At 41.0% G+C, this 143772-nt stretch overlaps 8 protein-coding genes across 14 annotated transcripts; 1 reads left to right on the forward strand and 7 right to left on the reverse strand.

Moving 5' to 3' along the window:
• Positions 1-19744: 19744 nt before the first annotated feature.
• On the reverse strand, positions 19745-25703 carry LOC134102149 (histamine H3 receptor). The gene is made up of 3 exons (XM_062556156.1): positions 25320-25703; positions 23760-23926; positions 19745-21360 (listed from the first exon to the last, which is right to left on the reverse strand). The coding sequence occupies exons 1-3, from the start codon at positions 25570-25572 to the stop codon at positions 20464-20466; spliced, it is 1317 nt and encodes a 438-aa protein (XP_062412140.1). The 5' UTR covers positions 25573-25703; the 3' UTR covers positions 19745-20463.
• A 4140-nt stretch (positions 25704-29843) lies between these two features.
• On the reverse strand, positions 29844-62062 carry impact (impact RWD domain protein). 2 transcript variants are annotated; one of them, XM_062556346.1, is made up of 11 exons: positions 61758-62062; positions 61398-61526; positions 61265-61317; positions 59183-59245; positions 58813-58898; positions 48693-48821; positions 47153-47247; positions 43201-43274; positions 42158-42248; positions 36574-36708; positions 29844-30691 (listed from the first exon to the last, which is right to left on the reverse strand). In XM_062556346.1, the coding sequence occupies exons 1-11, from the start codon at positions 61791-61793 to the stop codon at positions 30632-30634; spliced, it is 951 nt and encodes a 316-aa protein (XP_062412330.1). In that variant the 5' UTR covers positions 61794-62062; the 3' UTR covers positions 29844-30631. The 2 variants fall into 2 exon arrangements, with proteins under 2 accessions (XP_062412330.1, XP_062412331.1); XM_062556347.1 differs by lacking the exons at positions 29844-30691; positions 36574-36708 and adding an exon at positions 38758-39180.
• Positions 62063-62225: 163 nt separating this feature from the next.
• osbpl1a (oxysterol binding protein-like 1A) lies at positions 62226-92640 on the forward strand. 4 transcript variants are annotated; one of them, XM_062555725.1, is made up of 30 exons: positions 62226-62567; positions 62725-62919; positions 65653-65780; positions 66357-66442; positions 66547-66621; positions 66770-66881; positions 67606-67691; positions 68488-68632; positions 69465-69532; positions 69776-69820; positions 70141-70214; positions 70628-70691; positions 71211-71312; positions 72295-72420; positions 73331-73412; positions 80658-80764; positions 81743-81905; positions 82461-82668; positions 84589-84664; positions 84906-85040; positions 85401-85498; positions 86023-86205; positions 86747-86854; positions 87153-87242; positions 87442-87568; positions 87932-88045; positions 88744-88867; positions 89132-89222; positions 89872-89892; positions 91010-92640. In XM_062555725.1, the coding sequence occupies exons 3-30, from the start codon at positions 65657-65659 to the stop codon at positions 91110-91112; spliced, it is 2937 nt and encodes a 978-aa protein (XP_062411709.1). In that variant the 5' UTR covers positions 62226-62567; positions 62725-62919; positions 65653-65656; the 3' UTR covers positions 91113-92640. The 4 variants fall into 4 exon arrangements, with proteins under 4 accessions (XP_062411709.1, XP_062411708.1, XP_062411705.1 ...); XM_062555724.1 differs by having other exon boundaries at positions 62226-62919; XM_062555721.1 differs by lacking the exons at positions 62226-62567; positions 62725-62919 and adding an exon at positions 63032-63124.
• Positions 92641-92910: 270 nt separating this feature from the next.
• LOC134101631 (mucin-3B-like) lies at positions 92911-99585 on the reverse strand. Its single transcript, XM_062555337.1, has 12 exons — positions 99462-99585; positions 99050-99324; positions 98728-98923; positions 97532-98500; positions 96715-97389; positions 95972-96586; positions 95152-95757; positions 94948-95034; positions 94490-94753; positions 94237-94359; positions 93700-94107; positions 92911-93460 (listed from the first exon to the last, which is right to left on the reverse strand). Exons 1-12 carry the CDS (start codon positions 99583-99585, stop codon positions 92982-92984), a joined length of 4821 nt encoding a protein of 1606 aa, XP_062411321.1. The 3' UTR covers positions 92911-92981.
• An 18095-nt stretch (positions 99586-117680) lies between these two features.
• On the reverse strand, positions 117681-120112 carry LOC134102606 (uncharacterized). Of its 3 annotated transcripts, none has more exons than XM_062556762.1 (5): positions 120053-120112; positions 119513-119674; positions 119354-119407; positions 118566-119240; positions 117681-118434 (listed from the first exon to the last, which is right to left on the reverse strand). In XM_062556762.1, the coding sequence occupies exons 2-5, from the start codon at positions 119658-119660 to the stop codon at positions 117764-117766; spliced, it is 1548 nt and encodes a 515-aa protein (XP_062412746.1). In that variant the 5' UTR covers positions 119661-119674; positions 120053-120112; the 3' UTR covers positions 117681-117763. The 3 variants fall into 3 exon arrangements, with proteins under 3 accessions (XP_062412746.1, XP_062412747.1, XP_062412745.1); XM_062556763.1 differs by lacking the exon at positions 120053-120112 and adding an exon at positions 119955-120046 and having other exon boundaries at positions 118626-119240; XM_062556761.1 differs by lacking the exon at positions 120053-120112 and adding an exon at positions 119955-120046.
• Positions 120113-120963: 851 nt separating this feature from the next.
• On the reverse strand, positions 120964-125305 carry LOC134102551 (calcium-binding tyrosine phosphorylation-regulated protein-like). Its single transcript, XM_062556683.1, has 7 exons — positions 125219-125305; positions 124935-125103; positions 124754-124807; positions 123781-124419; positions 122928-123665; positions 121822-122154; positions 120964-121037 (listed from the first exon to the last, which is right to left on the reverse strand). Exons 2-6 carry the CDS (start codon positions 125095-125097, stop codon positions 121853-121855), a joined length of 1896 nt encoding a protein of 631 aa, XP_062412667.1. The 5' UTR covers positions 125098-125103; positions 125219-125305; the 3' UTR covers positions 120964-121037; positions 121822-121852.
• A 247-nt stretch (positions 125306-125552) lies between these two features.
• ttc39c (tetratricopeptide repeat domain 39C) lies at positions 125553-137826 on the reverse strand. The gene is made up of 15 exons (XM_062556972.1): positions 137333-137826; positions 137081-137239; positions 136639-136687; positions 134913-135038; positions 133464-133578; positions 132011-132377; positions 130519-130687; positions 130346-130439; positions 129998-130105; positions 129636-129745; positions 129393-129516; positions 129160-129257; positions 128703-128807; positions 128044-128082; positions 125553-127616 (listed from the first exon to the last, which is right to left on the reverse strand). Exons 1-15 carry the CDS (start codon positions 137335-137337, stop codon positions 127527-127529), a joined length of 1758 nt encoding a protein of 585 aa, XP_062412956.1. The 5' UTR covers positions 137338-137826; the 3' UTR covers positions 125553-127526.
• A 784-nt stretch (positions 137827-138610) lies between these two features.
• Positions 138611-142192, reverse strand: cts12 (cathepsin 12). Its single transcript, XM_062556686.1, has 8 exons — positions 142137-142192; positions 141747-141892; positions 141442-141564; positions 141056-141220; positions 140696-140917; positions 140274-140442; positions 139617-139722; positions 138611-139311 (listed from the first exon to the last, which is right to left on the reverse strand). Exons 1-8 carry the CDS (start codon positions 142138-142140, stop codon positions 139212-139214), a joined length of 1035 nt encoding a protein of 344 aa, XP_062412670.1. The 5' UTR covers positions 142141-142192; the 3' UTR covers positions 138611-139211.
• Between the last annotated feature and the right edge of the window lie 1580 nt (positions 142193-143772).

Consider the following 143772-nt stretch of genomic DNA (forward strand, 5'->3'; position numbering starts at 1 on the left):
GCGGAAAGGTAGTGAAAGGTACAGTAAATGAAATTAGCAGGCCAGTAAAAAGTAATAAACGTCATCTGACGAAGTAGTAAATTCTCGAACCCCCATCGAACTTAGCAATGAGTTTTTCAATTTGTTTAACTTACATGCAGGCCAAGGCCTATCTCCTTAAAGTGATAACAACGAATGTGTCAATTGTTGGACACATTATCATGAGTGGTTTTGTCATGTGGCTAATTCACATGTGAATTATCTGCAGAGAATGATCATGTATTATTGTTTATTATACATATTTTGTGTTTTAATGATAGTGATGAGATTACAGCCTTATTTGTATTTTCATGATCACAGGCACAGGGACATTTTCACATTTACAATCAATAAACCTAGTGGCTGTACAACAAAATTCAACATTATAATAACATGTAATGAAAAATCATATCATTTGTATTAAATCAAATCATATTTTTATGAAATGTATAATCATCTAAGGCACATGTCAGAAATTCATGCATTTGGTCAAGGCTAGTATCATGGTGGATCAATGCATCAAATTATTTACAGTATATTGCAATTCTTATCAATTACAAGTTACTCTTTAATTCTCACTTAACTTCACATTATGAACTTGCATGTTATGCTGAGCCTATAGCAATATCAATATATACAAAAAAGAGTGTAAAGTGTCTTCCAGAACAATATTGTTTTTTTTCCTTTTCTGTATTTATGTGTGAATACAGGGTTTGGATTTCAACCAATCAAGGCAGCATCAGTCTGATAACATTTTTTCAAGCTGTTAGAATTTGGGCACGAGCATGCACTCAAAATACGCTGTCAAACTTGCACCCTTTGCTTGAGGAACCCAAATGAGATGCTATCTGTGTGACTAAACATCATCTGTGTACTGAATATCGTATGCAAGAGGTCCATCAATAGCAAAGCCAACATAGAATGTTACTTTTTCCGTACTGTATGCACTCATTCCTCCAAGGTAGGTAGGCCGCACTGGGATCTGCAGTGTGCCATATTGTGTGTAAACCATGCCTTGCTGTATTATTCCATCAACTCTGAGAAGCCGGTCTTGGATTTCTTTTGTTCTAAAAATATCAGCCCTTTGCCAAAGAGCATTGCGCGCTCTCACGCCATCAAAACATTGGTCGAGAGCAGCTTTGGGCACTAGTCTCTCGAGGCCTTTTGATTTCCCTAAAAAAAAGTGAGGAATAGTGTTCCTTCTTTTGAACAAAAAGGACAACTGCTTGCGAGAAGAGTTCCTGAGACAGTTTGCATAAGTACCAAAGTTGGTGTTGGTCTGCTTTTTGGAGTCTGGCCAAAGCAATAGAAGTGCAAGGTAGTAAGGCTCTGGGTGTGGATATTGTGTACCCACATCCTGCAAAATTTCATTCATACGTATGGTCAATTCTTGCTGGGGTTTTGCATATTTTGAATCGGGCAGGGTCAGTGTGAGAATGAGAGTGGCCAGAAGGTGATTAATTTTGTCTCTGACATTGTCTGAATTCTCACAGAGAAAGGAATATTTTTCAATTACTTGCTCACCCATTTTATTCTCCAGGTATTGCAGCAGTCCAGGAAAACTTTCTGCTTTTTTGGCTTCCAGAAACCTTCTGCACTCTTCAATTTGTGCATTCAAGCTGAGAATAGGTCTGCCCTTTTGTTCTTTCGATCTCTCTTCAGATGTGGCACAAAACAGTGAAATGTACTTTTTGAAGTATTCTGAGATACGTTGTCTGTTCATGATCTCATTACCTTGATCAAATGTACGGTCTTTGGTGTATGCAAAGTACTTCTCAAAAAAGGAAAACACAGTTTTCACCTGTGGTTTCAAACAAGTTATAAAATGCTCATGATCATGAAGAATTTTTGCTAATTCATCATTGGACACAGTGTGATCAAAGCTGATGTTTGCAATGCGCATTTTTCCCTCTACAAAATTTTGTAAGTACATATCCTTCATGGGGTCATCATCTTTGAACAAAGGGAGTTTAGATATTATGTCAAATACTATCATGGCTGTTTCTAGTTCTCCCATATATCCAGATGTGTTGTAGAATTTGTGTTTCTTGTTATGGTCTTCAATCTCTTCATCAATGTCTCTGAAATCATTGTCATTCTTTGCCAATTCTTGAGCTGTCTGAAAAGCATCTATGGCTTTGCTGGCAAGTTCCAGATATTCCTGTAATCCTTGAGGACTTGTTGGCCTTTTCAGCTGTTTTTCGATTTTTACTTTCAGGTCAATTTTATGAACTTGACCAATTGTATCCATGGTGTAGGAGTTCTTCTTTATGTCCCTGGCAGCATTTGCCCAGGTGATGGCCGAGGAGAAGTCTTTCTCATTCAGATAAAAGTGTCTTGCTAAAGCCTGAGGAATCGTGTAGTCTTTGTGAAATCTTTCAGTTGCTTTGGTGAAGATATCTTGGATCTTTGTCATTCCATTGTCATTCTTTTCCTCATCCTTAATGTACACAATTAGAGGTGAAAATAGGGTGTCTCGTTCATCTCCCTCTGTCTTGCGCTGTCGTGTAATTAGCATTCTTTTGATAGACTGCAAAAGAGCATCTTTTCCCATGCCTCTTTTGAAAAACAAGTCACAATGCAGCAAGTTGAAGGCAACCTCAGACCTGGGAGAGTTGTACCTCTTCTCCATTTCATCAAGGCAGGCTGTAGCAATACGTACATGAAGAACACGAACAGCTGTGTAGTTCCCAGGTTCTGAAACTTTTCGCTGAATGAGCAATGATGAGTAAGGCTCCATTCCATCTAGAACAGACATTTTTCCCCAATAAGATAACTCATTGTTTAAAAACATATCACACAGTGATTCAGATATGTTGGAGTCAGCCACATAAGAGTTCAGCAATGCAAGAAAAGACAGCAGCTGTGCATGTTTATGTTCTAGATCAAAGCCTTTCAGGGTATTAGATACTAAATTTGTGACATATTCTTGGCTGAAGTTTGATTTCATGATCATGAAACTGTAGAAATTTTCAGGTTTTTCATGAGTTTCATGTAGTTCCTCGAGCTTTGCCACAAAAGCATCTTGCTCCATCTTTGAAAGATTTGTAGTGAGATACTGACTTTCAATCATAGTACCTTTAAACATGTCTTTTGGATTCTTTGAACGCAGGCAGTTCAGAATGACAACTAATGCACTAGAAGAAACTTCATCCACTGTTTTTCTCACACATTTCTGTAATTCTTGACTATTCTCTGTTTCCACTGAGTCCTCCACCAACAAGAGCACTGGTGTTTGAAAAGATTTTTCATTTTTACCACATTTCAGCAGATGTGCAACTTGTTGTGCCACTTCTTCTTTAGAGGCAGTGTTGTCTTTCAACACGGCACATCTAAACTCTTTTCTCAGACTCCACATGACGTGCATGGCCAGAGTGGTACCACCACAACCCGGATGATGGAACAGATTAAGCATAACGCATGTGCTTGTTGGATTCTTGGTTTGAGACCTGACCAGTTGTGTTAGCTGGTCAAATTTGTCCCTTTTTATGAATGGTTTTGCAGTGGGTTTTTCTGAAAAATAGAAGTTCCACCATTTTACTTTATCTCCTTTGAAGAAGTCTTTTGATCGTTTTGATTTTGAACTCACAGAATTCATCACTGTCTTCATCATACACATTTTCACAGAGAACATCTAAGGCAGTCATTTGATCTTCATCCTTTTGATGAAGAATTACTGAGCTGTCATCAGTGGATGGTAAAAGCCTTCCTGGTGCATATCTGTGCTGTCCAAGTTTCATTATGGAACCATCTATTTCACTCATTTCCAGTGTGCATATACTTTGTCTGGTTATATCAACTTCACATCTGTTTTGGATGAAGTCTTCCCACTTTTGAAAGTCATATTTTGATGCACCAATATGGATGATGTTCTGTGCCCCACCTAGATTTTTGTAAAAAGACATGAATGTTTCAAAAATTGGATCATTCATGGCCTCAACGGTGGAGAACAAGAGAAAGACCACCAGGCTTCTTTTCCTATGGAGAATGTCAGGGTTGCAGATGAATCTAATGACCTCATTCACATCATTAGCTCTTTTGGCAAGCCACTCTTTGGGGTTCAATGGTTTGTTTGATTCTATATCCAGATCTAGTCTTCCATTGCAAAAAACCCAACTAGTTTGTTTGTACAAATTGAGTGTTTTGATCACAGTTCCAGCTTCTCCTTGAAATTGCTCAGGTGTGTAAAGATTTGCAACCCTGGACTTCCGATATTCACTGCACACACCATCATTGGCAGAATCTGGGTCGAAGTCAAGAACACAGAATATTTTCAGCAAATTCAAAAACTGGAGATGCTGTAACTGCTCTGGGTAACTCTTGTTTGTAACAATGACAAAGTGTTCATAATGACCCAAGGTTTTTTCACCACAGGTGAATAGGTTTTGTAGTAGGTTGCCTTGATTTGTTTTGACTTTAGGCCCAGGCCTCTTTTCTATTTGTTCCCTTGTTGAATCCAACATTGTCATGCTCCTCTTAAATGTTTCTAATCCACGTCGGAAGACCTCTGGATTTGAGGAGCAAAGGTCTTTGGTTGCAGCTCCCTCTCTAACAAACAAAGACTTTTCCTTGGATTTCTTCCAGTTGTTATTGCTCTCTAGTGTCTGGATGTAATATGTCTTGTCACATGTTATATGATGGCTTGGGACTATGTCTACTTCAATAACAAAGAGGTCAGAACATGTCATGTCTGAGTAAATCACCTCTACAAATCTTGGCTGTCGAATACACTTCTTTGCATCCTCGGAATTCTCCTCAAAGTATGAATTAATCCCATTATTGAAATGATCAATAATTGCATCACGTTGCTCAGTCTTGATTCCAATTATCTCTCCATGGCAAAAATCTGTGTCTTTGGAATCTGCTATTCCTACGTGGATTGTGCCATTTGTGCGACTATTCATACATCCTGCTGCAAACCGGAAAACCTCCTGGTTAAATTTTCTTTTCAGAATGTTGATATCAGCGGTTCTTCCCATGAACTTGAACTCATGAACTGGTATAATCAAATTACCTGGCCCTGTCTCTGGTGGAAGGATGTTGTGCTGGATATATCTATGAGATGCATCAGTATCAAATGGATAGAACTGGCAGAGATGCTGTGAAGATTTCGTCTTTTTCTCATGGCTTTGTTGAGCTTGCTCAGGGTCGCTTGTTTTTGTCTCCTCTCTCTGGGCTACCAGAGGTCTAGATGACACCTTAGCATTCTTCTTTTGTATCGGAGATTTAACTGTGGATTGTTTATGATCACATGTCCTTTGGGTGATAACTGAGTATTGTTGTGGTTGTAAGTCTGAAGAGTCCTCCTCTTGATGTTCAATGGAACTGGTGATCAAATGTGTCTTGGGTATGACTATCTTGGTTTTTGCTTGGCTTTCATCTGGTTGGTTGTTTGCAGCACATGGTTTGTCTTTAGCGTCCAACACATCTGCATGGCCTTTTGTAGCGCAAAAAGAAGCTGCCTCTGTGCCAGTTGTGTTATTATGTCCTAGTAAACCTGACTGAGTGGTCTGCTGTGGTTGATTTTTCCATTTGTCTCGCATATCAATGATTCTTACAGCAGGGCCATGCTTTAGACCAAGATCAAGAAGATCTTGCTTTTTAAAAGACAGTAGCTCAATTCCAGCTACTTCCTCCTCTAACAATATGTCAGCATACTTCTTATAAACATTAACTTCCCGACAAAGCCAGTGATGGACATCTTCTCCTGTCCAGTCTTCGATGCTGGGTGGAAGAGTTCTTTGGCTCATTTCTTCTGGCCTGCAAGACATATCAGAGACTTGTCATACACCAGCAGAGTTAAAAGGTACACCACAAACGGCCCTAATAAACTTGATAAGTGTTACAAATTAGTTGCGCCTGCAGGTTTACGTCCATACGCACTGTGCCATAGCCTACTCAATACCGAGAAACCATTTCCTGTGTGTGTATTCACACAAAGTTGGCCTACCTTATCTTCCCTACTATTTACAATTTTCTGCAAACATGTTATCAGCTACTAACAGTGTTGGGAGTTACAAAGTAAGGCGTTACTGTAATTCCACTACTTTTAGCGGTAACGAGCAAGTAACTAAGTATTTTTTTAAATCAGGTAACGCAATTATACTGAAATTTAAATTAGTTTGTTACTCGCGTTACTCTCTTTTGTGAAAAACGATCACTTGCAGACAAGAAGACAAGAGGCTCACTTCTGACCTGACGTCGCAGCTAGGGTGGCACATAGGCTACACCAATCGAATCAATCTAAGCATTAAACCAAATCATGGCTGACAGTGCGGATAGGATGAGCTTTCTCTCCTGGAAGTATGGACATTAATTTTCGCTCGTCGAAAGACAGTGGTGAGTTGTAAAATAGCCTATGTGCAGGTGCAAAGACCCTATCCACATCTAAGAGTTCAACCTACCTAAATCATAGAGGTTAACATTGCAAGACACTTATCTTTTCTATGACGCCAGAAATATCCTCTTTACCGTTTTTCTTAACATTCATTTTATTTAATGAAAACATGTCCTTGAACTATGCCTGACTTTCCCCCTTAAAAAAAACGAATGAAACCTAATTACGCCCACGTACTTCTTAAAGTGACAGGCACTCAATGAGACCTACACACCACCCCTGTAGGCTAATGTCATTAAAGACAAGTGTAATCAACATGAAGTAGCCTATTCAAATTACTGATTATTTTAATTATGCAGATGCTGAAGTACTATACATTGTTAAGAAAATACAGTATATAGTTTATGATTATGAATTAAAAATATGAAATAGAAACAAGATGAGCCATTTTCTTGAGCAGACTAGGATTGCCACTGCTGGGAATGATCTGTGATAATTTTGGTCACTATAACCGTGGGGTTAAATGTCCATTACCGTTATGTTATCGATGACATGCATCCTCTGTCAACTGTTGAGTCAGTGACCCACTAGGTCTAAAAAAATATGTTTACTGTGTTTGACTGTTCAGTACTGTTCGTATTTACATTTAAAACGCAGACATTAAAGTAACTTAAAAGTTACTTTTCTTAGTAACTAATTACTTTTGATATACAGTAAAGGCCCGTTCACACCAAGAACGATAACGATAACGATAACTATAAATAAATATCGCTCTCGTTAATATGAATGACAATGTTCACACATAAACTATAATGATAACGACATGCAGAACGATATCGTTGCTGATCACTTTCAGAGCGATTTTGAGAACGATAAAAAGCTAACAGCCAATCAGAACCCATAATATTCTAGCCATCACATTCATTAACATGAGGAGAGACTTTTCTTATCGTTGGCCAGTGTGGACGCTTTTATCGTTATGGTTATAGTTATCGTTATCGTTATCATTCTTGGTGTGAATGCTCCTTAACTGGGCAAGTAATTCAATTACTTTTAAAAGAAGTAACTAACTGTAAATGAATACTAATTTTCAGTAACTTGCCCAACACTGGCTACTGGCAAGCCAAACTATACAGAAATGTATAGTCTGGAGTCGGACCTGAGGCCTGTGGGATGAACCGGTGTCTTTCAAACTACTCTGCACGTAATAGGCCACCACTTGTGACCAATCGTAGCCGGTCGGCAAAACGGCAAATACATCCTTCTTTAAAACTAATGACTTCTTTCTGCTCAACCTTCAAAGAAAAGTCTAACTCTTCCACAGCCGATTCAAACGAGTGTGCTTCGTAGCCTCATCCATCTTTCGTTGTTCTCTATGGTTGTTGCAACACGGTCTCACACCCAACTCGTCGAACGAGGACGCATGGGCAAGCCCCCTGGCGTCAATATCGGAAGCCGAAGGTGAGCTAATGCTGGGCATACACTGTGCGATTTTGGGCCCATTTTGCCACGATTTTTGAGTCGTGCGACTATTTTGTAACCTGACTTTCGCCAGATCCTGTAGTTCGCTGTCTGCTTCACACAAGGATCTGGGACCTCTCGGTAGGAGATGTATTTCTGAAGGCGGGTCCTTGTAAAACATCCTCGCATGTGATTTGATAAACCACTTGCCTGTTATCTTGAATGACGTGCTAGGCTTCTTCAAGTTCTTGCCAAACCCGGTCGGAAGAAGAGTAAAAACATCCTTGCCACCAATAAATGTCTTCAAAACTATTCTCTGAAAGAATGAATACTCGATAGATTCGACAAAACGGTTGAAATAGCAGAATCAATGTCAGCACAAGACTCCTCGCTGCGTGCCGCCATTGTTATTTGAATCAAACACTCGCTTCGGCGCTCCTGATTGGCTGCTCATTTTTTGATCACTGGCAGGGGTTTGGATTGCCCTCGCGTCCAGACCCTTGTGTGGAGCTCAGCGAAACGCCTCTGGTGGAGCATGGCGGAACGACAAGGGTCTGGCGAGAGTCAGGCTAACTATTTTGGGGATCGGGCCGAATTTTGGCTCAGTCGTGCGTCTCGCATCGTGTAGTATACGTGGGGTAACGAGAAGCGATTACCACCTCACGACCACCTCCCGACCACCTCCCGATCGATCGGGAGAATATCAAACTTGTTTGAAATCCTGGTCGCCCCTCGTGAGTCTATCGCACTGCTGAAGCACTGTTTGAGCCGATTTACCTCAACCTGTCACACTACACATGCGCGAACACAGATACGGACAACAAAACAAACGGTGTTGCCATAGTCTGCTTATTTTAAGTGACTTGGGCTTGCTTTTGTGTGAAGTTGCTTGTTGCACGCAGCGCCTACACGTATACTACACAGGGGGCATTTTGAACATAGGCTATGCAGCTGCGTCGACTCTCACTGTAGGCTCCTCTATGACCACCCCAGAAATGTAAAAGGGGTTCGGGAAGGGGATGCTATAGCCTTTTGGGGTTGTATGTTTATTATGGCTTATTTTCAGAGACCTGCTGCGTATTTCTCCTCACGTGACCTGGCAACACTGAAAGCAATTAGACAACACGGAGCCGCATGGCAGCACAGCTGATAAAGTTCCAGATAAAAGAGTCCGACGAGTTGCGATATGGACGTACAGTGTGAGCAGTCAAATCGCATCCGACCATCGGATCGTGTAGTGTGAGAACAGGAATCGTGAGCTGCCCCTGCGAATTCACTCGTACAGTATGAGCAGCAGCAGAATACCGCGATTGAAAAAATCGCACAGTGTATGTCCAGCTTTAGGCGGGCTCAAGGACTCCATACACAGATAGAGCGTTCTGATTGGACAGGCTGACTTGGTGCCGAACGCAGGTTTGGCCTTAACGGTGCGACCCTAGACCATCCCGCTAGGCAAAAAATATTGTTTGCCGCTAGGGTGCGTATAGATTTCTAGGCTAATCAGTTACTGTTATAAAGCAACTTAATGTAGAACTATATGCATGAACAACGAAGAAAACATGTGTGTTCCATCACATTCATTCCTGCAGGCGCCCCTGTTACAAATTTCTTGGATGTTGATTTACCTCAGTTCTGTAGGGACTGTAGAGAGATTAGACCATGCTGTATTGTAGACTTTCTACACTCTATAAAAAAATTAAAGATGTGTTAGAAGCACAAATATAAAACATCAGACTGAATTCCTGCTATATATATATAAAATTCCACATCAAAATTCAGATTGGATCAATATTTACCTAAAAGTTATTTTGAGCAGTAATTAATCTAAACAGTTCAGTGCAAGTGCAAGTGTAACATGTTCTATAGAACATCAGCACTCAGCAGTATGAGGCTATTCATTCAGAGGCTGGGTAAATTATGAGGCTATTCATTCAGAGGCTGGGTAAATTTTACAACGGACATTTAGCCCACCCTGAAGCATTCTTCAACGGTGATGAAGATTTTAATAGTCTGAAGTCAGTCTTACAAATGTTTTCCTGTGGCAGTCTCTCTGTAAAACATCACTGTAGGACAGCCACTGAATCATCCTATTCAATTCTATCATTTAGTTTAATTCAATCTAAATTTAAATCAGTCACTAAAGCAGCATTTATTCATTTGAAGAACATTGCAAAATGAAGGATCCTGATGTCAGAAAGTGATCTAGAAAAACATATCTATGCTTTTATTTCAAGTATGATAGATTATTGCAATGGCCTTTTACATGGTCTCCCATGCAGTGTATCGGTTGAGAGTAGAATGTAGAATGTAGAATGTAGGCTATGTTGCATGTCTGCCAAACAGCAAAACTAACAGCGTTTCTCAGTCGTTGGCTCAGAGTAAATATTAGGAAGTCGAGACAATGATGTTTGTCAACCTAGTGTGTCTAGATATGAAGACTATGTAAAGCAGTTACAAACCATATAAAACGCAGCTGCTAGGGTGTTAACCGAAACTAAAACAAGTTAGCAAAATGAGTCAGCCTTTAGTGTCTATGCAGCTACACTTTGGAACCAGCTACCAGAAGAGATTTTAAAAGCACCCATCTCCATTCTGAACTTAAAACTAAGCTCTTCTGTGAAGCATACTGTTTTTATTAATTTCATTTATCTTGTTTAAATTAAATGTTAACCTTTTACTCTTTTACCCTATTTTTAATGTGTGATTTTTATGTTACATTTGTAACTTTCCATTTATCTTTTTATTTATTTTATGTATCATGTATTTACTTATTTTTCTTTTAATGCATGATTTTATTTCTTAATTGATAGAGTTCAGAGGGTCTCTGTAAATTGACACTTGTCGCAGGCCATTGCTTCTAATACTGGTTCACCACAGGGGTGTGTACTTTCATGTTGTTTATCATGTACACAGATAGCTGTAGGTCATCTCAACTTTATGCTTTTATTGAAGGTCTTTTATTATTTGTAAGCATTTATGCCTCTTCATCGTCTGTGTCTTCTTCAGTTGTACTGTTCTCTCAATTTTCTGTAAAGCACATTGAACTGCCTGGTGTAAAAAATGCGCTATACAAATAAAACTGCCGTGCCTTGCCTTGCCTTAATTCTCCCTTTTGTTTTCACTTCTTGGTGCATTCAAGAAACATCTAGACTCACCATTTGAAACATACTTGCCTGAACAAGTTCATTTGAAATCTGTTACATTACAGGCATGACCCTACCAACACCTTCACCCCAGCCCAGCTGTGTAATGCCAAAAAACACCCAAGTACATCCAAGGAATATATTAACTTAATCAAGGAAGTCAAGGAAGTCTTAATGAATTAACACTTAATTAATTACTTAATTAATTCTTTTCCATTTGACTATTTCCCATCAATTTTCAGAGAGAATAAATATAGACTCACCTTACGGCATCTCTCAAAACATCCCGGAACACTTCAACAAATAGACAGTAGCAAAATGTGAAGAACAAGGTCAGTTATTCTCCTTGGTTTTACACAGCTAGAAGAGGCATGACCACCCTGTCTGTAGGCTAGAGAAGGGGAGACAGGAAATCACATCATGGCCAAATGGGAGGAGACCACTGATCTATAAAGAATACTTTATAGATCAGTGGAGGAGACGGGTAGCAGATTTGCATTTAAAGGAGATGTGTCTCTGTTTCCTGATAGTTGAACACATATGGTGCATATAATGGGAGTAGTGTTACTATGCACAAGATATCTGGGTGTAAACGTATAATCAAGTTAGAGGGGGTCACAATAGAGGCATAAAAACACATACAAGTACTTTTTTGTTTTGTTATCCCAATATTATTTTTTGCAGTCCACAACAGCTGTGACTCTTTCATAACTGAAAGTTTAACATTTAAAAAGTAGTGTGTGTCCAAGAGTGAGAGAATATCTGACAAAATATATTATTAATTTACTATTTAATTTCAGGCACTAGAGAGCACTACTTGCATTTTTTCCCCTTTTTACTGCCACAAATTCTTCAGGAGATGCCACCCATCTCACCCTTTCCTTGTGGCAGAGTGTTACTGTCCCAAAGAGAATTTTGGGGGACTCATTTGTTTAAAGGTATACTATGCAGGATTGGCGATTTCATCGCCGGTTTCGCTTTCACTTTTCATTTTCGCTCGTTTTATGCTTGCATATTTCTCTGCAGAACTTCCCCTACAGCTTTAGCGTGTATATTTGACAAAACTCCTCAATCGGTCAGTCTGCCGTGCCTTTTCATGAGACTTTACATGACACTTCCTGGAGTAGAGCATGGGTGCGTGCCCGGTGTCTCCTGAAGTTGCAAGTGTGGTTTTACCGCTACAGACCACTAGAGCGGCCAAAAAAACACACAGTTCGACCGGTAATGACTCATTTAATCATATATGACAGTATGGAACGAATTGATTAACTGAAAAACGTTGCATAGTATACCTATAAATATTCATGGGACGTAATATTAATCTATATCAGAGTAACAAGTGGTATGCCTCTGCTTATCTATCAGGTATTTAACTCTAAATTTAGAGTTTATCTATCAGGTATTTAACTCTAGATTTAGAGTTTATCTATCAGGTATTTAACTCTAAATTTAAGCAACACTAAAGCACTTTCCCTCTGTCGCACATACGCTTTGTTTATCCAGCAAATAACAGACAAGGTAGAATATGTTGCGTGATTTTATGAAAGTATGATGCATTGCGACATCGAAGCAAGTCAAATTTGTAGTTTCTGATGTTTCAATTAATCAAACTACAGATACACTACCCCACCTCGTAAAGTTACACAGTGGGGTTATAGCTGATAGAGGGCCGCAAAGTGAAAGCAGAAGTGCCGTTCACCCTTTTGGAAACATTATTTTAAGGTACGAAAAACTCTTTAGTGTTGCTTTAAAGTTTGTTTTAATAATCAGACCATCAGATCTGATGATCTTAGAAATGGTAACAACAGTATTTACATGAAACCTTCGCTGCAGAGAACCTGCGTGTAAAATATAAGGAAACAGCAAAGAAATTGCCCAGACTAGTTTCCCTTTAAGCCTGCATTGACACTATTGTTAATGGTTCATCTAGTAATCTATTTATGGGCAATACTGTGTGCTTTCTTAACTGATCAACATGTGGTTTCAGCCGCAAACCCAGCATACACCCCAAATGGCATGCTTCATCATGTCTAAAATCAGTGCACCAGCTAAAGTAGTAAATCTGTCATCTAGTATCTAGTAATCTTTAAACCTGGGCTATGTATTGAGGGACAATTAAAATATAACTGGGCAATATCGATCATATCCCAATCCCACCCCATCTCTCTCTCCCACTTGTTTCCTGTTTACTACTTCACTGTCCTATACTAATAAAGGCAAAAAGCCAAAAAATACACTTTTAAAAAATATATAAATAAATAAGAAGAAGAACACATATTGCAGTTACACTATTGAGGCACTAGAGAGCACTACTTGCATGATTATTTAACTTTGTAAATTGCGGAGTATCTGAACATCAGATTAAATAACATCAAATATTTTCCGGTAACACTTTATTTGAATGTGTCGCTGTTACAGTGTACCTACCTAATTAGTTACAGTGGTACGACCTGTGTAGCAACATGTACTAACATGTTCTAACATTGTACCAATTTGCCAAATTTTTTCATCAGAGGCAAAGGGCTGACCTGAGACCTGCTGGATGGGGTAAATCTGCATGATAGATTTAATATACAAACCATTCTTAGCTCCAGTCAAGGCCTCATTGTCCTCAGTGTACATGTACTGTAACAGCTGCACTGCTACACCTTTGTTACTCTTGTGTACCAGTTAATTACTTGCACGCATATGACATGTCTTTGATGTCTTGGAACATGTCTGCCATTACCCTACATAGCACATGTATCAACTGTGTTTGTACATACTTATTACTCTTTGATACAGTGGTATAAACCCATTAAAATGAAGTGTACCAGTGATGTACTAACATGTACATATTACATGTATGTTGTGTCACTGGTCTGTTTTTGCCTACCTGTATAGCACATTTCAAGACTTGAGATGAGGACATACATGTAATATATAATATGTATGCACTTATCTGGTACACTTTATTTTAATGGTTTTGTTCCACTGTATTAAAGAATATTTAGTGTTTACCAACACAGTTGATATGTACTTTGTAGTGTACACTGAAGACAGTGAGGCCTTGACTGGAGCTAAGAATGGTTTGTATATCAAATCTATCATGACCAGATTTACCCCATCCAGCAGGTTTCAGGTCAGCCCTTTGCCTCTGATGAAAAATGTTGGCAAATTGGCAAAGTTTTGTAAAAGCACTCAGTATTACAATGTCACAACTATATGTACTGTAGGTACCCACAAATACATAATGCATGTACAATGATAGTACCTGATAGTACATGTTGTTACACATGGTTGTACCACTGTACCTAATTAGGTAGGTACACTGTAACAGCGACACATTAAAATAAAGTGTACCATCAATTCGTGTACAATAAAATACATTAAAATGCAAAACTGTATTTGCATAAATGTGGTTATCGTTAAGTCCATCTGCATCTTTCGAATCTAAATAATGAGTGATATTCTCAATGTCAGTTGTTTTCTTGAAATGTTTGCCTCTCAAGCTGTCTGTGACACAAACACACATGTTAAGATACTGCAGACGGCCCCAGCCGTGGCGCGACTGGCTGGGGCACCTGCATCGCAAGCCGGCGACCCGGGTTCGGTTCCCGCCCCGTGGTCCTTTCCGGATCCCACCCCTACTCTCTCTCCTGCTTGTTTCCTGTCATACTCTCTACTGTCCTGTCCAATTAAAGGCATAAAAAGCCCAAAAAAATAATCTTTAAAAAAAAGATACTGCAGACATAGGGAATGCTCAAGGCATTCTAGTCATCTACCCTGGCTTGCCATATGGCATAGTGGTGTAGTAGACATATGACTGCACACTCTAAATTACATGCATCCTGTTCTCTCCCCCACCACATTGTTTGTGAGAATCATTTTTGTCTGCTTCCTGTGGTGATAATGACTGCCTCTGTATCACACGCAGCACACAGGCTACTGCCAAGGGAAGGTGGATGAACTGTAGTGAGCACAGAGGGGAGAAAAGATTACTTTTGAATTTGTGAGTCAGGTAGATATTGATCTTTTGCTTATCTCTGGCAGGGAGGTGTCAGCACTGGAGTTATGATGGTGGGATATAACAAGGATTGTATCAATACAGCCTGGATGAGCAACCTGTGCAAGATTCGGCCAGAGTCAGACACAAGCCAGATGTGGTCAGTCTTGATTCAGTCTTGACATCAGATAATGGATTGTCGTCCAAAAACAGAAAGTAGATAGTGGATGTCGATATAGGTCAAGACTTCACTTTTTTGAACATAAGACACAAAGACAAGAAGAAAAAACAATTACAGTTTTTCTCGATTGTTAACACACATTTTCTGAAAACATGCCTCATATTCTCAGAACTCTACACACAAATCCAAAACAACACACACAATGGGCAAAACTCCACAATTCTCCTGCAAAATGACACTTTACCTTCAAAACAATGTAATTTCTCCTCAAAATGCTCTTTTGTTCTCAAGAGACACACACAAACCATCATATATCAAGACATTTGTAAGGACCAGTTGAACACTGATGTGCTCAGTGTAAAACACTACGATGAATTGAAAACACTTCTTCTCCATTCATCATAATGACTTGGGCCTTTTTTTGTTCAGTGTTACACTACAAACAGTACTACAAGCAGTAGATAAGCTGATACAGTAAGTTGATATGCTTACCCTATCAATATTTTGAAATATCTCATTGTTTTCTATTATTTTTCTTTGTATTTGCTGTAATGTTATGCCGTTTTTTGTAGGACAATGCTCATGATTTCAGTTTCCTGTTCAGGAGACAGAAGCCCTTGTACTGGTAATCTTTCGGCTGCCAAACAAATAGTAAAATACTGTAAACTGTGTAGGAATTCAAAGTAGGATTACTTTCCCCAAATACTTGAAATACAGTATACTTTATTTTTACAGAACAGCCCACAGGCAATACTGTACTACTGTGCTCATTGAGCTGTATTGTACTGTCCGGTACTGTACTGTATTGATACGCAGCACTGCAATGTTCTAGTGGCTCGGATCTCATCAGAGATTACGGTCCTTGGCCTCCCCGTCCTCCTCCTCTTACTCTCACTCCTCTGGCTCTGCCTCTGCCTGTACTACTACTGTAATACTAAAGCTCTGATTGCTAATTGTAAGACTGTGTGACAGGAGTTTGCCCATCTGATGAGTCAGTGTGCATGGTAGGGCAGTTAGCTTTAGAATTTGAATGGCAGTGTGTTCCTTGTGAAAACAAGATATTTTATTCATGAAAATTGTGTCAAATGCAGAGAATTGTGTGTAGTGCTGTGAAAAAAGTGTGTTATAGAACTGCAATTTGAGTGTAAAGCAGAAATTGTGCCTATAGCTAAGCAGAATTGGTTCAGGAGGTTGGTGCATGAGTTACATATTACAGGAATTGTGTGTCAAGTACCAGAAATTGTGTGTTAACAATCGAGAAAAACTGTAAGGTTTCATAACGAATTGTACACAATTTAAGTGGGGAATCTGGAGAGGTTAAGCAATTGCTAAACCTCAGGCACACGTTAGCAAAGTGGTGTCTGCTATCAGCTCGCCATAGGTTTTATTACTGTAAGCAGGCAGGGAAAACGACTAAATATGACCCCCCTACTGCCAGCCAGAGTCACTGCAGACTGGTGAAGTGGAGTTTTCACAGCCACACTGCTACAGTAGTGTCATGCTTTAAGGCGTCGTGCCTGCACTGTGATAAAAATAGTTCATTCTTCATCTGTGATAAATCCATTTTTAGTCAGTCTGATCTGAAAGAAAACAACAAAATGTTACACGAGGCCATTACTTACTTTGCCTTGACTTGTCCAGAGCGGTTGTTGTTGGCCAGAACCTGTTACTTGATCCCATTTTCTGATAAACCATAGTGAACCATAGCTAAAACTATGCAAATATACAGTGTATCCTATCTGTGGTCCAAAAATACATTTCTCACCACTTACCTCTCCTGACAGTGTGCCCTCCGCGTGTCCTGCAGGGAAACTACAGATGCTAATCCATAAAAACTGCAACCATGGATATAAAGTTCTCAGCCACTGCGCCGAATACAGCCGTGGGCCAGGCCATTTAAGATGTGAAGATTTGAAAATAGCTAAATATATATAGCGCCTTCGAAAGCTTCTGATAAGTTCAGGCACAGGCATGTTCCTTGTTGTTGGCCACGTGCAACAGTTTCTCACCAAGGAAAGTTTGTTTTGGACTGTCTAAGCCATGTTTAGCAAACGATGCACTCTGCCCTCAGTTTCTTGCCCTCTAACGACTCAGCCACACATGGTTGATGTTCTCTGTTGCTTGAGTTCAACGTACACGTTGTTCCTCTTTAAAAGAGGTAATAAACAAAATGTTGAAATATGTTGTAACTGTCCAGTAAACAGAAAAGGCAGCTTAGAACAGTGTTGTTTTCCAGGCCTGTCACAGAAACACGGCATTGACCTTCTGTCTTTCAATTGACAAAATAGTCATCTCCATGCACCGATTTCCCTATCAACAGCTGTTGAATCTCAAACTAGTTGGAGCCAACTCTCTCCAGAGTCCAGAGCTATTTTTATCACAAGAGGCATTGCATAAAAAGCTGTTTTCTAGGCCACTGGCACTCTGTTATGATGGAAACAGCTATGAAGCTACAAATAAAAAAAGTAATTACAAATCATTTTTATCATGAATTATGCTGTGAATTGTTCTGATGTGTATTCAAGTAAAATTTGTAATATGTAAAAATAGCTGTTCACATACAGTGGGGAGCACATGTATTTGATACCATGCTAAAACAGGAATATAAAATCATCATTTGACAATTGATCTTAATGCCTTAATTCAAAAACTAAGTAAAAATCAAACCGCCAAGGACACCAATGTTCTTTGTGATTGAAGAATGTATCGCAAATAGTAAGTATTGTAGTATTTGACCCCCTACCCTATATGGGAATTTAACATATGGGCAGGCAGATTTTTATTTTTAAAGGCCAGCTATTTCATGGATCCAGGATATTATGCATCCTGATAAAGTTCCCTTGGCCTTTGGAATTAAAATAGCCCCACATCATCACATACCCTTCACCATAGCTAGAGATTGGCATGGTGCTTTTTCCAGTAGGCCTATTAGCCTGTTTGATTTGCATTGAGCTCAATGAGCAACCTACACAAAAGGTTGGATTGTACTGTAGCATATCTCAGTGTTCTTCAGTTCTCATACCAGAGTATACCAGTTACATTTACACATTGCACTGGTGGTACCACTTCACTAGTGAGGCTTTGTGATGTTAGAGTGAAAGCAGATTCCAGTGAACAAAGTAAGCGGAAGTTTTCTGTTTTCTTCCCTTTAGCAGCCAAAATGCAAAGGATTTGAAGCAAAGTGTATAAAGTGCAAGATAATAGAATTTTTCTGGCTTTCATGATAGATGGCTTTCATCTAACAGTTAGCCTGTGGGAGACCTATACTGTCAGCTCTTTGCACTCTCTCTGTCTCCTCGCCATGGCTTTGCAGGGGAGAAAGGCAACACACAGAGGGGGCATGTTGAGTTTTTAGAATCTTGACGTCCTGATCAATTTATTACTATAGCCTATTACTGTACAATTACCATTATTGCCTTCAGCAATTCATCTGTTTCATTTTTTAGCTACAGCACAAATACCAAATCACATTTATTCAAAAATGTTAAATAAATTATAAAAAACATGATTTTAACATTACAGGCTCACGTTTTTGTAAATGTAAATACCTTCTACTGTGCATAAATGATGCAAAATCACAGTTAATTTATTAGAGTATAGGTGTGCTTGCTGCACACTTTTAAATTATATTGAAAAGCCAAACTATTACCATAGTAATCATAAATATTTCTTAAAACCACTTCCACCGACATCTTCTTTATGATTACATCTTCTTAATATCATAGTGCAGGGTAGTACTACCCAGTGCCCTTGTACTGCCAAATATGCCTAGCAGTGCCCCTGTGCCAGGTCACCACAAAGCATAGAGATCCCAGGCCCCACAACTACCGAGCTGAACTACCACTCATTTTTCATACTGACAGTTTAATGACCAGAATCATTATTTCTCTTTTTCCCTTGGCTTCTCCTTTTCTTGTTCTCCTCAATGCAGTCTTCCTGTTTCTATATCTTTCTCGACCCAACCTAGTCTGCTTTTGAGACATAATACTTACTGTGCACCAACATCAATATAAATTAATAGTGGCAGAAACAGAAACGTTTAGAAAATGAGTTCCTGTTCTGTGGTATTCGCTGCGTCTCTCACTACTTCTGTCTGAGAGATTGACAGTCTCTACTCAGTTAAGATATTTGGTGTGAATTATCCACTGTCTCCAGCGGAGAGCTCAATGGGATGGGTCTGAAGTAGATAGAGCTCTGACTCATATTGCCTTGGGCAACCATAGTGCCTAAACAAAGACCTGAGTCCTATTCCAATGCTGTATACTGTACGTACGTCATTCCACACCCTTGTTTTCATGATGCTCGGAGGTGAGACAGCCCAAACCACACCACACCACACCATCATCTTTTCTTTTGTGATTCTTTTTTGCTTTTCTTGTCACCTGACAGCTCAGTAACAAAGAGTTTGAAAGTTTTGTGTTAAAATGTTGTGTGTGTACATGAACTATATTATAAGCTATATTATATTAAAAAAACACCGTCAACAGTGAAAAGCTTGCAAAGCAGTTATATAGTTATCAAACAAAAAAACACACTCATTGTATTTATTACTTCTCCTCTCTTTTCTCTTCACTTTGACTGTATAAACATATAAACAGTACATAAAAATATTCACCACATTATTTCACAAACATAAACTGTATATACGGTATAACATTCGACTGTAAAGCAATGTCTTTTTGAGACTGCACTAGTTGTTGTCAATGTTTTTTTGTAATAATTATGTACTTACTATATGAAAACTGCCCATGATCTTCATGCACGTGATAACTTAACCTACCTTTGTCTTTCTCACCAAACAGCGAGTCCATGTTGAAAGAGCTTTGATTCATGGTCATTTACACAGTATGTGATGGTGACAACTGGAAGGAAAATACTGCTCTCTAACCGTCCAGCAATAATGTCATTATTACGGTAACAATCACGCTGATGATCACTGATGTCCACTTACATTACCAGTATCCAAGATGATACCTCATAGACACTGATCATACATTGAAACGTAATTATAGCCACTGTATTCCTGGGGTCCCTCCCCACTCAGTTGTGGCTAAAAAAATGTGTATTCAGCTTGTATTCAGACATAAATTGCTGGGTTGCTTGATTATCATTCATTCCTCCTTAATATCATGTACACATGTTTCTTTGTTGCATTTTGTTGTTGTTTTCTGTAGTGTTCAAGTCAAACTTTTATGAAAGGGCTCCCAGTGAGAAATCTGCTTTAACTACAGCATGACAATTATTTCACGCCATGACAAAACAAAGCTCTTCCTTCTAGGGAAAATCGAAAAGGATTTTCAATAACATCTTGAAAATATTACAGGTGAAATTGTGTTTGTCACTGACTGGAATGGATAACCGCGTGTGGCTGAACGGATTGGCGCTTGGGGCAGAGTATCTTGGCGAAGGCCCTGCGAAAGCTGCTGTGGCACAGAGGGTACAGGAAGGGGTTGATGGCGGAGTTGAGCCACAGGAGCCAGAAGGTGACCTCGTACCAGTGGTGCTCCACGCACGTCCCGCTGCAGGCCGCGCGGATGATCATGAGCAGTGTGTAGGGCGCCCAGCACACGGCGAACACACACACGATCACCGCCAGCGACTTGGCAATCTTTTTGTCGCGCGACAGCCTGGAATGTCCTCCGCCCCTGCAGGGGGCGCTGGAGGAGGTCGGGTGGCTCGGCCCGGCGCCAGAGAAGGACAGAGTCCAGCCTCCGGTGATCTTCCTCCTGCCTTTCGTCTTCCTCATGGAGAAGCTCACCGACTGGTTGCTGCTGGGTTCACCGCTGGACGACGGCGACAACTCCTCGTCCTCCTCGATCACCGCCGACACGGCCGCCGGCTCGCTGGACGACACTTTGCGCGTTTTGATGAAGAACACAGCCGACGCCCCTCCGCTGGAGTCCCTCCACCTGCGCTCCTCGGCCAGCTCCCCCCTCCCCTTGTGCCCCGCCCTGCCCCTGGTCTTCTCCCTGCGGTGGATGTTCAGGTAGATGCTGAAGTTGAAGAAGGCCACTGACACCAGGGGCGAGAAGAACTCGAAGGTGGACGCACTGAGCAGGAAGTACCAGGTGCAGTAGAACTCGGCGAAGCACTGGTCCTCCGGAACGATACTCTTGCCTACCACCTCCTCCCAGAATATGATGGCAGGGCCGTAGAGGAGGAAGGCCAGCACCCAAACCATCAGCATCTTCCCCACCGCCTGATTGGTCATGCCCTGCTGGGCTCTATAGCGTACCTGGAGGAGAGATTCACAATAGGGCTTTTAACAAAAACATTAAAAGTGGCTGAAAGTCAAATGTTACATGTTGCTAAATGGGTTAAATGTTGTTAAATGTTGCTGTTATGAAACCTATATATTAAAAATATGTTACCCTATGAGCAAAATGCACCAGAATCAGCACTATTTTGGCACAATAATTAGATTTATTTCCTCTCTCATATTTAAAGTTTCTAACCACAAATAAGAGCTTAATAGATGAAGTGATGTTGTCTTTGACAACTGGCCCAGGACAATGGCTTACCATTCCTGCCAATATCTGACCAAGCTGTCAACATCTGTGAGAGCTGTTGATGATGCACTTTGCATGATTTAGTTTTGCTAAATGTGTTAATGTGATGTTGGGATTTTAATTTCAGACCATTGCCACACTTTTGGGAAATATTTATATCATCTTTTCATCTTTATATATTTCCATTTGATGCAATTGAAACAACTGTCAGCTGGCAGGAGTACACAGCGTAATATGGAGCAGCTGGCATTTAGTTTACAGACAAACAGTCATAATGGAGCACGAGAACAGTAGTTCAAATGGCCTACCACCACAAATAGAGACGCATTCTGTGGGAAACACTGACAGAAGTACAAACACACTCATTAAAACACAATATGAGGGTTCAACAGGAAATGACTGTGGGTTTCCCAGAAATTACAACACTACACATTTTAGTTTTACCATTTCAAACTATTTCAACTTAGTCTGAGATAAGCTCAATCTTTAAAATTGAACATTAAAATAAGCACTGAGCTGCAGGGAGAAATCCAAATCACTGGCAGATTAGGCAGGGTTTACCCATCCTCATTTTAAATACTATTTTCATTTAAATAATAAGTATTAGAAATAGGTAATATAACGTCCATATAATGTTATACAATGTCATATATTATAATGTTCATATTCTTTTTGAATGGCATTACTTCTGGTGGCTGTTAGGGAAAGCACTAATTAAAACATCTTATTATTTTATACACATAAAAACCAAAGGTCCTTTTATGCAATTACAGAAGAAAATGTGAATGGTGAATGAGACCAACCAAGTCTAATGGATCAAAGGTTTTTGTGGAAAAAGTTAATGGCAAATGACTCATGATGACTTAATGCTAAATGAGCTCAAGGTCTAGCTGTTGAACGCTCCAGGTAACTGTCAATGGGACTTTACTACTTGTCTGTGTGCCTCATTTCCATTCTAAAAAAACCTGTCATCTCTGTGATGAATACACAGGAGACTCTGCTGAGATCATTTGAAAGGTAGACTGTTTACTTCACGATGGAATCTTAAACAGCAATGTCTCATATCTAAGTATTACATTTATATGTGTTCCTCTACTTTACATTCATTGCTGAAAAAGAGATTCCTCATTGAAGTCTTAATGGTCTTCAAGGAACCACTGACTTGGTACTGAAGGCAGAGAGTACGAGAGTAATCTTCCCTTTAAAATTAAGGGGAAGATAAGAGCAGTCTTTAATCTCTGCAGTACTTGCACTGTGCTGCTTGCAGCAGACCTTTGAAAAGCTCCAGGTATAAAACAATTCTTGGCAACATTCCTCTCTTTCCAAGGAGCTTTGTAACAGATATTGATGGTCATGTTTTCAGACCACTGAGTGAGTCAACTATGGTAGCATGCAAGCTATTTTATGGTCGGTTCTTTATTGGTTTAAGGATGCTTCAACACGAAAATCAATATTTATATAAAATAACTCATTCTCAGAGTGTTTCCAAATGTCAGACCAGCTCCATGCTGGGTGAAAGTATGTCACTGTGTCTGCCATGTATTTGTGAACTGGATTTGCAACCTGTGAACTTTCTCTCCTTCTCTCAAATTCACTTCATTTTTTCCCCTTAGGTCACTTCAGGATAATGGATGCTATTTAAAGGCACCACAATCACAGCACCATTTAATGGACATTTGCTGCAAACATTTTTATCTTTAGAGACTGAATTCAGTCTACCATTTCAGTGGGCAATTTGCAGACTTGATCCATTGATTCCTATCTGGTCATAACATTTTTACTCCATCGGATTATAAAGGTCATCAAGAAAGGTGCAAAACCTCACTTGCATCCCCTGTGGTCAGAAGACATTTGATCTGTGGAGAGCACCAAATGGTGACGGCACCCCTGGCACAGTCTGATGCTATTGATCTGACACAGAAAGACTCACTGACACATACACAGTCAGTCAAGGGCCTTGTAGCGGAGTCGCTTTCCAATGCTATTGACAACAGGCCTGCCGCGAGCACAGCTTCATGTAATCTCAGTGAATTGGACAGAGCTTATCTACGCCGTACCATTCAAAGCTTTTCGCTATGCTGTTTTTTTCCCTGTTATTTGTTTGTGTACTTGTTGCTGCACTCACCGCGCGGGTCACAGACAGGAAGCGGTCATAGCTGATGAGGACGATGTTGAAGACGGAGGCCGTGCAGAGCAGATAGTCTATCACCAGCCACAGCTTGCACAGGCCACGGCCCAGCATCCAGTGTCCAGTGAGGATATACGGGATGTAGATAGGAATGCAAAACACCCCTGAAAAGAGAGGTGTTTATGAAATAAATTTGGGTCGCACATAAATTGACAAGGTCGGTCGGCAACCTGAACCAAAACTATTTTTTTTAGGCCTACTGTATGTGGGGTACCAAGCAACCACGGAGAAGAACAGCAGAACCTTATAGATCTCAGCTCCCCTCTCTGGAAAAAGCAACCATGTGATTAGTTATTTGGAACCTTTTTTTTGTTGTTCCAAAGGATCTTCAAATGGCTTCAGAGAATGTCATACGAGGTGCATTTTTAATTTGTATGGTATTCAGTGACGTGTGTGACAGCAGAAATCTACGTGTTGAGCAAATACCTCAGACAATCTGTAGGTTGTGCATTTATATTACCCTCTATCAAATCATTTTTGGGGACCAACCTCATTTTTTAAACAGATTAACTAACTTGAAATCAAGAGCACATACCAGCCAAGCATGACAGAGTTCCCATTTTATGTTCACAGATGAAAGCCCTAATTGCATCCTCCATTCTATGCCTACTGATGACAGCTCAGTTTGTTAATTGGACTTGCGTACATGGCCTTTTGGAAAACTATTTTTAGTGTTTTTCCATTGCAAACCACATTCCATCTGAAATGCAATTGATACCTCAGACAAGACATGGCAGGGAGCACATCACATTTATTTCTCTCTCTTCCAGCTTTCAGGCTGAGCATTTCATTTTGGCTACCTTCACATAACCTGTGCACGTCAGAGAGTCATTTTGGCTACCTTCACATAGCCTAAGTGCACGTCAGAGAGTCCTCTTCCTCTAATCTTAGCACCATGCTGATTGACAGTCCAGGACCTGTGACACTTGAATTCCTTTAATCTTCTCATCTCACACACACACACACACACACACACACACACATTTTTTTTTTTCATGTGAGCTCTCACGGTGCCCACAGAGGTAGCTTATACATGTACCTATTGGCTAGGTGTGTCACAGGTCTGTCAGAAGATGGGATGTTCAAATCTCTCTCTCTCTCTCTGCCATCATTAAATCTCTGTCTACTTCCATCAGCAGTGACATGAGGTTTTGTTTTCCATGGCAAGAAGGCAGCTACTGCACTACATGTATGTGGAATCTGGGGTTTCACCAAAGAATCAAAAGAAAAAAATCATCTCAGTATTTCATAAAAGGTATGTAAGGTGCAGGTCTGACAGAATTGAGCTTATGATCAACAGTATCACCATCTCCTGATCTCTTCATCATGGTATGATTACAACAGGTGCAAATTGGAAAGTGCATATTCAAATTTGACGTGTATCATACAGTATATTTCAGCATTTGCAAAATTGCACACGTTAAAATGAATGTGTCATTCCATGTAAAATATATATTTATTTGTTGTCCGACAGTTGAAAAAGAAAAATTGACTTACCAACAAGGAAATCAGAGATGGCCAGGTTCAAAAAGAAGTAATTGCTTTGATTTCTGAGACTCTTATCCACGATAAAAGCCAGTATGACGAGCGCATTGCCACCCACCACTACGATGATTAGTGTTACCATTAAAATAGCCAGGATCACCAAAATGTATCCAGAGAGCGCAGTAGTGTTCTCGCTTCCGTCTACTGTAGAGTAACCAGAAGTGAAGTTCCAGCTTGCGTTCTGCACAGGTTCATAGGTTCCCATCGTGGTCAAGGCAGCAATCCCGGTATATTAACAGAAGACATTACTGATCGTCTTCCCAAGTTGCAGCATTGTCACCCCACCATTCACATGGGTTTACCACTCGATGTAGAGAAAAACATTTTAACGCGCACGTATCAGAACACCAAGATGTCTGGATTTTAGCAGCACTCTTGCAATATTATCCTTAACATTGTTGGTATATACTGTGCATTGAGTTCTCAGTCACTGGTCACTGACTCTAAATTCCATGCGATTTTCAGTGCAGCCAACCGAACACGCGCAGCGTATGCGTAACTGGAAAACCCAAGTGCTGACAGACACGGCTCTCTTCTTTCTAGGCGGACTTACAGTATGACGAACGATAAGAATCGTCTTCAAGACAAAAACGATAGACAAAAATGATCCCGAGTGTACCTGTTACACCTGTTGGATTCTCATGCCGTCTCATCTCACGTGAGGCTCACCTGCCGTCACGAGAATAACGTAGCCAAATGGAACATTAATGAATGGGTTGTAGGCTACTAACTTCCCCCTTTTTTATCTTTATATTATGTTACCTTAGTCTAGAGATAACTGTATCTATCTATCGAACTTGCTTGTCGAATACAGCTCAACATCTCCGCAATAACTGCACATTATCAGGTTAGTGGGCTGCTAATTAAATCGATGCAGTAACAGTACAACATGGAAAATAACCATATGCCACAGAATACTCAGTATGCAATTAACATATAAAGTAGCCAACCCCATGTGAGTGGAATATACATGTAAGCCCATATAGCAAACTAAAAACAAAGCTATTTTAACAACACATAATACATTTTTATAACTGACATTCAATAGAAAGATTTGGTGAGCATTTGTATAGTAGCCTGTTAGTTGTAATGATGACTTTATAGGATATGTGTTTTGATTCAAGTATGCACATATATCTGACATACTGCAGAAGGAAATGAACAGACTTTCACACCTCCTTTAAGACACAGAGGAATATACTTTTAAAGGCAGGCCATTTCTTCCCAAAGAGCTGTGATTATATAGCACATCTGGGTCTCCTTCTCTGGCACAAAAATATTGGAATTTGCATTTTCATGAATGACATCCTTGGTTTGTTACAGCAGGAAAATCATAAATTGGTAGAGCCAGGTGGGCACATAATACAAAAAAAACAGACAGAAGACAAGTGCCTGCGCAAGACCACTCACAATAATAGGATGCCGAATGCAGACTCAATGTGCTTTCACAACTGGCAGTCAGTGAATACTGCATGTCTTGGGGCTCTCTCGATATCTCTCTCCTTCCCTTTCCTTTACTAGTCTCGGCTCTGACGTGAGCGTGTTAACTCGGTTGGCTCTACAGCCTCTGCCGTGCTACAGTAGGTCCCCATGTGACAGCACGTCGTTGCACTTGCTCTCCCTCCCCTCCCCTCACACCACTGTATCATCAGCCTTGTAGCTGGCCATTGTGAGGCCAATAATTACCAGCTCTCACAGTGCTCTTTTTCCCCCTTTTAGAATGAGTCAGCCAACACAGAATCACCAATATAGACCGGCTAATGTACCCCCAGCTGCACTAAAGGGGCTTTTGGGGTATGAGTAACGGTGATGTGATGGCAGAGATAAGTGTGTGTGGCACAATGTATTGGACACATAGTTGTCAACGCCAGGAAGGGCCATGACGAATGTAAGAGGGGGGCGGAGGTCTGATCGGCTGCCTGATAGACAGATAGACTGTCAGGTTTCCTAAATGAACAGATGTGGGAAATGAGACTGTCTGTCCTCACATCCACCCGCCTGCCATTGTCACTTCACATGATTAATAAATAATACATGTAATGACAGGGTTTTTTTTTCAGTCTTTTTTGTCTCTGCATAACCATATACTGATTCCCTTGAAAAATGAAATCATTGAAATTCAAGAGCACTGTCAAGAACACTGAACTAAAAAATGATCATGATTGTTGTGACAGAAAACAACAACAGATGAAGAGCATTTTTAAGTGTTTTTCCTTGGTACCCACCACATCTGCCTTAAAACCGAAAGAGGCCATCAGCTCTAAAACAAACCTTTGATTAACATTAAAGCAATTAAAGACAAAGGGCTCTTTCAATATCTCGATAGCTTTTGGATCATCTGACAGTGCCCTGTGAGTGCTTGAGCAGACTAGTGGCACACGACCCAGCAGAATTCATTTGTCTCTCCAGCTGCCTATTTCCATGGAGGGAACAGGCCCGAGAGTCACTTAAAGAGAAAGGCACGGCACCTCCCCTCCTCTCCTCATCTTTGATCTTCAAATGAAGGGTCTGGGCCCCATGTTTGGGTGAAAAGGCCCTAAAAATTCATGAGCTCTCATCAGAGGGGCCAAAGATAACACATGCCCTTCCCTGATTAGCCTGATTTTCATTTCATCTCAAGGGTCCTATTTTCAAGCAGTTAATGCCCTTATATGAGTAATGTGTGGTTAGGGGCAGTCTTAATGGTAGTCTTTAGAGGCTAAAAACTGCAAATTTCAATCCTGATTTCTTCGCAGAGGTGTGAAATTGCTCACAATTTTTGTCATTGAATTTACTGTTGCAGCACAACAGTGTTGAATTAACCACCTTTATCCAAAATTACGCTATGTAAATGGGTCAGAGGATGACATGTGCTTTTCACATCAAACTTTTTCCATGGAAAAAAGGCTTTTGATGGATGTGGGCGAGAGATTATGTTGCTATACTTTATGGTCTGCAACCACCGACAGAGTATGCTGAACCCAAGCCTGCAGCCCTCGTGTTTCAGGAATGTCCAGTCAACAGGTAAATACCAGCTGTCAAACAAGGAAAACACTGCAGGAAAATATACCAGTCTGCCCTGAGACCGCGAGACAGCAAGAAAATAATAGGAGAGAGACCCAAAGAGGCAGGGAGAGGAGAGTGAAGAGGTGAGAGAGGTCATTGAAATGATTTCATGTATGAGAGCGGCTTGGGGAATCAACACAAACTTACAAGCTACATGAGCACAACATAAACCCTTCAACACGCCTGGCTAAAATTGACAACTTCGATTTCACCTAAACCTTTTACAAATCACAAAATGCAAAACTGGCAACAACTGTGTCACTGTGACAAATGTCTACATTTCGTGCCTGATTTTTGTGATAAGATACGCTACAGGTGGAATGCTATTTATACATCCACCGCAACCCATTAATATTAACAGATAAAGAGCCAACTTGACAGGTCACGAAAACACCTCAATCTGGTTGGGTGATCACCACATACTAAGCATAACTGTTCAGAGTCATTAACAGTGATGATTCAAGTTGATAACCACTGCAACAAACCTATGCAAGAGTTTGACAAGGAATTTTAGTCACAATCTTGAAGATTTGCAAGGATCCACTGCTAAAGAGCAGCACATTTCATTACGCAGGATGGGAGCATTCAAATGCAGAGGGACGCCTCCCTTGGTTCATCAGACAAGGGAGAAGCGAGACAACGAGAAATAAACAGGATGAGGATGCTCTCGAAGGAGACGAGGGAGTTTAACCCGCGAGAGAGGAGCTGCACTGAAAAAGGCAAATTAGTATTCAGCAGGAGGTAGCTCTGTAGGAGAAAGGTGGCAGAAGAGAAGGAATAGAACAAGAGTTCAGGGAAGGAAAAAAGAACAGGAGGAGAGCTGGATGGAGGGTTTAAGAAAGGGATGAGGTGATGAAGGGTATAAAGGAGACAAGAGGTAGAAAAGTGAAACAAAGGTGAGTGAGGTGAGATGTGAGGAAGGTGTGGGACGATGAGACGGTTCTAGCGGCAACGAGAAAAATCAAAAGAAGCATCCATGCTGACCATAAAAGAGGAGGTCGTGGGAAGAGGAGAGGTCTGAAGTCAAATCATGTTAAAATCACTGGGGTACCAAAGATGCCAAAGGCAGAATTTTTGCTTTTCACAGCAAATACAGTGGGCGCCATTGTCGCTGTGAATTTTTATGCAAAGAACCAGATAGTGAAGTAGGAAGATTTTCTCTTGGGTAGGAAGATTTTTATATTTCATGAGGGATCAGATTCAGAATATTTATTTGATGGCTTTGGCAAGAGGAAGATGGCACTATGTGTGGGGCTTTCGGAGGAATGTAAGGCTTACCCTTTTGATGGACTGTAAAACTTCAACCCTAAAAAGAAATGAATCCAAAAATTTCCAAAAAGAAGTGGTTACAGAGATGGTCTGATTAACACCATTTGCATAGTCATTTTTGCCCATTAATGTCACTAAATGTAAGAGACAGGGAGACGGACATGAGGAGAGATTTTTTAATGTGAATCAGACACCCTGGTCAATCAGCAACTTATTAAATAGGGAATTCAATTTTAAACATATAACTTGTAATGGCACGAGTTGGATATTGTTTGAGTTGATAAGGCAGCCAAAACCAGATGTCAGACCCCAATCCGCTCTCCATACAATCTGCTTGGATCTTCACATAAATGGTTTTGGCATGTGTCGGAACCTGTGCTTCACTACCTAACACCGGTCCTGTGTACAAAGTGGCATTGCCATTTGCCATTTTGTCTGATATTCGGGAACTACATAATATAAACAGGGTTTCTGTTTTTAATCATAAAATAGCCGTTGGCACGATACATTCTGCACAAATACTATTTTGATTATCATCATCACTACATTGCACATGTAATCATTTCTACTATACTGAGACCGTTTTTTTCTTCTGTGAACAATGCACATATACATTTACTGGATGCCTCTAAGAGAGACAAGGTCTCCTGAGAGACCTGAAGGAGCCTGAGTATCTGAGTCATGGCAGTCAGCCATCAGCGTACATCCACAGCCTTATGGCTCACGACAGCATTCTTTTAATAAGGCATCAGTGATGCCCATCGACATCATTCTTACAATTTCAGTTTGTTTGTTCTTTGCTTAGTTATTCTCTACCCCTCCCGCCACATCTATCTATCTGTCTGTCTATCTGTCTGTCTGTTTGTCTGACTTTAAAGCTGACAGTTTTTCCCTTCATCTATCCTTCCTCGTTCTCCATCGGGATTGCCAGAATCCAGTAGTTTCATCCTTTACTTTGTCTTCTTGCCTCGGGACTTTTTGCTCTTCCCTCCGCCTTTGACTGCTTCTTCCTGGGGAAGGAGGGGAGAGCGAACAGGTAAACAGTGTTAGACACAAGTGAGGAACGTGAGACTGGGCAAGTTGACTTCATCACCCAGAGGTTCAGCTCTGCTGGACTCTTAGCATCTTATTCATTAGCCCAAGGCTAACTCTGGTACAATGCATCAAATGGTTCCTAACAAATAAAATTAATAGTTGAAAATAAATATTACAATTCACAACTGTCTTTTATTTGGATAACACTCCTGTTTTTGATTAGATCTTACACAACAACCAGTTCGAATTACAATATGAATCCAAATAAAGGTTTTGGTTTCCTTTTTACTTAAAAGGATGAATCTCTTAATCCTGGAACAAACTGAATAAATGCATTTGAAGGGATATGTACTCAACAGGTTGTCTATTTAAAATATTGCATATTTGTGACAATATTTAATGACGTATCATGGTGAGGTTTGCTGAATATATCCCAATAGTCTCTACTTCAAAAGAATTTTTAAACACTGAAAGCCTCAGCCTTTTCATGTCGAAAGAAATACAATACCGTATTATATATGAATGCATTATCTTCTGCTTTTGACACTTCACACACTTTAGCAGGAATCCAGAAGCCTTTCTTCTCCCAGGAATATGCTGGGAGATGGACAGGAAAGTAATTCCTGAGTATTCTCCTGACTGAAAATACCCCTACAATCAGGTCAGGCCACTGTGATGCTTTGCTCTCTGTACCACTGTAATGCAAGACTAATGGTGCTTTCAGTGCCTCCGTTCATAGAGCCAACTGCTGTGAAACACCTGCTCTTACCTGTCATCTTCACTACAGTCATCTATGAGCTGCTGCCTGTACATTATAACAGGCCATCTGTAGCACTGCAGCATGGCCTGACTTTGGAAGTCACAGTAAGACTTGTGGGGTAAATTGTCCCAAGCTCAGTGCTGTGGTAACCACACGCGCATATTAAACTACTACAAACAACATTTAGAAACTGTATTTGGTGGAAGGGAGCCAGATGACAGCCAATTGTCACATTTCCTGCATGTTTCAGGAGCACAGCACATGCTGGGTAGCGACATGCCAGCACACGGTGGCATATTGTGACATAGAGGCTGGCAATCAGACGACCCAGCATGTCGGAGCTGGGAGAACAGCTAGGCAGGGAGCAATCTGATGGAGTATCTGTTGTGCTGGATCTCGTCTTTTATTTCAACACAGGGCCAATTTCAAGGTGACAAACCAAATCTTAAAAGGTGAAATATTTCTGTCTCTCTCGCTCTCTCTCTCTCTCTCTCTCTCTCTCTCTCTCTCTCTTTCTCTCTCTCTCTCTGCGTTAGTTGTGTAGTTTTGTTTACATTACATTCATGTGGTGCAATTTCACTGGTAACTTTGGTAAGGATAATCACTGGTAAGGATATCAGACGGTGTGACTGAAGACCCATGAGATTTGTCAATAAAGCTGAAGAGTTGTGTGTATAGACACATACACGTTAGTCTGAATAGACTATGTGATATTATTATCATGTGATAATTGCCGTCTCATCGATGCTGTGATTTTGCAGCCTAGCAATGACAAAGTCTTTTTCAGTGAGACTGTCTCATTGTCTTAGTGAGGGTCACAGAAGAGTCATTTCACCAACCCTGGAGTCGATTTGTTTTTGCGGTGACAGATCCTCTCTTGTTCATTATCAGAATTTACTTCGTTGAAGTGTTTGAGTGTTGACATTTTCCCTAAATTTAGATTTGTATTTAGTTCGCTTCAGTTAACATCAGGTACATAGATCATCAGTTGTTCATTTTCAGAATGGAAACATAAACGTTCAGAACACCACTGCTTATTTCAGGCTTCTGTCTGAAGAGCTTTTCTTTTAACTCCACACAACCTCATCTAATATTTATTTCATGGTTGGCAGGCACAGATCTCATGCTGCATGAATAGCAAGGGTATGTTAAGATTACTCCTCAAACATAATGATATGCAACCGCTCACTTCAAGAGAGTGTTCTATTGTTATATGTACTATATAGCGACAGCTGTATTTCAAACAAAGACTTGTAAATTGTGAGTTGATGCTTTGTTGTTGCCTTTTCTTTGGGCATCATAACATGACTGCTGTGGCCTTTTAAGACTTTTGTGTACTTGTGTTAAAGGAACAATCAGGGATTTTACACGTTAAAGGTACAATCAGGGTTTTTACTAGTGCTGTCAAAAATATTGCGTTATTAACACGTTAACGCAAAAAAAATTAACGGCGTTATTTTTTTTACTGCGAGATTAACGCTCTTCCTGACCTGTGTGAAGTTTTTTCATAAACTGCTGTGGCCACTAGAAAAACTACAGGACCCGGCTGTAAACCAGAAGCAAAACAGTAAGCGCACCCCACAATGCCATTGTTTAGATGTCCAGCTGAAGACGTTAAAATGGTCTGCTAACAAACTAATAAATGTAAAGTTTAGTTTTTGAAACATTGCCAGGGTCAGTTGATAAGAGCAAAGTTATCTGCATGTACTGTCGATGTGAAGTTACCATCGTAGCACGACAACTTATTATTAGCCGCATTGAGAATTTACACGAAACTTAGAAGACGTTTGGTAGATCAGGCATTGGGGCAGATGCAGTTGCGCTAACGGGAGATTAGCCTACTGGACTCGGTAATGACAACTTATGTCGCGGTAACGTTAATGGTAGTGTCTGTGTGTCTGTGTGCAACATCTCTCTGGCTCTTCTCTCCCCTTCCTACTGCTGCGTTATCTGTCTTGTGCCTGTGTGTGTGTGTGTGTGTGCGTGCACGCGTTCATGCACATTCGGTGTGTGTGTGTTTGTGCATGTGAGTGAGTGTGTGTGCATTCGTGCACATTCGGTGTGTGTGTGTGTGTGTGTGTGTGTGTGTGTGTGTGTGTGAGTGAGAGAGAGAGAGAGAGAGAGAGAGAGAGAGAGAGAGAAGAACTATGTTTGAATTAGGCTTGAATTAGGCTACAACAATTCAGAGTATCTCGGGGTAACGTTAATGTGAGCGTATGTGTTTGTCTGTGTGCGACATCCCTCTGGCGCTTCTCTCCCCTTCCTACGGTAACTTAGGCTAACGTTATCTGTCTTGTGCCTGCCTGCCTGCGTGCGTGCGTGCGTGCGTGTGTGCGCGTGCGTTCATGCACATTCGGTGTTTGTGTGTCTGAGTGAGTGTGTGTGCATTTGTGCACATTCGGTGTGTGTGTGTGTGAGAGAGAGAGAGAGAGAGAGAGAGAGAGAGAGAGAAGAACTATGTTTGAATTAGGCTTGAATTAGGCTACAACAATTAAGAGCTTTTTTGTTATTGCAGTATCTGAACTTCTTGGAGGAGAGATGTTTGTTTTTTGCTCAGTGGTGCTGCCAGCATTGTGTCATCTGTCCCAATAGCCTACTTACTGACAGTATTACTACAGACATGAATGGCTGTAACACTATACTGTGGTTTGCAATAAAAATAATTAAAAAAAAACATTACACAGAGCAAGACTACCCACTTTACTTTGATATGAGTATTAAAATGATAAATCAAGGGACATTTTGAACAGATAGAAATGTGCGATTAATATGTGATTAATAGCGAGTTAACTAGGACATTCATGAGATTAATCGCGATTAATTTTTTTAATCGATTGACAACACTAGTTTTTACACGTTTTCAAGCCCATAATATTCTTTTTGTCAAATTCAGCAATCATTGCCTCACAACCGCTAGCTGCCCATTCTGTGGGTACACTGTAAAAAAAACACAGACAAAGTGGGGGAACCCCCCCCCCTGCGTAAATACCCTTCCCTGGGGATACTGAAAGTAGGTGTGTGCGACCACTCTGGCATGTTTCATTTGATCATTTGTAAAAATACAGTATGCTGTACGATTTTGCACACAATCGTCTGCTAATATATTTAAACATAAACCCAAACGAACACAACTTCCTGTGAAATCCCTGACTGCGCCTTTAACACCTGAAAATCCAATCTTGGCTGGGAAAACACAGGCACAAATGCACAAAGCACGCATTGTGATCAGAATTTAATCAGATCTATCAGACCAAATCTTTTCATTTCAAATCAGCTTGGTCTTGTATGTAATCAAGGCAATAATGTGTGCTTTTTGTGTTTGTCTATTTTGATTGTATACTTAATCTGCAATTCTAATTATATATAATGTGACCCTTTAAAGCGCAATCAGTCGCTTTGCGCACAACATTATTTTGAGAAAATCCACAATAAACAAACTTCCGGGTTAAAATGTTGAATTTCACGTTTTCGCATAATTCGACAGTAAGCGGTCTACAGTTTCATATCGTGAACTAATTTCACGGAAAAACATACGTCTTGACTGTTAAACCCGGTGAAGATTCAACACATCTGCAGTCATTCCAGTTGTCCACATGCTGCTTAAAAAGGTGATTTCTCCTCTTCTGGCATATTGTGACAGGAGAACCATGTCAACTTTGGATGCAGATATCTTAGCGATAGTTTGTGTAATACCCTCGATATACATATCGTTGGAAAGCTTAGTTTATGGCCGTTCACGTGAGCACAATAACTTAATTTTGTAAATGTTACCGAAACGACTGGTTTCGCTTTGCAGGGTCATACAATATCAATGTGTCATCAACATACAGGGATTTAATTTGTAAAAAAGGGCTAAATAATCCACCATGAGCTTTTTTTTATATCAAGACCATCGTCAAATCGCTTTCCTCTTTAGCTGCAAGCAGTGACTGAAAAGACTAATGTCTACATAAGATGGTGGCAATAGCTAATGAGTGACTGTTTAATCTTGGGGACTTCAAAGGACTGCCAAACAGCCCAGCCCCAAGTTTACTTAAGAGTGAACCCTTTAGAATTGCATCAAGTCTGGCTCGAGGCAGACAAGGGCTGTTGAGGAAGCAGTGCATAAGCAGTGGCACTTAAGCTACTGGCACTTACGTAACCTTCTATAAATAATGATAATAAAAAAGCCTCAGATATAGTATCATCCTCGGGAAATACTGTTTCCAGGAGTTTAGCCCTACTTTTCCCAAGAACGTCTGAATAGACGAGAACTTGTGATGAGACCTTACTTTTCAGCATCTCCACAATGCAGCTACATGTATACACCTTCCTCAGGAGCGGTAACAGAACAAGGCACTGGCCCTTTACAACCAACACATCAGCTGCCAGGGTCCGGGGAATCTGAAAGAGCCCTTCTGCATAATTTAATTATGACACTCCAAAGGGCCTGGTCCTGCCTAAGTGCTCACTCCGTTCATTATCATGCTAATAAATGACGGCGTGAACATGGGTCGTCGTCACAAAACAACAGGCTCAGGCATCTAACTGTTTCCAGCTGCAGGCGTTTATACTCCAGGCTTGTTGATGGGCAGATACTTTGCTCTGCCCACTGCAACCTCCAGTATAGCCTAATCCGCGAAAACCATATGTTACAACAAGCGTGGTCTTCAGAGTCTATTTTGTGAGTGAATGAGAGTGCTTAGCTTGTCAGAGAGAGAGTTCTATCATTACATGTACAGAGAACATGCACAGCGCTTGGTGACAAACATCCCAACCAGGCTCTGTAACCATGACAATGCTGCACTTTCCCATTCTGCACAGAAATGAACCGCCATCAAACAATAAACAATCCAGTCCCGTGCTACTCCAGAAATCAAACTCTCTCTTCCATAACCATGTCCTCAACCACAGAGGAAAGGAGTTCTCAATGGACGCAAATTGCGACTGACTAAAGAAGACATCGCTGCTTTGCCTGCGGTTTCCTTTGATTTTACCCAAACTCTTGAGGCTCACTGAAATATGATGCAAATGCCATTCCCTTTAGCCCTCACACTGATGCAAATGAGCAATTAGTCAAATCCGACTGGCAGACCCAATGAATCCCTGGGCCCTTACCGGACTTTCAGCATAGCCCTCCTGGACCAGGATGTTCCTGGCACGGTTGTTGATGTGTTTAAAGCGGTCTGGCCCCAGCAGTATGCCCCCGTACCAGCGAGTGACCACAACCATCACATTCCGAACATCCAGAATCTACGTGAAAGGAGAAAGCAGAGGGAACATGTTTTTGGTGAATGTGTTTTTTTTTTTGGTAAATACTACACAGAGGAAAGCACACAGAAGAAAAAGCATCAATGGGAATCTGAAACCGGTAAGAGCACCTACAGAGCAAACCCAAAAGTAATCATGTGCTTGTGTTATCCATCTGTCTATCAAACTATTTAAATCATATTAAAATGGGGGAAGGCATGGTTGGTGTGTAACAGTGAGAATGATGGTTGCAAATGAATCAGTCTGAGAAAGAGCTTTGTTTAGTCTGTCAATCTTGCCATGTCTGGTAGTTTGCCAGCATCAAGGCAGTGGGGCATCTGCCATCTGCCTGTTTTTATCTTTTTTCTGAAGGAGCGCACTTCAATGGGAATAGTCTGCTCTGTGGCAGGACATGTGTCATGGCTTTCAACCCGCATTCAATGGATTCAGCTGAGCTTAAAATGAATGGGAGAGGAAGTGGTGAGTAGAGGGAGTGAAAGAGAGAAGAGGAAATGAAGGGGAGACAAAAATGAATAAGGAAGATTCATCATTGTTGTGATCATTTTTCAACACATGAGTGAATTGGAGCACACCCTGAGATTATTACTGCTTTGCTAGACCAAAAAAAGACTGAATGAACAAATGAACCAAAGAAGCAAGCTGCCAACACAGACCTGTGTGAATGCACATCTGTCCAGATCTATTCCACTGAACACAGATGTTGTGTTTTGGGAGATGGTGGTGGTCTAGTGGTCAGGGATCTGGGCTCTGGTTAGCGGGATCTGAGCTCTGGTTAGCGGGATCTGAGCTCTGGTTAGCGGATAGGGATCTGAGCTCTGGTTAGCGGATAGGGATCTGAGCTCTGGTTAGCGGATAGGGATCTGAGCTCTGGTTAGCGGGATCTGAGCTCTGGTTAGCGGATAGGGATGGCAGTGGTGATTAGCAGTGGCGGATCTTGCCTTGGGTGGCAAAGGTGCAGCATGAGGCTCCAGTAGGGAGGCATAGGTTGTGGATGCAACAATTTCTGCTAATTGCAGAAATCATTTTTACTTTTAGGTTCAACACAGACTAGTCATGCTAGTGGAGCATGACTAGCGTGCGTGACCTGTAAACAAGCTGTGGAGGGTGGAGGCTTACTGAGTTGTGAGCAGCAGAGAGCTTCTGCAGAGGGCTGCTCCTCACAATCATGCTGCTCCTCTCTCTCATGCTCCTCCTGTCCTTCGTGCTACTCTTGTTCTTCTTGCTGCTCCTCTCTCTCATCGGGGTCATCCCTACGTTCCCCGGGTCCTACAGTATGTTCGCAACACATACCGGGGAACTTAAGACTCTTTTGGGGAAAAGCGGGGAACACAAGACCCTTTTTAAAATGTAAGAAAAAAAGGGTCCTATGTATCCCGGTCCCATAGAAAGTGGGGAACATAGATACGCTCCCCTTTCATGCTGTTCTTGTACCTCAAGCTGCTCCTCACTCCCATGCTGTACCCTGATTTCCCCCTCTGTTCCAGGCTCTTCTCTCCATTCTCATCTCTTTTCTCCTCCTCCTCTGCAGCTGCCTATTTGTCTCACTTTGCTTTGCACTTTTTTCTAATTCTCCTTCCAGCTGTCTCTTTGCTTTCATCTGCTGAAACCCTCCCCCCCAAAATACTGAATCTCCTCATCTCCCTCCCTAGTGATATACTGTAGGTTAGAGATATCAACATAAAAAATTATTAAAAGCATGTCACGTAGCTATTATGTTTAAATTAAATTAGCTCAGTTTCCAGAGAACTACAGTAGATATAGCTAGTTACAGTTTTTTCTGATTGCTTAAGCGCAACTATTGGCTATTTTTGCAAAACTCTGCACACAAATAACAAAACCTTTCACCAAATTATCAAAACATCATATTTCTCTTGCAAAATCAAACACAGCTTGATTAACTCTCCACACCTTCGTAAAAAATGGTGTTTCTGTATGAAACAGTAAACACAAGCCATCATTTACTAAGCACACAATGTGTCAACTACACACTGATGGTATGAATATAAGATATATCTGGCTTTTGCTTTCTCTGTGCACAAGGTAGGCTATAGTATGTCAGTTTGAAGTCATACTTTTGTCATAGTTCTGTAAACATACAGGGATCCAAGCTTCAAGTATTGGTGTTCACACTCATCAAAACAAATACAAAGTCAAAACACAAAATAGGAGACAAAAAAAAATATTTAAAAAATCTCATCATGACTTCTCTCTGGGTACGGCTACAAAATTTCATCTACATCGCATGCAATGTCCTTCTGTCCAAGGCACGGGGCTCCTTGTCCTTGTTGTCCTCTCTCTCTCGCTCATTCACCTCCTTGTTCTCTTCCTCCTCCTCTTTCTCCTACTTCTTCAACTCCACCAAAGCCATCGATATCTCAAAGTTGCGACACTACCATTGACTCCCGTGTACAAACAATGGCGGCACATCCGGTATGTCATGGTCGTTGAAAGGAACTATTCAATGGGAGAATGAATGAATATCTCAGGTGTTATAATAAGACTTTTCTACATGACTTATGGTCCTGTGCATAATAATGCATTTTCATTGAGTAATATATGTATGTGGAAATGCAGTTTAGAGTAATTTTCATTGAGTATTTACCGTAAATATTAATGCGATCGCTGCTGTCAATCCCGTAGTAAACCAGGATGTAATCGTGTGCCATACAGTTGGCAACACAGTGTAAATAATAATAAATGTGTGTATAATTTTGCTAGGAGTGTGTTGAAAATTTGGAAATTGAGTGTAAGCAGTGAAGTTCCCCATGTTTAAAGTTCCCCAAAAAGAGTGTTGTGCAGTGAATTGTGCCTACAGTTTATCAAAGTGTGTTTTACAAAATTTCAAACTGAGTGCAAAGCAGTGTTTGTGCTTTTAGTTTCGCTAACTCAGTGAGTGGTTTCGCTATGCGTATTAATAGTTTTAGAAATTGTGCTACAAGAATCACGATTAGCGCTTAAGTGTTCAGAAAAAAACTGTAACTAAAGATTCCACGCTAGCGGGGCATGACTAGCGTGCTAGCAGCTGACAGACTGACCAACATAAAAATATAAATAGCTGGGCTAAACGAAAACAAATTGAGACTCTGCAGAAATTGGGCTCTGCAGATAATTTCTCATCAGGCAGACAAAGTTAAGTGATTCACAATGTGAGAATAAAGTCTCTCCCTCTCTTGGGGGGAAACCATTTCAAATTCACTGAAATTGAGGACAAAATGAGACAGGATCCCCAATGTGTGATGTGCAGTGAATTGCTGGTACATGAAACATGAAACTTAACATGCTATAAAAAGTAGGCCAACAGGCACTTTGCATGTCTCAACAGGTACTGTAGCTCACTGGATCCATTAGCTTGAAAATATAAGGGTCACAACATACACATTGTGGTTCCCAAAGCCAGACCAGCTCAGAACCACTGACTTAAACTATATGTAGATGACACACAAAATTAAATCTTGCCCCTGCTTTTTTGATGGATGAAAGTATTCTGTTCCCCCTTGGTGAAACATGTTACCAGCTACTGCCAGAGCAGGGACACCCCTCTCTACCTTCAAAAAACTCCCGAAAACCCAGCTCCCAAGATCTGGCTTTATCTACAGTAGCACTTAAACTATCTTTTCATCTTTTGGAACTGTCATTTGATTCTTTGCCAGTTGTGCTTGCTGCACCACTGTGTCCTTGTCGCACTGCACTGGAAAGCATTGGCTAAATTACTTATTGTAAATGTAAATGGGTTGTGCAGACATTACTAACACAAACATAAGGTCAAGTTTATTTTTCAACCCTCTGATAATTTTGTCACGCTGCGTAAGAGTATGCAAATAATGTTTTCAAAACCTCAAAAAGGTAATTCCAGTGAGTTTCCTCTGAGTAAACCCAGGCAACTAAGGACATGGAATAGCAGTCACCCAACGCATGGCTCAACACTCAATGAGCGATTCCTAATGACCGCTCATTCATGCTCTACAGATTGTGGGTTACGCTTTGACTTAATAGACCATCAGCGACATCCACACTCTGCCTCTGATTTACAGATCAGTCATTGCATTAATGTTTCTTGAAATGAAGGGGGAGAGCCTGGAAGGAGATATGATAATCAAGGGATGTCATGCAACAAGACCCACAACACCCCCCCCCCCCCCCCCCCCCCCCCCCCCGCCCCAAACAAGATGACAGGAGAGGACAGGAGAGGAGAGGAGAGCGGAGGGAGGATAAAATGTTGATGCTGGAGATACCCTTAGGCACAGAGTGCCTGACAAGCTGCCTGGCTTTGATTAAAATGGTGCAATAGTTTCAGATTTTTTCAATGACTACTGAGTACTCTGTATAGGGTGGCTAACAGATGGAGATGAATCGTGTGGGTTTTTTTGGCCACCAGAGAAAGAGAGAGAGTGTGTGAGATGGGCATACAGGCATGACAAAGGGAGAGTAGATGACTCAAAATCTCGTTTTGGACTTCAAGTGCTACCAGGTGAGTTTAGATACCGGGATGAGATTCTGGAGCCAGTGGCAATTCCATATCTCCAGAATATGGGACCAAATGCCATCCTCCAGGATGACAACGCTCACCCCCATAGAGCTGGGATCATCAGAGAGTACCTCCAGAATTTGGGGAGTGGAGAGGATGGAATGGCCTGCCGTGATGCGAGTTCAGACCTCAACCCAATTGAACACTTGTGGGATCAGCTTGGGCGTGCTGTACGTGCCACAGTCACCAACAGAACCAGGTTGGCTGACTTAACAGATCCTTATTGAGGAATGGAATGCCATCCCACAGCAGAATATAGCCAGGTTGGTGACCAGCATGAGAAGAAGGTGCCAAGCTGTTGTGGCTGCATATGGATCCTCTACACGCTACCCTGACACTGAGTATAAAATGAACGAATGTTTGCCTAACATGTTTTGTTTTCCTCATTTCTGTGGGAGAGTGCAATCGTCAATGCTTGAAGTAACAAAGGTGAATTCCAACAGCATAACAGGCCATTTTGGCACATTTTTCGTTGGCACTACTTACACGTTTGCTTGTGTTGCTCATTCCATGGGAGCCCAATGCTTACAAGCTGTACCTCATTGTAAAGGTGACTAATAAACGATGAAAATGACATAAAACACTTAAGTGATTGGTATTATTAAAGTGGAGATATAATGGGCCAAAGTCAAGTTTCCTTACTTTTTGTGAGCGGTTTATATTCATATTTTCAGCAAATTCATTTTGGCTCAGGTAATTACCTTCTGAGAGAAGCAATACTGTTTTATGCCTAGGCTTTTGACACAATGGGCTAAATTAGCTAACAAAAAGGATTATAATCCTGTCTGTGTTGAAATGTGGCCATTATCTTTGTCCAAGCAAACAGGCCTCCCTCACTCTCTCACAGTCACAGACACAGACACACACACACACACACACACGGAGACACACATACACAAATTGTACCTGCAAAAGATGAAGCAGTCTTCCACCAGCAGCTGTCTCACCATCATCCTCACAGTCTTGCAGGAAGGTGTTCTTGTCCTCACAGTGTATCCTACACAAAACATAATGAGACTGAGGAAGACATAGACACCTAGGACATAAGGCCATGAAGGTGTGTGTATGTGAGTAGGCATGGATGGCCTTGAATGAGAGTGTGTGTGAGAGTCTATTACATGCAGTACATCTGTGCATGTTGTTGTTCATGTGCATGTCCCTCTGCATGTGCAGGTACATCCTCATGAATTCTACTCTCGCGGTTACGTTTGCCGCCATAACAGCACAAATGTCTCTGTGAGACGATTAAAGGATATTATGTTATCTAAGACACTCGGAAATGTACAGTGCAGGAAACGCTTGATCAGCCCTTGATTATTAGTCTCTCATAATCAGAGCCACTGGAAGATGAGAAGAGAAGTGAGGGAACAAAGGCTTCTTCCTCTCAGTCACATTAGCCTCTGATGATGATGGCTCTATCATACAGCACAGAAATGCTAATTATGCTCTTCAGCAGGTTGGGCTCATTCAAGCTCATCGCAGACTTTCCCAGTGAAACATATATTCAGGCCCCATTTTTCTGTCTGCTTGGCCTTGGTGTATGCACACAGTAATTAGGCACGGATGGATCCGGTAGGCAGGCTCTGAATGTCAGCATCACCTGCTGGTTAGTCTAGCCCAGATGACACACTCATACTGTCCATTGAGACAGAACCCTTTCTCCTCAACCCAGCGGAATACAAACACACGAGCCTATAGAAATACAAGATACCAGAGCACATGCAGACACACACACACACACACACACACACACACACATACACACACATACACACACATACACACACACACATACACACACACACACAGACTCCCAAATGCTGACAGTCAGAAAAAAATACAGAAAACTCAAACGCAAGCACAAACTCATATGATAATCACAAATATGAAAATATTAAAAGTCGTGTGGAGCATGCCCATACCCAGCAATAAAAAAACAAATCCCATACCGGTATGCATAGATGTTGTGGGTGGCACTGGCTATCTTTTTATTTTCATACAGCTTGTCCAGTACCATCCGGACCTGAAACACATTAAAAAAGATGCAGAAAGCAAAATAAGCGTTGGGCATTAATATTCAGCAGTCTCCCGTAACCCAGCAGGATGGCAGCGAAGGATGCTTTTACCACATGCTAATGAAAAAGCATCTATGCGGGAGACAATACCACGGACCTCCATCAGAGGTTAGTTGTGCCTGTGATGGCCTGCCTGGTGCGAAAAGTCACCGATGAGGGTCGCATTAAGTGCTGCACTCGCAGTTGTCATTCGCATGGCTCAAAATGTCCCCCACCCTCAAAAGTATTCTTAACACGTCACGTAACACATCTAGTATTCATAACACATCACGATTTGCTTTTCAGACCTAAAGCGTATCCACTCTCTTCATATCTCGTGTCGCTATTTGTTTCGAACAAATACAGTCAGAACTAAACATTAGCAGGCTTTGATAATGAAAACCAATGAAGTGTATCCATTTCCACGCACACTTACAAAAGCAACCTGATAATCATCCATCAAATTACACTGCACAAGCCTCTTCTTTTTGCTTTTCCCTCCAAGTTTGATTTTGTGTGTGTGTGTGTGTGTGTGTGTGTGTGTGTGTATGTGTGTGTGTGTATGTGTGTGTGTGTGTGTGTGTGTGTGTGTGTGTGTGTGTGTGTGTGTGTGCACCTGTACTTTGCCATTTCTTCTGTGTTTGCCAAACTGTCACTCAACACACTCTCTCAAGCGTGTCCTCAAAGGCAAAAAAGAAACCCACACAGTCTTTCACTTCCACGTAATTAGCAGGTATCAAATAATCTTTGTGTCGCAAATATTTTGCGCATTCATTTTCCCGTGGCAAATCACACCTCTCCCCACAGTTGCAATAAACTCAAACCCTGCAACCACTGAGCTCGGTGATAATGGAGACGGTGTTTACTTAAGCGTTACAAATATTGGGGTTGCTGCACTGCATTCACACTCGGAGGACTCGGGTTTCTTTCAGAAGTGTGTTTACTTCTACGCCTCAAAGCAGAGCCTTGGAAAGGAACACCTGGCAGGGCCCATCAGACTTTGGAGGAATGGGCCGGGCAGAATATTGACAGACAGTAGTGTTTAATTATGCATTGGGCACAGGGTGCGCTGCTCAATAAATGTACTTGAGCGCAGGGGCCCAAGAGTGCAGTATTTGCATTTCCTTTCTTCTCATTAAAAGCTGAGCTTTAACTCCTCCTGGCCCTTCCAATCAACCCAGACCAGAGGGCACAGCGCGGTGGGTGTCAATGGGGAGAGAGAACTATTTTATTTTGCCGAGGTTGTCAGAAAAGATGTGAAAAAAACGGAACCCACTCAAAAACAGAAACACACTTCTACTCGTCACTACAACAAGCTCTACTTCGGAGAAGAGCCACTGCTTGTCAATGCACTCCGTGTTCCGGCTACCTGGAACAGGAATTAGACAGTGAGGCAGCACGAGCAGCGGGGATCCAGAGCAGCACTCGACGCACCGACACGCAGAGCGGCACAGGAAGCGTTTAGGAAGCTATTAACCACTGAAAGGCCCTCTGCCTGTTGTTTATCCCTGGGTCTGTTCAACCATCAGCGACCATGACAAAAGGGTGACTTAAGCTGCTCATCTGTAGCCTCAGGGTTTTAGAAGCCCATCTCAATCTCACTGCGCCAATGACGTGTGCGCGCGCGCACACACACACACACACACACACACACACACACACACACACACACACACACACACACACACACACACACACACACACACACACACACACACACACACACACACACACACACACACACACACACAGAGAGAGTGGGTGAGAGTCGATACTTCCAAATATTCATAATGTGACATTTGGGGCTGAGTGTCTGTGCCTGTTTATGAGCATGTCTCTGTGTCACCCTCTATTTGTTGTCACAGCGAGAAATCCACAACGATTTCCATTTTTCAGTGTCAAACAGCAAGAATCTAGCATCGACCCACAAGCATAAACAATGGCATTCCACACAGGTGATCAAAACAGCAGAGCGACTACAGGAACTCAACGGATCATTACGCCCGTGCCTAAAAAGTCATTGCAGCAGCAGGCCATTATGAGCCTGCCAGAGTCTGCAAGAGAGTGTGTTTATGGGTTTAGCTACCAGTCCACCAACCGGCATAGCAGTCCGACTCAGAGTTCAATTAGCCATCAGGCTATGACACAGCGTACTCCGTGAAAGTGTATTTGGGGCCTCACAGTTTAATTTGAGTGTACTAATGTGGTATTAGAGACCAATTTATCATCAGGATTTAAAACGAGTTTTGCCAGGAAACACAAGCACTGATTTGCAGACAATGTTGTAGAAGTTTGACACCAAACGGAAAAAAGGCTACTGGAGTTTCCAGGATCAGTGGAAAACAAGGTTCAGTGCCCAAAGAAATACGGTGAAGACAAATGGAATTCTATTTGAATACAATCTTAGGAAATTATTACACATAGGTCCTGAGAGACACTGACATAAGTCTCGAAATAAGTTCCGAGTAATCACTTTCCACTGTCTTCACAATATAATAACAGTCTGCCTCGAACACCTGCTACTTTTCAGTCCAATGCACTTAGACTGATCTACAACATCTTTTGAAGCACACGGGAGTCCTCTTCACCGTAGTTATGCTACATGTTGATTCATATTCTGTATATCAACATGAACGACACAAGCTCTACGCACTGTGATACATTGATCTGCAATAACCTGGTCCATTATATACCTCCTATCAGAGTCTTGTCACTGGAGTGGGGTGAGGTTAGTGAGGGAGGGGAGGGAGGGGAGGGGGGTGGGTGGAGGGTTGAAGCCTCGAGCAGCATCTGAGATGCGAAAAGTCTTTGGGTAAAAGAGACAGGTGCATACTGTAAATAACTCAACACGCATCTGCGTTTGCCAGTAAACGCCTTTTCACAGCTTTTATGAAAAACAAACATTTGTCAAAAGATGAGTGGGAGAATCCGTGGTGTCAGAGAGGGAGCATATTGTCAGGTGGCTGCGCCATCCAAGTTCTGACATGTGACACTTCTGTCAGCTCAGATGCCAGTGACAGCAAGGAAAGTAAGCTCTGTTATTTATATGTGTGTGCATATGTTGCAAATGTGTTATTTGTTGTTATTAATCTGTGTGTGTGTGTGTGTGTGTGTGTGTGTGTGTGTGTGTGTGTGTGTGTGTGTGTGTGTGTGTGTGGTTGTTGTTAATGTGGTGTAGTTCAAACTATTATTGTGTCACATATCCTTTAGACTGTATACTGGGTGCCATTGACAGAACAAAGTCTGTTAGAGAAGGTTATTTTAAACCTTCAACTGTTAAATTAAATTTAAAAAAAAAACCTAAAATGTGCGCTGTAATTTAAGTACAGACATACATAAAGCTTTAAGAGAATCTTAGACAATGGCACAATGATGGGGGTAGACGAGTAACTGAGTGACTCATTTTATGCTATACCTTTGACCCCCTAAAGATGTGAAAAGAGTTGCCGAGTGTGATCGAGTGTGTGTGTGGGTGCCATACACTCACAGAGACAACAAGGAGATTACAGTGAGAGGCCAGAGAGAGGGAGAACGAGAGGGAAAGAGTGGCTGCTTTCAAGACGCCTAACACAGCTCCAGGTGACATACCCTCCAACACTCTGGAACAGCTGCACCCCTCTCAGAGGCACTTTGACAGATGATTACCAATGATATTTCAAGGAGCCACTCATTAAGCCTTGTTTGTGGAATGGTGAGCGATTTGCTTAGTGTCCTTCACGAGTCTCTTACGCTGATGTCATGTTTCCTGTGAGTGAGGCTTGGGCAGTAATGCTCCCCGATTGTTATTTTGTCAAGGCTACTGGTGACATTTGCTGGAGTAGTAAATTGACTGAGGAGGCTCACATACCTGCTTGGGGGTGACCACCATAGCTAGGTGAGGCTGGAAGGTGCTCCGTCTGTCTGTGATGGGTTCGCCGTGTTTAATTTCAGGCAACTCTTCTCCTAAACACCCACACACACACAGGCATTTTAATCTAAAAAATACATGCACACCAATGCATCTGATTATGTAGAAACTTGCAGCTCTGTAACATACTGTACTACAGCAGCATTTTACGCCAAATTCACTTAACACCCGGTTATCTCCTGACCTCATCCGCCCACCTGGCAAATGTTTAGCAGTCATTCCACTCCCAACTTTCACAGCAACTTTTTGGAAAATAAGCACCGCTTCACCCACCATAGCTATGAAAATGGAAAACATTTCTGTGCCCTGACTGAAAGGGCAACTCTGTCCTCAGGCCAGCACTTAAACTGTGCACATGGTTTAGACCAAACTCTCTGGCTCTACTTTGTCAACATAAATATGGAATAAAAACTTTGTCAACTTTGTCAACCTCTAACCCTGCAAAGTGGATGGAGGAATGCAGCCCACTCAACATGTCACACCTGCCTCCTCTGTAACTCTGCTTTGGGGACTGACACAGAGTGTCATCATGGAGGTGATGCGCCACCTGTCAGGTAAATCAGTGGCCAGCAGCTGTGTGCCTCTTTCATTTAACTTCATTCCTGGACGCAGCACTCGAGGGAAGATTTCACCGTCAGGCGGCGAGGTGTCTTCGGGGCCTATTCAGCATCACTGGCCTGAGTGCTCCTCTAAACTCTGGTGAATGCATCTCCTCCACTGGCCCATCACTTCAGACATTTCCTCTCCAATCACCTGTCCAGTCTGAGCCGCCTCAGGGAGGCTTTGGATTGTCTGCTTCCCGTTTGGCATCACACCCAAGCCTTAGTGCCGAGTCCACTTCCCGCGGGTTGGCTTAGAAAATCAGGCACAAACTACGGAGAGAGAGTCACTGCCTGGGCTAAGCCTGAAGACAGCACCAAGATTCATTGTTCTGGAAAATGAATTTAAAATGACTAGCACTCAGACAGAGCAAATCTGTGTTATTCTGTGTTATTATTATTCTAAGCTTTTATGTTGTCCAGCCCAGTCACAAACAGGCCCAAAACAAGAGCACACGTAAGCACAACAAGTGGAGCTGTGAGGTGCTTCCCAGTAAAATATTACGCCACCTTATCTCACGCCTTCCACTCCAATGGTGGCACCAGCTGGTGGAGGGTAAATGATATTGCATTTCTTGTATTATTTCAATTGGGACATTTCATTGGGTTTTGGACCCAATAACCATGGCAACACTAGTCCACGTCTGAGTGATTTTTGTCATCTTGTAAGAGGAAAGAAAAATGATGGCTGTATACTCCACCACCGTTACATGTTCACAGGTCACAGAGCCACTGTTATATTCGATCTCAATATCAGGCGGTCTAGGTATATTGTACATTCAGATTTGATTTGTCAGATTAATTTGCATATAAGGCTGCTTACAGTATATGAATATACAGAGATGTGCAGTCTTGAAGTAAAACAATCTACAGTTACATACCCCCAATTTGATCTACAAAAAGATGGGCTTGGTCGGTGTTCTTCAGCACGCTATAGTCTGGAAGGCCTTCCTCATCATCATAATCTTCCTCTTCTGTCACCATGGTTTTTCTCAGCTCAGACTCCTCCACTGCAACACAACACACACACACACACACACACACACACACACACACACACGTCAAGCCCATCACACAGACAACTGCCATGCCTGTTCACACTTTGATGTTTTAAAGGGAAAAAAAACATTGAAGCTCTTTACATAGCCATTTAAAAAGCATACATATGGGATTGAACAAAACAGACACACCATGAAATAGAAGTAACCTCGAGACACAAGAGAGAGGGAAGAAAATGACACCGTAGGGGAGTTATACCCTGAGCATTTTACAGTTTCAAGGCTGCCTTAATGAGCCAGGCACACACAGGACTCTGCCTCGGTTCTATTCCTTGGGGTTTGGGGCTGCAGAGTAGACTGGCAAAGTGGTGCCGTTTAGCATTATGACCAACCAGCAGAAGTGAGATTTAATTCATCCCTTCCAACATGGCAGTAAAGCCCTTTCCAGACGCCAGCAATTGAATGCTGGCAGACCATCAGATAATGTGATGTGACGTGATGCTGTAATGCATACTGATGAGGAAAGGTTAACTACCGCCTTGCTGAAGGGCCACTGTTAAGTCAGTAGGAGTCTAGCGTGTGAATTTCTCCCCACTCCACTGTCTAAAGATCATCCCCACTTAACCTTACAACCAGCACCCTGATAACGGTCTCAGGCAGAGGGGGCCGCTTGAGAGAGACCTCCGACCATCGCTACTGTGTCAACAGCGAAGCAATGAATGAACGAGGCGACACACTTGTCAAATCAACGACACATTACATTTTATGGTTAAAGAACATTTTGTAGACAGTGATTAAAGATTACGAAAAGGATGGATTCACTTCATTGTCAATTGTGTCAAGCGATTTTCATTATCCTTCAAAGACACAGGCCAGATGCAAGACACTATCTAGAACTGCACATTAATGTGGCAGAAAATAATAGCCAGTGAGATGGGAAGAGCATACAAAAGAGGGGCAGGATTTCAGCAATATAATATCCTACTTCTGTATTATTTTTATTCACATATATTGTGCAATTGTAAATTATCTGTAGCTAGTAAAGCATGCCGGGCCAACTTCTGTTGCATTTAAATGTGCAATAGATGTATGGTGACCTGAGTTGACAACAGTGGAACAGTGACCTATCTCTCTGTTTTTTTTTTCTTTCTTTCTTCATAAGCCCACCCATGTATCACAGTGAGGAAAACAGGACAGGCAACCACATGTAAATTCTAACTTGTCACTGGCCAACCACTCCTACACTCCCCCGTGACCTTTTGGTGACTTTAGGTCTTCCTGCCAAACTTTTTTTTGCCTCCCGAAACCTCCTGTTGAAATATTAATGACTTTGCCAGGGTAAAGCCCTGTTTGATCTTTCTGACAGGAGTGTGCTCCTCGACCAGGCTCTGGAATATCATTACCATAATTATGTCCCAGCGAATACAACACTTTCCCTCCTCTTAAGAAAAGGACATGCACATCGCCTCCGCCCTTGCACAGTTAATTAATGGTAAATAAGAGGGACAAAAACACAAGGGCCAAAGTGACATCGGAGGCTTCAAATGCCACAAGTTGCTAAATCTTGTGAGTGACGGGAGAAATATACTCTGTGAAAATTAGACAATTCATGTTGAAAGCCATATCACTAACAAATTAACTGAAGGTTTTAATTTGAAGGTAACAACAAAGTATTAAGGAGCCTCAACTTAGACTACAACTCAAGGGTAACTTAATATTAACATCGATTTCCACTCATTTTTGTGCCATCACAGATGGATATATCATATTAACCCATCAATGGCCTAACTTAACAAAACATCGGTGAATGAGGGCGCCCACTTGAGAACCCTAATGACAGGCTGCATACTGTATACTGCTGTTAAATGGGCCATTTGTCTTGTGTTTGTGACCACTGGTTGGCAGATTGTTGGCTAGCGTGCTTCTTTAAGTTCATTTGGGCAGGGGCTTCTTAATATGTTTTTACCTTGGATTTTGGCACAAGGGATTAGAACACCTAATCCAGTGTATTAATGTAATCAGAAATATTTCCATCCACACAGTATGCCCTGCCACAAGTAACACTACAACAATCTCTACCCAATGCAGACCATTCTGCTAATAACTGTATAATAAAAAAAGACATACCATGTTCATCCTCCATCATTTAAAAAAAACATGTAAACAGGGTCATAGACTGGGATGTGACGAGTAATAAAGGCTGGAACATGCAGGTTGAATTCAAGATGGCTTGTCCTAAAACCTTGTTTCTCTCCACTCAGACAGACCGTAATCAAGCACTCTGGAAAGCAATCAATTAACCTGAACACAACACAGATGAGGACTGTCTGAGGCACACGTGCATAAAAATACCAGCCAGTGAAAAATACCCAGTGGTAGAGGTGTGCTACAAAGATAATAAACTACATAGGCAGTTCATATAAAATCAATCATTCTCCTCTTGTTTTTGATTGCACAAAACAGCTGAGTGCTTTCCTAAAAAAAATAGGTGTTTGTGTTTGTGTGTCCCAACTAAATATAATGGCCTAATTAACATCGTATCTTATATGACCAGCCACTAGTTTCAGCATTTCATGGCAGAGTAAATCAGAGATGGAAATGTCATACTAACTCATTAGCATTTAGTCTTAATGATCTTATCAGCAATATTTCCATCCACACAGTATGCACATTTAAGACTCATAGCACTCTTCTCTACCGAATGCAGACCATACAGAAATCCTCCTCTATGCATTTGAAAACTGAGAAAAGAGTGTAGAGGCAAGAGCCGTGAGAGAAAAATATTTTACAGTCTTTGAAATGTAGATACCTAAGCTCTGTTATGAAGGAATGAGATATCAATTGAAGACAACTCCTAGGAAGAGTGTAGTACAATACTGGTACCCCAGGACCAATTTAGAGAACTCCTCTGTGCATGGTGTCCTAAAATCTCTGAAAAGCTTCACTTCTTCTCCAAAAATGGGCTGAAACTGCAAATACACACTTAAATGCAGTAAGTAAGATTTACGGATCAAGCTAGTGCCAGCCACAGATTTGTACACCTCCATCTCCAACCGTCCCCTCCCCCATTCCGAATTGTGTGTCGTAGACAGACATCCTGGATGTGCAATCTATTACTTGTGGCTTCTGTGATTGATTATATGGTTGCGGCTCACAGAGCAACTTGAGAAAGGATTATCTCTCACAGAGCCAGGCCTATCAAAGCTTGGCTTGTATAAATATATGCTGACGAAACTACACTTGTTGTGCATCTAAATGCATCTAAAAACAAACAACAAAAAAAAATTGCATACTGCGACATAGCCCAAAATAAAATGTGGCTTGACATCAAAGCATATGCACACGCCACAGTGTACCAGCACAAGGGCAATGGTGCTGTAATCCTGCCTGAATGATCATGGCACCATGTTGGAACCACTTCATGGAAAAATCAGCATCACTCCAACTCCTCACCCTTGCGCATGCATTTGGGGCTGGATTTCAGTGGGGTGGGGTGGAGTGGTGTGGTGTGGTGTGGCTGCACAACGCAAGGCTTGAGGAGCGGAGTCTCAGGAGAGAGAAATCTGCCCACTGCTGTACTTCACTGAGCCCCAGCCAACACTGATCCCTGGCTCTGTGGGATATGATGCCAACCAGCACAGACCTAGCAGCAGCAGCAGCAGCCAGCTCCACTGCCTAAAGCACATCTGTGTGGAGCAGTGGGTGGAGCTCATGTGAAGAGAAATGAGGCTGGCCTGAAGGTAAACTAGAGTTACCATCTAAAAGAGCTGTTCAAAATAAATTGGCATCTTCACAGGATGCAATGGGTGTACAAGGGGGTACACAACATAAACAAATACAGTTTTTGGTGTACTATTATCACTGATATTCTGTACAACACAACAAACATACTGTATGAACTGGTATCTTTGATAAGTCTTTCAAAATAAAATAAAAGTATTTCTCTCTGCAATGTTCCCTTTGTGTGTAGAAAATGAGACCAATATTTTCAAAGAAATGTTAAGTATTTCCTTATACTCACAGTCTTTCCATTGTCATCTTCTTCAATATTTCATTTTAAGAGTGTAAAATTGATTTTGTTAGTGATCATACAGGCTAATATGTTGTGCTTCCTGCCCTAACCACCCTCTTAATTGAATAACTACATCCAGCTCTTTTCAAATATACTCCCTGCTGTGACAGCATGACAGCACACCCAGTAGTCATTAGATGATGAAACGTTCCATTTTATCAAAATTTCATTAGGAATAACAGGTCTGAAATTTGCATATTATTCTGGTGTCAATCAGCAATCAGTAGAAGTGAAATCCTTTAAAGAATGTGCTATACACACCGAGATGCAAACACTGTGCAAAGGAGCTATGCAATGACTGAAAATGCTTAAAAAAATGCTTAACTTTGCATACAATAAAGATCCGCCCTTACAGGCACACAGGTCTATCTGCATGTGATGATGCAGAACTACAAACTACAAACTGTCCTTCACAGTTGTGCTTAAAAACCTGTGTCAAGCCAAGAGCGTATTAGGGTCTCATAATTAGTAACACTTGATTCTGTATAGTCTTTATTACCAAGATACTGGGGTCAATATCATACCTAAGAGTACTTATCAGCATGTCACAGTTCTGATATGGAGTATTTACACAGCCCTACCCTTTATTCTATCTTTAACCCCACCAGCAGCTAATATTGGTCTGACTTTGTAACATCAGTTTTCAATTTTTTTGTTCGTCAATATGCAACACTGCACTTTTCAATCACAACTGTGATACGTGTGTCCACACCTGGCTCATATACCATACTGGTCCATACTCCATTGTAATCAATATAAAAACTTCCACAACTCCTCTCATTTTCCACTGCCCTAACTCTCTGTCGATGCAATCTGTTAATCTGTAACTGTGACAGTAGACATTTTGCACTCAATTTCTCACTATATCTACAAGTCCTACTGATGGTATCTGTATGGTAGGAAAAGTCAATGATATTCTCACTCTCATAATTTACTTAATTACTTCATTCTGACGACTTTCATGCACTAGCCTTCACATTGTTGAAACCACTTAACTCAGCACACCTGCCACTTCACAACTGCACTGTATAAAAAAACAATCACCTTGCACTGTGTGCCCACTTAATATGACCTCTTATGACCTGTAAAACTGGAGTACCTTTTATGCTATGAGTGCAGTCTAAATGATGGTGAATACACAGAAAATGGTGTGATGCAAGTAATCTACTAGGGGTAAATGAGTGAAACATGCAGTAAAATATCAAGACAACTTTGTTTAAAGAAGCTTCAGTCATGGTAAACCTGCGGTTGAAAGGGGCTAGCCACAACTGAAGATTTAAAGGTACTCTAAACAATGTTAGGCGGCTTCTAACTAAAACATTTTTACATAATGTCACATACTGCAAACATCACCTCACCATCCGCTAGCTGTCTGTGCCCTGAATACACTGTAAAAAAATGTGGTCTCCGTGGACAGCCCAGGCTCCAAAAATGGCAACAAAAACAATTTGGTCCAACCTGGACCATAAAAACATAACAAACTGTTCCAGCAAATCACTGAGCATGAGACAGAAAGGGAGGGAGTAGCGAGCTAGCTCTCTATTTTGTTTGAACTTCAACAGACGTGACTTTACCAAACATCACTTAGAGTGCCTTTAACACATCATCACTACTGCAAGAACTCTTTTATGTTAAAATGTCATTCCAGATGTTTACATGTAGTCATTTGTTTTACAAATGTAACAAAAAGAAGTGATTATGAAAATAATATAGTTACTGAGAAAGAGCATTTAGTGTCACATTCTTAATTTAGCCCAAATGTTTTTGCCTTAATGAGATTAGCATGCCATGTGTCTCATATTAAAACTCAGCTGTTCATCAAATGATTTTTTGTGAAAAACAATGTTGGATTTTCTTATTACTTCAGATTTTAGGGGAAACTACAGAGTAATTTAAGAGTTTAGGGTTACTAAAAGTCAGTACCTTCAACTGCAACATACAGAAGACTCCATCAAAACAGATAATGGCCGCGTTTCCCAAACACGTTAAGAAGCTCTTAACGCCAAGATCTTCTTTGGAGCGCTCTTAAGAACGCTGTGAAAGAAAAACGTGTTTCACTAAGATCTTTCACTAAGAAGGAAACGTTAGATCGAGCTGACCCACTCTTAACAGCCTTCTTAGCGATCAAATGCTCAGTGATCATAGCCTGCCGCTAGGGGCACCTAGATTTCTAGGCTTTAGTGATCAAGCTGCGTCAGGGAAATGTATAGGCCTACTCCACTTTTTTTTAACAATAAAACAATTTTCAATGTTGCAATGCACTCGTGGCTGTGGACCACTGGCGCAAGAAACATAGACTTAAAAAAAATAATTGAATTACACGTTTAAGTTTTCAACATATCTGCATATGAAATTATAATACTTCACATACAAAAAACATATATGAGTTTATAATACTTTACATACAAAAAACATCAACAGCCCTGTGGCATTCCACGGATATCAAGGAAACAGATGTAATTGAACTAAGCTGAACCTAATCCAATGAGGCTTCACCTGCTACAGTAGCCTACTCTAGGCGTTGCCAGTCCGCGATGTAAAAGTCCGGTTTACATTAATGCATATGTGCACCCCACTCGCAGGCCACATGCTGGAGGGTTACATCTTCTCGGATATTAATAAAGTAGACTAGCCTAGCCTACATCACATGCCTACTACCACACTATCTATAAGAGAGATGGGATGCGTCTTGCATGAGTTAATATATGAATGGCCTGAGCTAATACAAAATAGACCTAGGCTATATTGATAATCACCCTGTTTTATCAGTTAGTTTGAGTTTTTTGGCAGACGTAAGGAGCTGCGACCGCACAGCCCAGGCTGCAGAAGTGCCGCAAGGGCGCAGCAAATTATCTTCAGAAACAATATATTTAAGCTCACGATATTCACACCGGCCCAAAATAACGGCCCACCTAGCCTGGCTAACGCCTCCCACTTCTCAAATGAGACGTGGTCTGGCAACCAGACGTTCATTTTCTCGTATTTGAAAAAATGCCCAGATCCGTTCATTGGGCGCCACGGATGTCAATCAAATGCGTCTCTGCATAGCTCTTCATGGTCTTGCTTTCTCCCCTGTTCTGTGATTGGCCTCCAACATCAGGCGAACATGGGGGCGTTAGTTTCCAGACTGCCTTAGCAGCGTGAAAGAAATCACCGCGCAAGGCAGTATGGGAAACCCAGGCTACGGCCCACCGGTAATCCTCCCGAATCTCCCGATTAGCCACCCGGGCCTGCACACACACACACACACACACACACAAACATGCACGCGCACACGATACATGCGTAGCCTAATTGCACCTGTAGGGCGAACACGGGGCGCTGTGTGACTTGTGCCCTTATAAAGGGGTGGGTGATCGATTTGCCTGGCATCGATTGATTCCGTTTCAGCACCACCGTGGTGAACAGCTCTCGTTAAGAGCTTCTTCAGAAGCTTCTTTGGCTTGATCTTAAGATTCTCCTAAGAAGGCAGTTAAGAACGCGTTTGGGAAACACCCGTATCTTAGCGCTCCTTCTTAGCGATTCCTTCTTTGGAGCCTCCTTAAGTCCTTAAAGGTAGGGTATGGAATTAGCTTTGTTGGCCATTTTTGCAAAATCACTTGAAATCCTATTCCTAACCCACTTATAGCCACTAAGTTGGAAGCACTGAAATGGAAATTAAACACGTCAATCATCTGCGGAACGGGCAGGGCTCGAAAAACTCCAGCCAATAGAATTCCTCACCCCATACCATCATTTCACAGCTCGTTCGTCAATCTAACGTCTTACTCCTCTTCCTACTCCCCCTCCCCACCGCGCGCGACCCTTTCGAAAGCTGGTGACCGCGAGTCAGTGCTGAAACGAAACCAACTGCCTGCTGCTGCACGTCCATGTTCCCCTCTTGTTGTATGTGTCACTTCATTTCTATACAAACTAACTAAGGCAGCGGATACCTACGGAAACTCAATCACCCACGCAATAAATAAGCTATGTAGCAAAAATTACATTTTACCGTGACTCGAAGAATGTTGTAAACATGAAATCGAAACTTAACAGCTTGGAGCTACGGTGGAATAGGCGAACCAACGGGGCAGCACTAAACTCGGATATTTCAGGAGATAATCGCCCTGGTAAGAACAAACCAGATTCTGTTCAAATATACACACCTATGGCTACTGAACCATATGTAGGCCTACTACAACCCTTTGGAGGTGAATAAAGAATGTAATTGGGGAAGTTGATGTGAGTGATTGTATGGAGACTAGAGCTCATAGTGCTGTAGACGCCAGGATGGCATTTCATTTAGCCTGGCTCGCTCTCGCGCTGCGCATTTGAATTGTCGCTCGTGCATGGAGGGCGGGACTTGAGGTTGTATATGTTCAAACTCTGCCGTCCGTTTTGCTAATTCCGTACCCAACCTTTAAGAAAGATTGCGTTAGGGAAACGCGGCCAATGACTGTTTTACTCATCTGACATGCAAAACTAATACTGTAGCAGACATTTTTGCGAATGGCTCATGACTTTTAAAGAATCAGGGACTCTCACGAATGTCCATACATAATAATCTCAAGGAATTATATGAGAACAAAGTTAAGAGAAGATAACAAAATGTTATTTGAAAGTCCTCCAGGAACATCCTTTAGGCCTCTGTATCAGTATTATCTGTATCAGAAACTAATTTGCAAAGCGGAGAAATAGCCACAGTGTTGCCCTGAGATGAAGATAACAGAATAAAGGACTAGAAGCACTGCAGACCAGGTATATTAAATGAGCGTCCCCATCAAAGAGGTCCTTATCCACACAGACCCAAGATAAACACCCAGGTGTCTGCTCTCAGGGCCTCTGCAATTTTGAGCCTGTCATCAATACAATGTAATCTTCTAGTCTCTATTAGGAACTTTAAACAAGATTCCAGTGGCAGTAATGGAGGCTTTCTTGGGTGGCCATTGCATCTCAACCCCCGTGTCTTGCTTTGAGAGGCGAACAAACACATGAGAGAAAAAGGGGTCCTGGCCACCACCCACCTGCATTTCCACAGGATGCTTTAAACATAATTGCATTTTATAAAACCGACCAGATCAAAAGACCTTTGTTCGAAACTGAGGACACTGTCAGACTGCCATTACTTTCAAAGCAAAAGATCACAGTGGCTCAGTTGTCTCAGGGAACAAATGACTTGTGCAGGGGCAACAGGGCCTCTGATATATGCTGGCAAAGTCCCAACATCAAATTGGTATGCATGCTTCTCAGAGAGGTTTAATATTTAGTGGCAACAGTCCCAAAGTTATGATGGGTTTTCAGTTTTGCTCCTGGATGTACATTCTTAATGCAGTATTTGGGCATTCCAAGACACAGTGAAACTGTTCCGAGACCTTCCTACTGTATGTATCTATGGATAATACAAGTGCAATGTATGAGTTATATACTGTAAACTATATACATGTTGTTAAAATATGTATTCTTGTCCATTTTGTGTATTATGTTTAATGGTTATAAAATCACCATGAATAGGACTAATCATCTGTTTTATGTACTTCTCATTTGGAAAAAGTGCCAGTTTATGTATTTCTCAGATCCTCATCCTCACAGGGCATCTGTTTTGCTTTAGTAATGCCACCTAGTGTATGAATCATGACACACAAAACTGATTTCACAGAGAACCCTTTCCAAGACACAGAAACAGTAAGATGAGCAACACATACGATGTTCCATCCAGGAAACCACAAGCAAATTTATGGTTAAAAAATTACCCATATTCAAAGGTTTGTGCATTGCAACCCAAAATTGAAAAACTCTGTCTGTCTGTCTGTCTGTCTGTCTGTCTGTCTGTCTGTCTGTCTGTCTGTCTGTCTGTCTGTCTGTCTGCCTGCCTGCCTGCCTGCCTACAGTATGTCTGTGTATGTCTGTGTGTGTGGGAAGGGGTGATGCCATTTCAATAAATTGGCCTCTTACCTGAATCAGAGCTGAGAGACTTCTCCACAAGAAATTCACGAATTTTCTCCACCCAAAGATAGAGGATACTCTCACCAGCATTCTCCCTGAGCACAAAAACATTACTTTACATTAAGCAAGTGTCTGTAGGTGCACAAATGTAATGCCTACATATGCTACAGTACAACTAGAACCAGCATACTATTTAGTGGTCTATTAATATGCTGCATATGAGATACTAGATCTCATTGGTAAAAGGTTATAGATGATGTACAGTATACAGATAATAAAATACTGTTTAGTGCTGTCAAAAGTCTTTAGTCATCCACTCTATATGTAAACCATATTACTTTGAATGTAGAGAATGTAGAGTTTCACTGGGTCTACTCACAAAAAAATCTCCTCCAGGCTGTTTGACAGTTCCATCCTTTCTGGACCTCTCAGCCACGCAGCACTGAAAAACATGCAAACACCTAACACCTCAGTAGGCCTCAGTAATTGGGCTTCCATCCAATTTTGTAATGTAAATGTTGTCCATTTGACTTTATAATGTAAATGTTGACCATTCAAATAGGAAATCCTGACTCCTGAGAGTAAATGCTTGATATTTGCCCAAGTTGTCTAAGAAATGACTGCTGGGAAAGAGATGTATAAAGTCCTAATATGCTTAATGAAACTAAGGATCATGGAAGAAACTATTTTATTCACATACACTCACATTTGTTACAATTATATTAAGTGCTACTGTTAAAGTTGCCTTGAGAACTTCAAGTTCTGAACTCAGTTGTTCTCAACCCCTTCTTTGTTGGGACAGCCCATTTTTATGTAAAATCCAACACAAACATGCATGATGACTGCATTTCTACAGTATATTACAGCATTATCACAACTTGATACAAAAGAGAGTAGCTGTGTCTCGACGTTGCTTGCCAACCATTCTGACAGAGGAAATATATTTTTTGAAAGGAATAGGGACGCCAGTGCAACTCAGATGTCTACTATTTATTCAAATGGTGCAAAACATTGACTAATCTTTCAACATTACAAACATCTTCATCAGAGTCCTTGAAATGTATTTTTTGATGGAAGAATGATTATCTATGAATAAATCATTACAACTCTCGTTGCTGTGCCTTTATTTTTTGAAATCTTCCCAGATATATGTAGTAACCGTTTTAGAAAAGCAATAAGCCACTCGATTCCGTAGGTTACACTGATTTTAGACAGCTTGGAACAACAGCTTATTGTTTAAGTAATGAATGGCCACAGTGCAGTACCATGAGGACCTGAATGCAAAAGAAAAGGATCAAACAACAAAAGTTGTGAATAATGGATCCTCTGGTGATGAGCAACACCTGTGCAGTTACAGTATAACACTCACACTGGTTTCTTTAACTCTTCTTCCATTTACTCCATTATTTTTTCATCAATGCAGCTAATATACAGGAAATTACTGTAATATGGTCAACCAGCGGTTTATCCGATGATAGGGACAAGACAAGTGTTTGATAATAGACAGGTTGGGACACAGCCATTAGTTCAAATACAGTAGCCCTCTGTGGTGACAGTATTTAAAGGAGTACTCCAGCAGTTGTCAACATAGGGCTCTGAGTACTGTTGGTGGAAAATAATAAATTAATCGGTGCAACATAGTTTGAGCTATCCCTCTGTGCTGACTGCAGCCAGGCGACTACAGAGCTACAGTATGGCGGCAGACTGTGTTGTGTTCGTGTTTGTGCCTCTTCCAGACTGAAAGTGTCATTACAAGTGCAACATGAACAGAATCCTTGTGAGACACCACTCTGCACGTTCGGTTCCTGAGAAGTCAAACTCATGCCTCATTTCCTATTTCATGTGGTTGCTGTGACCCAGCCTTTGCTGAAGAGTGGGATCTCATACCTCCTGGCCTGGATAACACTCCTCCACTTTAACCATAAGTTATGCCCACCCTTCCTTTTAGAGGGCATTCAATAGCCTGGGTAAACCCAGCCTAATCTGCTGGTGATTTGAATTTTGCCCTGCAGCTCAGACTGAAAACCTGCACATCTACAGTATCTCTCCTGTTTCCTGTCCACGTTGGCTGGGTCCAATCACAAACTGGCTTATCCACCAGGCGCACCCAGATCGTTGGTCTGATTGGTTGAAGGACTAGCCAAGCGTACAGAGTCATTTGATCTATGCCCATTGAACACGCCTCTAATATAGCGCAGACTTCCTAAAATCTTAAAAGATTGAGCTTAGAATGGTGATAGCCATAGAACGCATTTAAGGGACACTGCTTAAATACAACCTATAGACTAGACTTGATAACAGCACCATGGTTTACATAACTTGCACATTTAGCAAAACTACTAAAATGTTCTATTACATGTTCTAAAAATGTGCTGTTCCATTACTTTGTGTTAAAACACAAATACAGTAAGATCCCATACATAAATGTTAAAGGACAGAGGATTATTCCATTCAAACTTACTTTATTTGATATAGAGGTGGTGCTCTGCTTGGATAGTCTGCAGGTAGAATCGTCTAAAAGGCAATCCAACACAATCTTAAACCAGTAATGTTACATTTACAACCAATATGCTGATGCATGAAATGAGCCTTACCTGTAAACAAGCTGTCCATTTTGGATGGTCTGAACTATCAGATATTTTGATGCAAAATATTCTTGAAGCTTCATCAATCACACACCATTCATCACCATATATGGATGACAGAGCTTCAATCTCATCTATCTGAAAAGAGAATAAAGAGTTGTGGGCATCCATGACAATGTGGCAGCAGCCTTTTCCTGTGTTAGCTGTACAGTAACTTAACTTTTAACTTTTTTTAAACTCAACTAGGCTATCTGATAAGAGTTAAGCATAAGAGGCTAGCTTGATCTGGTAGTAAGTGCCACCATCCCTCTAGAAATATTTAGACAGAACTTTATGTAATTTCTGCAGCTGACGTTTACGGTAACATACCTGAGATTGAAGATCACCCATATCTTGCTGAGCCATGTTTAAACTAACTGGTAAGTCATGGTCATACTGAAGAGTTCTAAGTAATTGCCCACGTTGCTTCGTAGCAGTCTCGTCCACAACCTTCACCACCACCAGCAGTTTCAGTCAACTGAAGCTAACGTTACTAAACCTACAATACATATCTAAAATGTATGTACGAAGCGTGAGGGCAGAAGTCATCAACAGTTAACACATTAAAATAAAGCATCTAAATGACAGAAAAGTTGTGCATGTTGTAGGCTATGTTGCATGTGTTGACAGTCAGCCAGTGGGGCTGTCATGTGTCGTCGTCGCATATCCTCCCGCCCCTGAACCAATCAACATCAAGATAACCTTGAAGTTTTCTATTCTAACCAATAACAACCCTTTTCTGCTTTCTGCGCGTGCACATATTACTTCCGGTGCATGGTTTTGTTGTCGTGTTTCCGAAATTTCCGAATATTTGAGAAAATGCTAGTTTTCAAATTTGCTCCATCTTCTTATTGCAACTTGTGCTAGGCCAGATGGATTTGCAGTATTGTTGACTTGTTAACAATTATTAAACAGGTTGAGTGTGTGAGCAATGATCATAACTTTCAGTCAGCTGGCGTTCATTCTTATCCCATTCATGTATGTGTGTTTATTATAACGAGTTAACTTCATGCCGTGTTTGATCTGAGTTGTGTTGTCGCAAGCTGCGGTCCAGCCTCAAGTAGGGTAGTCTATGGCTAGGCTACTTTAGGTGGAAATGCGCGTGCACGAAGATAAATCAACTGGGCAGTTTTTTATAGAGTATGTTGCCTAGACTTTTTGGCTGATTGATTAAATCGCCTCTCCTAGAGAACACGTATTGACTTGTTAGCCTACTCAGGGCCACGTTTGGAATGTGGCGTTGGTAATTGCGAAACCTGTTTAAGAGTGGCTGTCCACTCTATTTTTCAATAAACAGGAACAGAGCGCGAGGCTTAGGACATCACATGCTGACTCAAGAGGAGGGAGCAAGTTCTCGGTCCATTCTCCAGACTAGGCTAGCCTACACTGCAACGACAGCCGGTCCATCGACTCAACGTTTCCGAAAACTGAAACATGAACTGAGCGTTTCGCTTCGAATCTGTCAAACGTCAGTGACATGCTGTTGTGAATGGTAAGTCCACCCGTGTAGGCTATGCAACGTAAATGCCAAATGGGTGCTGTCACCAGACGTAGCCTGTCCCACATAGAAAGTGAATTGTCAGTCCCCCTCCCTTCTGCAGTGACTCATGGAAGTTTCGAGAGGAGACACTCTCTGGGTGTTGAGGATAGTAAGGGATGTGCGGACAATGCTTGTCTCATCAACGCTATTGTTTCATGTAAGATACATTGTTGACTTTACTTTGTAAACTTTACTCTTTGGGGTTTCTCCTGTAGGTCGCACCAGTGCACAGTTACTTGGTCTAAGTCTAATATTTTTTTTCCTTGAGAGAGAGAGAGAGAGAGAGAGAGAGAGAGAGAGAGCAAGAAAAGTTGTTTGAAGAAGTTATGTGCTCTCTTAACACCATTAGGCTATGCTTTCAAAATTGTGATGTCTTCATTGATTAGGCGTAGGGCGTAGGCCTGCTTATCAGGTTTAATTGTGTGTGTGTGTGTGTGTGTGTGTGTGTGTGTGTGTGTGTGTGTTGGGTCATGTAAAAGTAACATTTCTTAACTTATTCTGACACCCTAAATGTCAGTGAATCAACTTTGCCTATTGTCAAGGGTTGCATTTGGACTACTTCATGCTGTAACCAGCCTTAAGCCAAAGATGATGAGAGAACTGGAATGGATGTTAGCCTGTTGAATGAAATCTTATACGGTTGTGAAATTGGATGTGTGTTGCCAATAGAGTTATCTCTCTTGTTTATGGACGCGGATTGGGTTATACAATCAGTTTCTCTTTCTGAGAGAAAATTAATCATGTGAGAGGTGTTTATTATGAATATTTTCACAACTTCCTGAAAGCACTTGGCTGCTGAAAGTAGTCACAAGATGTTACTACCCCCCCCCCCCCCCCCCTCTCTTTAGGACTGTTGTAGCCTATGTACAGTAGGCTATAGGCTGTATGTGTTTGGTATTTTGTTTGTGTGGTACTATCTGACCTTTAGGCTATTTGTAAGGTCATCATAGCCCAATAAAGATTGAGTGCTCACTGTCAGTTCACCTCAGAGGAACTGTTCATTTAGACTTACAATGTTAGCCTCTGTTTGTTTGTTTCCCTTGGTGGTGGGGATGGAGGGAAAGCATAAAGTAATCAGTAATTCAACTGATGCATGACACAGACTGTGTGCACAGAGATCAAAATATTTTAATTATGTGTCCATGTGTCTTTGGAAACCTTTGAAACAAACTAGTTGCCTGGCTGCACCATCTGTCTCCTAATGACTTAGACTTTCCCCCTTGTTGGGTAGGAGTATTTAGTAAGCTTTTTTTATACAAACACACAATAACATAACTTTGACAACCGCTGAGCCATGTTTTGATTTAAGCTGTGAAGCAGAACAGGGCAAACCTGTTGACAAAGGCTGTTCTCATGAACTTCAGGGCTCGGATGAATTTGAAAAAGCAATATTTTTCATTTGGTGGGAATAGAGAGAAGATGTACTGTGAAGTCAAGACAAAGAATTATTAAAAAAGCAGAATCACTTGTAGATCTAGATGTCAATCAGAGGCATCTTTATCCTTTGAAATAACAAGAAAAAAAGTTATTGCTGTAACTTTCAGCATCCTAAGTTTAGACTACTTGGATGTGTGTGCCTTTTTCAGTTTATCCTTTGTACCACAATTCAGATCATAAGCATTTTTTGAGATACACTCCATTTTTTAATTGTAAAGATTTTTCACAGTGTTTGAACTGACTGAACAAGTGCATCAACATCAACATAACATTTAACAGACCCTACGTAATCAACTTCATACCAGGTTCTTCTTGGAAGACAGCCATTGGCATTCCAGTCAGAATTCATGAGACCACACAAAGCCAGCTCTGTGTTTACTGAGCTCTGACACGAGGTTCCTCATTTAGGATATATTAGCAACACATCAAAGCTTGTCTTCATCACAGATATCTAAATGTCATTTCCCCTCATATATTCAGAGAAGTGTCCCCCCTGGTCAAATAGCTCAAAGACTTGTAACAGCATTTGTTGTGAGATACAATGATAGCTGCCCAATTTGTCTTTTTTTTTTATCAGATCATCAGGTTTTTTTCCGTCCAGCAATTCAAAGCTATTTTGTCTAACTCGAAGAGCAGAATGTTGTTCATATTATAACATACTGGGGTAGTTATGAGTGTACTACAGTAGTTGTGTGTAGTTCCCAAATTCAGTATCTTCAATGAAAGAGTATAGAAGGTCTATGGTCCATGTTAGTTCTGTGATTAATGCTCAAATTTAGATTTTTTTGTACTTGCTCTTTGTGTTAATGTCCACATGCATTTCCTGTTAGCATCCCAGTATGTATTACAGTATGTGTAGAGTCCTGCAGAACCTCGTCCCCTTGTCATTCTGTATCATGTCTGCTGCTTGTCCTGTGTGCTTTAGTAAATGACAATAGAAAAAAGATTAACAAATAAAAGCAATCACCTTGCATATTGCTACAAAAATTCTGTGGCAATACAGACAGGAGGGAATCAGGGCTTCTCCAACTGCTTACTGAAGACAAGATGGTCTGCTCTGACTGTCAGTTTGTAGATATACTAGTATGTTATACCAAAACAACAAAAAATAAATTCATGTGACTCAAGTCATATTGGCAGCTAAAGTGGGCATGACTTCTGTTGTGTGTCTTATGACTTTTATTATCGTAATTGCTTGTCATGGTGGTTATTGTTTACTGATGCGTGTGTTCATTTGTGTCTGCGAAGAGCGATGGAGGAGTTGGACCCAGAAGAGCAGTTCCTCCGAGATGCCAGGAATGGGAACCTGCAAGGCATCCAGAGACTCCTCATGTCCAAGATCAAAGAGGAGACCAAGCTTGACATCAACTGCAAAGGTCTTATTGTATTTTTGATCACTCAATATGCTGCCAATTTTTGCTCCCTGGAATGCTTGAATGCTTTGTCATCCAGTGATTGGGAAACTGTCTTGAGTCATGAGATATTTAGGGTTTTGTATCATATGATCATATCATATAATCTTATGAAATCAACAGCATGACACTTATCCGATGTGTCTTGTGAGTCTTGTCGTTATAAGTTCTCGATAAATGTCACATTTTGATGTCAGTATGATCACCATTGTCACCATTTGCTTGTCATTCTTTATTCTTTATTAGGATCCCCATTAGCTTCCCCACAAAGGGTCGCTAGTCTCCCTGGGGTCCTGTAGTAAAATCTGAATCATTTCAACATTGCATGTTTTAAAATGTTACATTGCATTTACATTCCATTAGTATTAAAAACACAAACAGTCTTGCAAACACCATAATAGCAAAAGGACAAGATCAAGCATTCACATATTGTAAGAGCTTATACTGTACTGTATGCCTGACTCTAAGAAAGTGTTGCCTTATTGACTTCTTGTATTTAAGTTCTCAATGTTTTTAATGTCCAACGGGTATTGCTTCTAGGGAAGAGCAAGTCAAACCTGGGCTGGACACCTCTCCACCTGGCCTGCTACTTTGGACACAAAGATGTGGTGGAGGAGCTGTTGAAGGTGCGTGCATTCATCTGATGCCCATAGTTGGGTACACTTTTATTTGGTGGCTATGGGTGTTGTGGTTGTAATGATGGGGTTTTTTTTATTATTGGTTCATGCAGGCGGGAGCTGAAGTAAATTTGCCCAACAATGTTGGAGACACTCCTCTTCACAAAGCCGCCTTTACAGGAAGGAAGGTAGTTAGGCATCAACAAACATTTTAGTTGATAAATAATGATCTATCTATCTATCTATCTATCTACCTACTGTACCTACCTACCTACCTATCTTTGTCTCTTGAATAGAAAAGGTTGTTTACTAATAGGTGTATGCTTGTCTTTATAGGAGGTGGTGATGTTACTGTTGAAGTTCAACGCTTGTGCGACTACTATCAATGGGACTGCTCAGATTCCCAAAGATGTCACCCAGAATGAGGAGATCAAAAGCATGTTGGAAGGTAAAGAAGGCATATGTTTAGACGTTGAATCTAATTCTAGATCATGCAGTAAGCATGTCTATTTGGAGCTATGCCCTCTCTAAAGTAGCATAAAAAAAGAGTTAGGTAGAGCTGAAATCAACTCAGTTTGCAAATCATCATAGGTTAGTATCAAGAAGACTGGTGAAGTATACACAGTACATCTACAAGGTGAACTTAATTTGAATTGCTATTGTTTTATTTATTAATTTGCTTATGTTTCTATTCATTCGAGGGCTAGGCTCTGTCATCCCACACTATCCTGAGGCTGCTATTGATTTGCGTGACTTAGAATAATTTCAAGAGAGCATACTGTAGCTGTCTCACTGTATGGGTTGGTCTGTTTGTCACTGAAGCTGCATTCACAGAGATTTGCGAAATATAATTGAACGCCTACACACGGTGTTAGTGATACATGTAATGACTTGCTTGCCACTGCTTCTGAGAACATTTTACGTCAGTTAATTGCACCTCTATGTCTGTATGGCTCTACGTTGGCTCCAATTATGCACATGTTTTGATCAGTCCACCATATTTAATTTTTTGAGCCGTTATGTACATTGCTGTCTGTGACATTTGTGATAATCTATAGGATAGATAAGCATTGTTACTGTTGTTTGTTTGTTTTTTTAAGTGGTGTCACTTCCCAGTCGGAAGATGAACTCACCCTGATATGTTTTTTTGTTTGTTTTTTTAAAACTGACAGCTGCTGAGAGGACCGAGGAGAGAAAACTGGAAGAGCAGCTCTTGGAGTCGGCGAGAGAAGGGGCCGTGTCTAAGCTAACCCAACTGGTGAGGTCACATGCTGTGTAGTGAACAACCTACACCTATCGCACTCCCTGCTCTCTCTCTCTCTTTTGTCCTCAGACACTCCCTCATGAAACTATATTCACAAAAGTTGTTTTTTTTTTTGCTAATTTCCTCCAGCACTATTAGGCTGGCATAACCAGTATAGAGCTATCAGGAAATAAACTACACTGTTGACCACACCATTAATTGTCACACATACACACATTAGGTTTCCTTTATATAATTTGGTGATATAACCACTTAGTGTGGTTTCTTATTACAGCCTCAAAGGCATGTGTAGCATTTAAAAACATGTGAATGCGCATACAGTGTGAATGTTTACCTCCAAGCTAATCTCACTGGTTGACTGAACACACTGTACACTCTTTTTCTGAAATGTTGGTGGCATTAGTTCATGGTTTTCATATCCCATAGTATGCACTGCTCTTAAGTCTCTCACCATGGCAACAGTCTTGCTGCAGAGCATTCACTCTAGGTTAAGGCTAATGTGTGGGTTAACCCCTTGTTGTCGCACCCATTAGTCTGGAAAGGGCGTTTAAGAGCAGCTATTCTCTTGGAGTAGGTATATCAGACTAGTCCCTTCAGTCTCTCCTGAGTCCATGAACCTGTCAATATACCTATTAATGATGTCTGCTATGAGAGGCATGTTTTTCGCATGTCACCACACATTCCACACTCCTGTAATATACGGTCAGACCAAAACTCCCATGTGAGCAGCCTTTCTCCTCTGACATTTCTTCACTATGGCATGCTATGAAGCCAAGGTCTGTTGTTTCAGTTGAATAGGAAGAAGCCACCCGACATTAATTGCACAGACTTGCTTGGGAACACGCCTCTGCACTGTGCGGCTTACCGGGGGCAAAAGCAGTGTGCCCTGAGACTCTTGCAGAGCGGAGCCAACCCCAACATCAAGAACAAAAATGGTAAACATCAGGTTCTATTCTGAAATGTACATCCATTTTTTGTTTGAGCTAAAATCTAGATTTGTATAATTCACTGAAGGACATAGTTTGATACCTTGGACACATGATAGTAGTGTAGTACATTAAAATGTATTTGTAAATGTATTTCACTGACAGGTTAGAATATTATGGGCTGGTTTCCTGTACATAGATGAAGCCTTATCCTGAACAGACAAAGAGCATGCAATAGAGATCTACTGCCAGTTTCATCTTAGGACAAGGCGTAATCCATGTATGGAAAACCGGCTTGTCTTGGTGCGACACCCATTGTGGTTGAGAATAATTATCATTGCTATAGCATGAATGAACCTGGGTAAGCCCATACACACCTACAAGTGCATTTGAGCTCTTGAGATCCTTCTGGCAATTCTTCAATTCACAGTGATTTCCAAAATCACTGACAGTCCATCTGGCATGGGACAGGCTTTATATAATGACAGAAAGGTTAAGAGCGCTGTTGAACACAACCAATGTCTGCGCTGATGGCGTTAGTATTAAATCACAGACTTACAGTATATTTTCTTTGGAAATGAGTAAACAACTACAACTTAGTTTACTAGAAAGATGTGTTTGCTCTACTTCTGACAAGATTCAGTAGGAATGTATGTAATGTTCCAATTTAAGCTTATTTTCCCTGCTGGTTATGCCCCTTGGAAAGCAGAAGTAAATTAATCATTCCAGATCAATTGGTCTGGTATTAGCTAGGCTAACGTCATCCACACATTTCAGATTTCAAAAAAAAAAAAGAAAAGCTGAATTTATGTTGTTGTTGTTGTTTCTTTGTTTCTGACAGATCAAACCGTGTTTGACCTCGTCAGTGATCAAGAGATGAGGCAGGTCTTGGAGGGCAATATGAAAAAAGTCAGTATTTCTGTGCTGTATTGAAAAATCTGGATGCAATTGTGTTGCCTCTTCTGTCATACCTCGGCTAAAATTGCAATGAGATCAATTCCATTATAGCGAGGTTCATGTTTGCTTGTATCATGTAGGCGACTAGGCGTTCATTTTGCAGATAATATTTCAATCAGTGATTCATCAACAGTATCATTGTGGCAAAAAGTGGCAAAATATGAATTAACCTTCTTTACTCCTCTCATCTGTCAGGGCATGACCCGACATGTTCAAATGTTTGAAGGGCCTCTTTTAAAGGTAAGTGTCTTACCTACTGCCTGCTTTACTTTTGGCACATATTGCAAAAAAAAAAAACGTACCACATATGAAACAGAGCTCAAAGATTTTGTTCCAAACATTTTTTTATTAATGCATTTTTCATAGATTTCGTTTAGTAGCGTAAAACAGCTCTCCTTCCATTTTTCTCAGACTAGTATGCAATACTCATTTGAAATTGAAATGATAATGATTGAAAGCTAATTGAATAATTGACACACTCTAACTGTTTGAAGCTGTTTGATGTACTAATGACCAAACCACTCCCAATATCCCCTTCTCTATTCCTCTGGTTGGTGCAGAGCTCCCGTTTCTTTGGGTGGCGTGCATATTGGGCCGTTCTTCAGGATGGAGTGTTGTCATGGTACCCCAAACAGTATGTATTGTATTTTTTGTTGGATCTGCCAGGCTTTTGTGAACTGGAAACCACGTTCAATTCCATTTTAATGCTTCAGTTTTTGCTTACTCGCTTGCTCATTAAAGCACAATTAATAGCTTTGTCTAAATTAGTTTCATACATTCAGTGGCCTAATGTGGGCAATGTGTTTTAACATTTAATACTGTATGCAAATGTGCATGTTTCTTTCACCTTACCTGCTCATGATCTGTTGGGTGGATAAATCCTACCTCATCATGGTTTTTATTGGACAAATACTGATCCTGGATTTATCCTCAGCAAGATTTGATATATAAGACTTATTTCATGCTTTTGCAATATGTAGCTGTGTGTTATATGTGTATCCCTATGTATTAGTTTGAACATTCACTCAAAGTTTTACCTCTGTCAAGGTCAGATGCGGAAACCTCAAGCAATAGGCAAGGCTGCAAGCCCTTAACACAAGCCAATTGCATGGTAGGTTTATTTAATTTTGTTGTTGGTCTTATGTAGCTTTGTTTTGTTGTGGCACTAATTCGACAATTTAATTCCAAACAGCATGCTGTTGAAGTGATGTACAACAGCTGTAGTAGGATATTTTGGTTAGTACATTGATTAATACATTGCTTTACTCAATGCATTTTAGAAAACTGGTGAGAGGATATCAAACTTGTTGAGAATTGTCTCCAGACAGTAGGGTGGTTAAAAGGTGGTTTCTGTACTGAAGACGGTTTCCTTATATTGAACTGGGATTGAACATAAATGTGCAAAATCATCCGTTCATATCATTATTTAGCAGCTATAATTGCACTACCAATTTCTATCCAGAGGAAAGAGAATTTGGTCCTGTAAATTGGCTAGATTTTGCCAGCTAAAGTAATCTTTGGCATGGGATGAGTAAATTTTTGGAAATCTGTAAAGTATTGTATAAAAATTAAATGAATTGAATGCAGTGAATCTTTTCCAATGTATGTGTGATATGTTCTTCTCCTGTAGATCAAAGCCAAGGATAACTGCTATTTCACGGTGAAGTGTTTTGATGACAGTCTCCATCATTTCAAAGTGCTGCCAAAGCAAGACCCAGAAGCAACCAGAAAAGTGAGCTAGCGTTTAATGCCTATTGCCGTTACCTTCACATATCATGGTACATACACTATAAGAGTTGTGTTTTTTAGCACATAGTAGTTGAAAGATCACTGTACATTTCAAGAGAGGAATTTTGTACCTGTTTGTGTTTAAAATGTTGACTGTCCTCCCATTAGAATGGTGTTGATTTGATTCTCCACACAAGCTCATGTACACACAGACACACACAGATACACAAACATGCACACTGCTGGAGTAGTGGCTACTTACTATGATGTGAGAAAATGTGATCAGCACTGCTGGAGGAGCTTTCAGAAAGGACACTCACATGGGTCTCATGATGTCCATCAGATGTAATGAGTGGAATTACCATGGGCAGGCTGTGTGTGTGTGTGTCTGTGTGTCTGTCTGTCTGTCTGTCTGTGTGTGCTTGTCTGTGTGTGTATGTGTGTGCTTGTCTGTGTGTGTGTGTGTGTGTGTGTGTGTGTGTGTGTGTGTGTGTGTGTGTGTGTGTGTGTGTGTGCTTGTCTGTGTGTGTGTGTGTGTGTGTGTGTGTGTGTGTGTGTGTGTGTGTGTGTGTGTGTGTGTGTGCTTGTCTGTGTGTGTGTGTGTGTGTGTGTGTGTGTGTGTGTGTGTGTGTGTGTGTGTGTGTGTGTGTGCTTGTCTGTCTACAAACTCTTCACGCATCTGAAGAGTCGTCTGGGATCAGGCGGCTCCTCATACTGGCACAGAGATTTATGAAGTTGTCCCATGCTGACCGTCTCAGAGCAAACATCTCCCCCTCGAACTTCACACTCAACCACGTGGAGGGAGAGCAGCTGCTGATTGTGTGTGTGTGTGTGTGTGTGTGTGTGTGTGTGTGTGTGTGTGTGTGTGTGTGTGTGTGTGTGTGTGTGTGTGTGTGTGTGTGTGTGTGTGTGTGTGTGTGTGTGTGTGTGTGTGTGTGTGTGTGTGTGTGTGTGTGTGTGTGTGTGTGTGTGTGTGTGTTCCTCAGCGATGGCTAGACGCTCTGGAGGAGCATTCGGCCTTCAGCACACACTACCACTCCCAGGAGCAGGCCAGTGAGGAGGAGGAGGAGGCCGAGGTCATGTCCCTGAGCGAGCTCACCGACTCGCTGCAGGTGAGCGATTAGACTTTTCCACTCTTTTCAGCCCCTTTCCCTCTGTTTATCACTCTCCCACTCTCCCATGTCTTTTGTCTGTCACCTCGGCCAGTCTAGGGAAAGCTGCTAAATGTCAGACCCCCCTCCCGCGGACTGGCGAAAGAGACAAAGAAATGCCATATTGAGATTCTAAGTTGCATCGTGGTGTGGATTTCCTTTTAAGATAGTCATTGTTGTGGGTTTCTCTGTCTCTCTCTGTCTCTCTCTCTGATTGTAAATGGCAGTGGAGCGGTGCATGGCTCGATCTGATATTTTGCTGGGGGTGGTCTGAGGATTTGAGGAGTGCATGTCTTTTAGCTGTATCACAGCCCAGTGGAGATACAGCTGTAATTCTCACCAGGACATCTGTATAGTCCCAATCATTCCTGAAAAGCGGTCTGATTGCTCATTTTTATCATGCTGGCCTTTGATTTTGGGATTACGGAGCCCAAGGGGATTAGTTAGCCTCCACCGACCCAAAGATTTTTGTCAAGGCCCCGCTTGGCTTTGTCAGCTTTGCTGCCTGTTGGTGATCTGCTGTGTGGGCTAATGCTTGTTGTTGTGAGGCTTTGATTGACAGCCTGTCATAGCATTCTCAGCAGCTGGCTGACTGACTGAGGTTACTGAAAATAGTTAAATTAAAATGTGTCAGTGTATGTGTGTGTGTGTGTGTGTGTGTGTGTGTGTGTGTGTCCCAGATTTGTGACACATCCTCATTAAAAAAGAAAGATAGAGTCTATCAGTCTCTATTTCTTTCACACACTCTCTTTTTCTCTCTCTTTCCCTCGCTCTCTCCGTAACTCACTCACTCACTCACTCACTCACTCACTCACTCACTCACTCACTCACTCATTCACTCCCACTTTCCTCTGTTTCTCACTCTTCACAGAAAGCTGAGACATACCATAAGAGGCTGGAGACAGAGGTGTTATCCTTTCTTTCTATGGTGAAAGACAACGGACTGGCAGAAAGTAAGACAGACCACTATCCACTATTGTTGACTTTCCGTTGCCTACAGTATAGGCAATGGCTTTTTGGCTTATTACCTAAAGAAAACCATATTTGTGGTTAGCAAAAGCTTAAATGTAGTTACACTGTCACCACTTTCACTCAAACCTTCACTTATAAGGCTCCACTCAGGCTTTTCTTCCCTTTTTACTCAACAAATGAGACATGCACATACAATCTGGTGTAGAGTGAAATATTTATATACTGTATATAATGCATAAGTATACAGATGCCCATTATCAGCAACCACCTATCCAGTGTTCTAAAGGCACACTGTTTACTAATCTGATATCATTTGAAAAGGTTAACTGAGAAAATATTGGAGAACACTTTTGCAATTATGTAAGTACATAATGTAATCTGAAGCCTGCTGCCCTGACTAAAATAAATACAATGCAACTGATCTTAACTGATATTCCGTCTGTAATATAGTGGAATGGAAATGTAACCTCAAACTTTTGAGCGGCAGTGTATGTGTTGAGTTGGTAGCCTCAGGTTGATACTGCATACTGAGAGGCTGATGTACTAAGATATTAGTGCCGTCTGTGGCATGTTTTATTTGTGCCTTAAAACATGGCAGCATATGTACAAACAGATGGCATGTGAGTGAAAATGCGTTTTCCCACTGAAGAGCTGTCAGGCAAGATGCCCCTTTCTTATGCATGTATATGCATTTATGGGAAGGTTGAGGGAAAAGTGAGAGTACCATGCAAAAACATGGTAGGAGCAATTGATCAGGTATTCCTGTTGGTGTAATCCAGATTGCAGTTATATGCATCAGTAGGAGAAACTTTCAGAAACAACAGAAACAGTATTTTAGAGTACCAGTTCTTCTCTGAACCATACTGAAAGGCACTTTTGTTTTGGTCACCTTTTAATGTTTTTCTTTATCATGTCATCCACTTTCCTATGCCTGCCAAAGTATAAAATCTGCCATAACCTAGCTGTACAAATAGTTTGAGTGTATTTATAAGTCAAGAAGAATTACCGGTACTGCCTTGCGTTAGCTTGTTATTTGTTGACATCTTTTTATCAAATGTTATATTTCATTAGCACTTAACTTTTGATTCCATTTAAAGTTGTCATCGGTTGACATTATTATTAGACTGTTTAGACAGTTCAGTTGTGGGCACCAAAAATGTACTTTAGAAGGTGGTGACAGGCAGTGATGAGAGCTGTTTACCTGATGTGGAAACTTAGGAAATTCCAGGTAATATGGCAAGGCACAGCGTGCACTTTCTGCAGGCAGAAAAAGGCAGTATTTATGTTGTCGTCATTCATCTGCCCTGAATGTTCTAATCATGAATTTATGTGATTCATTGTGTGAAATATGCACGGTCACGTACAGTATTGCCTTAAGCCATCACATCAGTTTTACAATGTTCAAGTAGGTTTTTGTGAATGTTTGGCTTTCGCCTGGATTACACTCTCGTTACCCTATTCAAATCAATGAGCAGATGGACCTGATTTTTGGTAATTACAAAGAGGAGGAGGCCGTTTCATTTGAAATCTGTCATTGGCAATATGACAGCAGTCAAAGAGATTTGCAGAGATACAAATAATTGGATTCATTCTGTTAGTTTACCAGAAGTGTGAATTAAACTTGGACAAAAGCCAAGCTTTAAATAGCACAGCCGCTCACCCTGACTTGAGTTCAGAAAGTTTGATTTTTAAACCCTGGTGTCAGAGATTATACTTTTTTTTTAAATGTTCATAACTCCTATTCTCGGTTAGATTATTTTTTTGTTCCCTCCGATTGTATTTACATGATATCCAAGTGTAGTATAAACCCAATAATCCTCTCGGACCATTCTAGAATCCACCTAAAGATCCAATGTGTTCAAAAAAGGTTTATCTCTAGGCGAGGGAGATTTAATTCCTCTCTTCTTAAAGATAACGAGCTTGCGGCCCCAGCCGTGGCGTAACTGGCTGGGGCACCTGCACCGCACGCCGGCGACGCGGGTTCGATTCCCGCCCCGTGGTCCTTTCCGGATCCCACCCCAACGCTCTCTCCCACTCACTTCCTGTCTCTCTCAACTGTCCTATCATTAAAGGCATAAAAGCCCAAAAAATATACTTTAAAAAAAAAATATATATATATATATATAATGAGCTTAAATCACTTATACGTGTGTGTGTATTAAATTATATGAAAGAAAACAATGATCCCTCCTTAGAGCCCAGTATCATTTGGGAGGCAGTAAAAGCCACTCTAAGAGGACTTCTAAGGGTAACTCAGGGAAAACCTTCATAAAAAAGCATCGACTGGGGACAATTGGAAACTATTAGTCATTGCTAAAGCAAAATTAAGCCCTATGATATCAGATGATATTATTAAAAAATTTTACTTTATCAAACAAAAAGATTATTAACTTGGAAACAAATCAGGCAAATCACTAGCCCATCAAATAAAGAAGGAGCAAGCTGAAAAGACTATAAAAGGTATATACTTTAGCGATAATAAAACAACTTATCATCCTGGAGAGATCAACCAAACCTTTTTTTAATTTCTATAATAATCTTTATAAATCACAAGGGGGACACTCTCAGGAAAAACTGGAGGATTACCTCAGCAAAATTAAGCTACCTGAAGTCTCTGCTTCAGACCAATACTCCTTAAATTTACCATTCACAGAAGCTGAAATACTGGCTACAACTGATTCAATGCCGTTAAATAAAAGCCCAGGACCAGACGGTTTCACAGTAGACTTTTATAAAGAGTTTTGGCCTGAGATCCGTCCTATTTTTATGGCAATGGTGAATAACTTTTGTAAGGAAAAAATTCTCCCTCAGACAATAAACTTGGCTCACATTACTTAAGAATTACTTAAAGGTGGCAAAGACCCTCTGCAGTGCTCATCATATAGGCCCATCAGTCTCTTGGACCACGACTATAAGATTATCACCAAACTTTTAGCTAGAAGGCTGGAGTCAATCCTGCCTAAACTAATTAATCCAGACCAGTCAGGTGATAGATAGATAGATAGATAGATAGATACTTTATTGATCCCCAAGGGGAAATTCAAGATGTACACAAATATAAAGGGGAGATGTGCAGCAGATAACATAAGGAGAACCCTGAATATAATAAACTGCATCAACAACAAGCAGAAGGAGCCTTCTCTTCTGTTATCTTTAAACACAGAGAAGGCTTTTGACAGGGTTGAGTGAGCTTTCTCTTTTCTGTTCTGGAGAAAGTAAAATCGATTGGATTAAGGGCATTTCTAACAGCCCTAAAGCTGCAGTGATAACAAATGGCTACTGCTTAAAATTTATTTTAACCAGAGGGACCAGGCAGGGGTGCCCTTTGTCACCTTTACTTTTTGCTATAGCTGCATGTGTTAGAGAAAACACTAATATCCAAGGTTTTAAGTCTGATGCTTATGAACATAAAATGTCCTTACTGTATATGCTGACGATATTCTCTTATATATCACTGATCTTGATCATTATATTCCTTACCTCCTAGATACGATTAAAGAATTTAGTAGCTATTCAGGATACAAGATCAATTTCTATAAATCCAATGCCCTCTTTCTACATACAACACCATCTGAAGAATTGTTATCTTCCAGTTAACTCCACACCAAAAGGCTTCAAGTACTTGGGTATATTCATCACTCCAGATTGAGATAATTTAGTTAAAGAAAATTACATTCCCCTTTCAGCTAAGGTTAAATTGGAATTATTAAAATGGACCTGTCTGCCATTATCACTCCTGGGCAGAATAAATGTAATTAAAATGAACGTTCTCCCAAGATTTTTTTTTCTTTTCCAGATGCTTCCATGCTCATTATCTATAGAGTTTTTCAAATCAATTAATAGCTGTATCTCTAGATTCATTTGGGAAAAATAAGAAACCTCGGATTAGTTTATTGACTCTAATGAAGCCCGAGTCTGGGCTTGCCCAACTTCCAATATTATTTTTGGGTAGCACAAATAAGGAATCTGATTTCATGGTTAATGGAGAGACATGAATCCATGTGGGTTCAGTTGGAAGCCAAACCATTCGAACCATTGCCTCTCATCTCCCTCTTATTTGTAAACCACTTTGAAAAGATAAAAAACATGGGCAAATGTTTCTCTGTAATCAATACTTTACAAATCTGGAAAGACTGTAGAAAGAAACTCTTTAAGAAAGTCTTTAAACTTTATCTCTTGTACCTCTATACACTCCCCAATCTTCCAAAATCCAGACTTTAATATTCAAATTGCTTCGGTCAATACAGGTCAATTGATAAATTCAGATATAACATACTTCAACGATTTATTAAATCAGAACTTGCAGTTAAAATCATTCATTGACTTACGATCACAATATGACATCTCCAATAAATACTTTTTTAAATATGTACAGCTCCGAAGCGTGACAATCTCCCTCATTAAAGAGACCCTATGCAACTTTTTCATGTTCATAAAATCGCTTAGAAATCGTTGTTTTGCTTGACTGACCAGTTTTATCGAAAACAGTCATATTTCCTCCCGCCCCCAGTGTCCCTATCCGCTATTACAACCTTGCAGTTTGTTCAGGAGACGATCGTTCCCTGTTTACATCTGGAAGGCTGAGACGCATAAAGAACAAGAAGAACCACGCTTGCAATTTATATATTTATATATAGCCTATATATGTATAAATATACACGCTAAAGTTGTCGGGGAAGCTCTGCAGAGAAATATGCAAGCATAAAACGAGCAAAAATGAAAAACAAAAAACGAAACTTAAGATGAAATCGCCAATCCTGCATAGTTTCTCTTTAAGGAAAACAAATTAAGGCTTGAGTTATCTGAACTGGAGGAGGCGCTGTTATCCTCAAACACAATAAAAGGAAAGATAAGTGAATTTTATACGATTTTGACAAGAGGTCAATCATCTTTCCTATTGTTAAAGAAAATATGGGAGAAGGATATGGGTAGAACGTTTGAAGATAATGTATGGTTAGATATCTGTAAAAGAATTCATTTCCCATTCACAAATAATAAAATTAAGGAAGCTAATTTCAAATTCATCCAAAAAATATACCTAACTCCAGTAAAAATGCATAAAATATCAAGAGATATCTCTGCAGCATGCAGATGTAGGAAGATGGAGGGGACATTCCTACATATGTTTTGGGACTGTAGTTTCTTGAATAGCTATTGGAGCTCAATCCATTATTTTACTCAATCTGTTTTGGAAATACAATTTGACTTGAGCAGCAGTTTATATTTACTAAATGACAAATAATTTACAGTTAGACTGCAAAAAATGCAGGATATTTATCTTGGGGAAGGAGAAAATGTAAAGTGTAAGTTTGAAGATTTGTATCCCTGTATGATACAATCTGTATGATCTTCTTTTGAGAAAGAATTTTGATTTTACTGCTTTCCTCTGCTTATCAATATATAAACACAACAATAACATAGAAAGAGTAGCTCCAGGGTACTATCAGTCAGATTTTCTGTATGGGAGAAATTGTGTTTGTTAAAAAACATATTTATGACACCTCAGCCTGTCACGGTAACATGAATAGGTTTTCAGGATTTTGTCTGTCAGGTGATAAAGTGATTGAAGTTTCCACCCAAGTAGCTGGTGCTCCCCATGCCTTGAGGCAACCCCTGACAGTTCATAATTGTCTAGCTGTGAAAGAAAATCGAAAACACCATTAGTGTCAGTTCATATATTTTGACAGCTTGTGGACTTTTTCCACTTTTATACAACTAGTCTTCCACCACGCTGTTATACTAACCTATAGGATGTTCTGTTGATTTAGCAATAATATTTGGTGACACGTATTTGCTTGGTTATTCTAAATTTAGGACAAAGCTTGAACATGATGTGTTTATGTACACAAATCATGTGTATGTCACTGTCACTGTGTTATGTATATTCAGTGTCCTGAAAATGTCAAATTCTTTTCAGTGTTAATAGATGAATAGACCAAGGCACTCTTCCAAAAAAGTTTAAAAAGCTTTCATTCATGGGCTTAATCTTGAATGATCATTAAAAATGCCAACATGTTTCTGTCTTCGCTAGGTCTTCATCAGGGCAAAATCTTTTCAAAAATCAAAAGATTGACCGAAACGATATAGATATAATCAGTCTAAAAGGAAATTCTGCTTTTGATAGCCTCTGGTATGCCAGTTACAGAACAGTGTTGGCCCACTTTAAGAGTAGCCTTTTACGGCCTGCCTCGAATACAAGCCTCCTCCAAATAAAGGCCACAATTTGTGGATTTACAGTAGCTGTAATCTTGTAATCAAAAGTTTCCTCAAAATTGAAACATTACAACATGTCATGAACACAATTACGTGAGGCCCTCCAGCAGCATGCAGTTCAATGAGTACCACTGAAAGAGACTTTGTATGAAATGAAGAATTGCATGGGGATGTGTAGGCTAAGAAGTCATGTGTTTGATTATCAAGTAGAGGTAATATTTATGATCATGGATTCTGTCATTTGAATTGGTAGCAACTATTCAAACTGGACAATAATAAAAAGAAACAGCGATGACTTGAAGATGATAAATGTTCGATGAAGATAAAGAAAATTTTACTTAATTCTGCTTGACAATTTTATCTCCCTTTTTCTCATTGCAAGGTTAGAGATATTTCACCTGAAAATTGCAGATCTCCAATTATCTACTCACACTACTGTACTTGCAAAGCTTTATCACAGCGTGCAGTGCCACTTATTATTTAAGCACAGTTGTACTGAGATGGAGGTGCCCTTTTATTCTCTGGACACTTACTTTTCATTAGACAACTCATTTTCTACTGCACTGATCACCACCACTTACTGTAAGCATCAGGATTGCTAGCTAGATAATTGCAGAATTGAGATATTTGTGTGAACTCATAGAAATGAATAGGTCTGGTAATGGACACAATATAATAATAATTATTATTTAAAGTTCATAGTTAGAAAGGATTCTGTGGCACAGGTTTGGGGTTTGCATTTTATGTGTGTGTGTGTATATTCCCTATGAGTAAGTCAGTAAAATGATCTTTCCTTCTGGTTCATGAACGCATGAGTGCCCAAACAAGCCCCATAATGAACTGCATTCACTCGGCACAATTGAAGCAAATAAGCATCAACAATATTGTACTAAGTGATGGTTTATCTTTTAATAATAACCTGCCGGATGTCATTGGTGTGATGCTCTGGTGACATCTTCAGGAAATGAAAAGGCTGAACCCTGGCCTGGCGGGGATGTTTTTGTTTTCTCCAGGGCTTCCTGCTGGCATGGTGCAGAAAGTGCGGGACGTGTGTGAGCTTTCCAATGACACGTGTTCCTCCCTGCGTCAGTGTGTCAATCTGTTCTCCAAACAGGAAGGGGTATGTGTTATCTCATCTGACTGTGTGAGGGAACACTCACAGCTTTTTTTGTTGATTTGTTTGAAAATAACTTTTGTTTATCACCTGATACACAACATTTGTGGATGTTTCTTCAGTTGTATAAACCTGATCAACAATCCTGAACAGAACGTTACCTACAGGCAGATATAACCCACATACATACCAGAGAGGGTTAAAGCGGAGGATCTTTGTACATACTGTAGACAGGGGGTGTGTGATGAATAGGGTAGAAGTGCTTGGTCATGTCGCTGTGGCTTTTTCACAGACATACGAGGGGCTGATGGTTTGGTGGGTTTGTGTATGTGGTTAAGTTCCCATTGAATGCTGTTACATGATCTTGTCCAATCACCAGGGTATTGTGTGACTTGGTGGACACCTGATGCACCGGCTTTAAGACTTTCCTCAGTCTTATTTGTGTGTGTGTGTGTGTGTGTGTGTGTGTGTGTGTGTGTGTGTGTGTGTGTGTGTGTGTGTGTGTGAGTGTGTGAGTGTGTGAGTGTGTGAGTGTGTGAGTGTGTGAGTGTGTGAGTGTGTGTGTGAGTGTGTGTATTCTGCTTTCATGTGTTAGTGTATGACAAGCAATCATTTTCAGAAAACAAGCAATCATTTTCAGAATTGCAGGTAGATTTAATCACTGTTTAAATCAAGAATACTACTCAACTCTAAGAATACTATGCACCAGATTGGCAATGAATGGTTGCTTAGATGATTACTTTAAGTACTAGCTTACTACAGTAACTACCTGTTCTATTCTCTCTAGTCTAGTTTGTTTTTGAGTAATTGTTAAACCATTTGCTCTTTGACTTCCACTGTCTTAATTGCATGTTAAAACCTCTCCTCTGCTCGTTCCATTTTTAATTTAGTTTCTTATCAGTTTCATAAATCCCATTGGTTTACCGTTTGCATCTCTGTACACGTCGTTGTGTAGCTGTGCTCACTTGTGCTCACTTGTGCTAGGCGCGGAGCCAGAAGCTGGAACAGGAAGTGGAGAAGAACAAGATCCTGTCGGAGGCTCTGCAGACTCTGGCCACCGAGCACCATGAGCTGGAGCAGTCCGTGGTCAAGGGCTCGTCACAGCGCAGCGCCCTCAGCGAGGACGAGTTCTACGACGCTCTCTCTGGTGAGAGGAACGCGCAGGCGATGGGAGGGCGGCGATGATCATGATGAAGGGCTCTGAGTGCACAGAGATCATATTCACATCATCAGAGAAAATGAGATGAGAATCGTGTTAACAAACGCACCAGCCATGAATTAATTAGTAACCATTGTGTAGAGATCAAATACATTGCTACAGTATGTGTCCTTTTTTGAAGGAGATGAATTGAGTATACTTTGTGGACATTTTGTCATTATTTTCCACTATTTGGTCAGCACAATAGTAATGTCAGATATTGACAAGGCTGTTTCCTTTGTCAGATGGCGAAGCTTAAATCTTCATGCAGTACCAATTGACCAGCCTTATACAGTAATACAGATGTTTGCTATAGCTTGACATTCCATAACAGCATTAACTAGGAGTTTGCACTTGCGACTTTGTAAACCTGAAGAGCACATTGGTGTGAGCGCCCTTTAAATGCCACGCGATACGCCACTCAGGTTTCCGAAGGTGTTGGATGCAGCCAGCAACACCCCATCCCTCTAAACACGTGCCCCTCGCCTCTCTCTCCTCCACCAGACTCCGAGTCCGAGCGCTCGCTGAGCGGCTTCGAGACGCTGGCCAGCCACTCTGTCGACGAGGACGAGATCGACAGCCAGGAGGAGGACGAAAGCTCCGAGCTCTTCCGCAGCACGCGCAGCCGCCCGGTCACCAGGATGTCGCAGGAGGATCGCCGCGGCGATGAGGAGGACGAGGAGGCAAGGCCCAATGGCGTGAGGAAACATAGGTACTGTAAAGTGCGTCACAGTAATGCATGCAGCACACACATTCACCAACTTACTCATAGACAGTCACTATACAGTACATACTGTAGAAAACCATGCTTTTGCTGTCAGTTGAATGTGATGTCCATTGGTAATCCAACTTTAGTAGCCTGTTTAATCACCAGCTGCATTTTTTGAGTTGACACTAGGCCTCTTTTATTTTATCTGCCTTGCCCAGGTTAAACATACAGTGCATTATTCACAAGTCTAATTGATCTTTTTCCTACCCACAGTTTAAGTCTGACCCTGCTGAAAAAAACAGCGACTGCACCGCTGGCAGCATTGTTGTTGCTCGTCAAATCATGCGAGTGAATAATTTAGGTTGGATCAGGCAATGGAGGGTCTCACAATGAAATGGCGCACTTAAAAGATTGATGAGCTGGCCATGTAACGCTGTAATTTGAACTGCGAAAGCACCCTGTGTTGACTGATGTGCTTAGTGTCCGTTGCTGAGTGATTGATGGCTGGAGCAGTTTCATGAAAACTATTTGTCTGGCTTCATGACCATTTCTCTTATAGGTAGATGTTGTTGAATGTTGCTGAACTTTTGCCTGGATTTTTCCTCTATGTGTAAACTATGAATGGCATTCCTGTGTAAACAGAGCTCAACTTTAACTGTGAAATATGAAGGGGGGTCGGAGGTGGGGTCTTGGAATCAAAGGCTTCACACATAAGGGGCCGGTTTGCAGTGCATGGATTAAGCACTTTCCATTGAAGAATGGTTTTAGCCTAGGACGAGGCTTAATCCATGATTACACTTAAATGCATTTCATAAAGAGATACTGTATTATACAACCAGTATTTTCTCTACTCTAACTGTTTCAGCATAAACAGAGTGGACTGTACATGCTTTGAATTCACGCTAACTTCAGATGTGTATAGGGTATAATATGGCATTGGTTGATGGAATCTGGTTGATGTTTGCATAAATTTGCATATGGATGGAAACATGCTCATGTAACGGTAGCGAGCTGGTCCGAAGCTGTGCAGTATGTACTGTATGTTGGTAAACCTCCGTCACGATGCCTTAAGAGTTAGTGCTGGTGCTGATCTGAGAGTTAGTGCTGGTGCTGATCTGAGGTGCTGTTGTTCGTGGGTACCAGTCTGAGCATGTGCAAGGCTGAGCTGTGTGGTTTAACACAACAAAGGTTTTCTTATAGTGAATTTTAATGGATCACTTAAAATATCGTATTGAGTTAGATGTGCACCCAGCTACAATTATCTGTGAATTCTGAAATGTAAATGTTCCTGATAGTAGGTGGCAAGAGTTCTTGGCAGCTCTTTGATCTGAGCTTTAATTCTGTCTCTTTGAGTCTCTTCCTTTGTCTACTAGCCCCATCCCTTAGAATGTGGCGTATGCTTAAGGGGCTTCAAATGGTCGTTTTTCTACAACTCTGTGACATGGTGTAAGTTGGAGCAATTGTTGCACCGTTGAAAATGAACTTCAGTCCATCCTGACTAACCGTCTAGCTGGTGACCTTTCCCCCTTCCCTGACACCACTGCAAGTACACACAGGAGATTGCCCTTGGCTAAAAGAGCAGGATCCCTTAGGCCACTTCCCTGAACAAGATCTGAGAGGCGTGGTTCATCTGAATAAGAGATAAAGCATCCATTACCTGTCTGATAGCAAATCCAGTCTAGACAGCTGGGGACGCTTAAGAGAGTGTTACAGTGAACCCCAGTAACTACTCACATTCAGCAATTAGCGTGCTAAACGGGAGTGTAGCAAATGCCTTCTATATCATCTCTTAAGGCCCCTTTGGGAACCTGCTGAAAATTGATTTCATTATTCTGTGTGTGTGTGTGTGTGTGTGTCTGTGTGTCTGTGTATGCGTGTGTATGCGTGTGTCTGTGTGTGCGTGTGTGTGTGTGTGTTCTCCAGGTCGACTTTGCCAGCACCCATGTTCTCCAGAAATGACTTCAGCATCTGGAGCATTCTTCGGAAATGCATTGGAATGGTGAGATTCCTTTGAGTTTGCATACTTCTCGTCTAAATGAGGGTAGCAGGTGTAGTTGAATGATTCAGTCAGTCAGTCTACCCATATCCGTAGCATTGCATGTAGTTATGGTTGTTACAGTCAGATGTTTGTGGGAATGTTTTTGGAAGTTTCTCTCTCTCTCTCTCTCTCTCTCTCTCTCTCTCTCTCTCTCTCTCTCTCTCTCTCTAACTGTCCATCTCCCCCTCTCTGCCACCTTAAGGAGCTGTCTAAGATCACCATGCCCGTCATCTTCAACGAACCCCTCAGCTTCCTTCAGAGGCTGTCTGAGTACATGGAGCACACTTACCTCATCCACCAGGCCAACACCTCCACAAACTCCATCGAGAGAATGAGGGTGAGGACAGGACACTCCCAAGGCTCCTTCACCTTAATCTGCGCATTGATTTTCCACTCTATTATTCACATGCAGGCCCCAGTGAGGGGCTTGGTTATTGTTCTCAAATCGACTCAGGAATGCTTATAAAGAGAAGATAAGAAGAAAGTCACTGGGTGTTGAATGAGTGCTTGTCTAGACGTGCTCACATTGCTTTTATGAAAGCATTCAGCCAGTGGCAATCTCTTTCGCCTCCCATTTTCCAAAAGCTGATCTTATTCTCTGCTTAGTCAGAATTGGCCGGCATTGTGTGGAAGTGGCTTCTAAAGAGCCATCGGCGTAGTGTTGTGATGTCCTGCTCTGACCCCTGGTGTTTCGCAGTGTGTGGCCGCGTTTGCTGTGTCTGCAGTCGCTTCTCAGTGGGAGAGGACGGGGAAGCCATTCAACCCCTTGCTGGGGGAGACCTACGAGCTTGTCAGGTAAGAGCTGCTGGCGTGTGATTAGCAGATTTCCATTCATTTCGTCGGATATTGGATTTTCCTTTGGCCAGTGTCCTTGGTTCCCCCCGGTTTACCGACTATTTTCTTTTATCCTTCTCCTGGCTCTTTGTCTGGCCTGAAGTCTCCGTCCTATACTTCTTTCTCTCTTCCCATTCTTCCTCTTTTTCGCTCTTCCTTTCTCTTACTCACTCACACTCTCTCTCTCACACACACACACACACACACACACACACACACACATATACACACACATACTATACACACACATATATTTGCTGTCGTTGTTTTTTTTCTTTTCTTTTCTTTGTGGTCTTGTGTCTGTATGTATGTCGTTGTTATTTCTGTATGTGTGTATTGTTTGTTGTAATGTTTTGGATACTCCTTGACCCTCTTGAAATCAAGATGGCACATCTCAAGAGGCTATCCTAATAAATTAATTTCTATACACACACACACACACACACACTCTTTGTAACTGTGTGCCTCTCTCCCCCTCCTCCCAGAGAGGACCTGGGCTTCAGACTCATGTCTGAGCAGGTGAGCCATCACCCTCCAGTGAGTGCCTTCCATGCTGAGGGGCTCCAGAAAGACTTTGTGTTCCACGGATCCATCTACCCCAAGCTCAAGTTCTGGGGAAAGAGTGTGGAGGCTGAGCCCAAAGGCATCATCACCCTAGAGCTTCCCAAGTAAGAGTCCTATAAATATTTATTTATATCACTCACTGATAATGATTAATGCAAGGATAGACAAAGAAATCATCAAACTAGAAATAATGTGGAAAAAGGAATGAAGCTCATAACTAGAAAAGCACTCAGAGAGTGCAGATGTCCGCCAAGCGAAAACATAACCGCCTCCTGGATCCAGACAGTATTACAGATCACTCCCAAAGTCGTTTCATCCTTGGGTCATTTAAGACCTTCCCTGAAAATTTCATCGAAAATCCATCCATTACTTTTTGAGTTATCCTGGAACAAACAAACAAACAGACAGACAGACAGACAGACAGACAGACAAGCCCCCATGAAAACATAACATCCTTGGCAGAGGTAAATATCAGTTGTAAAATCAGAAACAGTGAAGGTGAAGGATAAAAGCACAAATACAGTTTTAAAATATTTGTTGTTCAGAACACTTTGACCAGTTGCCTTTTATGTTGTACTAACTGTAAGTGTCTTCAAAAGTAACTTGAGTCTGTAATCCAACACACAACCCTGTGCTTCCTGCCAGACATAATGAAGCTTACACCTGGACTAATCCAACATGTTGTGTACACAACATCATTGTTGGTCAACTGTGGATCGAGCAGTATGGTAATATGGAGATAATCAACCATCAGTGAGTGGAACACTAGCCAACATCTTCATTTAATGGTGTTTTTGACATCAGCTTTATGCTGTTTGATTGCTTTTTCTTCTGGGGGTTGTGGGCCTAGAGTATATTTTATACCAAATGGTAGGCTGCAACGTAAAATATTGAATACATAAAACAGAACATAGGATAAAATATTTAATAGAGATTCTCAGTCAGATTTTGTTTTTATTTACTTGATTATCTCTCCGAGCTATGTTGTAAATCGCTGAAAATCAGTTGCTTGCAAAATCTATCAGTTGAAGGTTTGCCATGTTTTTCACAGAACTGGGGAGAAATGCCATCTAAATTTCAAACCTTGTGGGCTCTTTGGCAAAGAGTTGCACAAAGTTGAAGGCTACATCCTTGACAAAAGGTACCTCATGACAGCCTGACTGAGTTTGGAAATGTGTGTAGAAACTGTCTAGTGTAGCACATGACCTCCCACAACTTCCCATATATCACCCACCATCTCAACCGGTTTGGGCTAGACTTTAGTATTTGCTCATTTTATCACATTTTTGGTTCATAGTTGCCACTTGTTTTTCACAACTATGTCCTTATTTTGAATTCAGTAAAAAGAAGCTGTGCATGCTGTATGGCAAGTGGACAGAGTGCTTGTACACAGTGGACCCTGCAACATTTGAAGCCCATAAGACTAATGACAAGAAGGCGGCGGCGGAGGAGAAGAGCAGTAAATCGGTTTGTTGCACTGAAACCATAAGCACTCTCCTGGATTTACCTGGTTTTGTGTTTCCTTGATATTTGATATGTATGGTGGTTTTAACCTGTCAGGTGCGTTCTTGTGTCCATGTTTAAATTGTGATGGTGATTGCTGTAATAAAAAATACATCTGGCTACTTTTACCAAATCATGAAACTGCCTAAGAACCAGTCATCCCTCGTTAGTCATTTGAATGATTTACTGTATTGTGGTCAGTGGCATGAGATGATATCGTCCTGCATTGGTCAACTGTGAGGGAAGTTGGTGAATAAAGCAAGGAAAGGCAATTTGCATCAGAGTGACCTTTATCTTCTCATCCCGACACTTTCCCCTCGGTCCCAGAGTGCAGGCGGCGAGTCGGATGCCAGTCCGTTACCTGAGAGTGACACTGTGGCGGCGATCCCGGGCAGCCAGCTACTGTGGAGGATAGCGCCCCGGCCACCCAACTCCACACAGGTCAGTCAGAGGTCACTCTCCACGTAGACCACCCACCACAGTATAAGCTGTGTCCTTTAGGCAGGCACATGCCAGAAAGGAAAGGGGAGTATTTGGGACTGTGTCCAATTTGGTTTGAATTGAATGGGGAGAGAGGGGTCGTGCTGCTGTTCTGGTAGACTAATTGGGCTTCTATCACGGAGGGCACACGCACTGGTAAAAAGTATAAAGCAAGGAAAGTATCGTCTGCTCCCTTCACAGAGGGTAGACACATTGGTAAAAATATGAATTATAAAGCATAAAATGTGCTCGGCTGGTGGATTAATTGGGCTGCTATCACAGCAGGCACACACTCTGGTAAAAATACTTACAAAGTGATGTAAGCTTGTTAGGTTCAGCTCTTTAGCGCCTGGAGGACCATTGAATCACATAGCTTATCCAATCCATCCAGTTCCACTGATTAAAAGTAACCTGCGCTGTCTACTTTTTCTTCCTAATATATTTGACTGACAAATGGAAATGATAACCTGCTGGCTATCAAATCCATCATGAGGTTGATTAAACAGGCATAGAGGTATCTTTGCAGAGAGCGGAAATTTATTTGATAAAAGGCTATGAATGGCATGTTTTTTTTTCTGGTTATGTAGTGCATGTTATATTCAGGTACACATATCTGTCCTTTTCCTTTTCTGACCCGTTCTCTCCTTCTGTCTCTGCAGATGTACAGCTTCACCATGTTTGCCATGCAGCTGAACGAGCTGGATAAGGAGATTGAGGAAGTAATCCCCAAGACCGACTGCAGACTGAGACCAGACATTCGGGCCATGGAAAATGGAGACATCGGTTGGCTTTTGCTGGTTTATTCTGCACTTAACTTGATATTAACATTTGATTTGTTTTGGCTTTTCCACTTTCTTGAAAATTAATACAAGGTTATATTACAAGTGGTGTTGGCTGAGAACCTCTCGTGTTCAAATTGTGAAATATCATCCTTGCTGTTGGCTACGCTGTTTCCAGTCACGCCGCTTTTCTCTAAAGAGCTCAAAGTGTATTTTTACAAGTTTTTGCGAGTTAAATGCTAAACCATCCATTTGCCCCGTGACACAGACTTGGCAAGTGAGGAGAAGAAGCGGCTGGAGGAGAAGCAGAGAGCAGCACGTAAGAAACGCTCCCAGACCAACGAGGACTGGAAGACTAAGTGAGTGCACCCTCCCTCTTCCTTACAGCTGCCAACATATCTCTGATCCATGAAAAGAAAACTGTCTCTCTCTCTCTCTCGTGGCAAGCGCAAAGTGAACCTCTGAACAAATGTCTTTCTCTTGTATTCAGAAACGTCTCTGTTTATTTTGGACCCTTTATTTCCACTTGAAATAAGTATTATGCATAAGTCAAATATTCATCAGTGCAGTAACTGCAGGTTGATTTCTAGCAACTACTTGATACCAACTGGGGAATCATGCGTGATCATACATTATCTGTGCTTGGAAAGTGAGCCTGCTGTTGAGATGATGACAAAGACAAAGACCTTCATGACGCAAGTCTGAATACGAGACAGCAACACATGTTCAGACGTTGACTTCATTCACTCCATTAGTTCTCATTAGAGTCACGCCATCTCCATCTCTTGAGCCGTGGCCACTGTCTCGGGCGGCAAAGTTAAGAGGCCATCGCTATGCTATTACCAGCCTACAGCTGTGGTGGCGAGGCAGATGGGAGTCATTTCATGCTTGCTAATGTTGTAACGTTGGTATGTGGAACCTGCACTGCATTCACCTGAAAGCTCATCTCTGCTTTTCTCTCTCGCCATCTCACTGCTTACCATGCATCCCAATCGCCGTGGTGCACAGAAGCCCTGCCCTCGGCCCCAGGTTTGACTTTCTCTCTCTTTCTTTCTCTCTTTCTCGCTCTCTCTCTCTCTGCTTCTGGGTCTTGCCGTGCTTCCAGTAAGCCTATGGCAGTGGTCTTTGAATGGAAAAGGCAGGAAGGGTTCGCACTCGGAAAAAATATAGACAAAGTCTTTGTTGAAGATTATTTTACTGGGTGAGCAGAGCAGACGTTTCAGTCATGAGGCTATTCTCAATGCTCGCACAGTGGTATTTTTTGCAAGTTCCGCACCAGTTCCTCTGTCTTAAAAAAGACAACACTTTGATAGTACTACTACATCTTCTGACATTGAACAAGTTTAAACATTTGTTTTATGGTCACATCAAATTTTTACATAATCCCTTAAAGGGATAGTTCGGGTTTTAAGACACAAAGTTATATGGGTTCCCTGTCAGCAACGTTGTGCATCAGCACTGACTTACCCCCCGACAGCGTCCTGTGAGCCGAGATCCAGCCGGTTTTTGATCGTTTTAGATGCTGAAGAAAGTAGTCCGGCAAGTTTCTGGGGTCACGAAAGTAAAGTGTTTTTCTTCTCAAAACCATATGCGTTCAACAGAGTGATATATTTGCACCACAAAAACGTTGTCCAGCTGTCAGTAGCGCGCAGTGATAGGAATCGCGAAAAATAAGTAAATGATAACGAGGTTTGAATTGTTCCTGGACAACGTTTTTGTGGTGCAAATATATCACTCTTTTGAACGCATATGGTTTTGAGAAGAAAAACACTTTACTTTCGTGACCCCAGAAACTTGCCGGACTACTTTCTTCAGCATCAAAAACCGGCTGGATCTCGGCTCATAGGACGCTGTTGCGGGGTAAGTCAGTGCTGATGCACAACGTTGCTGACAGGGAACCCATATAACTTCGTGTCTTAAAACCCGAACTATCCCTTTAAATGTGACCACCTAGAGATTGCACCTGTCAGCCAGCCAAAGGCTCAACTCAAATGTATTCCTGTATAGCTGAAAGAATAGCACCATCTAATGGTCAACATGTGCACTAAAGTGTCCTCCCAAACTATAATGACCTGCTGCAAAAGTTGCATTCCATGTCAGGTCTGTGTATGACCCCTGATGAATGTTTGCCCCATTGTGTGAACAGATGGTTTCACCAGGGTCCGAACCCCCATAATGGAGCTCAGGACTGGATCTTCTCCAGTGGCTACTGGGACAGGAACTACAGCCAGCTGCCTGATATTTACTAACAAACTCAACAAACACAAATTGCATTCTGTGTCTTTTTTTTTGTTTTTGTAGGTGGTTACTGGTTAGCTATGCATGCTAGACACAGTTATTCTTACATGCCTAATAACATTCCAAAACCGTTTATACTGCTGTCAGTGTTGCACTGCTGCCTATGTAGATGACCGCAGCATTGTGAAAGCAGTACTTCTAGAACTTTTTATCTGGCTATAATGTAGCTGTGGGTGTTTTCTTCCCCCCTATGTTTATACTGTTTTGTTTTACATTTGCCTTGTTTTTTTAAGGGATATGACGATGATGAGGATTGTGATTTAAAAAGAAAAAGTATCCAAGGGCCCTGTTGTTACAAGATCATGTTTAAAATGTACTGTACTTGAATTCCAGCGCAATTACTACAGCAAAGGAGTATTATGTTCAGCAGTGTTTGTCTAGCTTGTGGCAAGTGAACAGATTTAATGTCATTGTCAGAGTATTGGTTTTATTTGGGACTTCAGTCAACAACCAGAGAGTTGATCAAGAGCTGTGATTCTTCTCAGTGCTACAGCTTAATGCTCCTTTTTTACTTGTGTAAAACCAACTAGTATATACAACCAGACCTGTGTGTCTTTAATCTCATGTGCTAAGCCGATCCTGGCTAGGTCCTGGGATGGACTCGGTGTCAGTTGTTGAAGCTGCTTTCATTTTATGTGGCCAGACGTATGCTGTTGGATATGTGCAAGAATATTGAACTCTTCACACACGGTTTCACAAATGCTTAGATATGTCAGCCTTTTCTTTGTTTTGGTGTTCCTCACTTTGTCTTTCTACTTCTGTGTTCATGTTATTTCTGTCATTTCACCAGCCATACATGTGGACTCCGGACACCACCATTCTTCAATGAATGTCAGTTGCATCAATGTGGTGATTACCTTTAGATATGGTCATCTCAATTACTTGCACTGTGAATCTGTAGATTTGCATTACTTTAGCCCTACACAAATGATCAATTAACAATAAAGGGCCCTGTATTTCAAACTAGAGGTCACATTTTTGCTAAGGCTGTTGCTAAGTGAAATCTGTCATGTTACTTTACTTTGTAAAAAGTGTGAAAACGTGAGTCTGTTATTACTAACCTCAGGAGGTACTCAGTACTTTGTCATTTCTGTACATTAAGTGCATCTGTGTGCTGTGTGTTTTGCTGCCTGGACATGAGTGTATGTTTGTATTGGAGAAAGTATGAGTGGAAATTCCTATACCCAAGTGACCTTCTAAATGAATGTAAGAAAAAAGTGTTGGATATCAATGAATCTTGTTTGGACAATGTCTTGCTTTTTAACCACAATAAGTTCAAAACACCTTTGGTCTGCAGATATAAATAATGTTACTGATGACCCATGAATATGTTTATGAGGTCAACTTCTACTTTATGTATAGATATATTTGGGAGATGTCTTAAATTAGTGTGAAGTCTTATCATCTATATATTTGTTTGGCAAGTTTGTGATATGGACTGTCTTCATATACAAATCACTAAATAAATCATGTAACAATTTCAGGACTCATGAATACCATACAGAAAATCTATACAAGCTCTTTTACTGCTATGATACAGTAAGTGATAGTAGTAGTATACATAATATAGTATATGGTTTAGAATGGTAGAGCACTGTTACTACTACAAGTGAACTGAACATATTTGACACTTTCAATGGACATAATATTGAATATGATATTGAAACGAGGTCATTAGTTTTATTTCAAAGTCTAAAACTAATTTGCCTGCCATCTGAACAAGACAATTAACCACTATCAATACCAGGCTTAACTTGGTCATCAGTAAAGTTTTAATACTTTTTTTCTTGAAAGGGATGGAAAACAAGGGCATCTGTTTATCAATATTGACTGGACATCCAAGCCAAGGGATTTGTTTGGACTTGGCTTGTTCCTGGTGCATTAAAGAAATTGTCTTGATTGACAGTCCCAGTGTCCACCACAAATACATAGTCAGGCAGAGTTGAGGAAGACCGGCTTGGTGGGTGAGGGGGCCGGATGATCATCTCACTGGGGCCGAGAGAGGATGGCCTCTGCCCAGACTTAAAAGCACTGGCTGAAACTAGCCTCCCCCTTATAGGGGGCGAAAGTGGTTTCAGTCTCTCTTTACGCCGCTCTGAGAGAAGGACAGCCCCTGTCCCAAAGTTTCGGATATAGGCCTCTCCATTGAATGGGGGTTCAGACAGTACTTGTGTAGACAACAAGCCTTCATCAGTCTTGTGTCCTAAGTGGTAAAGAGTCCATATTTTATCCTTCTGTTTTTCTTCAGCCTCCTTAAAACCTCCAGGACTGATATCCTGGGCAATCTGTTTTCCGTTATCTAACAACCAGAAGAAGAATAACATTATCACAGGTGTATGCCATCATACAGTTGGTCCATTGTATTAATATTATTTTTATTTATTTATATTAACATGTTGTTAAACATACTATCTTATACTTGAACAGGTATGCAGCAGTATAATATGGTTTGAATAGTAAAAAAATATATATACCAAGATTCAAGTTAAGTCAAGTCAAGAAGCATAAAAAAAACAGACTAATCAGACAGACACATACCCCAATTACCATCTGATGAGGATTGGCAAATCAATGTCCTTGTGTCAACAGTCTTTTCCGTTACTGGCACCCCTTGCGGAGTAATCATCTGTGTGCCCTGATTGTGCAGATTTCCTGAGGACATTTGTGAGTCCTGGTCAGATGATGTTGATGCTGTCACAGATGTTCTTGATATCTGAGTTCTCTTATCAACACCCTGAGGCAATGTCCAGAATATCTGAGTCTCTTGATCAACAGACGGGAGTGATGGTCTTAATTCTTGCTTAGCCACTGGTAGCAGTGTTCTTGATGTTTGAGAGGCTTGACTGATTGAAAGGAGTGAGGTTCTAGACATCTGTGTGGCTTTATCAATAATAGGGAGTGGTGATCTGGAAGTCTGTGCTGCCCTTTCAACTGAGGACAGTAACTCTAAAATAAAGAACAGCAATGATGTCTCTCACTCTATCGATCTCTTTTTTACATACAGTGTATAGAGACAGAATTGTCTATGTACACACACACACACTCACACACACACACACACACACAGTACTATACCTGTGACTGAAGATGGTTTTGGCAATGACCGAGTAGATTCCAGTCTTTCTGAGGAATGGCCTCTGAAGCTGCTTGACTTTGGTGACAGACATATGCCTTGATGTCCATCAGGGGATGACCTCTCTATAGAAAAGAAAAACAAATAATTTCAGTCACACTTTAAGGACCACTTTAGTCAAAGACTAATTTTATTTCCATTAGCAACAAGTTATATTTGATATCTAAATAATCTCAACCTAAAAATTTCACTCACGTTGCGCATAGGATGATCTAGGAGACAATCTAGGAGATGTGATTTTCTCTCTTGATAGTGCTGGCATCACTTCTACACAGTCTTTACTTGGTATTCTACTAGACGGTGCTATAAAAGCTGTAGCAGATACTGTTGTTGCAGCAGGTACAGTGTTTTTTAGATTTTCAACAAAGTCAGTTTTTGAAGACAGCGGTTGCTGATGCAGTTCCTCCACAGTTGCCACTTCATCAATGTCAGCCTCAGTATCCAATTCCAATGACTCTGCTGTGTGCCAAATATTCAAACAAAAATGTAACACTGACTTGAATAGACTCACAGAACACATCTGTGTCCTCCATGCAAGACTGTCCCGGTACATGTTCTTAAATGAAATACCTGAACACCTATAATAAAGCACTGTGCTACAGACATAATGTATGCTTTTCTGACATGCTCTCAGATGATGTGCTATCACTTACCCGACACACATGCTTTTCTAGAACCCGTAAGAAACAAGTCTTCCATTGATTCATCCATTTCGTCCAGCTTGTCCTCAGATAAATTGTCTATTATATTGGGGAAGAGATGGTGAAAATGTTAGCTTATTAGTCATCAAAGAAAATCATCTGAAACATGGCAGGATAATTAATGACTACAATTGGACAGGTGAGAGAAACACTTACCACACCAAACACCTATAATTTCAGAGACAGTAGGAGATAATCCTGGGGATAGAATCTTTTCTTGAGACAACAGTTTTGTTGTGCCCTGTGCTTGCATCTCCTTACAAGATAGTTTAGCTTCTTTCAGATGAACTTTTGTTTTTAGAAGGATAGCAGAGGAATCTCTGACTGGGCTGGAACCTTGTGTTGAGAATGTTATGGGAGCTAGTTCGGGAGATCCAATGCCATTTGCTGAAAACATTACTTGTGTCTTGACAAAGTCCTCTGAAACATCTTCTGCTGACACAGTGGGAGTTGACGCCAGGCCAGAGCTTGGCACTTGAAGGTGCTCTGTGGAAGTTCTCTCAGAGTCATCTCCACTTGAATGGCGAGGAGACGATCTTGGAGATCCGGTTCTCTCAACGGAGACTTCAGTGCATATTTCATCTTGACTGGGTGTCCTTATATAGGTAATTATTTGTTCTGCTGATTCAGGTGGTGCTACAACAGCAATGTCACTTCCTGACTTCTGAACATCTAAACTATCAGAAACTGAAAGGCCTTCATGACCTAATGAGCTCAAACTACTTGCAGAAACTCCGTCAGATGTAGTTGCATTTAAGTTTTCTGAAACAGAGAGGTTATCACTTATTGGGAGACTAAATGGCTTAGGAGTGAAGTATACTGTATGACACTAACACAGAGACATTCATATTTTGACAAAATGCACCTAAAACTCTCTGTGGGTTCAACTTACATGTTGTGTCTCCCCAGGCATTATTCCAGTCATAAAAGAGAAATTTGGAATTTCAAAAAATGGGTTTTATAAAAATACACTTACCACTTGAAATAGTAGTTGAAGATGCTTGCTTTCTTGTCAATTCAGATAGTTTTCTCTCCATGTTAATTTGGCTTAAGCATTTAATGACATCTGATGATTTGTCTAAAGTCTCTTCCTCAACACTCAAAGGTGGCTCAGAAATGTCTTCTGCTGACACAGTCGGGGTTGACACCTGAAGCTGCTCGGTAGAAGCTCTCTCAGAGACATCTCCACTTGAATGACAAGGAGATAATCTTGGAGATCTGATTCTAACAACTGAAACTTCAGCACTGATTTCATCTTGACTGGGTGTCTTTATGAATGCAATTCTCAACTCTCCAGACTCAGGTGGTACTACAACATCAGTATAATGTCTTAACTTCTGAACATCCAAAGCATCAATGGCTGAGCAGTTTATATCATCCAGTGAGCCTTTGGATGGTAGCCTTTCCAATACTCCTGATGTCATAGCAGATTCAGGAAGTTCCTCTCTACAGGCTGGCTTCTGAATGATCACCACATGATCAATACTTTCAGATTCTTCGGCACCTTTCAAAATGGATGGAAACTGAATAGATTCTGAGCTAAGCTGAGAGGATACTGATTTCCTGTTAAGTTTATTATCCTTTGATTCATCTGAAATGAAAATACCGTGGTAGTACCGTGTTTGAAGTAGAAAGGTACAAATAAATGCATTTAACACAAACACAAATAAATAACACTTGCTACTGTATATTCGAGTATACTGCACCTACAGTTCTTACCAGATATCCTTGATGATTTGGGGGACAATGCTGGAGACAGTAGTGGCTCAACTGATTTCACTATCTCAGCAATGCGCTGGCCACTTGGTGTAGGGGGTAGTGGTGCTCTGATTGTTGCAATTTTACATGGCTCCTCCTTCTCAAAGTTATTCTCAATTGAACATTTAATTTCATCTGGTGTTTTGTCGGAACTCTCTTTCTCAACACTCAAAGGTGGCTCAGAAATATCTTCTGTTGACACAGTGGGAATTAACATCAGGCCAGTGGTTGGCACCTGAAGGTGCTCTGTGGAAGCACCGATTTCAGCACTGATTTCGTCCTGACTGGGTGTCCTCATAAAAGCAATCATTTCCTTAGCCAGCTCTGGTGATGCTGCAGTGTTAGTTGTGTCACTTCCTGATTTTTGAACATCCAAAGCATTACTGGATGAAATGCTTCCTCCATCCTTTGAGCTTTTGGGGGCTGCTGGTGGTTCACTCTCCAACACTCCTGATGTAATACTAGAGTTTGGAAGTTCCTCTATAGAATGTGTCTTCTGAATGATCACATGAGAGTTAACTTCTGACTCCTCAGCAACTTTTGACATGGAGGGGGGCTCAGTACCTTCTGAGTTTGGGCGTGTGGATATCGATGTCAACTCAAGAGTACCATCAATTGGTAGTTCATTTGATCTCTCTGAAACAGAGGTAATCATGGCATAAAGCAGGTATTTCAGCAAGAGGCAGGCAAAAAGAAAAGCATTTCATACCACAAATATGCACAATAGTTGTGTAGGCTACATATATCGCTGACTTAGAATGCATTCTACCCTTCTTACCAGATGTCCATGATGATTTGGGGGACAATACTGAAGATTTGACTCTCTCTGCTGACTCTTCTCTCAAAGAGATAATCTGTCCACTTGGTGTAAAACATGGTGATTCTCTGCTTGCTGCCATTTTGCATGGGTTCAAGTCACTTGAATATTTAACTACATCTGCTGTGTTCTCTGAAGACACTTCTCTACCACCCAAAAGCAGTTTAGAAACATCTTCAGTTGATACTGTGGGAGTTGACCGTAGAAAAGAGGTTGACACCTGAAGCTGCTCAGTGGAGGCTCTCTCAGAGATATCTCCATTTGAATGGCGAGGGGACAATCTTCTCACAGCTGAAACTTCAGCACATATTTCATCTTGACCAGGTATCCGTATATAAACAGTTCTTTCTCCGAGAGCAGTGTCACTTCCTGTCTTTTCAACATCCAATGCTTCACTGGCTGAAAGGTTTGCATCATCTAGTGAACTTTTGGAAGCAGGTGGCATTCTCTCCAACATCCCTGTTGTCATACTGTCATCAACTGTGGGAGTTGATGCCAGGCCAGAGGTTGGCACCTGAAGCTGCTCGGGGGAAGCTCGCTTAGAGATGTCTCCACTTGAATGACGAGGAGACGATCTTGGGGATCTGACTATAACTACTGAAACTTCACCACTAATTTCATTTTGACTGGGTGTCCTTACATAAGCAACTCTTTCCTCTGTTGTTTCAGGTGGGGATACAACTGCAGTGCCACTTTCTGATTTCTGAACATTGGTGGCTGAAAGACCTGCATGACCTAATGAGCATGAACTACCAGTTTCAGTGAGTTCAGCCCCAGAAGGAGCCTTGTGAATAATTACCACATGAGGAATATTTGCTGCCACTTCATCAGCATCCAAGATCCAATTGGACTGAATTCTTTCTGAACTTGAATGTAACGATGCCATTTTAGCTTCAGTTGTACCATCAAATGACATTTCAGTTGAGTTTTCTGAAACAAAAAAATAATATATTTAATGGGAGACTAAAAAGTCCAAAAAGTAGAGTGGTTACCATACCAACAGTATACTGAGACATGTACTGTAACAGTTTGGAAAGCTGTGACTAAAATGTCAGTGGATTCAACATCCATGTCTACCATGCAAGAGATTATTCTGAGTAAAATGAAGAAAAAAAGAATCTTTCAAACTTACATCAGAATCTCAAATATACACCTACCAGTTTCTGTAATAGTTACAGATGTTTCCTTTGTTCTCAGGTCTGAGGGTCTCCTCTCGATGTCAACGTGACTTGAACATTTTACTACAACTGCTGTTTTCTCTGAAGACACTTCTCTACCACCCAAAAGCAGTTTAGAAACATCTTCTGCTGACACAATGGGAGTTGACTCCAGAACAGAGGTTGACACCTGAAGCTGCACGATAGAAGCACTCTCAGAGATATCTCCACTTGAATGGCGAGGAGACAATCTTGGAGATCTGATTCTCACAACTGAAACTTCAGCACAGATTTCATGTGGACTAGGTATCCGTGTACAAACCGTTCTTTGTTCTTTTTCAGGTGGTGCTATGAGAGCAGTATCACTTCCTGTCTTCTCAACATCCAAAGCTTGATTGGCTGAAAGGTTTGCATCACCCAGTGACTTTTTGGAAGTTGCAGGAAGTATTCTCTCCAACATCCCTGTTGTCATATCAGGTTCAAGATTTTCCTCTGTTGGGGGTAACTTCTGGATGATCAACATATGAGGACTCATTTCAGAATCTTCGGCACTTTTCAAAATGGAGGAAAAGTCAGCTGAAGTTTCATTCGATTTCTCTGAAACAGAAGTAGTTATATCATACAACGGGTATTAACAGGTATAAAGGCAAAAAGAACAGCCTCCACAACTCAAATTTGCAATGATTAAATATACTGTATCTATTACTGTCTTTGATGCCAGGCTAATTTCTTACCAGATGCCAATGATGATGATAACACCGGAGAGTTGAGTCTCTCATCAGACTCCACAATCTCAGTGATGTGCTGGCCACTTGGGGTCGGTGATGGTGGTGGTGGTGATGCTCTGGTTGTTGCCATGTCGCATGCCTCCTCCCTCTCTAAGATACTGTCACTTGAACATTGAGCTATGTCTGATGTTTTCTCTGAAGACACCTCTTCACCGCTTATCAGCAGTTCAGTAGTGTCTTCTACTGACACTGTGGGAGTTGATGCCAGGCCAGAGGTTGGCATCTGAAGCTGCTCGGAGGAAGCTCTCTTAGAGATATCTCCACTTGAATGGCGAGGAGACAATCTTGGGGATCTGACTATAACTACTGAAACTTCACCACTGATTTCATCTTGACTGGGTGTCCTTATATAAGCAACTCTTTCCTCCGTTGATTCAGGTGGGGCTATAACAGCAGTGCCACTTCCAGACTTCTGAACATCTAAATAATCAGAAGCTGAAAGGCCTACATGACCTAATGAGCATGAACTACCATTTTCAGTAAGTTCCGCCCCAGAATGAGCCCTGTGAATAATTTCCACATGAGGAATATTTTCTGCCACTTCATCAGCGTCCAAAACCCAATTGGACTGAATTCTTTCTGAACTTGACTGTAACGATGTCATGTTAGCTTCAGTTGTACCGTCAAATGAAATTTCAGCTGAGTTTTCTGGGGAAATAAATAAATATATACATAAATACGGAACTAAGTAGTCAACAAAAAGTAAAGTGGTTAACGTACCAACAGTATACTGTGACATTAAAGAGTTTGAAAACCTGTGACTAAAACTGTCAGTGGATTAAATCTCCATGTCCACCATGCAAGAGATTATTCTGGGTAAAATGAAGAAAGAAATAATCTTTCAAATTTATTTCAGTATCTCAAAAATACACCTACCACTTTCTGTAATAGTTGAAGATGCTTCCTTTGTTCTCAGGTCCGAGGGTTTCCTCTCTATGTCAACGTGGCTTGAACATTTAACTACATCAGCTGTTTCCTCTGAAGAGACTTCTCTACCACCCAAAAGCAGTTTAGAAATATCTTCTGCTGACACAGTGGGAGTTGACTCCAGAACAGAGGTTGACACCTGAAGCTGCTCGGTAGAAGTGCTCTCAGAAATATCTCCACTTGAATGGCGAGGAGACAATCTTGGAGATCTGATCCTCACAACTGAAACTTCTGCATATATTTCATCTTGACCAGGTATACGTATGCAAACAGTTCTTTGTTCTTTTTCAGGTGGTGCTACGAGAGCAGTGTCACTTCCTGTCTTCTCAACATCCAAAGCTTCACTGGCTGAAAGGTTTGCATCATCTAGTGAACTTTTGGAAGCTTCAGGTGGTATTCTCTCCGACATCCCTGTTGTCCTATTAGATTCAGGATTTTCCTCTGTTGAGGGTACCTTCTGAATGATCAACACATGAGGACTAATTTCTGAATCTTCAGCACTTTTCAACATGGGAGAGGGGTGAATACATTTGAAGTTTGTCTGTGAAGATGTCGAATTCACTTCAAGTGTGCCATCAACTGAAATGTCATTACATTTCTCTGAAAAAGAAGTAGTTATATCAAACAGCAGGTATTTAAACAGATAGAAAGGCAAAAAGAACAGCCTGCACAACTAAACTTGCAATATTCAAATACTGTATCTATTACTGTATTTAATGCCAAGCTAAATTCTTACCAGATGTCCATGATGATGATAACACCGGAGAGTTGAGTCTCTCATCAGACTCCACGATCTCAGTGATGTGCTGGCCACTTGGGGTCGGTGATGGTGGTGGTGGTGATGCTCTGGTTGTTGCCATCTCGCATGCCTCCTCCCTCTCTAAGATACTGTCACTTGAACATTGAGCTATGTGTGATGTTTTCTCTGAAGACACCTCTTCACCGCTTATCAGCAGTTCAGTAGTGTCTTCTACTGACACTGTGGGAGTTGACGCCAGGCCAGAGGTTGGCATCTGAAGCTGCTCGGAGGAAGCTCTCTTAGAGATATCTCCACTTGAATGGTGAGGAGACGATCTTGGGGATCTGACTATAACTACTGAAACTTCACCACCGATTTCATCTTGACTGGGTGTCCTTATATAAGCAACTCTTTCCTCTGCTGATTCAGGTGGTGCTACAACAGCAGTGCCACTTCCTGACTTCTGAACATCTAAATAATCAGAAGCTGAAAGACCTGCATGACCTAATGAGCATGAACTACCAGTTTCAGTAAGTTCCGCCCCAGAAGGAGCCTTGTGAATAATTACCACATGAGGAATATTTGCTGCCACTTCATCAGCATCCAAGATCCAATTGGACTGAATTCTTTCTGAACTTGAATGTAACAATGCCATTTTCGCCTCAGTTATGCCGTCAAATGAAATTTCAGCTGAGTTTTCTGAAACAAAAAATATTATTTAATGGGAGAAGTAGAGTGGTTACCATACCAACAGTAAGTATACTGAGACATATAAAAGTTTGGAAAGCTGTGACTGAAAATGTCAGTGGATTCAACCTCCATATCCACCATGCAAGAGATTATTCTGGGAAAAATGTATCTCAAAAATACACCTACCACTTTCTGTAATAGTTGAAGACGCTTCCTTTGTTCTCAGGTCCGAGGGTCTCCTCTCTATGTCCACATGGCTTGAACATTTTACTACATCTGCTGTTTTCTCTGAAGACACTTCTCTACCACCCAACAACAGTTCAGAAACATCTTCTGCTGATACAGTGGGAGTTGACCCCAGAACAGAGGTTGACACCAGAAGCTGCTCGGTAGAAGCACTCGCAGAGATATCTCCACTTGAATGGCGAGGAGACAATCTTGGAGATCTGATTCTCACAACTGAAACTTCAGCACATATTTCATCTTGACCAGGTACCCGTATACAAACAGTTCTTTGTTCTTTTTCAGGTGGTGCTACGAGAGCAGTGTCACTTCCTGTCTTCTCAACATCCAAAGCTTCACTGGCTGAAAGGTTTGCATCATCCAGTGAACTTTTGGAAGTTGTAAGTGGTATTCTCTCCAACATTCCTGTTGTGATATCAGATTCAGCATTTTCGTCTGTTGAGGGTACCTTCTGAATGATCAACATAGGACTCATTTCTGAATTTTCGGCATTTTTCAACATGGAAGAAAAGTCAGCTGAAATTTCATTTGATTTCTCTGAAACAGAAGTAGTTATATCATACAACAGGTATTTTAACAAGTAGACAGGCAAAAAGAACAGCCTTCAAAACTAAAATTTGCAATATTTGAATATACTGTATCTATACACAGATTTCCCGTTTACTAACAAAACTAGATGCGCGCGCAGCCGTGGGGCAGAAGACGCCGGATGGCCGGTCATAACGTTATAAAGTTAACCTAATAACCAGCTGCTGTAAGCTACAATCGGCATTTTTAGTATGCCACTGTTGTCTAAATGATGATAACATCTCATTTCTGAGATTATTTCAGAGTTTGTCGTTCGTGTTCATTATTTATATAACATCTTCTTTTTGGCGGTTTTGGTGGTTTCTGGCAAATAAATGCATTACCTTACATTCCTGAACATTCTCTAACCATCATCATTTCAAATAGTGCTGTTTTCGGCACTAAAATTCATTTTAATCTTTCCACGGAGAGCAGCTGCTTAATGCTGTTCATGGTGCTTTCTGCCCTTGTGTGCACGCACATTTTTTCGATAAATCTATGTATTACTGTCTTTAATGCCAGGCTAAATTCTTACCAGATGTCCATGAAAATCTGGGTGATAACACTGGTGAGTTGAGTCTCACATCAGACTCCACGATCTCAGCGATGTGCTGGCCACTTGGGGTCGGTGATGGTGGTGATGGTGATACTCTGGTTGTTGCCATCTCGCATGCCTCCTCCCTCTCTAAGATAGGGTCACTTGAACATTGAGCTATGTGTGATGTTTTCTCTGAAGACACCTCTTCACCGCCTATCAGCAGTTCAGTAGTGTCTTCTACTGACACTGTGGGAGTTGATGCCAGGCCAGAGGTTGGCATCTGAAGCTGCTCGGAGGAAGCTCGCTTAGAGATATCTCCACTTGAATGGTGAGGAGACAATCTTGGGGATCTGACTATAACTACTGAAACTTCACCACTGATTTCATCTTGACTGGGTGTCCTTATATAAGCAGCTCTTTTTTCTGTTGATTCAGGTGGGGCTACAACAGCAGTGCCACTTTCTGACTTCTGAACATCTAAACTATAAGTGGCTGAAAGACCTGCATGACCTAATGAGCATGAACTACCAGTTTCAGTGAGTTCAGCCCCAGAAGGAGCCTTGTGAATAATTACCACATGAGGAATATTTGCTGCCACTTCATCAGCATCCAAGATCCAATTGGACTGAATTCTTTCTGAACTTGAATGTAACGATGCCATTTTAGCTTCAGTTGTACCGTCAAATGACATTTCAGCTGAGTTTTCTGAAACAAAATAAAAAAAATATTTAATAGGAGACTAAAAAGTCCAAAAAGTAGAGTGGTTACCATACCAACAGTATACTGAGACATATAAAAGTTTGGAAAGCGGTGACTGAAAATGTCAGTGGATTCATCCTCCATGTCCACCATGCAACAGATTATTCTGGGTAAAATGAAGGGAAAAAAATCTTTCAAATTTACTTCAGTATCTCAAAAATACACCTACCACTTTCTGTAATAGTTGAAGATGCTTCCTTTGTTCTCAGTTCCGAGGGTCTCCTCTCTATGTCAACATGGCTTGAACATTTTACTACATCTGCTGTTTTCTCTGAAGAGACTTCTCTACCACCCAACAACAGTTTAGAAACATCTTCTGCTGACACAGTGGGAGTTGACCCCAGAACAGAGGTTGACACCAGAAGCTGCTCGGTAGAAGCACTCTCAGAGATATCTCCACTTGAATGGCGAGGAGACAATCTTGGAGATCTGATTCTCACAACTGAAACTTCAGCACATATTTCATCTTGACCAGGTATACCTATGCAAACAGTTCTTTGTTCTTTTTCAGGTGGTGCTACGAGAGCAGTGTCACTTCCTGTCTTCTCAACATCCAAAGCTTCACTGGCTGAAAGATTTGCATCAACCAGTGAACTTTTAGAAGCTGCAGGTGGTATTCTCTCAAACATCCCTGTTGTCATATCAGGTTCAAGATTTTCCTCTGTTGAGGGTACCTTCTGAATGATCAACATATGAGGACTCATTTCTGAATCTTCGGCACTTTTCAACATGGATGAAAACTCAGCTGAAATTTCATTTGATTTCTCTGAAACAGAAGTAGTTATATCAAACAGCAAGTAGAAAGGCAAAAAGAACAGCCTTCAAAATCAATTGCAATGATGTTATCTATTACTGTCTTTGATGCCAGGCTAATTTCTTACCAGATGCCAATGATGATGATAACACCGGAGAGTTGAGACTCTCATCAGACTCCACAATCTCAGTGATGTGCTGGCCACTTGGGGTCGGTGATGGTGGTGGTGGTGATGCTCTGGTTGTTGCCATCTCGCATGCCTCCTCCCTCTCTAAGATACTGTCACTTGAACATTGAGCTATGTCTGATGTCTTCTCTGAAGACACCTCTTCACCGCTTATCAGCAGTTCAGTAGTGTCTTCTACTGACACTGTGGGAGTTGATGCCAGGCCAGAGGTTGGCATCTGAAGCTGCTCGGAGGAAGCTCTCTTAGAGATATCTCCACTTGAATGGCGAGGAGACAATCTTGGCGATCTGACTATAACTACTGAAACTTCGCCACTGATTTCATCTTGACTGGGTGTCCTCATATAAGCAACTCTTTCCTCTGTTGATTCAGGTGGAGCTACAACAGCAGTACCACTGTCTGACTTCTGAACATCTAAACTATCGGTGCCTGAAAGGCCTACATGACCTAATGAGCAAGAACTACCAGTTTCAGTAAGTTCTGCCCCAGATGGTGCCTTGTGAATAATTACAACATGAGGAATAATTTCTGCTACTTCGACAACCTCCAAAATGCAATTAGACTGAATTCTCTCTGAACTTGGTTGTAATGATGCCATTTTAGCTTCAGTTGTACCGTCAAATGAAATTTCAGCTGAGTTTTCTGAAACAAAAAACAAAAAAATATTTAATAGGAGTCCATAGTCAAAATAGTCACATGGTTAACATACCAACAGTATCCTGAGACATGCAAGAGTCTGTGCCTAAAACTGTCAGTGGATTCAACCTCTGTCCACCACGCAAGATATCATTCTGGGTAAAATGAAGAAAATAATTCAATCTTTCAAACTTACTTCAGTATCTCAAAAATGCACCCACCTCTTTCTGTAATAGCTGAAGATGCTTCCTTTGCTCTCAGGTCTGAGGGTTTCCTCTCTATGTCAATGTGGCTTGAACATTTAACTTCATCTGATGTTTTGTCTAAAATCTCTTCCTCAAAACTCAAACTTGGTTCAGAAATGTCTTCTACTGACATGGTGGGAGTTGATGCCAGGCCAGAGGTTGGCACCTGAAGCTGCTCGGAGGAAGCTCTCTTAGAGATATCTCCACTTGAATGGTGAGGAGACAATCTTGAGGATCTGACTATAACTACAGAAACTTCATCACTGATTTCATCTTGACTGGGTGTCCTTATATAAGCAACTCTTTCCTCTGTTGATTCAGGTGGGGCTACAACAGCAGTACCACTTCCAGACTTCTGAACATCTAAACTATCGGTGGCTGAAAGGCCTATATGACCTAATGAGCATGAACTACCAGTTTCAGTAAGTTCTGACCCAGAAAGTGCCTTGTGAATAATGACCACTTGAGGAATAATCTCTGCAACAACCTCCAAGATGCAATTAGAGTTTTCTGGAACAAAAAAGTTATTATTTAATAGACTAAATAGCCAAAAAAGTAAAGTGGTTAACATATCAACAATATACAGAGACATGCAAGAGTTTGGAGAGCTGTGCCTAAAACTGTCAGTGGATTCAGCCTCCATGTCTACCATGCAAGATATTATTCTGGGTAAAATGAAGATTGAACTGAAATCTTTCAAACTTACTTCAGTATCCCAACAATGCACTTACCACTTTCTGTAATAGTTGCAGATACTTCCTTTCTTCTCATGTCTGAGTGTTTCCTCTCTATGTCAATATGGCTTGAACATTTAACTTCATCTGATGTTTTGTCTAAAATCTCTTCCTCAAAACTCAAAGTTGGTTCAAAAATGTCTTCTGCTGACACAGTGGGAGTTGACCCCAGAACAGAGGTTGACACCTGAAGCTGCTCGGTAGAAGTCCTCTCAGAAATATCTCCTCTTGAATGGCTAGGAGACAATCTTGGAGATCTGATTCTCACAACTGAAACTTCAGCACATATTTCATCTTGACCAGGTATCCATAAACAAACAGTTCTTTGTTCTTTTTCGGGTGGTGCTATGAGAGCAGTGTCACTTCCAGTCTTCTCAACATCCAAAGCTTCACTGGCTGAAAGGTTTACATCATCTAGTGAACTTTTGGAAGCTGCAGGTGGTATTCTCTCCAACATCCCTGTTGTCATATCAGATTCAGTATTTTTCTCTGTTGAGGGTACCTTCTGAATGATCAACATAGGACTCATTTCTGAATCTTCGGCACTTTTCAACATGAAAGAAAAGTCAGCTGAAATCTCATTTGATTTCTCTGAAACAGAAGTAGTTATATCATACAACAGGTATTTTAACAAGTAGACAGGCGAAAAGAACTGCCTTCACAACTAAAATGTGCAATATTTGAATATACTGTATCTATTACTGTCTTTAATGCCAGGTTATATTCTTACCAGATGTCCATGATGATCTGGGAGATAACACTGGTGAGTTGAGTCTCTCATCAGACTTCACTATCTCAGCGATGTGCTGGCCACTTGGTGCCGGTGATGGTGGTGATGGTGATGCTCTGGTTGTTGCCATGTCGTATGCCTCCACCCTCTCTAAGATACTGTCACTTGAACATTGAGCTATCTGTGATGTTTTCTCTGAAGACACCTCTTCACCGCTTATCAGCAGTTCAGTAGTGTCTTCTACTGACACTGTGGGAGTTGATGCCAGGCCAGTGGTTGGCATCTGAAGCTGCTCGGAGGAAGCTCTCTTAGAGATATCTCCACTTGAATGGCGAGGAGACAATCTTGGGGATCTGACTATAACTACTGAAACTTCACCACTGATTTCATCTTGACTGGGTGTCCTTATATAAGTAACTCTTTCCTCTGCTGATTCAGGTGGTGCTACAACAGCAGTGCCACTTCCTGACTTCTGAACATCTAAATAATCAGAAGCTGAAAGGCCTACATGACCTAATGAGCATGAACTACCAGTTTCAGAAAGTTCTGCCACGGAAAGTGCCTTGTGAATAATTACCACATGAGGAATAATCTCTGCAGCAACCTCCAAGATGCAATTAGATTTAATTATTTCTGAACTTGATTGTAACGATGCCACTTTAGCTTCAGTTGTACCATATAATGAAGTTTCAGCTGAGTTTTCTGAAACAAAAAAGTTATAATTTAATAGACTAAATAACAAGTAAAATGGTTAACAAACCAACAGTACCGTACACTAAGACAGGCAAGATTTTGGCAAGCTTTGCCTAAACTGTCAGTGGATTCAACCTCCATGTCTACCATGCAAGAGATTATTCTGGGTAAAATGTAGAAAACTTAAATCTTTCAAACTTACTTTAGTATTTCAAAAATGCACCTACCATTTGAAGTAACAGTTGAAAATGCTTCTGTTGTTGTCAATTCAGATGGTTTCCTCTCCAGGTTAATGTGGCTTGAACATTTAACTACATGTACATCTGATGTTTTGTCTAAAATCACTTCCTCAACACTCAATGGTGGTTCAGACATGTCTTCCTCTGACAGGTCAGAGGTTGACAGCTGAAGCTCCTCGGTGGAGGCTCTCTCAGAGACATCTCCACTTGAGTGGCGAGGAGATAATCTTGGCGATCTGATTCTCACTTCTGGAACATCAGCACAGATTTCATCTTGATTGGGTGTCCTTACATAAACGGTTCTCTGTTCTGTTTCAGGTGGTGCTACGAGAGCAGTGTCACTTCCTGATTTCTCAACATCTAAAACATCATTAGTTGAAATGTTTGTGTCGTCCAGTGAGCCTTTGGAGGCTGCTGCTGATTTTCTTGTCGTTTCAAATTCAGGAAGTTTCTCCCTAGCAGGTATAACTTCTGATTCTTCCAACATGGATGGTGACTGAATACTTTCTGAGGATGGTTGTAAGGATGCTGATTTCACTTCAAGTATGTTCTCAGCCGGTACTTCATCTGATCTCTCTGAAACATAAATAGTCATATCAACAGTTATTTGAAGTAGAAACACAAAAAGAATAGCATTCCATATACATAACTATGTGCAATATTTCAGTGCACTGCATCTAGGCTCTATGTCTCACCTGATGTCCATGATGATCTCGGAGATAATGCTGAAGATCTGAGTCTCTCAACTGTCATCACAGTCTCAGCAATGTTGTGTTGACTTGTAGGAGAAGATGATGGTTTGGCTGTTATCATTTTGCATATCTCCTCCCTCTCGAAGATATTTTTGCTTGAACACGAAACTATGGTTGATGTTTTCTCTGAAGACATGTCCTCACCACCTGACAGCAGTTCAGAGACATCTTCTGCTGGCACTGTGGGAGTGGACTCCAGGTCAGAGACGGGCACTTGAAGGAGTTGGAGTTAAAGGAAGCAATTCATGCATATTGAGATTCTAACATTTTATTCTGCTATATCTCTTGCTGGATATATTAATATATAAATAATTTGGATACATATATATCAAATTGCTTAATTTTCACAGAAATGTATTTACCATTTAATGTAAGAGGTGGTGATGCTCTGATTGATGCTGTGTCTGAACATTTCTTGTCCAGGCTATTATGGCCCATGCCTTTTATTGCATCTAATGTGTCCTCTAGGAGCATTTCTCCAACACTTGACTGTACTTCAGAAACATCCACTGCTGGATCAGTAGACGCTGAAACCATGCCAGAGGTTGACACTTGAAGGTCTGAGAAAGGTCAAAGAATCATAAGTAAACAGACACAAAAGGGCTTAGGGCACTCAGGAGTCAATAGATTTGTACTCAGGTGCTCTTCTGCTACGGATGAGGTGAGAATACAAAAGCAAAATGAGTTTGCAGAGGCACTCCGAGATTTTAGAAAATATAAAACGCCTTTAATAGTACATGGCAAGCACTGGGTTTTAAAAGCACATGGGCCTACGCGTTGCGGCCATATTGGCCTTCATCAGGGCCAAAGCCAATATGGCCGCAACGCGTAGGTTCATGTGCTTTTATATTTTCCAAAATCTCGGAGTGCCTCTGCAAACTCATTTTGCTTTATGTTAAGTAAACATTGAATTAATCACATCAACTGAACTGGATATAGGCCACTGAAATACTGATAGTGAACAGTTTATCTTTCACCTGTTATGCAAGATGATTTGAGCATTTGGCATTCTTCATTCATTCCTGTGGACATTTCCTCAACATCCAACTCTGTGCTCAGATCATCCTCTGTTGCTGCTACCAATCCAGAAGTTGACCCCATGAGTTCACATGAGGAGTCTCTTCCATTCCCTGACCCCTGAGAGGTGGCAGAGAGCACCTTCACCAAAACCGATTCTGGTCCAGGTAGATTGTCTTTTCTTGATGTTAAATCCTCACACAGATGTTCCATTGAAAGGGTTTTGTCCATGGTCTCCACATCTGTAGCAACACAATACTCTGCAATAGTATCTGACATGATGAGTGAGTGGAAATTATCTGAATGTAGGGTTGAGGATCCGTTTTCAAATACAATGTCACCATTACAGTACCTGAAAATTCTATATGGATTGAGTATATACGAATTAATATTCAAGTGTGATACGGCCAACAAATTGAAACTACTTCATAGCCGTGTGTGTATCTAAAGTTAATGCACACCTTATAGAACGCAGGACAATGGGGAACTCAACCGAGCAGTGGAATAAATACTCATAATATACTGTATATGACATATATTAAATAAATATCTTTTTACCTGATATTTCAAGTGCACCAGATATGCAAGATGCGTCTCTGAGTCTCTCTGTTGAATTGGCAGTTCCAACAGAGTCCTTTTCACCTTGTCCAAAGTCCTTTTCAGTGTAAACACTCAATTGAACTTCATAGATATTTGCATTCAAGCAAGAGGGAGTCCTACTCAAGCCAGAGACTGAAACATTAAGGTCATCTGATGATGTTGTTCTAGAAACATCTCCCTTTGAATGCTGTGGAGACAATCTTGGGGATCTGGTTGCCATTGATGAGACACTTTCATCTCTTCTATTTAAACTTTGCGTTCCAGAAAAGGGCTCGCTCTCATTTGCTGATGGCATCTGTTTCAGAGAGTGTGGCCCAACACACTCAACATTAGATGTAATACTAACTTCAGGAAGACCTTCCGCAGAGGTAGCTTTGTGAATGATGACCACATGGGTAGTAGTGTCTGAGTCTTCAGCAACTTCTGAATTAAAGGAGTAAATCTCAGATAAACATGGAATATCAATGGTAACACCAGCATCAACAGAAAGTACACTTCACTGAAGTACAACTCTCAACAGTTAAAAGGTAAATATACTCATTCACAAAGGGAATATAAAGCATGCGACTGTTTGAAATGTTTACAACAAATACAAATCGCAAAAATATTATTTGAGGTAATTATATTGTGATTAGTAGATGGATCATGCCTTACCTAATATGCACTCTGATGTTTTCAATGCATCTCCAATAACCTCATCACTCAATGGCTTTGCTGGTGGATTTGCAGCTGTTTCTGCTTCAGATGATTTCTCCTCTGACTGATGTGGCATCATTGCTGGAAATTTATCATGAACCAGTGATAACCTAGTGACATCTCCTGCCCAGCAAAATGAAGCAAAACATTCATAAACAAAGTGCTTTAGGAGAGTTCAGAAATATCTCTTGAATTAGAATGTGCTCATCGACTCTTGTTTGGCTGTCCTGCTGAAGGCAACATTCATACTTAAGTACTACCCATTCAATGTCACTTTCTAGCCTCAGATTATCCAAAACACTAGAGACTGAAAGATGTCTTTGATACTTCACCTAAATCTGATCCAGATCCAACCATATCTCCTACGCCTGGTGATACCAGAGTATCAGGAAGGTCTTCCTCAGAAAGAGCTTTGTGAATGATCACCACATATGGTGTCCCACCTGTCTTTTCAGCACTGACTGAAAAGAAGGGAATTGAAAACTCTGAGCTTTGTGTAGAGGGATGCTATTGTTACTGTACTGTATGTAATCTGTTTCAAACTAAGATATAATGCGTGCCTACATGAAAAATGAACAACCTATATAATATAATATTATATTATATGGCACTTTACCTGACATTGTGGGAGACGTTACACTATATTGGGATTCCTGTGCAGCACTGGGAGAATCAGGCCTCCCCACAGATGACTCTGATCTATGAAGGTCCTCCTCATCTGTCTCAGGCAGTTCCTCGAATGATGGAGCTTTGTGGACTGTCACCACCTCCGGAATGGAATAACACTCTGCTAAACTTTCAGCAACAGCTATGGATTCGCATTCACTTTCATCATCAACTTCTTCATCTGAATCCTCAAAGAGTACTGTGATAGAGGACTCTATATGTGCCATTGTGCTCAGATGGTCTTCAGTGTAACCACTTGTTGAACCCTCTTTCTCATTTGATGTAGTTGTGTGTGATTGCCTCGTGAGAGATGATGACCTAGAAAGGTCTTTAACTCTTGGTTTAGAGCTAGAATGTCTGGCCTGGCTCCAACTTGCAGTAAAATTAATGTTCTCTGAAGAAGGTCTCAAAGGGATGTCTCTCTTCATCTCTGTGGCAACATGTTGTCTTGTCATGTCCTCTTCGCTTGGAATGTTGACTTCTCCAGAGACATCAGGTAGTTCCATAACTGCTGAAGGTGGCATACTGGACAAGTTATTTCCACTCCACTCAAAGACAAACGTCTTCTGAGGCAACATCCAATTCAAATAATCACAGGTAAACACAACCAATTCCCTACTTTCCTTCCTTTTCCTAAAACATTGGCTTCTCTAACGTTTCTAAAATGTACCATGTAGAACTTTATAGCCATATACTTCGTTACAAAAAGAGAATTATCAAGCCATTCATTTAAAAAATAATAATAATAATAATAATAAAGCAAGAGGGAATTTTGATTATACTGAAGAGGTGGTATGTAGTATATGCATGCATTTTAACCACCAAAGCATAGCACATCAACATGACACGTCAAAAATATATCTCCATAGCATAGTGCACATTCAGGCACTATCTGACATGTTCAAGCATACATGATGAGGACTATTAGAAATAAGAAGGAAAAGACATGAAACAAAGAGAGAAGCTCATCAAAAAACAAACTAACTTTTTTTGAACAGGTAACAACAGTTCCTGTCTGCTTAAAGAGGCGTGTAGCAAAGACGTCATAGTGGGCTATCGATCTCTCAAGCAGTTCAGTTCAAATCTAACGTCACTTTCTAGGTCTGCTTAAAGGGGGATTTCGCCCCCCTCCCCTTTGCGAAAACAGAACGTGGAAATTGTCAGACACTTGTGCCTCTCGCTCCCCTTTAACCCTCTCTGATCTCACACACATTCAGTTTTGGGAAGGTTACTTTGGAAATGTACTGTAGTTGATTACTGTTTCCAAATATAAGCTGTGTGTTTGTCGCGATAATATCTAACATATTTTCTGACACTTCATTGTTAAACACTACCCTTAAATTATGTGTATGAATTTCTTTGAATTTCATTGAATTTCAACTCTTCCTTTAATTCAAATTCGAATTGTAATTCTACGTCCTGTTTTTGACCTCAATTCAAATTCAATTCAAACTCAAGAATTGACTTTGAATTTAGGAGTCATTCTCAATTCAATTCTGAATTTTGCACAAGCCTGAAGTGAGTATACTGTAGTAGTAAAGAAGTATATCATCAAACAACACTCTGATACCCATGCAGACCATAATGACCATGAGAATAATGGCCCCCACGAGGTCTCATTCCAACAAATTATTATGAGTTTGGCACCACTCCTGCAACATGAAAAACAACCAGAACATGTGAACTTACTCTTAACACCTGATGACACAGGAGACGATGCGAGACATCGCACTGAAGGTGTAGATCCCATTATGAAATTGCCTTCTGTGACCATGAAACTCACAGAAACTGGGTCACCTTCCTGAGTTGGTGACAGGTCTCCACACACATCTGCTGAAACTGACACACACACACAAAAACGAAAGTATAAATAGCAATCCAGTCAGCATGCCTGCAAACACAAGGTTGTATGATGATATATTTAGGGGTGGCTCTTTTATTTGACATTTTACTGCTCGGAATAACGCAGATTCCATATTCAACATTTTTGTTAACTGCTTAAGCTATTTCAGCTGTCAATTCTAGGGCTCAATAAGCCATTTACATCTTAATTACAATGCTATACTACCATACTTTTACTAGTAACAATCATATCTGATCATGATGATTCCTTCCTACTGTCCTTACTTTCTGAATTCTCAGATGAAACTACACATTCATCAGAGGGCACTTCATAGAGTACAACCAAATCAGCATCCTCTTCACCATCACCCAGTGACGTTTCATCTGTTACTCCTGAAAAAAGAAGCTTCTTCTTTTATCTTTCTTCTATCTTGTCTGTTCAGCTCAATGAGACCAAAGTGGAAAGGATGACTTTAGATTAACATTAACTATCATTATGGTAAAGACCCTGTTAATTATTGCAGATCCCTCTCATGTCTTAAACCCAGAATATGAACTGCTACCTTCTGGCAGACGTTACAACATTCCAGTTAAAAATAAGAAAAGGTATTCAAACCAGTACAAATTGTCATTTATTCCACTCTCTGTTAACCTGTTGAATTCAGGACGTCAGCAGAGGTTTCCTGTTCTGTAATGCAATGTATGCATGTATGTAGGTATGTACGTACATGTATTTATTCCACTGCTCGGTTGAGTTTCCCATTGTCCTGCGTTCTATAAGGGTGTGCATTAACTTTAGATATACGCACGGCTATGAAGTAGTTCCAATGTGTTGGCCGTATCACACTTGAATATTAATTCGCCAAACTTGTTGTGAAGTTTAAATGCACTGTCACGTTACACAGAAGCTGTAAAATACAGACGTTCAGATCATAGTAACGTTTAGCATATGACAGAGGTGTCATTTAGCTAGTTAGGTGGCAGAAGGCTAAGAAAAATAGCAATCTTTCAAAGTTAACGTTCATCAGAATCTTGGGATTTGCCAGCTTGACAACGGGAGATTAGAACTAACGACTGGCTTTTGGCCATAGCAACCATCCATTTAGAACTAGTAACCGCAGTTTGAGAAATTAGCTGAAATGTGTCTGGGAAAAGTAGTTCTACAAACAATACAGTTCTAGCGATTGAAACATTGAAATTAGCACCGGAAACGAACACAACGCAAGTGGCAACAGTGGAATAAGCGGGATAATGGACTTCACGCCGTGCGGTTATTCAAAGTTAATGCACTTTTCTAGACGGAACGTCCCTCCGCTTCGCGTCGGGCCGTATCACCGTCTAGAACGTGCATTAACTTTGAATAACCGCACGGCGTGTCGTCCATTATCCCGTACGTATGTAAGTAGGCACTTTATGATTGCACTATCAGCACTTTCTGGTGTATGTTATGTGATGTAGCAGCCTGTTTGTCCACGACAAATTTCCCTTGGGACATAATAAAGTAATCTTAACCTTAATTACCTGAAACACTGGATGTTTTCTTACCCACTCTCTCCTCCTGGCTGATTGTCCTCAGTACTGCTCGGCTGGAAGACCTTTCTAAAACCGTAGCTGATTCACACAAGTCCTCGTCCTCTGACAGTGAGTCATATGAGGATCTATATAGCATGCAGCTTGAAGTCAAATCAAGTTGTTCAGCAGATGCTCTCACAGCGATCTCATGTGTGCGGCCTCTCAGATGATGGGACTCAACTCTCTGTGGAGGTGATGGCACTTGGACAGCTACAGAAGTGAAGTCACTGAACAATAAGAAACCTTGCATGGTACATAATCAACCTGACTAATATTTTGCCTGCAATTGAAAAACTATCAGATTCTCCCATAGATTATTGGTTGTCAGTTTCCAATCACAAAATTATCTGTAGTCTTTATATCAGGTAAATCATAATATGCTGAATATTAGGCCTATGCCATATCTGTAAATGCTCAAAATTGTACTTCCTGCTATAATTTACCTGATTCACGAGACGACATGGGAGATATTTTTGGAGTTCCATAACTCTCTTCTGACACTCTCTCTTCACTACTGGTTATTTCTTGCAATGACACATCGGACATCTTTTCTGAAGCAATCCCAAATTCACCCTCTGAAAACTGTTCATATTCCATCATGGTGTCTGACAGATATCTGGCTGCGATCGCTGACATATGCTGTGCACCAATCTCAAATTCACCATGTGGAAGCTGTTCATATTCACACAAGGTGTCTGACACATATCTTGCTGCAATCTCAGACACACTAGACAGTTCACTGCTACACGCAACACTGCTGCATAGTTCATCTGAGGAACTTCTCAATATATCAGTGCTTTGTTGGTAAGTCAGTCTGTCTCTACCTTGGCAACCTAATTCCTTCCCAACCACATTACCATCCTGAAGGTCCCCTGATGGAGCTCGGCTCAGATTTGGTGTGGGTACCAACACGGGTGACTTATTGTGGTCAGAGGTGGTAGCAGAAGGCTCCTGTTCATTCTCTTCGCCAGGCTGACTCATGCACAACTCAATAGCTTTGGAGACATCTTCAGAATGACAATTGATCACATTTTCCGATGGGGTAGATGTCTGGATAGTCACTGACTGCCCCATCTCATCTGTCTGTTTAGTTCTTTGGATCACTGCTTGGACGTTAATGGCATCAGTGGAGGAAAGTGTCGTGCACCAGCCAAAGCATTTGCAATATTGTCCATCCACACGATAATGCTTTTTAAAAGATCTTCTGTTCTCTATGAATTTGAAAATAAGTAATACATATTATAAACAAACACCAACTATTAACATGTACTGTAGCATGTAAAACTGTTTAACCTGCATTAAGAAAATAGAAAAGGAGTACCTCTTAAACTCTGGTATGTTAAGATAAGATCTCTGATGTCCATCATGGGATTTTCTGCTTTAAAAAAGAAAGAATTGAAATAAATAATCAAATTATAGACAAACTGTTTGGCTAAAATATTTCATTTTGGCGCATCAGTCAACCACTGATGAAAATTAGTCATTCACCATCTCTGTACTCCAAGAGCTCTTGACAGTAGTTTGCCATGAAACGCCTCATGCATTTGGGACATTCCTTTGCTACAGCCCTGGCGATACATTCCAGCCAAGTTTTGAGTCCGTAGGGAACAATAACAGTGCGCCGGCGACATGGCTTGAACTTTCCGTCCGGCATCTTGATGGAATGCGAGCTGGGATGTGAAAGTTTGTATCAGAAATCGAAGTAAAAAATAACAAGCTTGTTAAGTAGCCTAGCCTTTGCTGACGTTAGCAAATTGTAGGTTTAAGTAGCCTAGCCTAGCTAAAGGTTACCGTAAACGCTAGATTTCAATGAATGACTTGACGAAATGCCTGGCTTACCTCTGAAAGGTGGCGTGCGCCTCCCAGGTGATTGCAGTGGTCACCACCAGAGCTCAACCAGCATGTCGGCCTACATGAGTTGCTGCCAAATTGGGTCCATTACAAATGCTCCCACTTCAACAACAACTGTTGCCAACACTTAGGCCTACTCACTGAAAATTCGAGTAATAACAAAGGTGACGTTGGTTGTAGAGAACATTCCATGGAATAGGCCGCACTGCAACATTCTGCTAGAGTTGTTCAGTACTATAATTTTACTCATAGGCTACGTGTGAAGTTGTTATTTATCCCTTGTTTAATTTCTTATGGTCATACCATCAAAATATAGGCTACATCCTTACAGAATGTAGGCCTAGTTGTATATAGACTTTCAATTTTGTTCCACCTTTAGTAAAATAATTTGAACTATGTTTCAAATGGTTAATTTAATGAATGTCCCTAATCCAGGATAAATCCAATGCAGTGTTTTAAAAATGACAGATGTTCAAATGTGCGTTAAAGTTGTTTTTATCATTTTATCAAAAGAGACAGACACATTTCTGTTCTGTGTCATGCAATTTCCCATTTCAGGACACAAATAACATCAGTAATTTGAATCAATATGACAGAGTGAGTCACCCCTGTGGTGCTGGGCACTGTATGGACACTGTCTTGCTGCATTCTGATCATCCATCTCTTCCCCAGGCAAGGGCACAGCAGGGTAAGCAGGGCTCTGGAAGTTGTGAGGCGTGGCTGCAGGGGGATGCTGTCCCATGAAAGCAAATGGTGGTAAGTATCCGTGTGGTGGATGCATACTTGGATGACCAATCTCCGGTTGAACTTGCCTAGGTGATATCCCGGGTGGTGCCTGTGTGGATTTCATCTGTGTGTTTTGCTGGGGTTTCATTGTCAAACAAGGGGGCACAGCCATTTGACCTCCTGGGAGGTGGGGGCTGCATGTACAGTGGTTTGAGGGCAGTGAGCAGGGCTGGTACAATGGCATGGGTGGGGGGTAATCCCTGTGAGCGTAGAAATTCCTTTGATCAGGTTTTTGAGCACTGCTATTACATCTGTATGAGCTACAGCTGCAACAGGCATGTTCATGATGGTAGGGGTAGTAAAGGGGGTAATACAATGGCTGGCCATATGCAGGATGGTGGGGGTAGTATGGATAATACAATGGCTGGTTATACAAAGGGTAAACACATCTGTCAAAGAAGCTGGGGTTCCAAGGAGTGCAGGGATACTGAGGATGAGCTGGATGATTGCAAGCACCTATATACACACATTTACAGACAAAAAGAAAATCATTTGTTCTGTAAATGGCATTATACAATGAATTATAATTTGTACAACAGGTCAATATTCATTTTGCAAGAGAATTATAATGGAAAAGATTGGATTACCACCACTGCCACACATGCATGATGAAAGTTGCTCTCTTGTATTACTGGGCTGAAGCTCACATTCAGTCTGTGCAGTCTTGGGCAGTAGACTGACAACAGGGTCTTCTTGTCTGGCTGTTAATAAGGTGTTATGAATCGCCTGTGATGCTTTATAAGATGAGGAGTCCTGTGTATCCCGACTGCCAGCAATCCCAGTGGTGGCTTGCTGGTTATTCTGGGAAACCAAAGTCTGGCATCGTGCTGAACAGACAGACACTCCTGTGGCTGTGGTCGCTTTGGGCTGTGCAAGTCTTGTCTTTGTTTCAGTTCTTGGCACATCACATGTGGTCACATCATTGTTATCAACACAGGTTGACAACTTTGTGGTATGTGTACTTACTGGCAGCAGTGGTAAATTATTTGTTTCAGATATTGATTCAGTAGGCCTACAAGACACTGCAGTGGACAAAGATTCTTGGTACACTGGCTGTATAATGGCAGATGAAAAAGCACCTCGGTCACATATGTCTTGACTTACATTTTCTTGAGACAAAAGTTCATCAGGAATTATTGTGATCTTTACATGGCAAGGGATCCTTACAGACTCTGTTGCATGGTCAGATTTGACTGACATTGGCTTAAGATATTCCATCCTTTGCAATTCTTCTTTGAGGCCAACCACAGATAGAGTTCCAGCTTAAAGATAATAGAAATGGAACTTGTGAAATGTTTATAAAGTAAGTAATTTTTCAGTTCTCTTCATGCATAGAGTAAATAGGCCTGCACAGTTGAAGTTGAATAAACCCTACCTGCACCATTATGGAATTCCTTGACAAGCTTCTTAATGTGTAAATTAGGGTGTCCTTGAAAATAAAATAAATGGTTTCTTAAAGTAATAGACTATTATGAATAAATCCTAATGTCATCTGACATATTACATTCTTACTTTGTAGTATCCTCCAACTTACCCTCCCTGAATTCTTTAAGTTTGCCAAAGTAATACAGGGCAAACAATGGTATGTCTTGAGGCCTCTTCTTTAATACAGATCTCGCCAAGCCCTCCAGCATTGTGACAAGTCCATCAGGAATATTTATCTGAGATTCTGCCATTCTCATGGGTCCCTTTGGCTCTATAAAAGTTTGTAAATTGATACTTTCATTAGTTAGCCTAGGCCTATGGCCTAGCCTACATCACTTTTTAAGGGTCATCGCTTGACAAACGGCTGAAAATATTTCCGAGTTTACCGAACCAGATAAATATAATCATGAATGTTCCTATAACGTAGGCTAGGCCTAGGGCTTTTTATTATTATTATTTACCATCTTAGAAACGATGGTGATTAGCTAATCGTGAAAATTAACAAGGCTAGGGCTAGGCCTTATCAGTTAGTTTTAGGCTAGCCTACTTACCGTATACATTATATAAGGCAATTCAGCATGTATATACATACTGAACCATATTGTGAATTAGACCTAAACTACATAATACATTTACAACTGAAACTCACATCATATTTCTAGTCTACCGAAGCCGTTGTGGAAAAAGTTACGAATATTCTGTGATCACCATCACAACGGATACCAACAGTTTTGTCCTGCACGAGAACGTTGACCAGACTTGTAGGCTACTGGTGCGGTATCATAAGGTAAACACGACTCGTCTTTGCACTTTTATTGAATGATATCACATACCTTATCTTTATAGCCAATTATAAACCAACCAAAAAAATGACTGTTTGTGTCATTATTAGTCGCGTGACAGAAGAGAAAGAAAACCCTCGGCAATGCCCTTGACGTCTAGACTATTTCAGCACCATGGACAAGGGAAGGCTGGCTGATCGATGTGTAGCGTTAGCGAAAATATGATCCCACTTACTTATCTAACGCTAGGTTTGACGTTTGATGCAGCAAGGTTACTAGACAAACGTTGATTTATTTTGGTTTAATAAAGTTACATCATGTAGCTGCTTTGTTAAAACACCAGTTATAGACCAAGGCCTACATCTATTCTAGGGTATCCATGTGGGAAGTTAATCACCTTGTTGAATTGTTTCTCAGTCGTTAGGCCTATTGCTGTATTCAGTATTTGAACAGGGTTGCTCACTATTAAAGACAAAACATGACTAAATGAATCTCTCAATTTGATTTCTTCTCTCACTTCTTTATCTGATCTAAAATGTAAACAAAATTCTGAAAAATCAGCATTTCACATTATGCCATTTCTATGTAAAGTTTCTCAGACAAAACACATCAGTAAGACTCTATGTCTCATTTAACATGAAAATAACTTTCATTCTATAGGCTAGAGCACTTACAAGTAATCAGTTGTATAGAAATTGAGTAATAAGCAGGCTATGTACTCCGCACTGAGTCAGTACAGATATGAATTTTCATTACAGTAAAAAAGAGAGAAGGAATATATGCTCTAACTCTTTTTATTTGTTGCCAATGAAGTATGTTTAATTATGGAAGACTGACAGAGGGAGTGGGATCCTGCAAGAGAGCCATTGAACATAGAGGTTACAAAATGATTATTGTTATTCCAGAAACAACACACACAACCACATTAACTTCAACTCTGATAATCTAAATTGATCAAAGCCATTAAATATGATGCATGTTAACATAGGAAAAGATCAGCTGGTAATGTTATGTTAGCAAACATGTCCAAAAACTGTCAGTCATGAAAGGTTGCGATATATATTTGGTATAGAATAATATATCTTCTAATTCAATATGATATCATATAATTGCATGTTATTAGCAGTTACTACTATTGCTTCCATCTCTGCTTTGTCCTAGCATCCCTCTAATGGTCTGTGCAGACTACACGCTTTCAGCTCGATTTTGCCACAATTGTGTCGTGGCCGACAATTTTCCATTGTCGTGTCCGAATATTCAAAGTCGGGAGCTTTGAACAACGACCCGCGATTTATTGTCTGCGACATTCTATGACGTTACGACCAAAAGTCTAGCATGTCAGAATTTTTGGGGTGTTGACACTGACACTGTGACGACACACAACGAGAAGGCTACGATAGACGATCTTGTAATGTGGCCACTCAAGACGCAGCAAGATTTTGTAGTTCTCTGATCGCCCAGTCTGACATGGTCAATCATAAAAGATAACCGCGAAAGACAAAACAATCGTGTAGTCTGTACAGGCCATTAATGAGTGTTCATGGACAGAGGTAGGGGTTTATATGGAAGCCTGGTAACTGAAACCACTGGCTGGTGAAGTTAAGAGAATAGTGGAGTGCTGTGGTGCATGATTCACCTCTAGTGTCTAGAGGGACTTGCTGCATGATTCACGGGCAGGGTGTTGGCACCCAGTGAGCACGGCTCAGGGCGCAGGGTACAGGAGCCAGGGTTACGATGGGCATTTGAGGACAGGTGGAACACTTCTGGCTGGCGGCCATGGGTCCCTGGTCTGGTGAGGCTTGTGGAGTTTCCTGAGAGGCCTGGGATGACTGTGGATGGCTTGCTGTCCCCGGCAGACCAGCTGGTGTCTCTGCTGAAGGAGGTTGAGCTGCAGGCCATGACCCCCATGTTTGGGGGCTCATAAATGGGAAAAGCATGGTGGGTACTCCTGCAGGTGGAGTAAACTGACCTGTAGAGACATGGACAGAGAGAGAAAAGTCTTTTTGTCTATGACCCAAGGCCTACATCTATTCTAGGGTATCCATGTGGGAAGTTAGTCACCTTGTTAAAGGGATAGTTCGGGTTTTAAGACACAAAGTTATATGGGTTCCCTGTCAGCAACGTTGTGCATCAGCAATGACTTACCCCCCGACAGCGTCCTGTGAGCCGAGATCCAGCCGGTTTTTGATGCTGAAGAAAGTAGTCCGGCAAGTTTCTGGGGTCACGAAAGTAAAGTGTTTTTCTTCTCAAAACCATACGTGTTCAAAAGAGTGATATATTTGCACCACAAAAACGTTGTCCAGGAAAAATTCAAACCTCGTTATCTTGGCACTATTTTTCTCGATTCCTATCACTCCGCGCTACTGACAGCTGGACAACGTTTTTGTGGTGCAAATATATCACTCTTTTCAACGCATATGGTTTTGAGAAGAAAAACACTTTACTTTCGTGACCCCAGAAACTTGCCGGACTACTTTCTTCATCATCAAAAACGATCAAAAACCGGCTGGATCTCGGCTCACAGGACGCTGTCGGGGGGTAAGTCAGTGCTGATGCACAACGTTGCTGACAGGGAACCCATATAACTTCGTGTCTTAAAACCCGAACTATCCCTTTAAGTCGTCTCTCAGTGTAAGAGTTTCGAAGTAATTTGAGAATTATGTAACAGACAACATCAATATACTACACAGAAATGTCTAAATACACCCATAACAAATCTACAATTGGTATACATGATTGTACCTGTGCCTGGAGAAGTGGAGATGGCATACAGAGGTGGTTTCAATTCCGCAGTCAGTGACTGAAGTTGTTGCTCAGTGGTGGGAGATGCTGTTGTTCCAGGGGCAATGGTATGGTCAGCATTCTGAGACCAATAGCCTCCAGCCAGAAGAGCATAAGGCATTGGGAAAGCCCAATATAGCATTTGTTGGGAACCCTGTGTGCATGGAACCTGAGTAGCCTCTATGGCACCGCACTCTGAGCCTTTCTGAGAGGAGCTTGGTAGCTGTGTGGGCACAGCCTCAGTCTTCGTCAACTTTGGATCAATATTTTGGGGTTTTCCTTCAGAATCTTGGTTCAGACCACTGGATGAGGCCAGTGTCCGCTGTGATACGGAGGAAGCCGTAACTTTAACATTGTTAACTTTCTTTGGTCTTGCACTCAGAAGCTTCTTCAATTGTATGTCAATAAGCTCAGCTGTTACATCCTCCTCCATTTCAGGTGGGGTCCACTCTATACTGGTCACACCACGCAACTGAGGGTCTTCAGCTGGAGCTGTGGGCCTGACAAGCTTGTGATCACCCTGGTTCTCCAACCTGCCAGAGGGACTGAGAGAGAGCTGTTGAGAATCAGCATTGACCAGCACTGTTGCCGAACTGTGCTCAGCTGAAAGTTCACTCTCTAGTTCCAGCAGAAAAGCAGAACCATCTGGGTTTACTTCGACAAAACCTCCATCAATTGGTCTATACTGAGATGAAGGCACTGTTGGAGAAATAAGATATTTACTATGAAATCAATTAACCATAATATAGTAATATTGCTAATTAATCATAATCTGACTAATGTTAAATTATATTTTATAATTGTAAGAGTTTACCTGTTTGCTGCACGGTAGTCTCAAAGAATAGTTGAGGTTGTGCTCCATAAGCCATCTGTTGTTCAGCTGAATAAACCTCTTCCTCTGCTGACAGAGGAGGATAAACCAAATGAGACTTTTTTTCTTCAGATCCTGTCGAAACAGGTGGTCCAGACAAATGAGAGGTCTCTTCTTGTGTCAGGAATTCGAGAGGGTCAACCAAGTCTGTGACCAAGCACACGTCCAGATCAGGCTCATCAGTGGGCACGTCAGGCATAACTAGTTTACTCTTATCTTTCTTCTTCCTGGGCAAAGGCTTTGTGTCCACTCCTCCATCCTGTTCAGCAGCTCCTGCAGAAGCTTCCTGAGGGAGGTCCACACCCTTTTTAAGCCTTCTGTCGCTCGGACGCATGGGTTTGATACGTGGAGGTGAAGCAAGACTTATGTGTTTCACCGGAGCTGAGAGTGTCTCCTGCTTTTTAACACTTTGTTCTTTGTCATTATCACTTGGCATTTTCTCATTTCTCAGTTGGCCTGAAATCTGCTGTGTTTTCAACTGATGAGCGTGAACACTTAATAAAGCTGTTGTTGCCACCGTCGCAAATTTCTTGGTTCTTACATCTTTCATAGTACCCAGACCACGGTTAGGCAGCCTGTCCACTGTTTTAAAATAAACAACAAAGAAGCAGGGTTTTTTTTTTTAGATATTTCACTACAAAAACATAAGGAATCATTTTGCTGATATTCAAGGCTCTTTTATTACAATATAGTGAAGATTCACTGTAACTTGTTATTCTTCTACATGCTCTAGTTTACCAACTTCGATTTTTATTGTATTAGTACATACTTTTTTGTAAACAGATGTTTTGTAACTAAACAAAAAGTACATTTGTGTCTTTTTTTATTCTCAACATTAAAATATTATTTGCACTCCAGAAGAAATTCCATTTAGCTATAATCATTTCACATTTCAAGCGCAATAATACATTTTTACCTCTGGTTTCATGGAATTGTTTCACAAGCTCTTGAATCCCTTCTTTGTTATGCACTGCGCAGCAAATAAAAAGACAACAGGGGTATTGTATTATATATTATCAAATAATTATCTATTGCTCTGGCAGTGGTTCAAAGTGTTGGTCTTAGTCCATCTATAGGCCTACCATTAACACACGCACCTGTTCTAAAACGCAGTAATTCAGCAAAGTAAAGCGTGATGAAGTGCGGAACACTTTCCGGCTGTCTCTCCACAACAGCACGGCCGAGGCCTTCAATAATTGTTCGAAGGCCCGGCGGCACCTTGATCTTTGATGGATACTGGTAGACGAGGGCTTGCTCCATGTCCCCCTGACAAACAATCATTTGCAGGTAGGCTACACGTCAGCATTTGCGAATGTGTTCTGTGTCGGAAAATAATGGTGTCAGTAGTAACACAATGGTGAGTACTTATTGAAAAACTTACGAAGAATGGCCAGGGGCCTCTGGTTTCCGCTAATTTCCCAGGGAACCGACGCCAGCTGGTGGAGGCGTTGTGTGATGACAAGCGTAATGTTATTTTCATCCACAAGAGATGTTTTGTTGTGCCGATGAATGACGCGGAGTAGCCGTTTCGTCACAATGGCTCTTGATTTCTTCCACGACAGGGTAGGACACAAGTTAGTAATGAGCTATCATCCTAGATTTGTCAAATGCGATGTGCACAACGTTAAGGAAGGTTCACTTTGATCCTCAGCAGCAGCGTGCACGAAACAAAAATGCATGCTCTTACCAAAGTACATCACAACACATAATTCAGGTCATTGGTAATATTGTATTTTATTGTTACAGCTAACCCAGTTTCGGAGAGAAAAGACAACATGCAGGAAAACCAGTTCCTGCTGAAAAATTAACCATTTCACTTCCATAGCAACTCCCATCCCCTGAGACTTTGTAGACTTCCCACTCTTTGCAGTGCATCACCCATGGAGAGTATGCACAACTCAAGTCCTTGAACATCACTAAATACACTTTTGTTCACTACCTTCTGGTCAGAAGCCAAACAAGAGTATAAGAATGACCTTTGGCAATCCCAGCCTCATTTCAATGACTTTTTGAGTGTCCAGTCAAAAGCTTGGGACTTGAAAGCATAGGGTCAAGCATAGGTTCATCATCAATGAACTGATGTTGTGCACTACTCCACTGTAGGAGAATAAAAGTTGGGTGTCTATGTGAGATGACCACCCATCCATTCAATACCATGACATGACATGGTCACATGAACAGTACGCCAATATTTTCAATCCACTTGACATTTGGGTGGGAAGCCACATACACATTTACACACAAGTATTAGATCAAATTAAATACGAACATTCTTGCTACAGTACATTGAGAGTGAGATAAAGCACACATGAGAACAAAGTGCAGCAAAGCTTTTCTTAACAACCTTCCACAGAATCAGCACGGTTTTTAAATAAGTATTCTTTTTATTGCTCATTTCCCACACCTCGAAGTGCATATTTTGTTGTGATATTCTGTTACCCTGCTTCAAGCATTTAATTCTGGGAGCTGCACTTGTCACTAGTATGGAGGTAAAGAAAATAACTGGCTGTCATTTTGACAAAGCGCATGTAATGAAATGATTAACTTGAACTTATGGCCAGAACTTGAGAGAATTCTATTTGCTGTAGGTTCCGTGATTAGGCATGATGGTCAACAGATTCCATCTGAGTGTTTGCTAAAATCTATAGTTATCAAGAAAAAATCAAGTTGTTAAAAACACAAGTGGTGACACTCTGAAAAACACTGATGCTGCCATTTTAAGGCAAATATACTGTAAGGATGCACTGGTTATCTCCAGTAAGAAAAAACTTTTAAGTATTCATCTATTAAGTTATACAGGTGTGTAATATGGTGGGAGTGAGCACTAGATTGAACTACAATGAAAAGTGTACGGCATTCTAGCTCCTAGCACTTTTAAGTATACTAACATGGTTATGAAGATTTGCAAAAGAGACCAGTCACACTGGGCTCAAACACAACTGCCAGGTGACCAGAGATGACGTTATCTAGGAAATCATGAAAAATACAACTTGGTAATAATGCAGTGAAAAATATAAGATATCCATCCAAATAATTAAGTGGGTGTAATCTGGGATGACCTTCTTGGCAAATATGACATATTATGCTCTATATAATTGCAAATGGAGAGCAGTAAACTGTATAATCCCTACTGCCCAGTAAGCAGTTATTCAACTAAAAATCACTCATGTGACTTGAAAAGGGAAAAAAAATAAAACCTTTGATATAGAGCACGACTGAGACTCATGTATGTATACTTAATATGTGGAGTGAGACAAAGGAGATGACCGAGGGTGACGCTGATGGATTCCACAGGCCTTTAGATGGAACACACATGAGGTATTAGTTAGAAAAAGAGAGCCACGGTCCTTGGCTCAAAACGCCTGAAATGTGGTGTTAGACTTGGCATTACATTTTTTTCCCCATCATCCTCCAGTACCAAAATAGAGTGCTCACCAGATCATACCCTTTCCAAGCCTTGGTCCTCAAGTGATAAAGAATGAACTGATGTAATTACTGAAGAACATTACAAACAGTTTCACGGGAATACAAATGATGTAAGGTAACAATAAAATGTTTTTTTGTTATTTGTAAAATGTATATCATTGTCAATTCAGATGGATACTAATTGTTGTTTAAAAAGGACAAAAAAGTGCAGAGGTCAGAGGTGGGGGTGGGAACTGAACAATAACTTCCTTAGACTGGTGACATCACTGGGGAACCACTTCCTTCAAAGAAGCCAGGGCAGAATGGATACGGACGTGAAGTCGGTTCTCAAAATCATAATTAGAGTAGTTATCCTGCAGAACAAGTGAGAGAGTGTCCAAGAATGAGGACTAATAACATGTACACCACTCCCATCAAAACCAACTCAAACAGTTAAGCTATTTTAGTGTGAATGAGTTAGGTGCTGTGTCCACCAATCGCGTTTTTTACTCTGAGAGCGTCCTCAACCTCCTTTTCTCGTTACTTACCAAAACCAGAGACTGTTTATAAAGAGAAGTGATATTGACGAGCCCAGCGCTGTTCTAAAAGTTGAACAGATTTCAACTTTTAGTGCTCTGAGCGTTGCGGTAAAAAACGGTCAGCGCCGAGAGCTTTTTTCTGCCGAGGGCGCTCAGCGCTGTGAACGCTGAGCTACATAGACTTTATATTGAAAAGTGTCGACATCGGCGCAAAAAACACGATTGGTGGACACAGGCCCTTATTGTAGCCTAGCTGTCTTACCTTTGACTGAAGAAGCAATGACCGTCCCTTTCCCACCGTCTGAATGAAAAGGAATTACAGAAGACAAATGTACTTAGGGTTTCCATCATACAATCAAGCAAGTATCATGTTTGTGACATACAGACTTCATGTGACCCCTAGACTATCTTCAGATATTATTGCTGTGTTCACACATTGAAATCCAAAAGCTCAAATACAAACTCTGAAAAAAAAAACAACTCTGGAAAAAGACATGCCCTGCCTTTGATAGAGTACAGTATGTGATTAAAAGACAGGTTGAGAGGCCCCGGCAGTGGCGCAACTGGCTGGGGCACCTGCACCGTACGCTGGCGACCCGGGTTCGATTCCCGCCCCGTGGTCCTTTCCAGATCCCACCCCGACTCTCTCCTACTCACTTCCTGTCATTCTCTCTACTGTCCTGTCCAAATAAAGGCATAAAAAGCCCAAAAAAAAAAAAAAAAAAGACAGGTTGAGGCATTTTGTCCTGATTGACTTTTTTCCCTCTGAAAGAGCCTGCGGTAGATTCAGTGAGAGGGTATTTTCCATTGGGCTTGTCTTTAATCCCAAGAATTAAACTAATCACAGCCATTAACACAAATGAGACCTGTTGCATAGCAATCCTGTGTATGGACTCCAAAGTAAGAGAGCGTTCACTCTACCTCAGGCTTGGTGAGCAGCATGCACCCGAGTTCGTAGACAGAATATGGTTGTATGTATGAGTTAGTCTGCCGGCCCAGGTCATCTCTGGCTGCCAACTGGAAGGACTGGAAAAGCAAAGTCACAAATGCACTCAGAAAATCATAATTTCAATGCTTCTGGAAGAAAGTTACAGAAAGATTACCGGTAGTTAAGGTTATTGAGTTATATTACTGAAAACTGAATCCTATGGTCTTGATTACTGTATACAAAGGATACATAGGTCCTATGTTACAGTAAGTACTGTGTGTTATACAGTATATCATTATAGTGTAAAGTATAGTCCATATTATATTTTAATGATAATCAGCTAATAAGATTGAACACTCCCAAATGACCTCAACTTCACCTACACTTTTTGGATTGGAAAAATGTTGATGTTAAATGTGACATATATCCTTTACATATCCTGTGCTCTACCTGAACTGCATCTTTAATATTTCCAAGACATTTCTGTATGGCACCAAGGAGCAGATGTCTCAGTCCATAGCTAGATGGGTCCTCCAGGCCTTGTAGAACTGAACAATAAAGTGTAAAATCAATAGATTAAAAAGGTTTATCCAACAAAAGTACTGTGGGTTAGAACATGCAGTTTGATATATCTTAATATGTTCATCAGCTATTAATATGACTGTAGCTCGAGTTCTTCTGACCTTGGCTCATGACCTGGAGTTTTGTGGGTGAGCAGTTGGGCAATGCCTTCCACAGATAGAGCACCTCAACCACCCCCAGGATACAAAGCTCTCTCGTTGGAGATATTTTTCGAAGCCTTTCAGCCTGGGTGATAGAAAAAAAGGAGACAAAAAAATGATTAAACAGAGCCATTAGGAAAACAGAATAATCCACAATTCTGATTTATTTCAGTCTTGAAATGACTGCAAACTGTTCAAACGCACCTTTCGGAGTGCAAACTGCTCTATCTGATTGTTCTTCCGTTTAAACAGCTTTTGCACATCTTTGAAGATGGCTCTGGCCCCCTCCAGATCTCCAGAGGCCCCCTGACACACTTAACAGGATGAAAGACAAAATCAGGAGCTTTTTTTAACTGTACAGAAAGTGATAGACCAATATGGTGTACCGTATATATCCTTATGTAAGATGTTCAACTGTTATGTACTCCCTTTGTAACAGTGGTTCTATAAATTACATCACACTACACTACACCACAATCTACTACCACATCTCACAGAAAAGAAAACAACATCAAAGGAGGTGGTAGAGGGGTAAACTGTATAGCAGAAGTGTAAAGATTCATTACCTCCAGTCAAGTAGGCGTAATAGCATTGTGACCATCGAGATTCATTCTTCAGTCGCTCAAATGCCTTGTAAGCATCCTCAAAGTTCAGCTCAATCATGCTGCACCAACCTGCAGTTTGTTTACCACAGTAATACCAGTGACAAAAATATAAATAAATAAAAAACAGAGAAAAGAGGGATAAGGTGAGGGACTATGAATGAGTTGATTGCATTCATTAGATTACTGTAATTGTATTTTAGTCAGCTTGTAGTGTACTGTACATGGTGATTGGATGTATGATTAGATAAATAGCATGTGTGTGTGTGTGTGTGTGTGTGTGTGTGTGTACATGTGTCTAGTTTTCCATACCAATCTCATACAGACACACATGCTGTATCTCTCTTTGGTCTGAGACGAGGTCCAAAGCATCATGGAAAGATGTGAGAGCGGAGTTGATCTGACACTAAAAGACCAAAGGACACTTCACTCATCAAATGTTTCTAAGAAAATACATGCATATCATAGATATGAAACACACAAACCTCAAGCCTCTGCACTCTTCCTCTGAAGAAGATAAAGAGAGAGGAGTTGGGGTACACAACTGACTTTTTCTGAAGTATAGCCTTTGCCTCCAGTAGTCCAGCTCGCGAATCTGATCCATCCACAGCAAAGAATGGCTGCACTACTGTATGGTACCACAGGAGTGCCAAGCTAAAAAGATGAACAAATCATAACAGTATCAGCAACATATCTATAAGTTTTAATATAATATAATTAAATATCCCCCCCCCCCCCCCCCCCCCCGTTATTTGTACACTTTGACCCTTTTCAGCTTGTATGTAAAGGGCAATGATAACTTGAGGGTAAAATCTTTCTTTTTATGCAATATTACATAAAAGTTACATCCAGCAGCAGTTTTTGGCCCGACACAACTGCACAACTTGATTATGCATGTTAGTCCACGGCTATTCTTGGATTGCAAGTAACAAGCTGTCAGCCTTAAGGCTACAAGCATGAACTATCTCAGCAGGCAAAGCAGCTGAACACCACAAATCAAAGGAACAGCAAGGAAAATGATGGACTGGCTGTATTGAATCCTTCCACTGACTACTGAGAAATAGTCAGTCTTCTTTCACCCATTAGGAAAATTACTGGGAATACCCATACGAAACGGCAAATTTACAACTTGCTCTGCAGATCCGTCTGGCCAAGAGGCTATTGAATGGCCATTTTAAGTCCTTAAAACCTTGCATGGGCACATATTTCTTTAGAATTGAGTAAACAACTGCATTTACAACCTTCGTTTACAAGATTGCTACACTTCTGAAACGATTTGGTAAGAGTTTAATGCATCAATTGAAGTTAAATTTCACTGCTAGTTAATGTAGTTATGCCCCTCCTGGAGTTAATTAAACTTTTCCGGACCTGCTCTCAATTGAGAAGGGTCTAGTGTCAACGAGGCTACTTCTCTATGTGCTGAAAGATGGCAAGATTCTACAAAATAAATATTTCTAAAGACTCATGATTCATGAATATCTAGGAATGAATGAATGTTAAGGGTCATTCACACCAGGAACAATAACTATGAAGATAACTATAACTTTAACGATAAAAGAATCCACACGGCCAAGGGTAAGGAAACTCTGTCCTCATGTTGATGAATGTGATGGATTAATCTGATGAATTCTGATTGGCTGTCAGCTTTTTATCACTCTCAAAATCTCTTTGAAAGTGATTCCCAACCATATTGTTCTTCATATCATTATTGTTACAGTTTATGTGTGGTCATTCATAGGCTATTAGCTAGATTGATATTTTTTCATGTTATCCTTGTAGCTAGCTTCGGCGTGAACGGCTCTTTATTCTGGCTAAGGTTCAGCAAAAAAAAAAAAAAGAAAAAGAAAAAACATATTTGACATGAAAAATCTACATAAAAAATACAAGAATACAACAGATGGACAGGCAGATGGATAGATGGACATACATAGAGACAGACAGATACAAATGTCTGTGCAATAAAGCATAAGGGCTTACGTTGCCAGTGGAGCTTTCATATCCTTGCTCTCACTGGCATATGCCAGAGAGGCCAAGCCTTGGTGCCGGTCACCGGGGAAACCCAGCAGGTTGACAATCTTGAGGAGATGAGGTGGCACCATGGAAATGCAGAGATGGAACAGGCCGTAGCCAAAGCTGACGGATCCCTTCAGGCGGCTGAGGGCCTCCGGCGTGATCCCCTCAGTCTCGCCGGCTGGCATGTTGTGATTGGCCTGGTCGGAGGAGAGCGCATCCTGCTGGTCGGGTGACTTCTGACGGCAGGACTCCTGCAGCTGATTGATGTCACTGTAGCACTTGTTAAACATTTTCCAAGCCTTGCGGAGGATCCAGCCTCCTTTAATGTAAGCTGCAGGAAAAAAAGGACAGATGTCTGTCTTAAGGGCTCCTGATGATAGTACAGTATGTCCGATAAAAACACTCCTAATATTTAAAGATGTTTTTAGTTAATTATGTATAGTAGTACACAGTGGCACGGCCTGGTCAAACATTTGTATAGCTTTTCAAGAGATGTAAAGCTTTACAGCGAAGGGGGAGCCTCACTAACCTCACCAATGTTTAGCACCAACCTGGGTGATGCATAGCAGTATACCACACACCATTGAGGTGGAAAGTGATGGAATGAATGAATCAGTCAGTTACACTGGAGAATGATTAAGGGGCCAGACTGACTGAGCCAAGTTGAGAATTTAGCAAGGATCCTGGTTACTCCCTAAAGACCGGCGCCTACCTGACACAACGTTCAGCGGTGTGGGCTTGATGCACAGGATTTTAGAACAGTTTCCTATCCCTGTGTGGCTGCTGCGTGACAGACGTTTCTAGTGGGCTTTGCTCCGTCAAAAACAATGGAGTTCTAATTTTTTTCTTGTTGCGGTCTTGCTGCGGTACATGTCAGTTGGGCGCTGGCCTTAAGTCTTCTTTGAGATCTTTCATGATCACAGTTTAACATTGTATCTGAAGGACGGCATCTCCTCCTAAAGCACAGCGGCGCCGTCACTTCATCGGGGCATTGGGGTTTGACTTTTGACCAGAGAGAAGATTACCACCAACTAGCCGCCCACCAACACCACTTCCAGCAGTAACTTGGTTTTCCCAGAAGCACTAACCAAGCTCACACCTGTTAGGTAATTCAGTAATTCAGCAGACAGGTATCCACTGGTCTGGCTGCTAGCTAGCACATCTTTGCATAACATGACACTTGCAGTCAAAAAACACCTTTCTAAGTAGATACTTTACAAAAAAGATCAAATATGCACCAGCAGTTTGCTGCATCCTCATAATTCATGTGAACACATTTCCCTGCAGACTGAAGCTCGTGTAACATCATTCTTTCAAAGAATGACTATGGTTCATGCATAACATAACACATATCAAAATACTATCATCCAACTTTCAACCAAGGTGACAAAATTCTAATTCCATTTCTAACTCTGACCTGAGAGTTCCTGTTTCACGAAGGAGAGGACGGCAAGGTAAACCTGGCAGTCAGCCACAATGATCTGCCTCTGCAGACGATCCACCACAGTCACCTCTGGCCTCTGACTGTCCACCTATAAGAGCCAAAATACTGTATGTCAAAATTGACACTCTACACAACATATACAACATAAACGTGTATGCAACTGTATAGGGCTGGGGAAATATGCCAAAAAAGGCTGATATATAATATCATAAATCTTACAGAATAATGTCTATATAGTTACACAAAGTTAACCCATTATACTTGTCATATATTATACTGTATTTTTCCCCACAGCTCCATCAAAAAGGCACAAGGACATCTTTTAATGCATGGAGGTGTACAAAGCTAGGCAAAAATATCATAACAAAATGATCAATATTGCAATATGTAAAATTCTTACACTATAGATAGAAGAATAATCACAATATACCATATGAGAAATGATATGGCAAATCCCTACTGCATCTATCTACTGCATCTATCTACTGTATCTATCTATCTATCTATATACTGTATATATACAGTATACAGGCATACACACACACACACACACACACACACACACACAGCCACTGCACCTTTTTCTGATGCCATCCTATGTTTCAAAATTAAGATATATAAGTGTGTGTATATATACTGTACAGTATAATGTCTTACTATATGTAAGGAATAATCAATGACGCGTCATGCGTTTTATAGGAAAATAATGCACGTTTGTAGTGGTAATAAGGTTCCGACGCCGCAGGCGGTATTATACAGCATAATGTAACATCAACAATGTGTCATAGATTTAACACATAGTAGCAGCTACAGGGATTAATACAAGGAAAATGTGTGTACCTTAAGTTTTCAGAAATAATATGTAAAAAAAAAACAGAAATCTATTATACATAATCATCTCTCTTCAAATCTGAAATTGACACTGATATTATCCAATGCCCCATTCATTCAAGTATTTAGAAAAAATAAGTTAGTGTCATGTAGTATCATGGTATCCAGGGAAACATTCACTTTAAACAAACACCTGTTGCTATTTATCATTGAAAGTTGATATCCAGTCTCTATTACGGTGCTTTTTGACTAAAACATTACAGTCTCATAAGGTGTCTCCATGTTAATTCTCAGCTTCTGTTTATACCCTTTCTGGCTCCAAGGAGTCAGTCATGAAAACATTTCCCAAGATATATTTTAAAAACAAAACAGCGCTCTTTATCTTAAATGGTGTTTGGATTCTTCTGTTTAAAATATCTGGGGCATTTATGTAAACTAGTGTTTCATACAGCATCATGGCCAATGGTCATTTAAAGGCAGCCTGTAACTGAACAAGGATAGCTTTGAATATTTTTTCCACTTCACAAGAATAACCTTAATAGAGAAAAACAAAGGGCTTAGACAAGCAAATAAAAAAACACAAAGACTTACACTCTTCTTAATTTTGTTACGGATGGTTTCAATGACCCCAACATCACTCTCACAAAGCTTCTCTGTTGTCTTCAGATCATCACATGCTGTTTGCATTTTCTCATCCTCGAATGTCATCATTGCATTCTACACACACACACACACACACACACACACACACAAACACACATGCTTAGTAACATGGCATAACAAACACATTTCATTAATCCGGAGAGGGCAGAAATGTGAAGAGACAATATCATCTGTATAGTGAGATGACTCCATACCAATAGATACAGCACAATTTGCAGTACCTCCATCATCATTCTATAGCACCATAAGTAATAACATAAGCAAATGCTTTTTAACAACTTCCTGCCTCTACACTTTAAAGACTACATGTAATATACATATAAATACACTAATTACATATATATATATATATATATATATATATATATATATATGTATATATATCAGACAGAAAAGCAATGGACAAATGAATGGGTATGTAAGAAAGAGAAAAACACATGGTGGGACCAGCTCTTGGCATTCTCTCTAATATCCACTCAGGTCACCAGTACACCAGATAATAGTGTAAGAGCTGATAAGAGCCATGGTTAGCCAAGGCAGTTGATTAATGGGTTACATCACAGCTGGCCCAATCCGTGTGAAGCTGTGCGTATATTGCTCTTTCAGCTCAGAGAATGCTTTTATAAGACGTCAAGAATTTTTAGAAAGTAGCAATCAGATTGGCTATATTACACAATGGGGCTCACAATACAGAATACAAAGGGACCTTTATTCAATGTGTAGTGAAAATTGGACGCACGCGCGTGTGTAGCTATGTGTGCGTGTGTGTGTTTGTAAACTGCCCTTTTTCTCTGCAAAGAAGCAAAGTGCTCCAGGCTTTCACAATAAAGCAAAATAGATGAATGATTTCAGGAAATTCTATTTCCATTCTGTCAAAAATAATTCTGAGTCTTCATAAAGCAGTTTGTCTGACACACGTCACTACTCCCTGGATCAACACAAGTAATAATCTTGGTCAGTGCTTGATGTCTATCAACTGTAACAGATGCTATTTACATCTAACAGACTGTGAGATCATCTTTCACATCACACTGCCCCCCCTCTGACATGAATGGATGGGTCAGCGGCCTGCTTGATTATGGTGTGCAGAGCCCTCTTGTCCACTTCCTGCCCCATCTGTCTTCCCCTGCCCGCCCCTCCTCCTCTTTCCCTAATTCTTGGATTCTCTCTGGTAAACACAGATATCCGCATGGAAAAAATGCAACAATGATTAAAAAAACTGATCATGCCCTGAAAGAAACAGTTTAATGTAAACAAAACAACCATGTAAATGCATACAAAAGAAAATCCTGAAGAAATGCACTGTTGTATTGAGAAGGCATACTGTAAGATCGTGAGCTGAGAATTATAAGGTTCTATCTCCATTTTGGTCGAAATTGAGTTTTTGACATCATCTGATCCATTAGGTGCTTATTAATGCCTGTGTGGTGTTATTTTTGTAAAAAAAAAAAAAAAAAAGTTAATTATTAGCAAAATAAAAAGGTACTACAGTACAGTTTTGCTAGCTATGTAAAACTTTGATGCTCAATATCTCAGAACTACCCTAAACGGAGATAGAACCTTATAATTCTAAGCTCACGAGATGCTGAAACACAATTCAAACTGATCTTGTCTGGGCATTGCAAATTAGCCATCAAGTATAAACATGACTAACCAGGAAGCTGACAAAACTTGCTCCAAAACTCATCAGCGGACTGTGGGTTCTGGAAAATGAAGGAAAATGCAATATTAGTTCATTTAAAAGGAAACATTTAGGCTACCTTAATTAGGGTAACAATGTAACTAGTTTGTAACTAGTTTGATACATTGCTTTAGCCTACTCTATAACGAATATCTTTACAACAACTTCTGAAGCACCAACACACTAATTAATTCACTCAGGTCTCCCAAGATCTCATTTATGTCAGTAACACAAACAGAAGCATTGTATATGGTCAATTGGATATAAACAGACTAGCATACATGAAAAGGCATTACAATCTAGGCCTATTGTACAGTAATTATTTTACAACGAACAGAGCCTAAGGCAATGCACTTGTCTTGTACTGAATATGAACATCTGAAGGCCTTCAAAGTAAAAGGAATAAGACACTTACCTGTATTTTCTGAAAAGCTCATCGCTCTCTTTAAACCCGTTGTTAAGGAGCATATTGATGCCTTGAAGAGCTAGCTCTGCATCATCAATTTGATTGGCTTTCTCCTCTACCTGCTGCTGCTCTTGCTGAGATTGGTTAGGCCCCGCCATTGTCTGGATGCTGGAAACAGGACAAGGTGGCGAAGTCGTAATATGAAATTAATATAAAAACGGAAGAGTAAAGGCACTAAAAATAAACATAAATGTAACTAACCTCATTGGCACGGCTGATGGCAAGCAACTTCCTCTGAAACAGACAGACGTTCCTCGTTTTTTTCTTCAGCGGTCACTGGAGCATCAGAGCATCGGGCCAACAACTAGCGCCTCAGATGCGAAAAACAATAAATGCAATCATATGAATTCCCATTGCATCACTGTTGGAAACAAAAACATATTGTGTCCTCGGCAAATCCTCTTTCCCAGCCTCACAGCACTACGATTTCGTCATTCTTGCTGGAAGTCCAGTGGTGTATACATAATCATCCAGACGCTGCACCCGTGCAATTACATAAGAAGATGAAATGCTTCTTTGCCAATCCGGTCCCCGCAACGCAGTGTTCCTCAATCTCTCAGCTCCTCGCCATTCCAACAGACTAGATGTCGCGGATTCAGTGCTCGTAAAAAGGATGAGGATTGACAAATAGGCTATGATCTGTGCTCGTTTCCCATTAGCTGTAGATGGCAGAGCTTTGTCAAAGCCGAAGTCCGCGTGAGCCACTCCTCCCACCCACTCCCTACTACCCTTGGTTGCTTATATCCATCTATCGCGGCAGTGATGACAGCTACAACCTTTCACCCTCGACGCAACGACGTGCCTGGCGGGTATCTTGCGGACAGTCAAGAAAACAGAGTCAGCATCATGTGCCCACTATTCGGAGAGCGCCCTATTTCGTCCATGAGATTGTTTGTTCTGCTGGACAGACCGGGGTCATTAGTTTTTTTTCTTACGTCATTTATTTTCTAGGAATATGTTTGTTGGTCCATTGTGCTGTGTAGCCTAAGCCAAGGCTGTTTGCAAAGCGTATTTTCGGTTGCCTGTAACTTTGGGAAATGTTCAATGACAGTATTATTGTAAAATATAAACATTCATTAAATATACAACTTCGTATTCAGTAACATAAAGCAGTAGGCCTAGGCTTAATATGTGTCATCATAGCTTTACAACATAGGCAGGGCAGGCCAATGTAGGTTTAGGCTAACATTATATTAGGACCACACCCTAGTGAAGAGGAAGAGGGAGAGACAGATATAAAGGGCATTTGAAAAGGCTTGGACAAGTCATGTATGCTTTCTGGTGTCGAGATACAGCACTCTCGTTAATAAATTATGAGACTCTTTTGGGAGCATGACTGACTTTCCACTGGATAATCCCTACCCCCCTCCCAAAAAGGAAGAAAAAGAAAAAGCTTTTTTTGAAAATGCTATTCATGTTTTGGTTCTTTTCATCTTGAGTTGGTTTATTCAATCAACAAACAGGGTTCCATGATGTGTGTATTTTTTTTTTCTTTTTTTACTTGATTGTTAGAATTTTATTCAATTTCTTCTTCAACATGGCATTAGTCTCTCATTGGTTTACGATTTACTAAACCTGTAGGTTAATAAAGATAGTGACATTTGTAAAATGTGTCTTTTTGGAGCATCAAGAGCATGATCTGTACCAAAATGTGTGCTTTACAGTGCATTTACAGTGACACACTCACTTAAACACAAACAGATATACTGATTACACAAGATAAAAAAATGGCGAGGTCTACACAGTCTCTCATACCGTATTCGGTAGCATTACAAACCCTGCCATACACAAAGACTGTTCAAGAAAGGTGGAGAAAGAAATGACCAAAAGTAAAACAGTGCATCTCATCATAAACCGGCTCTACTTGTTGTGTCAGCTTATAGACACAGATGTCTGCTTGCTTTGTCACTGAGTTATGGTTTGCCCTCAGTAAACATCATACTACTAATACAACTACACAGACAAAACATAGACAAAGACACATGCTACTGTAATTGCCTCTTTGTTGAAGGAAAAGAAAATTGGCAAGTATTTTTTATTAATCACCAATACATGAGTTGAATTTTTGATGAATCGCTGTTTACATGACTGGATACAGGGCGTAGCTGGCAATTCCACAGGTGTTGTTTCCATTGCGGAGAAGCCGCATGTATCCTCCCTCTCCCCACCCTGAGCCCCAGCTGAAAAGGCAAGAGGACAAGTACAGTAAGAGGCTGACTATTACCAAAGATCCTTAAATAATAACCGTCTTTGCTGTTACTGTCATGAATCTTAAGACCACAGAATGTTATTGATGTAGCACGTTAAAATGTTAGATGTATTTTTAAAACAAATTGCCCATGTCTCCATCTTGATCACCGCATTAGAGTAATCATATAGGAAACAAACAAGATAATTCAGAGATGTGGGAAATTCCGAGATGTGGGAGAAAAAGAGACAACAGCATTGTATAATGAGACACGGTGGTATCTGGTAGTGTGCCCACCTGTTTTTGATGATCCAGTAGTCCTTTCCTCCCTCTGAGCCATAGCCCACCAGCACCACGGCATGGCTGAGGCCCTGAGGGCTGCAGAGAGGCTCCTCATAGATCCCTGTCAGAGCAGTTTCAGAGAAATAATAACAGTTGTAAGAGTTCATTATTCTTAAAGCAACACAATGTGATCATTAGTATACCCCTTGATGTCAAATTTCAACATATGGATATGGCTTTACCAAGTGCGTCAAAACTGACAAAGAGGGTCATGCTCCTGCAGGGTATAGCAAAGTTGCAATATCAGGCATTCCAAACACGCATCGGTGTCAGAGGCGCTATTGTCCATTTTATAATTTTATAAACTAAGTGTATTATCAATATGTGTTTGAAGCTGTTACTTTGAAAGAGTATTGTGAAATGAACTAAATTAAATTATTATTGTATTGCTACACTATACAGTATGAGCTGTTCTATATTACAAATGATAATATAAGTGAATTTCCTTTTAATTTCTCATTTAATTTAATTTAATTTAATTTTATTTTATTAACCTTTTTATTGAATTAAACTTTGTGCTCAACACAAAGTAATATTATGTATTGAAAGAGTTTCGGTGTCATTGATTCTGTTCTGAGAAGCGTGGTGCACTTTATGGGGGGGATAACATACCTGAGCTATAAAACAGGAAGCTGGTGTGGTCAGCATCAATAGCAACTGTGATCGGCCCTATAGTTGCCACGGCATCAGCTAAGGCTTGTTCATCTCCAGCTGGTATGAACTTGTAATCAGTGATCTTGGCCACAGCCCTGGCGTTGTCATAGAAACAAGGCTGGGTATCCTAAAAAGAACCATTAAAAACCCTTTAGGAGCAACTCTCTATTAGACTGGGATGTTTAATGCAGAGCCAAACTAAAGAAAGACTTTAACAAATAGTTGAGTTAAAGTTGAGTTAAAAGTAAGCATTACTTAATTACATATTTACTAACTTATTTATTTAGTCTACTTTATTTTTTTATGAAGAAAATAATGCAGACGCTGAAAATACCCAAGTATCAACTCAACGCTAACCAACGATAAACCAATGAACATACCACCGATGTATAAGGGTACGTGTCAGCTGATTGCAGACCGTTTTTCACCACATAATCATAGGCGTTGGCCATCCAAGCACCACTGCAGCCATGTGTCCCAAATGACTTGGAGCAGTCGACCAGGTTTTGTTCGCTCAGAGACACCAGCTTGCCAGTCTTCTTAAATACCTGTCCCTCAATGGCCCCCGTAGTGCTGAATGCCCAGCAAGAGCCACAAAAGCCCTGTCAGAAAATAACAATCAGGAACTCAGAGCCTTCCTAATAAATAAACACGCATGACTGTCGTGATCATTTTTTGTTTGTTTTTTACACTTCATATGTAAGACTATTTAGGAAACTATCTTAACTTTACAACTCTACCTGGTCCTTGACTTCAGTGACGTAACCCATAGTTCTGTAATCTACGGTGGCCAGCCCCAGACGCTTGGCCCCAGCTCTGAGTTTACGCGGAGACACATCCTTCCCTCTTTTTGCATTCATCATGTCGATTTTGGCTCCCAGCAGACGCTTGTACTCTTGATGTGTCTGTGGACAAGAGAGGTAGTTAGATGAAAAAGAAAAACTAATTTAAAAAAAAGCCATTTCTCTGATGTCACAAATTAGCATTACACCAAAATGAATCTAGGCCAGAATTTAGCCATTTGAATAGTAAATGACATGTGGTCTTATCTTCTTGCTCTACGGAAAGTTCCAAAAGTCCATCATAATGTTCTTGAACTAGTTTGGGTAATTTCATTAGGACTCACCAGGTCTCCATATTTGTTCATGGCCATGGTGAACCCTTTGCTCCCTTGGAGGAAGTTCATGTTGTTGTCTTTGATGTACCTCAAGTGGCTCTCCCAAATCCCCTTTCTTTCAAAGTCATCCATCTACACACATCGATCTGAAATTTGAACAGGCAACAAAACCTCTGTGTGTGTGTGTGTGTGTGTGTGTGTGTGTGTGTGTGTGTGTGTGTGGGTGTGGGTGGGTGTGTGTGGGTGGGTGGGTGTGCGTGTGTGTACAGTTGGATTGTAATTGAATTTTTAACAAGGTCAGTATGTTGACTTGCCTCTTCATCATATGCCACCCCATTCTGCTGTTTCCACAATGTCCAATCGCTTTCCATTTCTTCATCTGAGTCGGCAGTGACGTTGTAAGGATCCCACAAAAGCAGGATGACCAGACATGCCCTGGTCAGGCCTCCAATCCAGCCAGCTTGAGACATAATTGATGAATTGTCTTTTTAAAGAAACTTTAATTCATGTCTATGAGTCAAATATGTGAGCACAAAACATCTTTTCAAAGAGCATAGACAAGTGTACACGCTCACATATTGATATTATGAATAAACGCATCACTTATAAACTTTCACTGTATTTCTTGTACTATTCTGAACTTTGCCATCTTCAGCCCTGTAAGTAGTATGAAACTAATATGATGACAAAAACCAAACACTCACCCATTTGAATGTATGTCCTGTATGGAAGGGCAGCAAATCAGTGTGTCTTCAAAAACATACAAAACGTCTGCTCACTCCTCCTTATATTCCCTTCAGTGAGGGGTGTGACCATGTGCCCCCGTCAACCCTAAGAAGATGTGATGTGATGAATTATGTTTCGTAACCTAAAGAGTGTACACTTAAGTTACATTTGGAATTAATTAACGCTACAACTATGAAAAATAGTGGAATAGCTCTGAATTAAATTTCCATGATATTAGATTCAGATTTGGACAATGGCTTTTTAATGTTTTGGGACTGCACTTTAGTGTGTTCCTCGCATTTGAAATGAACTTCACTTCAGTATATGGTTTATAGTGTTTATATCAGCAATAAATGAATTATGTAGGAGGTTTTAACTAACTGTAAGTGGAGAACTCATCTGGCACAACTCAATGTTTGAGGCATGTGTGTGTGATCAGTTTAATTGTCACCCTGCACCAAAAGGCTCACAAAATGTTTTATAGGGGTGTTTTGAAATCTGACATTCTCATTTCAAATGTGCTGTTGTCTTTTAACATGAGAGAAGACAACTTGCCAGAGTCAGTAAATGCCACCATCAAGACAGCTTTAAAGTCAATTAGAGGCACCAGCCGATGTAGTGCCAAAACCAACTGTTTGTTACATCACTGAGAAACAAGGGTACCCTGTTGAACCTTTAAAAAGCCTCATAGACCCTGAAAAAAATAGAAGACTATGAACAGTTGTTAGACAGATCGAGATTTATCTCCGGTATCGGTGTGGATGAGTCGAGCTGAAGAGAAGATTACACCTTCATAGTCAGGCTACGGGCTGGCAGCATTGACAACCCTGTAGCGTTCTGGCACAAAGCACCTGGGCAATGGAAGAACGAGACAAAGATCAACCTGTACCAGACGGGTGGAATGAAATGTGGAAATATGGGTCATGATCCAGACCATATCAACTCCATCTAACCAGCTGAAAAAACATGGAGGTTGCGTCGTCTGATGAGCATGCGTGGCTGCCAAAGCGATGAGCTCTTGTCTGCACATTAAATGCCAGCTCTCTTGATGCCACAGCTACAAGATGAAGGTGGAGGAACAGAGACATGTTTTGCCTGTTCAGCACTGTGGACATGTATTAGCACTCACAGGGCAATCATTAAGCAGCATAGAACAGGGAGATGCTCCAACTGACATCACTCCATCTGAGCATGACAGAAAGACCAGATCAGAGGAAAACAACTAACTAAAAACATACTGTAGGAGCGCAGCATGGCCGCCAAAACAAGCTGGAACTGAACATTGATTGCAAAATACACTTCATAATGCATAAACAGAGATACAAAACCCCTGGTGATGTTTGTAAGTCGCTCTTGACTGGAAAGAATTTGCAAGAACATGTTCAATGTGGGTGACTTTATTTAAGTTTGTTTTTACCTGTCTTACCGCCTGTGATGCATAGAATGTTTGAAAAGGACTGCAGCTCAAACTTTCACTTGAGGATGATTATAGCAATGTACGCTCCCTGGGATTAGAGTTAAGCTCTAGTAGTTCCAGAATCACACAAATATGTCGCTTTCCAAACAGTCTGTACTTATCTAAACATCTCTTGAGTGACTGCAGATTCAGGAAAA

The sequence above is a fragment of the Sardina pilchardus genome, chromosome 15 (assembly GCF_963854185.1).
Source record: "Sardina pilchardus chromosome 15, fSarPil1.1, whole genome shotgun sequence".
In the NCBI taxonomy this organism is placed as follows: domain Eukaryota; kingdom Metazoa; phylum Chordata; class Actinopteri; order Clupeiformes; family Clupeidae; genus Sardina; species Sardina pilchardus.

Bases quoted from the DNA above. Each gene is read 5' to 3' on its own strand.
- LOC134102149 (XM_062556156.1), bottom strand. From the start codon at position 25,572: ATGGGAACCTATGAACCTGTGCAGAACGCAAGCTGGAACTTCACTTCT. The intron at 23,927-25,319 runs GTAAGTCAATTT...CTCTCTTTTCAG, and splicing joins CATCTCTGATTTCCTTGTTG to GGGTGTTTTGCATTCCTATC. The intron at 21,361-23,759 runs GTGAGTGCAGCA...TCTCTCCTCCAG, and splicing joins TCCTGTCTGTGACCCGCGCG to GTACGCTATAGAGCCCAGCA.
- impact (XM_062556346.1), bottom strand. From the start codon at position 61,793: ATGGCTCAGCAAGATATGGGTGATCTTCAATCTCAG. The intron at 59,246-61,264 runs GTAAGTTTGAAT...CATGTTTTTCAG, and splicing joins CCACCTCTATATCAAATAAA to TGCTGCGTGGCTGAGAGGTC. The intron at 58,899-59,182 runs GTGAGTAGACCC...TTTTGTGCTCAG, and splicing joins AGCCTGGAGGAGATTTTTTT to GGAGAATGCTGGTGAGAGTA.
- osbpl1a (XM_062555721.1), top strand. From the start codon at position 63,084: ATGTGCGGACAATGCTTGTCTCATCAACGCTATTGTTTCAT. The intron at 82,669-84,588 runs GTACTGTAAAGT...TGTGTTCTCCAG, and splicing joins AATGGCGTGAGGAAACATAG to GTCGACTTTGCCAGCACCCA. The intron at 87,243-87,441 runs GTACCTCATGAC...TTTTGAATTCAG, and splicing joins GGCTACATCCTTGACAAAAG to TAAAAAGAAGCTGTGCATGC.
- LOC134101631 (XM_062555337.1), bottom strand. From the start codon at position 99,585: ATGGCAACAACCAGAGCATCACCACCACCACCATCACCGACCCCAAGT. The intron at 95,758-95,971 runs GTAAGTGTATTT...TCTCTGTTTCAG, and splicing joins TTCAACTACTATTTCAAGTG to AAAACTTAAATGCAACTACA. The intron at 94,754-94,947 runs GTAAGTGATAGC...TTTGGCACACAG, and splicing joins TAGAAAAGCATGTGTGTCGG to CAGAGTCATTGGAATTGGAT.
- LOC134102606 (XM_062556762.1), bottom strand. From the start codon at position 119,660: ATGAGAATGGCAGAATCTCAGATAAATATTCCTGATGGACTTGTCACA. The intron at 119,241-119,353 runs GTAGGGTTTATT...ATTATCTTTAAG, and splicing joins GGAATTCCATAATGGTGCAG to CTGGAACTCTATCTGTGGTT. The intron at 118,435-118,565 runs GTAATCCAATCT...GTGTGTATATAG, and splicing joins ATGCATGTGTGGCAGTGGTG to GTGCTTGCAATCATCCAGCT.
- LOC134102551 (XM_062556683.1), bottom strand. From the start codon at position 125,097: ATGGAGCAAGCCCTCGTCTACCAGTATCCATCAAAGATCAAGGTGCCG. The intron at 123,666-123,780 runs GTAAACTCTTAC...TTTCTCCAACAG, and splicing joins GACTACCGTGCAGCAAACAG to TGCCTTCATCTCAGTATAGA. The intron at 122,155-122,927 runs GTACAATCATGT...ATGTCTCTACAG, and splicing joins CTCCACTTCTCCAGGCACAG to GTCAGTTTACTCCACCTGCA.
- ttc39c (XM_062556972.1), bottom strand. The intron at 135,039-136,638 runs GTTAGTCATGTT...GTGTGTGTGTAG, and splicing joins CAAGTTTTGTCAGCTTCCTG to AATGCAATGATGACATTCGA. The intron at 129,258-129,392 runs GTCAGAAGAACT...TTTATTGTTCAG, and splicing joins ACTCCAGGTCATGAGCCAAG to TTCTACAAGGCCTGGAGGAC.
- cts12 (XM_062556686.1), bottom strand. The intron at 140,918-141,055 runs GTAGAGTTGTAA...ATTTTCTGACAG, and splicing joins TCACTGAAGTCAAGGACCAG to GGCTTTTGTGGCTCTTGCTG. The intron at 139,312-139,616 runs GTGGGCACACTA...TTGCCTTTTCAG, and splicing joins TACTGGATCATCAAAAACAG to CTGGGGCTCAGGGTGGGGAG.